Source organism: Diadema antillarum, unplaced genomic scaffold (genome assembly GCF_040938485.1).
Source record: "Diadema antillarum isolate AM-2024a unplaced genomic scaffold, OU_Dant_1.0 scf00000159, whole genome shotgun sequence".
NCBI lineage: Eukaryota > Metazoa > Echinodermata > Echinoidea > Diadematoida > Diadematidae > Diadema > Diadema antillarum.
In genome coordinates this window covers 158,869-280,764 of record NW_027271048.1, presented here as the reverse complement: position 1 = coordinate 280,764, position 121,896 = coordinate 158,869, and the positions used below count along the sequence as shown (strand labels likewise).

Sequence of the window (121,896 nt, the reverse complement as noted above, 5' to 3'; positions counted from 1 at the left end):
TGGGTAATTGTTATTTCCCAACTAGAGATAAAGAAAAAACACAGTTTGAATTTTTGGATAAGTTAAATACTAAGATAGCGGAATTGTATGATCCTTCTCAGCTCGTAGTTTTAGGGGGAGATTTCAATATACTCATGAATGGAAAATTAGATTATATGGGGCAAAAGAATATTATAAAAACTAAGTTTAATGAGAAATTGGAAGAATTTTTGAGAAGGTATGAGCTAGAAGATGTGTGGCGAAAAAGAAACCCGGATAAAAGGGAATTTACTTTTAGGCAAAAGTGGCCAATCGTTCAAAGTCGTTTAGACTATTGGTTTTTTTCCTCTAATGCACTTAATTTGGTTAATAAGTGCGATATCATTACGTCAATTACACCTGATCATTCTTGTATTTTGTTACAACTTAAGAATCTAGCAGATAAATTTTCATTTGGTAAATCTTATTGGAAATTCAATAATAGTTTATGTGCAGATCTTGAGTTTGTTAATATGTTGAATGAGAAAATTTATCAATTAAGGGAACAATTGATTCCAGAAATCCAGGATAAATTACTTTTTTGGGACTTTTTAAAGATGAAAATGAGAAATATTATAATCAATTATTCGAAGGAGAAGGCAAAACGAAGGAGAAAGGAAATAGAAAAGTTAGAATCTGAAATAAGTCATTTACAAACTCAATTATTGACTTTACCTGTAAAATTTATAACGGATGAAATTGAAGAGAAAAAAACAGCACTAAACAATTTGTATGATTATTCTCGCCAAGGTCTGAGAATCAGGTCAAGAGCAGAGTGGTATGAAGAGGGAGAACAGAAAACACAGTATTTTGAACAGTTGTTGAAATCTAAGAAAAGGAAAAGTGTTATCAAAGAAGTATACAATGAAAAGAAAGAAATAGTGTCAGATAAAAATGAGATTTTGAAAATTATTAGAATATTTTATGAAAAATTGTATTCTGCTTGTGATATCCTTGAAGATGAAAAGTTGATGTTTTTATCTGGTATTCCCAAATTAAATGAAGAAAGTAGAAATTTATGTGAAGGTGAAGTAACTAAAAATGAATGTTATGAAGTTTTGAAGGAAATGAAAGTTAATAAGTCTCCGGGAAATGATGGATTTACTGTGGAGTTTTATAATACTTTTTGGCCAGTTTTAGGAGATATTTTAGTTGAAACGCTAAATGAGGCATATAATAGGGGGGAACTGTCTACATCTCAAAAGCAAGGAGTAATTACACTTATAGAGAAGGAAGGTAAAGATGGTATGTATGTTCAAAACTATAGACCTATTACTTTGTTAAATGTTGATTATAAGATTTTATCAAAAATATTAGCTAAAAGGATTCAAAAGGTGTTACCGGAAATTATTCATCATGATCAAGTAAGCTATATGAAAAACAGAAATATCGGAGAAGCTGTAAGAATAATAGATGACATTCTTTTTCATGCATTGGAACATCCTTGCGGTTATCTAGTTGCGGTGGACTTTGAGAAAGCATTTGATTCGGTAGCGCATATCTTTTTATTTAAAATTCTGCAATTATTTGGTTTCGGGAATTCATTTCAATTTTGGGTTAAAGTCTTGTACACGGATATCAGTAGCTGTGTTATGAACGGTGGAAACTCAACGGGGTACTTTAATATCAAACGGGGTGTGAGGCAGGGTGATCCTCTGTCTCCATATATATTTTTATTAGCTATGGAAACTTTAGCTGGAGCTATTAGAAAAGATAAGGATATTGATGGAATTAAATTTGGTCAAAATGAAATAAAACAAATTTTATACGCGGATGATATTTCTTTGTTTGTGAAAGATGAGGGTTCAATTAAAAGGTTACAATTTTTATTTGATGAATTTGGGAAAATAAGTGGTCTCAAAATAAATAAAGGGAAGACTAATTTCTTATGGCTTGGGGAGGAAAAAGATAGGCCAAATATTCATTTGTTTGGGAATTTTGTTCAAGAAATCAAAATATTAGGAATTTATTTTTCCTTAGATGTTAAGGCAAAAGAGAATTTAAATTTTAAAGAAATATTAAGTAAGATAAAAAGTCTTTTAGGATGGTGGAAAGAAAGAGATTTAACACTTATGGGAAAAATACATCTTATGAAAACATTCGCCTTGTCAAAATTAAATTATGTAGCATCACTTATTGTTGTTCCTCAGTGGGTATTTTCAGAAGTCGAAAAAATTACCTTTGATTTCTTATGGCATGGCAAAGACCGTATAAAGAGAAATATTATGTATCAAGATTATGAGTTTGGGGGTTTAAGAATGACGAACTTTCGGTTATTTGTTAAGGCACAACGTATTATGTGGCTAAAACGCCTTCTATATGGAGAAAAAGAAGTTGGGTGGAAATTATTTTTTGACTTCTGTTTTAGTACTGTAGGAGGTAGATTCCTGTTTATGTGTGACTTTGATTCATCTATTATGACAGATAATGTACCACCTTTTTATTCGGAAATATTGAAGGTTTGGCTCGATATCTATAAATATAGACAATTGGAAAATGAGGTTGTAAATCCAATAATATTTAATAATAGGAGTGTACGCATAGCAGGTAGGATGTTTTTTCATAGAGATTTATTTGATGCAGGAATAATTACAATACAAGATATATTAGATTACGGTCATTTGAGATCTCAGTCACATTTTCAAAGCTTGGGTCTTGGTTTTAAGGTAGAAGAATTGCTTAAACTGAATGATATATTTAATGCTATACCCCAGAAATGGAAGGATTCTATGAGAGCAGGTACACTTCAGCAAGTTGATTCCACAAACTTTGACTTAAAATTGATTTTTTCTGGTCAGAGAGTAAATTTGCAAGTTTTAAAATCGAGAAAAATATATGAGGCTATGGTGGAAGATTTACAGTCATCTTATGTTTTACAAATCAAAGATGACCACAGTAGCTATGATTATACAAACAAAGAAATAAAAGATCTTTTTATTAAACCGAGTAAGTGTACATTGATAAGAAAATATAGAGAATTTCAATTTATGATGTTACATGGCGTAGTTTACACTAAGGAGCGTTTAATGAAGTTTGGTTTTGTAACAGACAGCCTTTGTTCCTTCTGCCAACATGAGCCTGAAACTTATCTGCATTTATTTTTACACTGTGTTAAAGTGAAACCGTTATGGGAATTCATAATTAATTATTTTGATATAAATGAGTTAAGGAATATGAATTGGAGAGATATATTTGGGGGAATCTCTGGTTATTCAAATAGATCAAAATGTGTAAATACTTTGATTATCTTAACAAAATACGTCATTTTTAAATCTAGAACGGGAAATAAGTTACCCACTAGAGAAAAGATGCAAAGGATTATTGTTGAATTAATAAATGAGGAAAAAATCCTTGCGACCAAGGCTGGGAAGCTACATGTACATTTACAAAAATGGGAATATTTTGAGACTTCGTTGAATAAACCAGTCTGAAGCTACGTGCAACGTCTGTGACTTTTATGAAAATAGTAATGTTTCCATAGTATTCCGCTCTTTCTTTTCTTCATTTTTTTCCTTTCCTTCATTCCTCCTCCTCTTCTTCTTCTTCTTCTTTTTTTTTTCTCTTGTGTTGTTTTGTATTTTCTCCCCCTCCTTTCCCATGCGTTCCTGTCAGCCTGTTGGCGGGCTGATTATATAACTATATTTACTATATTGTGATGTGTAGGCAAGAGCAGTTAACCAAATTAGGTGCATGTGTATGTGTGTGTGTATGGGTGTGTTTGTGTGTGTTTGTGTGTTGCATGTGTACAGATAGGGGTGGGGGAGGAAACAGGAAGGGAGGGAACTGGTGGGGGTGGTCATAGGGACTCAGTAAGGGATATGAGTTAGTAGGTGGGCGGGTATTGGTTGATAAATAATATGGTTCCATTATTTATTACTGTATAATTTTGCTGCATAATTCATTTGGATGATTATTAAGATTAATGCTAGAAGAATTGAATTATCACTGTTAAATTTAAGCAATTTTTTTTGAGAGCATAGGGGAAGTGACTGTATGTAAATTGATAGTAGTTCATGAAAATGTAATTTTTGTTATGTCATTATGTACAGCAATAGCAAATTTGCTATTATGATCACAAATGTATATTTTCGTCATTTCAATTGAAGCAAATGAAAATTGTTATTTTTTTTTCTATTACTTTGAATGGAACAGAATAAACATCGTTGAAAAACAAAAAAAAATCAATCTGTCAATGCTTTCAAAGACAATTCATTTGGGACGTCCATGCCTCACTTGCTATAGGAGAAATATCAACCTTGGATCTGAGCAATGGCAGAATGAGTTCAGAAGAATGCAGATCATATCTGTGTACATGCATTTAAAGAGCCTTGCTTGTACTCGTATATGTTCATATGTAGGCCTACCAGTCTGAATGGGATTGGGTGAATTAATAAACAGAAATCTACTGAAACACAGTTCTAAACTTGTCAAGTCAACAGTTAGGTTGCTGAAGCAGTAATGAAATGAGCATGTTTACATGCAGGCCTACAAATAAATACACAAGTACAGCTGTAGAATAATTGATTAATGCAATTGTTGGATGCATAGGTAAACACATGCACACAACACACCGAGAAACACAGACACATACTCGCAATTTCAGTACACATAATTGTAAAAAAACAACAACTTTAAAATAAGGACCTAACCAATGGGCAGGATATTGTAACCTGTACCTCACAACAACCTGCTGTTTCATGCACATACATTGTACAAATGCACATGGAAGCATGGACAGGCACATATCTGTGCAGAGGTAGCCTCACATGATGTACCTGAAGGTATTTGCACTAGTTATTCTGTCTATAAATGCTCTTATTCAGCAAATTTGGTTGTTGTTCAGTTTCAAGGTCATTGTGTTGGTGAGTGCATATTCCTGACGAAGTGATATCATATTCACAATCAATGACAAATCTATGTATACACACGCAGCACACATTGATGTTCATCCATCTAAATGTAGATCAATGTTTACAAACCGATGCTGTCATGCATGTACCCACCGTGTGAAAGCTGTTTAGATTGTCACCACAGAGGGCAGTATGGCAGTTTATCAGTGTACAGTCCATTAAGCCTGGATCTCACTCAGAAATCAAACCTAATTAAAATGCATGATACCACTGGAACTCAGTGTCTGACACATATCACAAAGCCTCACATATTTCTCAAACATTAATTTTCTGATTTTAGTATGATTTCTACTGTATTCTGCAGACACAGGTCACCAAAAACAAAATGAAAGCCAGCCACCAGACAGACACAGTTTAGAGAGAAAGGGTTGTCAAGCTTGAGGTAATTAGGCATTTTAAAAGCACTCTACGTCAATTCAACAGACATGGCATGGCACTGTGCTACATGAAAAATGAATGAGGAGCAGATTTCAGCTTATTCAAAGACTATGAAAGTTAGACAGGATGCTGCTAAGATGTTGAACTTCTGATATTCAAACACAATACAATTTTAGAAATCGGCAAGCTCATCTTCATTATCTTCTTTATCACAACATTGATGCAGTCTAGTTCCATTTATCACCTGAACATATTATAGTTTGTGAGAACTACAAAGTAGGGTAGTGTTATGCTGGTAGCATTATCTAGTGCTGTCAGATCTTGCGCATACACTCATACGCTTCACTGTCAGAATGGAGAAGTCACCTTTCCCATGTACCATTGGTACTCTCTTTCTCTTTCTCTTGTGTCCGTTTGTGTCGTTAGTATGTTTTGTGCATATACATGTATACTGTAAAAGTGGATATTTTCGAGCGACTAATTTTTCGCGCTTGGCTGGGTAAGAAGAGTTTCGCGTGTTTATAATTCCGCGGAATCAAGACATCAACTACTGGAACATACGGCATACAAAAATATTTGTGTGTTTTTATTTTCACGCTAGCTTCTGGCTGCGCGAAGAGCGAAAATTTCGATCAACACCGCAAAAATTTCCACTTTTACAGTATGCTACATTGTATGTGTATGACAGACAGAAAAAAAAAGAAGGATTGATCAGAGGATATGAAAAGAAAAAGTGTTCATTGCTACGTTTTACAATGTATTATGTTGTCCACATGAATTACGTGTCACAAGTACATGTACGCTCACGCTAGCAGCACTGTCTTTTTGCTGGCATTGGCTGGATCATAAGCATCGTGACTTGATATCGTTTGTAAAACTCTGAAGATGATTAACAAGCAGAACAAATGAATGGTGAATGTTCCAATGATGGATATTTCCCACATCTTGAGACTGCATTCTTTTTTCTTTCTTTTTTTTGCCTTCTTGTCTCTTAGTGTAGTAACGCATGTGTTGTTGTTGATGTGGATAACGAGGGATAACATAACTGTGCAAACTTTTGTGTAATGCCCACCTATTGGGTTTTATGTGGGGCTATGTGCACGGGCCAAAACCAGCCAATGCTGAACTGGAAGCGCCACTTACAAATGGGAGACAAGTTTGTCTCTGGATCCCTCCCGACTAAGCAGGGACCACTGTATCAGCTTCTACTCTGCAATGCAGGCATCCATAAAGTACTTTGATCCCTGGTCAACTTCCCTAGAAATGGGTCTAGGGCAATTACCCCTGACCCTTCACCTGAACCTATCCCTAATCCCAATCCTGAATCCTTACCCTAACCCAAACTCTATACCCTAAACCTAACCTGAACCCTACTCTTTAATCTAACCTTACCACAAACCAGTATTTAGCTGGGCGGTAATTGCCCTGATACACTAGAAATATACCACATGCCAAGTCAATGAAGAACAAGTCTTTCCAGTGTTTACAGTCCATATTCATTCAATCACATGGTCACACTCCACAACCACCACCACAACCAAAATATCAGTTTCAAACACAGTTAATCATACATAACTGGAGGGCTAGCAGAAAACTGGGGCAAGCATCTTCTCTCTGGAGTGAGTTAACACAAAGACACAAGTGGAAGGCCTGAGTTTTGAGCAGTTACCGGTACATATTCTTTTAATTGTCGGCTTATGCGAGCATCATCTAACATAATTGGAAGAAAAGAAAAAAAATAATTTCATACAAAACTGATTTTTTTTTCTCCACCTGTCACTATAAAAGCAAGTGCTTTTTGAATGTCGCGAAGAATTAACTGTGCAAGAACAAGGGTATAAAAGATCATATCTACATTCCAGGTACATCAATACAGTACATAGCATAACATAACATAAACACAGGCTGGGAAAAATGAAATTCAACAAGAATGGAAAGTGTAAGAATTCGACAAGAATGGAAAATCAAACCCTCTTGGTCTTGCTTAATTTGGTCTCCTGGAAGCTGTTACAGACATGACGAGGGTCATGGTGCACACAAGATTCTTCAAGTTATTAGAATCCACAAGAAAAACAATCACTATGGCAACACAGAGGTGCAGCCCATAGAAGCTGAACTGCCAAATTACAAGTGCCACTTTATGAAAACATGGATGCAAACTGATGACTGAAGTGCTACCCTGGAGGACAATGCCATTTTTTTCCTTTTATATTTAGGTTCTGGTTTTACATTCCCATCTATTTTTAATTCCGCTAAAAACCTACACAATATCAAGATGAGAAATGGGATACTGTGTGAGGTGCTTCAGACAAAACGTTTCCGTAAAAAAACACACCAACCTTATTTTTTCATTACATACTAAATGAGCATCCTAAAGGATCAGGGTGTTGAATCATATTCCAACATTAAGAACAAAAAATCATAGCAAATAAAAAGAGGTTGCACATAAATCCACAAACATGCATTGAAGAGGTGGATGTGGTGCTTTTTTTTTCTGGCAGGTTGTACAGGCAGGACAGAAAAGTACAGAATTACAGACAACATCTTTTTTCTTTTCTTTTTTTGGAATGGTTTCATTGTGTGGCACCAAAGGAAAATATCCCAGTTTGCACTTGCAGACTTTGGCAGTTCACTGTATTGGAGAACAGGACCACAATAGGAGAATAGTTTGTACAGATTATGAGTTGTTCATATTCAGAAACCTGCTATGGTTACATGGCTCCAGGCAGGGGAAAGCACATGAAAATGGAGCCCATTTTCAACTTTTCCACCCTCACATTCCCATACCTCAAGAGAACCCTGTGAAAAAGTAAAAAAACAAAACAAAAACAAAAACAAAAAACTGCACCAACAAAATCTTGGGCTAGTATCTTAGAAAAAAACAAGCAAATTTCAGTAAAATGCACATTTCTAAAATTCACTTTCACAACCTAAATACAGGCAACTATGAAAATACAACATATGCAAACACAAAAATCACAAACTTAAAGATTCTTCACACCTGACTGATTAAAAATGTGCACAAAAAAAAAAATTGAATTTGGTTTACAATAGGCATAACAATCCAGCAATGTAGACCTTAGCAAATATGACTTTGAATACACAAAACTATGTTCAAGGTAAGACTGTAAAAAATGCTCCACTATATTTAAATATATTTGTATTTACATTGCATACTCCTTGATTTATACAGTGAAATAACAAATTTGAAATAAGACATTTGGTACAGCAAATGAACAATGATATCACCAACACTGTGTAGTGTAGTACTGCCCTTTCTAGTCAATTACACACATTTTAAGTCGTTGCTGTTTTTCCATAAAAATAGAAATGAAAATAACCTTGTTCATTCAAATCTTTAATAATTAGATTTACAATTTGGAAATTGCATAATATCAACATTGCATAACATTGGAATTAGAGAATAAAGCTTTTCAAACATATTAAGAGCAAACAAGAATATAATGATTTTTCTAGATCCATCTCTTAAATCTTTTTCATAAATGTATTAAAGATATATGACGCTGCAATCTAATATTTTGTCAAGGCAAGTTTACAAGGCAGTGTGAGATGCCACCCATAAGAACACAGACTTGCGACGTTCTTGTTCTCGTACCCTCCGTGCGCGCTAAGTGCTGATTGGCACAGAACAATCCCATAGCATTGTACACACTGTCCAAAGTCCCTGACCAAGAATGAGTTAAGTTTAATCTTGAACACATTGACTGCTGGTGAGGCAGTTTGCTTCTCAGATCACTGCAGCAGGTGGAGAATGGGGCAACAAAGAGCTTCTTGCGCGCTCTCTTCGGTTCTATCTGGTTAGGTCAACGGAACCTGGTTTGAGACTAGCAGTTTGACACTAACAACAGGGAGCAGACTATGAGGACTACTGCAAAAGCGGAAATTTTTGTGTCAAGTTTTTGTTTTGTTTTTTTCTCTCAGCTGGGTAAGATAAATTTTTGAGAGCATTTTCAATTCTGTACGATCAAAATATAATACAGTATCATATATGACAAGCAAAATATTCTCATGCTTTTAAATGTTTGTGCTAGTTTCAAGTTGCACGCAATGCGTGAAAATTTCCCCTTTTACAATAGTCATACAGAGTTAAGCAATCAATCGCTAGTTGTGGCACTCGACGGCAGTCGTCTGCTTGTCCACTCCAAGTTGTCATGTTGAAATGGCTACGTGACTACAACTCTGAACCTATGAACATTTCAGTCTCACCGACAGAGCCAATTCAGTGGCTTCTACTACCAGAGTACCTACAGCAGGAAGGAAGTTGCACCACGCAGTACTACATGGAATATTTCCGAGAGGGAAACGGTCAGTCTTTGAAACCTGGTTGCATGACCAAAGTAAAATATTCATCAAAAGTTGCCATGATCAAGGTTTAGAATCACTATTAAAATATATGGTCATCAAGTCTCCAAAGCTGTGAATAGAAACAGCATCCATAATCAGTTTGCAAATCACTTGACATCCCTCTATTACGTATTCAAACTTTGGCACTGCATCACTCTGAACTAAGCATACGACTCACACATGGATATCCATATGTGGGACTACCATTGATAAAATGATTTTTCCTGTTCAGCTACAGTAATACCTTCCCACTTTTATTCTTGGGGGGGGGGGGACAAAAAACAAACAAACGTACAAACAAACAAGTAACTTTCAGCCATTTCTATCTTCTCTTGAAGGTAAAACATCAATAATATACTGCTATGAATATTAACGCTCTTGACACAAACCCACATGAAAGGCAGTGATCATCCTTCATACACAGTTCTTCCTAACTGACATGATCTGGTTACTGATTTTGGTCTGAGGAAGAAATGTATGAGTCACCTTTACCACGATTTGCAGTGTTTCCATATGAAAGAATTGGACCAAATTCCCAGAAACCTCTTGGTAGTGTCTAAACTGGCAATGTTAACATTCATATGACAACAAGGAAGAAACCTTTAGTATTGAAAAGCAATCAACCTACCAAAAAAACCCAGGAAAAACAGAAAGCAAGAAAAACCCACTGATGAGTGTGGTATTTTTTGGATGACAAATCTACTCAAATGCAATCAACAACACAAGTCAGGACAAAAATAACTCTTGGAAGAAATCTACTGTTACACACCACCATCCCAGTCTACAAAAGAAAGGGAAAAAATGTGATTAAGTTCAGATACAACTGCACTCTGGTGCATTGAAACACACTATAGACTGACAGTCAGTCTACTTTTTCCTACAGACCCTGTCCGAACTACAGAACTACACATCACTAATTGGGGTACAAGGGTTCCTCACATACTGCAAGTCATGTCATCTTTAAAATATCTGTGAGACAAAATGTTTTTCAATATTCACACCATTTCTTGCTGATTCCCATGCTTCCACAGAATGTTTCAAATTTGGGGGACTTACACTCTGGCTGTCATTATTTAAGGTCAAATCAGCTTAAAACATGACATCATTCCTTAATGCTGTATTAACTCTGTATGCAGAACAATTTACGCACTGTTACATAATTCTGATGACTAAAGTCAACTTCACCTTTGATAGGGTTTTCTGATGTGTAATTTTTCTAAAAATGTTTCGGATGACTTTTAGAAACAGTTGTCAGGCAACTTTCCCCATGGTGTCGCAAATTCTCACCATAATGTTGCAAATTTGGAATGTCATGATTTTTTATACTTTGTCAGCGTAAGTTGTCCTGTGGTGTAAATAAGTTTTTAATACAGCTGAGCAAGGAACATAATTTAAGCAAACATCTAATGTGAAAGGATCGGTCGATACCTTAAAGATACAAACATTTTTACAGATGTATCAAACATATGGAGCCTAAAACATGACAGTGTTACTTCAAGTTACACCTTCCACTGAATAGTATATTTGTTGCTCTCCCCATTTGAACACACGTTTGTTTCAGCACTAAGAAAATAAATATCTTATGTGCTTAGTCAGTAAACGTAAACAGTTTCATTGAATACCATTGCTAGTTGACTGCTTTGTTCTCTATGGCTTGCTAAGAACATTTCCTCACATAAAAGAACACATTCTTAACTGGTAATACAGATACCCTGTTGTATTCGGGGGAAAAAATCCTGAAAAAAAAATGTTATGTGACAAAACTTTTTCCAAATTCTTCACCTTAAAACTATCATGGCTTATCCCCATTACCAGGCAGGGTTTACACACGCTGCTATAAAAGTGTTTACGGGATTTTCAAGTTACCTCACGACCAAATATTTCTCTAATCAAGGTTGCGTAATGTCCACAATTCAGTCGATGTCACATGGATAAAATGTTGAGTGCTGATAGTTTCACAGATCAGAAAGTAACAATATACACCTTCTATGTGTCCATATAAATTTCTACTATTTTTTACTATAACTTGAATAGGAACATGGCATTTTGAAGCTTTGCATTTGTATAACACACACTGCTTTTTTTTTTCTCCCCCAACCATCGTATTATAGTTTCATGTTATATGTGCAAAGATTGTGCCTACATCACATAGGTTGCTTGTATGCATATTCTGACCATACATGTACCAGAGAATGCATACACTGTGTATATCATGTGCTCAGTGCTGTAGTGTTACAGCGTCATGAGGTGCATTACATTTGTATGTGAAGTATCCAGCAGATATCTAAGCCACTAGAAGCTTTAGTCATGCTCAATGGAGCAAAATCTTGACTTGCTGAAATTAATCACTCACCATATGAAATGATCTAGGCTTGTCTTGTATCAATCAATGATCACACAACACTCTGTAAAGCGCTACACCAACTTATGCCTGTAAGACAGCATCAACCCAACTCTTGGAATCTTCATCTTCAAAAGAAAATAATCAAGGGATAAAGTAATCAATTCCTTCCGAACATTTATTTCTCCTGTGCATCTGTGTCAGAAGCCTTTAAAGGGATGGTACAGTATTGGTGGAGATGAGAATTGGGCTTTTAACTTTTTGCAAGATACCAAGAAAACACTTATGATATAGTACAGAGCATACCATTTTAAGAGGAATTCAAAGTTTATTTGATGAAAATCGGATTTGGAATGACTGAAACATCCAAAAACAAAGTAAAACAAAGCGACCGTAATAAAGTGTGGGTCCCACACTTTATTAGAATCACTCTTTTTTTGATATCTCAGCCATTTCAAAACCAATTTTCATCAAATAAATGTTCAATTCCTCATAGAATTACATGCTCTTTCATATTTCATAAGAGGTTTCTCATTATTTCACCAAAAAATGTTAGAAACCTGAAATTAGGTCTCAACCAAAACTGTACGATCCCTTTAACGCTACTCAGCGTACAATTCAGGATTCATCCCAAGAGTAAATTTAAGAAGGTGAGCCCCCCATGTGAGCCAATGAACTGAATCCCATGTGAACAGAAAGTGATTCTGGAGATACATGTACCACGGTAGTCTATTCAAACACAAATTTGAAACCCATCTCATGCCATACAGAAAATGACGCAAGGTGCAGATGATTGTTAAAATTTTGGTAGCACTACGGATCACCGTCTGCATCCTATTTGGGCGGAAATGAGCTGCTTGGCAGAGGTCTGTGCTCTTGAAGTGATTTCCAAGTTAAAAATGGTTGGTAGGGTGCATTCAGGGAATCCACATACACACACACACAGACATAGACATAGACACAAATGGGGTTTAAAAAAATAACCCACTATGAAAGCATTTGTTGCTAATTGGATGTTGGGTGCTAAGTATATGTTAATGTCTAACTCATAGCTTTTTCAGTACACAGACAAGGAGATATGCTATTCATGTAAAACCAATTTCATGTTATTCATGTAAAACCAATTTCATGTTTACCATGGTACATTGTTCTCTACCTGGTAGGCAGAATCCGTCTACAGAATTTGGTTTACTATTGTTTTTAAACAACATCAAAATGATTCTCGCTAATCCGATTGGCCGATTGTTCATCACGTGACATACAATTAAAAGTACCATTGCACGCTGTCGCTGTTGAGCTGTGCAATTTTTGTCATGCAAGAATGGATTGCATACAGCTGCCGTCACCAACTGACACTGACTCCTGAATCAAACTCATGATCAACATATAGTTTTTGCCCCATTGCATGCTTCTTGACGTCACATACCTTTGCCACATCAACTATAAGTTACAAGAATGCATTCAGTCACTCATTTCAATGTCAACAACTTCAACCGATCACTTTTATGCATACGACTGACTGTACTGTACCACCCATTCGCCTTTGATGAAAAAAAAAAAAAGGGTTGCCATTTCTGTACTTGATTAAAAAATCAGTGTGGACCACATCCGACATCCAAGGTATTGTATAAAACAAATAGTGTAAGGACTTCACTTGTGCAATGCAACAAGATTTCACACATGAACATAGCACAAGAACATGGTACAAGATTTTGCCTTTCTGAAAAGAGCGCTCCTATTCTTAACCTCATGTGAAAGCTTGTATCATTTCACTCGTGACCATTCACTCTTTGTAAAAGAGTGATCTGTAGAAGATCACATGAGATAAACATGGATGTAAAGTAGCCCACATCCATACACCTCTGCTTAGGACAATTCTCGCTATCGCCAATGACGTAAAAAGTACCCGGATGTTGATTGAAGCGTCATTTACGGTGCATTATGGGATAGTCCGGTAGCAAAGTCACTTCCGTTCGTACGCGCGTGATACGTGACTAATGCTATTTACACACACAACCGACTGTATTCTACGTGTACTTCCGGTTTTCTCGACTTGAATTACAGCTTTAATATGATTTGAAAATTCTCCATTCTTAAGAAATTGCTGTTAATACGACTATTGGTTGTTGCTGCGAAGCTGCCATGTGTTGTTCGCACGACAATAAATGAAAAAAATCTGCAGAAATAGGACCCTTACTGGCATGCGAGACGTGACGTGGCCGCGTGGGTGAAGTTTGCGGGTGACTCCACAGCGCAGTACATGCACGCGCGACGTACTAGTAGTGGCAGTATTATAGTAGCACTAGGTAGTAGGCCTAAAGTGCCTACGTACATTGTACGTACTTACTTGGAAGAAATTGCATCGGAGACAGGATAAGTTCGAGATCACTGTTCGTTCCCGATTGTGTTCGCGACATTTCGACAGAGAACAAATTATTAAAAAAAAAAAGATGGGCATTCCATGACGATATACTGTATATCCAGGTGGGTGAATATTTTCCAGCATATTTTCAGGGTATGCAGAGATGACTGATCTGTGATGTACGCCGTACCGGTATGTGTTAGCTTATGCGCAGGGTGCATGGCAGCATGGTGCATGCTAATGCAAGGCCGGCTGCCGGCGGCGGGGACTACAGTGTACGAGTATGACAGGCCTGGCCACTCGCTGGCTCGGGCAAGTTCGGTGGGTACAACAGCCTACTGTACTAGTATCCGTGGTCGGCGCTGCGCTATAGGTAAGGTACACGTACGCGCACGCTAGCGTTGTGCAAATTATGACCCGCGCCGGAAGTGCCCTTGCTACCAAGTGCACTAAATCTTGACGAAAAAGCCACATCCGGGTACTTTTTACGTCATTGGCGATAGCGAGAATTATGGTTTCCAAAGTCCATTTTTGACTTTTTTTTTCTTGCTCTCACTATCTGCAGCTGTACTGCCTTTTCTTGAGCAGACTGTCATCATTGTGGAAAGGAGGTTCAACAACAGCTGCTGTAATATGAGTTACTGTACACTGCAACTTATGACAGGATTTGATAAAATTCTGAGCAGTAGTATAAAAAATAATAATTGTACACCTATTTGCTATGAACATAAAATGCTGAATAAAGAACTCCTAATTGATCAAATTACAAATGGACATATTCTTGACATCAATTCACTTGAAGCAAATCAAAAAGAGTACAAAAAAAGAAATATAAGAGTCTTTCACATTGAACATGTACCACAATAGTTTGATGGTAGGCCCAGGACTCTGTAACACCCTGATCACACAAATCTTACATGGAAGGCGTCTTCTTTCTTATCATGGACTCATAGCAGTGTGGGCAGAGATTTTCTGTCCTTTCAGAGCCAAAGGACTTGCAGCCAAAGGTGCGACACTGGTTGGCAAATCTCTCCTCCCTTGATAGGGGGACTTTCTTGCCCCTGACGTGGGTGGCGTAGGGATTGGAGCGCGCCTCAATCTGCAGGTTGTGGATGGGTACTACTCTCTGTGAGACCACAGGGGCTTGAGGCTGGTAGCGCTGCGTGACGTGGTACCGACCCTGGTGCTGTACTGCTGGGTTCCGGGACGTGTTGCCAGCCAGCCTCTCCATGCCTGGATTACCTTGATATGATGATGGGGAGCCTGCATCGGCATACTGAATGCCTCGGGCATGGACGCTGTCTGGATAATCTTGCCGGTGGGGTACACTCCTCGGTGCGGAAGACGTCGGTTTGCCCATGCCTGCCCTCGGTATTGTGGTATAACTGAGAGCTGTCTCATTAGTTCTTTCGTCGTCATCCAGGAAATGATCCTGAACACGATTGACCCTGATCTGCCGACTGCGATTCTCCTCTGCGGCAATCCTTCTCCTCATTGCAATGTTCTCCTGGTACCTCCCCTTGGCCGCTTCCAGGTAATTTCTGATCATCTCCTCATGACCCTGCAGACGGATGTCGTCCATCTTCGCTGCAACAACGATGGAGCGGTCACTGATGTCGCCGATGGTTACCGCGGAATTCTTGGACACCGGCTGCTTCTCGATTAACTGCGGAGTGTCTCCTGCATTCTTGCGGGAGGACTTCTTGCCTTTGTCGAGGCCAGCAAAGTGCTTCAGCTTCTTCCCAAATGACTTGGACTTCTCCTTGCTTCCACTCTTGGAGCTCTTCTCCGACCCACTGGAGTTGCTGCGAGATACTTCCACTTTGACTGTCCTCACTCCATCCTCCTTTGGGGGCAACATTTCCCACTCATCCCCCTGGCTATCCAGACTGCTGTCTGGAACCTCTAGGCGCACCAGCTCCAGGTACTTGTTCAGGAGCTGGACCTTCTCCTCGGGACTGTACACCAGTCTCCGGAAGCCTTCGTTCTTGGCGTTGTTTTGGTTCTCATCCTTCCACTCCCATCCTATCCCGGGATCCACGATGAAGTGTAACGTCAGGAGTTGGTGGTCTGAGTTTGTGACCGGAATGACTGCAAAGAAAACAGGAAACAAGATTGGGGAAAAAGAAAATAAAATAAAAATGTATCCTGTAGCTGGCAAACCTTGGCCACATGCTAGACATGTCAATATGTGCTTTATCTGATGTTGATTCAGTGAAACAATATATCCATTACCAAGGAAGATTGACAAGAGCCATTTCAGCTGTGTACAATCAAACGTGTGCAGTGAAGATATTCCTTCAAATTCCTTATAAACTTGTTCCATACATCAACGATAAAAACCTTGCAAAGAAAACTACACCTCATAAATGTCAACAGTAATTTGAAATAGCAGTTTGGAGAAGGTTAAGTAATGAACTGTGTTCTTCATGATAGCGATGTTCCTGTACATATTTGAATGGATGTCCACAAGAAGAGCAAAACTTTACCATTCCCTTTCATCAGTTGTAGATGTATTCATAACACAATGTGATTTTTAGCATAAAGGAAGCAAATATCCCAAGAACATCACAATTGAACATAAATTACAAGAATCTTCGACATTGTAATACCATCCACAAATGTAGTCTTTCTTTGAGGGAGGGAGAGGAGTGGAGCTGTGAACTGACCTGGAGGTTTCCTCTTCAGTTCTGGTTCCCTGTGACTGTCGACCTCCATGGGGACCAGGGCGGAGAAGTGAGAGGCGTCGTAGGTAAGCACCAGGGGTGACCGATGGCATTCTATTGGTTGGAACTCCACTGGGAGGTAGATGCCGCCAAAGGGGATGGGGGCCAGGGGCTGGCCGTCAGAGTCCCTCAGCACGGTGTCGGCCACCACGATGATGGGTCGCCGCAAAATGTGGCAGAGGACGAAGACGTGGAACTCCTCCAGGCTCTCGTACATGACCTCCTCGTCATCATTGATGTAAGGTTGGTCTTCAGCTAGCGATGGTAAGTGCCTGGTTAAAAAAAGAAGAAGCAAAAACATACAATATTTACAAGCAAAGTCTAGTATAATCCATGCACATTTGTTTGTTTTTTGTTCATTTGTTTGTTTGCTTGATTTTCCATGGCTGGATGACCCAATATTCAGCTGCATTAGCTGGTCTTCCATGGGATCCAGTTGGATGTGAAGTGGGACCACTTCATCGGGTTATGAACCCTGCTCTTTGCGATGAATGCATGAAGTGGGATCTTTTGCATGCACGAGTTGGGACCATTTTGCGGGACCTCAATTTTATGTCTACGCACGGTGCAGAGTGTTTTGCCTCTTACTGGATGGGACGGTATGATTACACACAACATGGCTCAGTTAGACTCGGGAATTGAACCCGAGACCTTTGGATCTGGAGGCAGATCACACTACCAACTTAGCCAAATGACCCCCTAAATGCACTTTATACAAATGCACTTACGCGAAACCGAACTATTTTGTGAAAAACGGATCTAACAAAAGATTATCCAACAATTTCACACTTAAATATTTCCAGTTAACACGTTGCAACTTGTACAAAACAAATAAAAGAAAAACAAGCACATGCTTCTGATGCCCTGTAAGGGGTAGGAGCATAGAAAAATCCATTTTCCACTTTCAATGCAAAGAGTAGAAAGAAAATTAACACACACAAACCAAGTGTATATGAGAAGGTGAAGGGAAGTGAAAGTAGAATCAATGAGGGCATTAGTAAGAATTACCCAGACACAATACCTTTCAAACAGTTTAACATGCCCAAGGTGATAGCCCAAGGTGTTTGGACTGTTTTGAAGGTACCGAGTGTGGGTAATTGTACTACCCTGAACAAAATGATGTGCATTATTTGATTTAGGAAATAATGAAGTAGATCCTCATCATTTCATAAATCACCCTTATTGCAAGTTAAATGAAACGACCTGTCCTGTCATCATTGTGACGTGAAAGTGTTAATGGCAGGTCGTTATACTTTACTAATGACCGGACATAAGCAAAATTATGTATTAAGCAAAATAAATGCCTGGTCATGTGCATGCTCTCAACCAATCACTCCATTAGTATCTGCTTTGTCATTTTGTAATGGGAATCAGAAAGTCATCAAATTCTCAAAATGAGAATCTATTTATAGAGACATCCACCAACAGCTTGGATGGATACTGTAAAACAAGGAAATGTTCGCGTGCATTTTAATTTTGCGAATTTCATGAGAGCCAAGATTTGCAAAATTAAAATGCATGTGAAAGTTCTTGTTTACACTACAGGCATTGAACGTTAGAGGCAACTCGCGAAAATTTCATGCCACGAAAAAGGCCGTTGGCTCCAATTCGTGAAAATTTCATGCTGCGAAAATATCGTGTTTAACAATAGTTCCTTGCTGCGGGTCAAAAATCAACCAGCTACCTATCACTCACCCTCCTCCGGCAGGCTTGCCACCATTGATCCTGTACCTGAGGTTGCGGGGGACTGTGGATGCTAGCTTCAGAAGGGCCTTCCACTCTGCCTCCCACTCCTCCTCCGAGTACACAAGACCAGACTGATGATGATAACATAGACAAATCAAAAACAAAAACACCTATAAAAATCAACCAACAATTGTTAACTCAGTTGACTGAGAGAGATACCGCTCATGTAATAACATGAAGTAATCATTCTTTAGCCTCAGGGCCAAAAATATCACCAAGGTGCTCGCAAATGTGACACACCCATTAAAACATCTAGTTTATATTATTCACAATTTTGCCGCCATTATAATCATATTGCGTGGGGAAAAACAAGTTGGGGCGGGCTGGGGGAGGAACAAATAGGAAAAGGAAAATCACAGAAAAACAAATGTACAACTGTACTCTGTAATTACCATGAGCGTTGTGAGTACAGCAAACCTTACAGGGAGCAAGTGGCTTCCCATCATCACATTTAAAGAATTTGCTTAATACCACACTTAATACAGGAAGTGTACTACATGTACTTCTATGAGTAATTACAGTATTTTAATGGCAATGGATTTCAGCAACCAAGACCAGGACTGAAAGATTTTCAAGCACAGCGAGAAATAACTCATGGTCTTTCCATCTCTGCCAAGTTTGGAAACACTAGAATCATAACAGCTGTGAACAGTCATGTCATTTCTAAGCACTGTCAATAGGATGTTTTTTGTTTTTTAAACAAAAAACAACAACAACAAAACAATGAGAGTTTGATGACGCTTGTTAACAGCATCTGAGCAGCCCCAGACATCTTTCCAGCATGTGTTCCATCACAGAGGTTGATACGGGGCTATGACATGTATGGCAACGGAAGGAAAAATGAGCATGTGTTTTTTAGAGGGCTTGTACTGGGTTGACTTTGCACTTCACACATGTGCCAAAGCATGTCAGGAAAATTCTGCTCTGCATCAGTTGCTGAATCGTAGCCACAAAGTTGTAGCTTTCAAGAGAGGAACTGAAAGGGACTAATTCTTTGTCATCTGCTACTATATATGTTAACATTTCTGCACGATTATTGTTTTTTATTCATTTATTTATTTATTTTGCAGCGAGTGGCTCAAAAACATATTCACAGGTTTTTTTAAAAATTTGTGCTGTACAATTACTTTATACTCACATACATTTATCCATTCACGGAAAAGTTGCTCTGCTGCCTCATCCATTTGAATGTGCGGCCTGCACACAAATTACGAGTACTGTACACACACATGAACTCTACTAGGGCAAATGCACACATACACACACACATTCGTACCAGGGAGGCACCACTGACAAGTTGAAGCTCACGACTCAACCCATTCAAAACATGCAGATATTTTTGCGGGTTCCAGAATTCGCACTAGCCGTAAGTAGGGCAAAATACGCAAAAATGCATGTACTGCAAAAACTACAAACTACAGTATGTTGACCAACAGATGAACAGGAATCAATGTCCATCGGTATACAAATGATGCACAGGACAGAGTGGATCTGTGAGAATTGGATGCACAAGTTTATCTTTGGAACTGCTTACACCCACAAGCGCAGCAAGTGGGCTTTAGACTGTTTCCAAAGCTAAACGAGTCGAGAGCATCCAATTCTCACTGATCCATGAAATACGCCTGTGCATCATTTGTTTTATAAAATGGGAACATAAATTCATGAAATTCAACTTTTTTTCTCCACTATGCGTCCAATACACCTTCAGTACAACACTATACAAGGCTTCAGCCATGCCTTCAGATTTTATCGGACGCATGGCTCAGCGTGGATCAGTAAAAATCAATGCATGATGATTGACCAATCAGATTGCAGAGATTCTAAAGCCCATTATATAATAATACAGAGTAACTTCGCTGGTTTTTGGTCCCAGGAATTGAGCATCTCACCTCCTTGTTTGCCAGGGTCTGCTGCCACCTCCACCTCCGCTTCAGCCTCTGCATGTAGGCGGTGTGCTGGTGGTCTGTGAGGTCCTTGTACAGGGCCTTGCGCAGCGTCAGCTGCCGGTCATGGAAGCCCCACATCCCTGCCAGGAGAAAACACCAAGGATATTTTGATTTACACTGAACTGCTCGGTGGCAGATGACGGTCACATAAAAATGCAGCAATTATCATGTGTCTTTGTTGTTGTTTTTTTCACAGAAATTGTACAAGTACGAGGCTAAAATTTCAAGATGAATTTTGATAAATCCTCATGAAGATGACATTTATAACCATTTCATCGCAGAGGAACATCATCAATGTTGCATTTAGTTTATACTTGAAATATTTTATTTCAAGAAAGAGATATTAGCAAGACATAATTGCTGAACATAACAACCACATTTACATCGCAAGCATGCTTAGTTATTATGCCTGTCTACATGAGACTTGACTGCTTACAAAACACAATGAGCCAACGAAGATCATTCTCTTTTCTACCTTGGTGAAATTCTGAGGGGGAAAGAAGTTCAAATAAGAAAGTGTACTTGGCAAACACAAGGGGCATCACATGTTACACATTTAGTGGATTCTACAGATTTACAGAATACAGAAGCATCATAGTCACTTTTAGCAGCGGTGTCATAGTAATCCGCTCATTAAATTTACTTTGGAAAGTGATATCTTTGCACGGCACAAACAGCGAAGATCAAATTCACAGAAATCACACACTGACAAGCAGAGAGATAGACTTTACTGGATATTGTTACCTTGGTGGTTGGTTTTCCTGTTTCTACATGGATGGAACCGGGATAATGGCTTAATAGAGAGAGATAACATGACATCTACTTTCAAGTGAAGCCAACTTTCTATGGGAGTGGGAGGAATCCTTGAGAAAATGATAAGAATTGATGCCGTCCATCTGGTTTACTCACCCAAGGAAGATGCGTGGAGGAGGCAGTTACCATCACCGCTGGTTGTCATTGGCCACAGCTTGGGACACGCCCCCGTCTTTGCCCACCAGTTTAGGTGGCCTGTGGGGGCAACAAAGAGTATCGTTGTTAAACAATACTGCAATCAGCTGCACAACTTGTGTAAAAAATCTTAGATAGTATTCTTTGATACCAACTGGCCAGTTTTTCACAGCAATGTAAGAAATAAACAAGCTTGGTTTTTCCCTGAGCACAAATCCCTCTTTCTTTGTAAATGACAGTCAGGGAGAGTCTGATGATAAACAGTGACCTTGTTATGCTGATTTACAAATATCTACCCGCTGATGGCAACAACATAAACATGCTATTCAAGAACAGGATGGAGTTTATACAAATATCCAATGACCACTAGCTCACTGCTTCTGCATGTTTTCGAAGCGATTTGCAGCTGCAGCCGCAAAGGCTTCATGACTTACTATAAGGCCCACACGCGAAACGGTATGGTCATTTCAACTTGAAAACTTCATGAAGTTTTAAGTGGAAATTGAATGAGAGCCTTAACTCTTTCAGTACCCCTCGGTGCTTGTTTGCATATACTAAGTACAATCCCAGTGGCATTTTTAAGATGACATTTATACATGTAGCTAGTTACGTCTTACTCTACATAAGATCATGACTGACATGTTCTGTTGATGTCTCCTAAAAGGAACCCATACAAAGAATGATATGCAAAGTTAATAATGGAACATCAATGGTATCAGTGAAGTTACCTAAAACCTTAGACTTCTTCAAAACTTACGTATAAAGCTTACTTCAAGAACAATAGGAAAGATAAACCCACATAACATTTTTCATTTATTTGCTTACACGAGCACTCTATAAAATATATATTTTAGATTGATGGAATTAAGAAGAAAAAAAAATGCAGATTCAAGCACGAAATTCATGAGAAATATTTGCAATGTCAGTGAATCTTTAACAAATACATGTATTTGTGCACTCATCGCGCAAATGGGAAGTGAACTGAGGAAAGGAAATTTAAAAACATGAAGTCGGGTACAAGAAATCATTGACGAAATACATGACGTTTGGGAAAATTGAATAATTCCTAGGATGTCCTTCCCAGATGTACTTTACGAATCTAATATAATGAAACTGCAATGTCTGTTTCTTTTGAAGATATACTTAACTCCTGCAAATCAAATCTGAATCAATCAGCACTTTTGCAAAGTGCTTTGGCTGGCATGATGTATTAAACATCCACAATTATGCACCAGGTCCTGTAGACATATTCCCCTTCAATATTTTTTTTCTCTCTCTGCAATATACCTTAAATGCTAAAATATCAAGCATTATGCACTGCAAAAGAGGACTAACCCTACAGACTAGTAGTGTGTGTTTATCATAATTTTGATAAACACACCCTAAATAGATCACATATTAAAGATCAGTCCAACCAACTCAGAAATGCTTCTTCTATATCAAGCATATTCTCTCAGGTGAACCACACGTGACAAGAGCAGTTGGAAAAAAAAGAGAGAGAGACCATAATGCCACAATCTCTGTATGGACTACTAAAAGATATCAAGGAATGATATACCAACAGGAATTTTGTAAATGCACTAAGAACAAATGCTACAGAGTATCTAAATTCTTAATAATATAAATACAGTGTAGTACAAAGAAGATGTGATAATACAATGCCTGAAATTTATCTACAACCTAACACAGCTTTCCATGAGCCCATAAAAACAGTCAATTTGGTCATGCAACATTGCCATCATTTCTGTAATATGTACTCCTTGTTTTATTTTAGGTGTGACAAATTCAAGCTTCACATCTTTTCCAAACAAGCGAAAAAAACAAACAAGGAAAAGTAGAAATTACGCGGTGCGTAATATATGTCCCCGCCGGAAGTAGCATTTAGTAGCAAAATGTACAATATAGGTAAAAAGATGAAGGTCAAAGGTCAAAGAAGTCAAAGGTCAAAATTCTATGTAGAAGTTTTGAAGCCCTCACCTAGTGGAATCACATAAAGCAAACGGAATCGAAATCGGGTTAGAAATGGCGAAGGAGTAGCATTTTGTAGCCAATGTACAATATACGTAAAAAAATCAAGGTCAAAGGTCAAAGAAGTCAAAGGTCAAAATTCTGTGTAGAAGTTTTGAAGCCCTCACCTAGTGCCATCACATAAAGCAAACGGAATTGAAATCGGGTTAGAAATGGCGAAGGAGTAGCATTTGGTAGCAAAATGTACAAAACAGGTCAAAAATCAAGGTCAAAGGTCAAAGAAGTCAAAGGTCAAAATTCTGTGTAAAAGTTTTGAAGCCCTCACCTAGTGCCATCACTTAAAGCAAACGGAATTGAAATCGGGTTACAAATGGCGAAGGAGTAGCATTTTGTAACAAAATGTACAATATAGGTCAAAAATCAAGGTCAAAGGTCAAAGAAGTCAAAGGTCAAAATTCTGTGTAGAAGTTTTGAAGCCCTCACCTAGTGCCATCACATAAAGCAAACGGAATCAAAATCGGGTTACAAATAGCGAAGGAGTAGCATTTTGTAGGCAATGTACAATATAGGTCAAAAATCAAGGTCAAAGGTCAATGAAGTCAAAGGTCAAAATTCTGTGTAGAAAGTTTGAAGCCCTCACCTAGTGCCATCATATAAAGCAAATGGAATCAAAATCGGGTTAGAAATGGCGAAGGAGTAGCATTTTGAAGCAAAATGTACAATATAGGTCAAAGGTCAAGGTCAAAGGTCACAACTGAAATTCTGTACAGAAGTTTCAAAGCTCCCATGTAGTGCTATCATATAAAGCAAACAGAATCAAAATCGGGTTAGAAATGGCGAAGGGGTAGCATTTTGAACATTTTGATCACACACGGACGCACACACGGACGGACACACGGACGGACACACGGACGGACGGACGGACGGACACACGGACACACACACGTACGGAGCCCGTTTCATAGTCCCCTGCTCGAACTCGTTCGGCGGGGACAAAAAAAGAGTTCAAAGTGCCATGCGAAGTAAAAATCAGGTTTAGGATCCATTTAATGCCACGTTGTTGGCTAATTTTGTATTTTAAGACAAGACTAGAAATGCCTGTCTTTAATGCTAGTCCAATTTCCCTCAACTAATACTGATCTGGTGCTTTGTTCTCTCTCATTTCACAGATAACAAATTTAGCTTTGAGATGAATTTCCCTAAAGAGAGAATTCAACAACTAAAATATAGCACCTTCATTTGTACATGATGTCATACCCATCAAAAAGATGCACATTGTACAGTGTATGAGCATTCCCCATTGTCTCAATGTTGAATCACTCTAACTAGATGCAACATGTATTGTAACAAAATTCGTAATCACAAAAAAAAATCATATGCTGTTTAAAAATCTGACAGAGAACGAATACAAAACCTGATAAAGAACCCTAAAATATAAGTCTTTTCTCTGGACAGGAAGATCAAAACGACGCCAAAGAATTCTACTGCATGCTTTCTATGGAGCGCACAAAGTATTGGCATTCTAGAGTGTCAAAATGAAATGCACGACATAGTGGGACTTAATACTCGATATTTTGTGTACCGTGGGACCCTATGAACTGTATGCATCATTATGGATGCATTCAGCTTGCAGTTTGTGGCATATTTAGGGCACATATTGAAATGGCAACAAAGGTTTTCTTGATTCCCCTCATGTTCTGCTTTACAGGTTGCTTATCAGTGCAGTCTGCGGCACTCCGTCAAAGTGAAAAGAACATGACTTAATGCAGACATTTCATATACTGATCAATGTAGATCCTATCACGCCATGAAATTCAACAACACAATTACACATAAATCTGCCTTTTCCAGGTGAAGTTTCACACCTGTAGGAAATAACCATGAATTGACTTTACACAGCACTTGAAATAAACAAGTAGCATTACAATAAATCAATTCAAATGTCAAAGATGCCCAGAAGAACACATTTAAAACCTACATATCTGATAATACATCATACATCTATACACAAAAAGATTAATAATATTCATATAAATCCCTAAGACCCAACATATCGCTTTCTTCCAAAGCCTAAGATACCAATTAAAAAAAAAAATGCATACGATCTATGTAATCCAATGAAATCATACTTGATCTTGCATTTGGTTGATAGAAAACCGATACTTCTTGCATTACACGTAATACACGTAAATCATGCACACATGTTTGTAAATGGAGATGAGTGTAATAATGGCCCTAAAGAGTGCAATATGATTCCTACAATTTTTTTTTTTTGTGTATGTTAAAGCATTATATGGAGAAGGTAAACAGCTGTAGAAAGTAGTTACTAGAATTTAAAGTTAGATAAAATTATTAATTTCAACAAATTCAAATAAATGAAAGATTCCACTTGTGGCAACAGTTTGTGCACTTGTAACCAGAGCTCGCACATGTAGCAAACTTGTACACATGCATTTGTGCAACAGACAAGGCCAAATACAGTGTATCAATGCATGGCCTCTTTACTTTAGCAGCTGTTGGAAAATTAATACATTATTGTGCTACATTGAATATGCTCTGATATTGCATATCTTATGCAAATCAAGCGGACATAAATCGGCACATACACATATTTTTAAAGCGCCACTATTAAAATGACTTACATAGATAATAATTGTAGATATTGTAATCGGTCATATATATGCAAAACTATACATGTGCAGGTGTATCATCATCCATTTTTTTTTTTTTCAAATTGTCTCTGCCCAAATGATTTGAATGACTAAGCCATCATCACTACAGATATGTAGCTATGCATTTATACATTATATCAGTAGCGATTTGAGGCGGTTGCTTAATACAGGGTTAAATGTTGCGTGATAGCCCATCTCTTTCTCACGGGAGTAATTTCTTCTCTTACAAAGACAGGAAATAAACTGTCGACAACACCTCACATGAAACACTACTGGCAAATTGACTAAATTTGGTGTGTGGGGCATGTTGGAGATTATTTCATTAGACTGCCCTTGGGCTAGTGCCAAGTTGGTTTGTGCAAGTTATAGAACATGATCTCTCCTCCCCTTCTAATATTGTTAACTGTAGCAAATGCAGGTTACAGCGATGAACCCACGCAAATGATTGCTGTAGGCTGATGGCAGTATGCTTTTGAGTGATTATCACAATTTCAAATCTCGTTGAACAACTCTTAACGTCATTTCTGTCAACCCAAAAGCAAGTCACAGAGAGAAAAAAAAATACCCACATTCAGAACAGCTGTCATACGTCACTACACTCCCATTGACCCCATTTTAATACAAAAATGCAATGAGAAATGGAAGCAGAGGGAGTTATCAAAGCACACGGAGCTATTCAGTGATATTTGTTATGGTCACTGAGCGCACAAAATACAAAGTCCCACTCAATACACTTATTGGGAGAAAGAGTGCAAATCCAATGGAAATATACAGCGATCACGGATTGAAATTTTGTTTCAATGACCACGGATCAAAATTCTGTTTAAATGACCCCGGATCGAAATTCTGTTGAAATGCAGGAGCTCTTTTTAGTACATGATATGTAACTTACATATTCTATATGATAAACATAAACGATGTATCAGCTAACAGGCCAGGAACAATAGCTATGGGGGCTAACGGTTCCTGTGATTTGCATATTCCCAATAGAGCTTCCCGCAACCAAATTAAAGACATTTCCCATTAATTTGACCCTCCTGACTGTGGATATTGTAATACACACCCAAACCTTAAACCAGATGGAAAGAAGGCAAGGCCGCACAGTCCAACTTGACTGAGCAACAGGTGGTTTTTTTCATACATTCAAATGAAGCCAGGTCAATGACCTTGTGAACCTAGCAGGCTTGCATGAGACAAGCTTTTTGATCTCAGTACCAGCCAAGGAATGGGATCAGTAAAGGTGTATCGGTATATGTGACCCTGCACCACAAAACCAACAAAAAAATCACTAGACATGGATTTTTAGTTCAGGATAGATTCTGAAAGAGCAGACTTTTAAGCTTTAAAATGATCCATAACTCAATTCCAATGGACATTCCTAACCCATCTAAATGTTGAAACTAGAAATGTCGCTATGGCGACTGGTATGCCTCCGCCACAATGCATGATTCTCCTAATAGCTCTATAGTACATGTGGACAATGCGTGATCACATTTTCACGAAATTGACAAAATACTAAAATAACACATTTGTCACAAATGTGTTGAATGATTATCTTCCTTGACCTAGGTTTAATTGGATGAATGAGAGAGCATGTATTTGGGGATTTTAGGACTTTTACTTGACTTTGACCCCTTCATAAGTTTATGGGCAATTCCGCGGTTAGTAACGTTACATTTGAACAAATTTAGATATTTGTTTTTACTACTAAATTACCATTTATTCATTTCAAGTCAAAATTATGTCAAAAACATGTTCATCCTTCCCAGGTTTTTGATACAGAAAAGAATGAATACAATCCAAGAAATATTAGAATTGCTATGGAAACTTAAAGGGCTGGTTAGTAACGTTACGAAAAAAGGACATGACAAAAAAATCAATGTCTTGTAACAAAAAGTGTGCAAAAATTCAAGTTACTTCAAACAAAGTGTTGCATTAATTTCAATTATTGCATCATGACAAATGTTCACGCAAATTTTTTTAAGCAGTTCGACCAATAATTTTTTAGCTAGACCCCCATAAGCATGGTTAGTAACGTTACGGTTAGTAACGTTACATTTGTCCGGAGTAATTCCGCAGGTCATTTCACCCGTTTGTAATTGACAAAATGTCGCATGACTTCTGGAGTATTTAAATGTATTCATCTTTTACCCTTTAGCAAAACTTTGAGGAAAAAATTTCAAAGAAACCCACTGTAATTTGCATTTAAGTGAATTTCAGCATCCCCAGTCCCACATGTACATTTTAAATGATGGTTTTAGATCTCGCGAAATCAGTAAATATGAAAAATAAAATCCACTGAATTTGAAAGACCTTAATGATTGGTGAACATCCATGGCATTAGTTGATACCTAGATTAAAGAGTAAGATAAAGAGGCACATTTCTTTTATCCATGTCATGTCCACCTAACTGCGGAATTGCCCTTATGCATTGAGTAATTTTCAAGGTACGGAGAAAAAAAGTGCAATTTCTGTATTGAATAGTAAATTGTTACCATTTTCATCTGGCCTTTGACCCTTGACCTTTGACCCTAACATTCATAAGAGAATCACTATCAGGCAGAACATGCATAAATATGTACTAAGTTTCCAAGATAACTTGAGCCACTTCCGAGATATGGAGGAAGAAGTTAAGTTCAGCACTTTCACTTGATCTTTGACCTTTTGACCTTTGAGCTTTTTGGCAAAAAAACAAACAAACAAACAAACTTCCAAGAGAATCTCTATTGGGTTAAACATGCATACACCAAGTTTAAAAAGAAATAATCCTGCTGGCATTGCGTAAATATGAGGGATATAGTAAAATTTTGAAGTGTTACCCTTGACCTTTAACCCTGACCTTTGACCCCATGAACCCAAAATTCCCTAGACAAACACTGCTGGTCAGTACATGCATATATACTACATTCCATAAAGATACCTTGAACCATTTCCAAGATAATGGAGATAAAAGTAAAATTTTAACATTTTTACTTGACCTTTTGACCTTTGACCTCATGACCCCAAACTTTCACCAGAGAATCTTAATTGTGTAATACATGTGTACACTAAGTTTCAAGAAAATATCTTCAGGCATTGCATAGATATGGGGGAAATAGTGAAATTTTGAGCATTTGACCATGACCTTTTGACCTTTGACCTTGAGCATGTTCACCCAAAAGTTGATAGGCACAACATCACCCCCTAATACACATACATGCCAAGTTCAGGAGGATACCTCTAAAGGTTTTTTAGTTACGCTGTCAACAAAATTCATTACGGACGGACGGAAGGACGGACAACCCAAAAACATAATGCCTCCGGCACCACTTCATGGCGGAGGCATAAGGAAAACACATACTCTAGAAAAGTGTTTACTGAGAAAAGAGGCTCTAAAGTAGGCTAAAGGGTCTAGTCAAGTGCTTAATCTTACTAAGCCATGCTAGCTGTGCAATGAATGGGACAAGAAAAGAAAAAAACAGGATGTGAAACTCCTCAGCATAAACAATCGAGGTATAATCAGATTAAGCAAGAATTGATCATGCTCTATTAACACATCCTAATCATGAATACTACCAACTTTCAAAGCAACAGCATCATCCTTTCAAAAGTTATTGGAGTTGAAATAGAAGAGTGTGTAAAGGGTTTTAAAGAAATTGAAAGGGGATTCTATGACACACCTAATCATAATATTCTAAATAAAAAAAAGTTCTAGAAAAACTGTTAAAAACACAATTTCCCATTTGTTTTATGATCCCAAACTTTACCATAATGTAGATGAAATTTTGCTCTTTCAGAAAATATGAAAAAAAAAATCAAGATTAGATAGGTTGATCCATCTCACCTATTTTGAGTCCTGACACAAAATCAGTGTGTGCGACTTTTTGTTGGTTTTGTGATGCACGGTCACATATGGTATGCATGCTTTCTATGAGAAAGAAGAGAGGAATACTCTTAATGGTGGTAGAAGTACCTGTCTACAACCATCCAAGTCTACATCAAACTTTTTCCACGTCAGATGCGTGTTGTTATGATGGCATACGTTACATATCATAGCAGGTAAAATAAACCTTGTATTTGACTATCATATGAGGATCTCCTGTAAGGTGTGCATGCAAGGTGTGTATACTGAAAAACTGTACCACAAAATGACACTTTTTGAAAAATCCGATAAAAGACAATCTTAATTGAAATGCATGATTTTATACTAAATACAACTGTGAATATCATTTTGTAATTACCTCCGCCAAGGGAGAAGGTTATGTTTTCGTTACCGTTGGTTTGTTCGTTAGTTAGTTAGTTTGTCCGTGTGCAAAATAACTCACAAAGTAGTCAACGGATTGGGATGAAACTTGCAGGTAAGGTTAAGAATGACACAAGTAACAAACTATTAACTTTTGGTAGTGATCCGAGAATTTTGGGGGAATTGATGAAGGATTTTTGATATTTTGGCAGGTACACTAGGGTCAATCAACTTGGGAGTTCAGGCTGCGCATATTTGAGGTTTGCATGCGCGCACTAAAGTGCGTGCTCTAGTTTCTGCCAGGGCGAGGCGTGCCGTGCAGCTGAGGGTTTATGACGTAACAAAGGCTTCTATATTGGGAATTCGGGCGACTTTCAGCACACAATGCTGTAAGTACGTATGGGTCGAAATCATTGATACAGCATCTCTATGGAAGAACAAGATCAGTGGTGGAAATTAGCTGCATGCTTGGCGGAGGTCTGCACTCTCAGAGTGCTTCTCTAGTTGTATATTCAATAATCTATGTCTACATTCATATTTTAGAGGTCACTACATAATCTGAAGCTTTTAGATCATTATTTTGCTGCTGGTCCCCATGTTATCAATTATGTAAGAGACTTCACACAGTCTGAAACCAATACGGGGGTAGTAGAAATACTAAGTGATCTGCCTGTGACTAAAAAAAAAAAAAAAAGGACAAACCAATCAGGTCACGTACCAGTTTGCAGCAAAGTAGTGATACATCATGTTAATTAAATATCATTTGTTCCATTATCAAAATGGAATATGCGATGGGTAGTGAATATGGCACATTAAGAGTATAGTAAAGGAGAAAGAATTGGATCCAAACTAGAAATTATGGACCACTATATAAAATTGTAAAAAAAAAAAAAAGCACTAATATTCCTAAAACAGTTCATTCTGTGGATGACTTGACTTCATAGAAGCATATAATCCTGTATTAAAAACCAGGCACTGCTAATTGTAGAAGTCCCTGGTAACCAGCCAGCTCCACAGTGACAAGGTGAAAGGTTTTAGGGTGCAGTTTAAAAGTGGCATTGAAAATGATATGCCTAAAGGCAAATAATGAGCTATGTGGTTAGCATACATTGTGTGCATGGCCAAACTGACATTGAAAAAAAAGAGGAGAAAGATGTAAAGCAGACTGCACGTATATCTGTATCATTCCCACATTCATAAATATGATCTTGAGCCCTTTTTACACTTGTGTTTCTTAACCCCATACTTTCTCTGACCCAGGACTATTGTTAGTCCCGTACCAATTTTTTCAGCTTTTTACACTTGCCAATAAGTCCCGTACTAGCTCTTGTCCGGGGCTAAGGAGAAAATTGACCTTTTTACACTCGTATTTCTTAGTCCGGTACTTTCCAAACCACATGCATATTCATGATTCCGCTGTGCACTGTACATATACACGCACGCACCGGCAGCACTTGATTATCTCGTTTCTGATTGGTCAGTGGGGATTGGACTTTGTTTCCGTCGCTTAGCCCCGGATTATTTTTTCGTTCTGTTTACACTTGTTTGCTTGGCACCGGAATTGCGGTGCTAACCCTGCTATTTTGCAGGGCCAGATAGTACGGGACTATCGGTGGGGCTAGCCCACTTTGGCAAAAACGAGTGTAAACAGAAAGTGGGCTAAGGAAAGTCTGGTACCAACGGTGGGGCTAAGGCCCCCCCCCCCCCCCAAGCCCCACCGTTGGTACGGGACTAAGCAAAAATTTGCAAGTGTAAAAAGCCCTTAAAGTTATCTCTTCATTTGTTATGCAGAATTTCTCAACACACACCCCCCCCCCCCCCCCATCCTTTCATTTAGACTATTGAAATGGAGGAGCAAGGAGCACAAAGATGCCAAAGAATTTGCTATGCACGATTACTGAGCATGCGGTGACCTGGCATGTCACATTTCTGGCTCGGTACTCCTTTTCTCTGGTTTCTGCTCCACTGGGTGTTTTTTGGGGAAGGGAAGTCATATAAAACTTGGCACGACATCAATTTGAGTCTGGCACGCATTATATATATTTCATCAGATACTTACAATATGACCTCAAAACATAATGAAAGATTCAATTCCAGTGTTTTCAAAATTAATTTTTTGTGGGGACACGGTACAATGAAGAGTTCTAAGAATACAGCGTATATTCTACATTAAATATAAGTTGTTTCTCATTGTGCTGCATTATGCAATATGCTGATAAGGAGGAGTCTATGGTGCACATTGCACGTTCAAATTAACCCTGCAAAATGACTATCGCAGAGTGAAAGTGGATGAGAGAGCGCAGGTCTCTGAAATTATGAGAAGGTCTGACAAGGTAAGGGACATCATCCTGTGTGAGACCATGAATTATGCTGAGGAAGAAGAGGCACAGAATTGGGGTGTACATTCTTGGCATCGAAATCTGCACTTAAAGTTGAATCAGACTGACACAAAAATTCACACTTCTTTTGATAGTCCTGCTCATTTAATGACTGAAATGTTTTTAAATCCTCTCATCTTTTCCTGACAGCAAAGGAGCATGGAGTTCCCTGTCTAAGGATGATACTATATAGTGAATGGTCACAAGAGCGATGGTACAAGATTTCGCATGAGGTGAAAGATGGAGGTGCTCTATTCAACGAGGCGAAGCCGAGTTGAATAGCGCCCCTCATCTTTCACCAAGTCCGAAATCTTGTTCCATAGCACGAGTAAAGACCATACTACACAATTTGTTTTATACAACACCTCGAACCTCAACAGATTTGGTCCACACAGATTCTGGAATTTAGCAAAAAAATGGCAACCATTTTCCGTTAAAGACGAATGAGTAGCCGCCAAGAAACCTCTGACAGCCACTTTAAACATATTATCGTGCACTTGTAACAAGAGTATGCGCACTAAGCAAGCATTCCTGCATTCGTGAGTGATGCCCACTGGCTAGCTACCCATGCATCCAGTAAATTTATCATGAATCCAGGAACTACTGGATGCATGGTCTACATCTATGGCAAGCCATAAGGAAATGCATCAAGTAAATTTGCCATCAGGTTTCAAGGTCACGAAAATGGATTTCTGGCCAGAATTTGTCCTCCATTCTATAAAATGGATGAATCACATGTCTTTGGTGCATCAATCAGTAGGAATAGTGTGCACACAGTAACTATGGCATTTAGTCTAAACCCACTTGGCTTTGCCTCATGGATTCAACATTCCATAGTTAACCTCATGCACATGATTCCTACTGATGCACTCAGACCTGTGCATCATCTGTGTACTGGCTGCTGTCCTTACCCGAATTCTCAAGGTTGACCATCGTGCAGGAGTCAATCAAGTCTTTCTCTACGAAGGCACGGAAGTCGGGTGGAAACACAAAGAGATCTGGCAGGATGAACGTGTACTTGGGCGTGTCCACGAGCTGACAGTCGTGGCGCTCCTCATCTTCAATCACTTTCTGACGACCAATGTCCACTAGCTTGGCGTTGGCCTTGGACAGGCCTCTCGTTAACCTACTGGTACCTGCACCACCAAGTCAGTAAGAAAAGTTTGCCCTTTAATATGCACGTACAATCACTCACATTCATACCACATATACATATGTAAATTCAGAATTATTTTGTGATCCAAATATCAATTCTACAGCAAGAGCATATCACATTTTCCACTTTGGATCTTTACAATTTAGTGATATAAATCTCAAAAGTCATTCTGAGGACAACTTTACCTACAGGAAAAAACTAACATCAAACTATAAACATAACTTTGTTTTGGTACAATGCAATGTTGTGAACTGCTACAAATGATAATAATATCTATGACATAATGATAATTATATGATCTTCATAGTAAAATTTCAAATGCATGTACACTAAAAAAAAATTGTATTGAAAATGTTCTTTACTTTTTAAATGGGGGAGGGGGTCTAGGACTATGATCAGCAACAGTGTCTAACAGACTGTTGTTTCAGTTTGTAGTAATTACTTTATAACTGTAACTTTGAAAAGTAATCTAGATGCCCATACCAGGTGACCTTGGAGGCTCTTGGCTGACAGGCTTATGCAGGCCATGTGGAGAGTGACCACCCCCATTTTGAATAATGGGAGATCCCCTCTGTCCATTGGCCCTGGGAGGAGACTTTCCCTGGGCGGGCTTCAACACTGGGCCGTTGCGGGGAGGGCTCTGCCTGGGAGGGGCTTGATTCTGAGTAGACAGTCGCCTCTGCCCCACAAGTTCCTTGAAGTCCCTCAGAGCTGCATCATAATGCCAGTGTTTTCCTGGAAAATGAACACAAAAGGTATTATAAAGGGATGCCTCTACAATCATGTCTGGAGAAATGAGACATGCTTCACTTGTTCAAAACAACATCCTGTACATGATGGGCTATACCACGTTTGAGATACATGTACACATGTAATTGCAATCTATACCATACACTTGTACATACACTGTAAAGTGTAAGGTGTAAGTAAAGCATGACTTTCAAAACAGTAGGGTAGGCTGTTAGGAAGGTATTAGTACACAGACATGACAAGTGTACGTATGTAAATGTCCATTTAATATATTTTTATGCTTGCCTGATCCAAGATGTGATTGCTACAGCCTAGGTGCAATATCAAAAACAAAACAAAACATTACTGTTCTTATTTCACCTATCATACCAAAATGTGCTGGTTAGATCTACATACAAACAGTCCGTCTAAAGACCTTAACACCCAAAACACTTTTGTCTGTGTTCCAAAACCTTGAAGTAAATAAGGTTTTCATTCAAATTAGATCTATCACTAGTTGGACTTTCTGGATGTTTGTCAAACTTTTACTTTATATTTCCATTGATCTGTTGTAGAAAGTAGCTATGGATATTCATTCAAATTACCAACTTTCCGTCCAGGGGCATTTCCTCCTTGTATTATCCATTCATCAATCATTTAAAAATTATTTCCCATTACGATTGCTGCAGTAATTGTTACTTTATTGACTATTCATAAGTTTTAATATCACATTTCCATATACACTTAGTGATTCCCTATTGTATGGAATATATTCATGCCTGAATATAGGTATACACACATATTGCTCAAATCTTTATCAATAAAGCCTGTCTTTCCTTTTTTGCTCTCTCACAATTTATAGATCGTGACAATTTTCTGAAAACTATTACCAATGAAGATTAGTTTTTTCCATGTGAAGTGAGTCACAGATGAAGAGAAATTATGAAATATTTGCCTGATTGCCATAATTGCACGCTCATACCTCAACTGATATTTTGCTTCTTTAAATATTTGGTGTCTCTCATTGAAAAGAAGCCTTTCATGTACACTACACGTGTAGGTTGTTTTCATCTGAAGTTATCAGTAAAGCTCTACTTGCTTTAGACAAACTCTAATATTGACTCTGACTAGTTTTTATCGCAAGTTGATAAAGACGTGTCCACAGAACTTTGATACAGTGTAGCTTACACACTGTAATCTTTGTTTTCAGACAACAACCAACATCTGTCCAGATATCAACAAAATACCTCACAGGAACACTGGGAATACAGCACTGAGCTCCTGAGTATACTGGCACGTACCAGAATTGCTTTTCAAGGAGCAATATCTCTGTAAACATTACCTTGTTCATTCAACAAGCTCTAAAATTGCCTCCTGCATCTTTATGAGAAATAGAAGTACTTGTACAACATATAATATTGTAAATTGAATTTCAATTGAGCAGGGGCATGACACAGTATTTCTTCCTTTTTTTTTCTTTCTTCCATTTACCCAACCATTGCTGGATGTACACGTACATGAAGACATAATAAATATGAAGTGCCGTACAATGAATTAATGGTTTCCTCTTCCTCTACCCCCCCCCCCCCCCCCCCACACACACACACCCTCTCCCTCCCTCTTCCTGTCTGCCAGCCAGTGTGTGTATATTGATATCTCCTTCCATCACTTGTCGGTCTGTTTCTCTGTCTTTAGTGCTATTCTCATAGCAAAAATTTCGGTATATTTGGGTTACAATCAGGGCCGTGTCTTTTTGATTCAGTGCTTTCACTGCAAAAATTTCGAAACTTTTTTGGTCGTGATTATTTGCAAAGTACTGACCTGCGCATGTCATGAATGGTGTGTGCTTTAATACTACATGTACACTACATCTCAAGGCCAATTCGTATAATGCGGCACACCACAGCTGGAAAAATAGCAAGGAGCAACATGCATGGTGCATTATGGGATAAAAAATTTTGACTTTTTTTTTTTTTTTTTTGGTGGTCACTGTTCTCACTGTACAACTTCACAACCCTTTGCATAAAATCGCATAAATAATTGAAATTTCGATCACAACCCAAATCTTTTTGAAATGAGTTATTTTTGTCCTCACTGTAACAATTTCAAATTTGAGCAGGATCGTGACCAGAAATAAGACATTATTTTCAATGCAATGAGAACAGTACTTGTGCCTCTCCCTCCCTTGCCATCTACAAATGTGTATCTCTCCCTCTCTCTCTCTCTCTGTTCTAACGCTTCAAATGCTATTTACAATGTAGGTACATCTTCACTTATACAAATGTATTGTACTTCAATCACTGCAATAAAATGCTAGTTCTGTATGATACAGAGGCGACACTTCTGACTATACACCTAGAAACTGTAATGCAATTGTACATGCATCTGCTTCACATTATTGAACACAAATTTCCGCTCTTGGGCAATCAAAGCTGGTCACTTCCTACTTGTATATACAACGTATACATTGTAGGACCAGCAAGAATGGCCAACTTTATAAAGTGAGCTATGGGCTGTAAAGCCCTCTTCAGGTTACTATCAACCTTGGTTAGGGCAATATACTGTTCAATGAACTTCTCCTTCCAATTGCCATACCTGCATTGTTTACAATGTACTTCATGCTATTCTTATACACTTACCCAACACGTCCTGAACGTACAGTACATGTCGGAAACACAGATAATTTGTACACTGTATGTCTGAAGTCCAGTGATATGTTTGTAAAGTCACTAGCTGCTCAGTATTAAAGTTCATATTGTGCATACATGTCAATCAAGACTTGGGGATGTTGCCAAAACGATTAATCACATTCCAATGTTTGGACCGTAAACCCATGCATTATTCCTTGAGTCTTGACATAAATGTACAAATGTACCTTTATCAAAAGCACTTTCGAGAAAAGCTCTTTAACTGTTGTATTTGTCAGTCAGGCCCTCCGAGATCCAACAAATTTCAGCTTCTACAGAAGGTGAGGTCAGGCTAGCAGATTCTATGCAATATAGAATTCAGATTGAATGGCTGACTGAGTTTCAATGTTGACAAAAAACATTCCATGAATTCCTTTTTTTGTTCTTTCATCATGCAGCCTTCAGATTTTATCAGCAAGATGTGTTGCTGTCATACAATTTCAAGAGCACCTCTTTATTCTAACAAAACAATGACTTCAAAGTCTAGAAAACCTTTGGAGTGAAAACATCTGAAGTGAATTGTGATTCATGTACATTGTTGTACACGTTGTACATGTACGTACATTGAACAGGTAGGCTACTGATCATTATGAGCAAACAACTAGTATGATAACGGCTGACATACTGGTATGCACAAGTTGCATACATACATACTGTACCTGATCTGCATGCAAGTTCATATACCATAAAACCATTTGTACTATGGCATGGCTACTGTGTTGCATGCAGTTATGTCAACTTCAGACTATAAATTGAAATTCTTGAAAAAATGCCAAACATCTATAGATATCTTTATGTTGACACTTGTCTATTACTGGTGTACATGTACATTGTAGGGTAAACAACACATGCTGTAGTGTATTGCCAATCCTGAAGATGAACAAATAATATACGGACAAATCGGAGTACACTGCAAAAGCAGGAATAGTAGTTTAACTTTCAGACTAAAAAAAAAGATGATTCTTGTTACCCCCCCCCCCCCCCCCCCCCCCCCACACACACACTCATACACACTGGCAGACATAAACACACTGCACCTAATCCATTAAACCAGGTATTCATGCTACAATACATAGGGGCCTACACTGTACAGTACCTGCCAATCTCTTGAAGTTCAACAAACAGGAACAAATTGGAGTAAAATACATACAAAAGGAAAAATTTCCATCAAACAGCCTACCCTTCATTCAAAAGCAGCAAATATTTACAAAAATATGAACACCAATGTTCCTTTAATACATGTACATTGTACATAAGCAGTTGGATTGTACTGAACAGTGAGACAACAGAGAGACTCTACGACACTGAATGCAGTCATATTAATGGGGGTCTAAGGCCAAAAAAAAAAAAATTGTTGCATTGGCGTAACCCGCCCGACCCTAAAAATTCCGCCGACCCCATGTTTTTTTATTATTTTTTTTTGCTATCGATATCAAATATCTTGTTGATTGCGCTCGCGATCGCACAAACCCGGAAGTGGAAACGGCTCTGGGGATATCGGATGTACGAGGGAGATACACTGTATCTAGCGCCTCGCATAAGCCTTCCTTGATCAGTACGTCATCTGTTTCCAACACGGACACGTACTCTAACAAGATTTATTCAGTGTATACGTAGCATTCAGACTGCGATGTATTGTGCACAGTTTTGCCATAGGTTTCTTGTGTGGAGAACTTACACGAATCTGTATATGTGGGACTGTAATAGAGATCGCCGTGTGCGATGAAAAGATCGTACATATGGGTCAATTTGCATCTATCTTATCTAAGTCAAAATAGTAAAATATGAAGTGAAAACATTCAGGATAGGGATTTCAACATCTTTAAATTCTGTGAAGGGGTATAATTCCAGTAATATCGGCCTCATAAATGATTTGTAGAATAGATGAACACAGCACATTCGGTGCAACAGTTGTAACTGTTTACTGAGCTGAGCACGAGTTTTACACATAAAATGCAGGTAGCAAAAACAAAAAAACAAAAAACAAACAAAAAAAAATCCGCCCGACCGACCCTATTTGAAAATCTCATGTTACGCCAATGCAACAATTTTTTTTTTTTGGCCTAATGCACCATCACTCTTGTGGAGGGACAAATCTGTACCCATTGTGAAGTACATTTTACAGGTGTGCAACTGACCCATTTTGCACATCTCTACACTTGTACTTGCACTGTATGTACAGTATTAGCAGGGAGGTGGGACCTCCCTGATTGTAGCATGGCAAGACATTGTGCCTTCTGCCACAGTCAGATGCACTGAACCATCACGATGCTTTTCAAAGTTCAACTGCCCACTGTTTTTCTCATAATTCACATCCAGAGGTTGACTATACACATGTAGAATACTAACCCTCTTGGGGTTTATGGAGGCAGTAATGCAGTCACACCAAATTGCTTGTTTGTTTGTTTTTTCTTTTGATTAGAGTGCCAGCAACTCCACATTTCACTTTACAAGACAAGTTCACCTTAACACATTTGTGGACTGAGTGAATGCATAAAGTAGAACACATTGATCAATGAAAGTTTATGTAAAATCGGATAATCCATAAACAGTTATGAATTTTTTAAGTTTCAGTGCCGCCATTGCTGGATGAGAAGACTGCTACAGAAACTTTTACTTCAAATTCATAACTTTTGAATGGATTGTCCAATTTTCCTCAAACTTTCACTAATTAATTTATGTGTTCTACTATAAACATTCCTGCATTCACTCAATCCGAGCACATAACACTTTACTGTACTGTGTATATTATTCATTAAGGTGAACTTGTCCTTTGAATATCGGTAACTTTAAAGGTAGGGGATACCTTTTACAGACCTCCCAAAATGCAGCAAAACATTACATATGAACCTCAGGGGATTTGTTTAGGTCACTGCTGAGAAATTTGGAAGTCAACAGTTATCTACAATTTGAATAATGCACAAAACTCAACTATGTACTCAGTAGTTCTGTGTGTCAGCCACACTTAAGCCTTTTTGTTGCAGTCTTCTGTATTTTTTATCTATAAACACAAATCTAAAAGTATAAGAGCTGATGTAATAACATAATAAGTGTGTGGCAAGAATGTACATAGAAATGTTTGTAAGTTTTGATGAACTTTCTTCACAAAATATACATGATGGACACACATGCAGTGCATGGGTCTGCAAAGCTAGCCTAGTAATGTACTGGAATTTACGGTGAGCCCCCCAAAAAAATTCAATTCAAAATCTAACGGTCAATAAAAATGTACTAAATGTTACCTTTCACTTTCAATACTTTATGGGAGTTTCTAAAATGATACTCTCTTCAACATACCACTGTATTTATACAATTCTTCATTAAGGCATGCAAATGGGATTCCCTACCTTTAAAAAAGAATGGTAACCACACAAACAAGCAAGCATTTCATAAAAACCACATTGGAAACAAGAGAAGACTGCTACAGAAACTTTTATTTCAAATTCATAACTTTTGAATGGATTGTCCAATTCTCCTCAAACTTTCACTAATTAATTTATGTGTTCTACTATAAACATTCCTGCATTCACTCAATCCGAGCACATAACACTTTACTGTACTGTGTATATTATTCATTAAGGTGAACTTGTCCTTTGAATATCGGTAACTTTAAAAAAGAATGGTAACCACACAAACAAGCAAGCATTTTATAAAAACCACATTGGAAACAAGAAAACATAATCTCTGAAGGTTGGTCCTACTAGTCACAGTATCACACCTACATTGTACTAGATGACATGGCGATGTTACTGCCTCACAGCACTCTAAATCACTTTCAGAAATCTTCAATGAATTCCTTTTTGAGACACATACTTAAAGATTGAATGGTAAAGTTATCTTTTGCTTCATATTCTTCTTTGATTTTGATGTTGAAGTAGAGTCTGTGTTTACTGACAAGAGGTTACAGTTGGTGAGTTATGACTGAAGAGACTTCATCATAATATGTTACGAAAAAAGGAATGGCAGAGCTATCAATGTGACTGGATTTGATATGATTTTGAAGAAATATGTGACCCCTGTGAGTGTGGAAACAACAACTTAGTGTATTTAGCAAGCAAGTGGAAGCTTCCCTTGAGTATCGTCAGAGGGAAACATGTCATGTGGATGCACTGTAGGTAAATTCTATTCGGACATGTTTGGACAGAAGAACATACAGTGCACACATGAAAGTTCTAGCATACAGTATATTAGGTTGTACATGTACATTGTATAACACAAGTGACAGTGCCTTGTGACACTAAGAACAGTTTTGCACTATCTTTTGCAGTCACATACACGTACAATATGACATGCATCTATGAATCACAATATGATAAGAAACCTACAGTTGTAACAAATGCTGTTGAACTACAATTTGTACCTATCACACAATCTTACTGTGAATGGTCCTTTTTCACTACATTCGTCAGGGTTCGAAATTAGCGATGGTCCGCTGGCCATTGGCCACCAGAAATCACATCGGACTAGCTAAAAATCATAAAATTCTTAAGTTACTTGTCCGTCTGGCTAGCCAAAATATTGCTTCAGTGTCAAAATTGATCCTAAGTAGTCCGCCTGGCTAGTTAAGAAAGAAGATAAGTGCGGCCCCTGTATAGAATCGTGTCAAACAAAATGTTGATAAATATGAATTCATTCCAGATTCCAGGTACAGTTGGCCTATTGTGTACTGTACAGTTACTGTACCCTATACATGTTCATTGATTATATTTCATGAGATTTTTAAAGCAAAACTGAACTAAAAACAGACAATTGAATTCCTGCATCTCTTATACTGGAGAGAGCTGGAATCATCAATGTTCAGCAACCTCAATCCCTTTCCTTAACAAATGACACTCTGGAAAAGGTTATCATAATTTTTGTGCCACTACCAACACAGTAGTTGCTCCAGCACCACTGCACCATTTCCAAATCATGTCCTGAATGCTGTGCTTACTGATAATGAATGCATGACGTCATATTTATTTCACTCATTAAGGCATCCTACAACCCTAAACCTACAATATAACCGTCAGCTTACTGTGTGAAGCACTGTAAATACATCCTGTTGCCTGAATGAATACAGTCTATCATGGAAGCATTCACTGACTTCCATTGAAAACTATAATGTGATTTACAATAGTCAGCATACTCTGGTATGGGTAGGCAGGGATATAAGTTATGAAGGATTAATCCTTTTACTCCATGTACGAGTAAAAGGATTAGTGAGCTCTACAAGATACATGCAATTGAAAAAAGGAATGAAGGACATCTTCTGGTATTAAAAGACTTAGGAGGTTGGGAAAGGAGATCATATAATCTATCAAAATATCTACAAGTCAGGAACTTATTTCTTTATTTTTCAAGTACAATGTCTCCTTTGGCCTACCAATTCAGAAAAGATTATTAAGAAATGGTCACAAATCCTGAGAGATGTTTAAAGGGGATGGCTAGTAACCGATCAGTGGGAATCAGTGGGAATGCTGGAGGATGATTGTTCCAGTCCTTGTGGGATTCATTTAAGAGTACATTATATATCTATTGTTGTGTGAAAATTATTTGCTTCAGAATGGTCTCATATTCAAGTAATGTGCAGTTTAATGTTTCCAGGTTAGCGTGCCTGGTCAGTGACGGGGCATTAATCTGCACATTACATTAAATGAATCCCAAAAGGATTGGAACAATCATCCCTCAGCATTCCCACTGATTCCCACTGATCGGTTACTACACTTGTAGCCATCCCCTTTAAATGAGCAAGCCAGAAGAAAATCAGTTAAATTCTCTTCCCTTTTTGTGAAAGGCACTTAATCATTCATTCTGCAAAAGCAGGAATTTTCATCGAAATGATTTTGTTTTCACACTGAGCGAATTTCACAAATCCTCAGAGATGTCTAAATGAGCAAGCTAGATCAAATTTAGAGTAACATTATCTTCTCTTTAGTGAAAGGCAATATCATTCATTCTGTAAAAGCAGGAATACCATCTAATTGGCTTTGTTTTCACACTGGGCCAATTTCAGTTTAATAACCTCCCCCACATGTATTCATAATGTTGAGGGATAGGGGTGATTCTGTAAAGCAGTTCAATACTTCCACAACATTTTTCACACCATGTTGATAATTTGTGGATGATCATGGAGTGAAAAATATCCCATGTTTGCAGTAGGTGTTGTGTACAGGCAAAGTGACTGCCTCATGACCAGTTGATAGTAATAATGGCTCAAGACTTCCACAAGTTTCTAAGACCTGTCCACCTGTTTCAGCATCAGGATGTCGCTGCTCACTGAGGCATTAAACTGACCTATTACTGACAACAGTCTATGAGGACGGATTTTAGAGGCACTGGAAACGAAAGATGCAAGACAGTATTAAAGAGAGGGCTTCCATCTCTTGTTTGTCTCCAGTAAAGTTCATTGTTCTCATGGAGTTCCTCACCTAGGCCTACACTGAAGGGCAAGTCTGTTGTAGCACACAGAACGCTGTGTGCTCAAATCTCAGTATAAAGGTGCTAACCCCACCATGGGTAAGCTCTATAATCAGAAAGGTATGCCCTGAATGCATAAAGGTAAAGTATACAGTAGCTTCAACACTACAGCTGTATACAATGTACCTCTGATATATCATATATTGTACATCACTATTTTCATCTTGTTTGCTCAAGATGACTGTGTAGACACCTTGAGTGCTTGAAGTAAGTTTCACCCGTTCCATGCCGAATTCTGAAATCCCCAAAGATTTAATACACAGGCTGCCAGGTTCCCGTAGGGAGTGGGTTTAGGGAATAAAGGAAACACGGTCATTCTTTGTAGCCGATTCATGACAAAGAACAACACACATCTTAATCAATTTGCCATCCAATGCCTCAGCCAAACTAGGAAGAAGAGTCATAAACAAGGATTCCTACTCTCTCACAGACAAGTCTCTCATGAGCAAACACAAACAAATAGTACAATGAACCCCTTGAAATCATTTTGCTGCTTGAGAATTTCTGCTATGGCCAAAGGATGGTACTGTATTATGGGCTCCCTGCCAGACTCGATATAATCGCACAAAAACATTATTTGTTGCCAAGTGATTAATGTTCTGGACCATCACACAAACAACGGAGCAGCATGCCATCATAAAGCTGACGGGATGTTTTCGATCTCAAAATACAAATTAATAGCAAAGTGTTTGCGAGTACCAACGGTATGACTTTTTCTCCTCGCAGCTTTTCTTTGTTTTGCATCCCGCGAGAAATTCTGCAAAACGGATGGCCAATTCCTTTAAAAACCCTTGTGCTACCGTGGGTTTCATTTCATGATATGACATTTCTCAGCATATCTGTGATAATCTTTATTACATTCAATGGTGATGATGACATACTCGAGGATGTTGCACAAATCGGGAATGACTACTATTGAGTTCAATATTCCCTGGTATTTCCATGAAATACACTGTAAAGCCACCTAATATAATTACACTGTATAACCATCTATACAATCATTATCTAGACAAGGTATAAACTTTAAAACCAAGTTACATGAACTAGAAGTTGATGTAAACTCTACACTAAAATAGTTGTGATTACTTGTGCAAACTTGTAGCACGAGTCTAGCAAATACTCATGCATCAGCAAGCGTTCATGCAACAAACGAGACAAAATACAATGCACAATGTATTATTCTACAGCCATTTACTGCAGTAGTCTATGGGAAATTAATACCATGGCCTACGTGTTTCATTAAATATGCTCTGGTATTGCACATGCAAATCAAGCACACAAAAAATACACCTTTTTAATGCGCTGCTAAAATGCCTTGCAGAGATAATGAAAGACGATCTCATGATACATGTAGGTTTAAAGGTATAATTACAGTTTGTACCTTCTAGGATATCCCGTGCGAGACCAGGCTCCAACTTCGTCTCCTTGACGAACTGGGACAGGATCTCATTCCGGTCCATGGTTCACCTTCCTCCACCTTCTCCTCTCCACCAGCCTCAACGTCTTCCCAGAGGACGGGTAAGACACGGTCGCCGAGTGATGGTGGTAGTATCCACTCTACTAACTTCCTCTGGTGCAGAGAGTCATAACGCTGTTACCCCTCTATTTGACACATTCATTCACAGATAACTGCTCGTATACAGCCTCACAGAATTGGTCGTGTCAAGCAGTCAGAAGTCGTTGTAACACTCTTGTTACTCAAAGTCCGCGTGCGGTACTGCGATTTGTGCGTCCAGTATGAAAGAGAGTCCGTCACTGTACATGTGTGCTTCCTTTGTTTTCATAAGGTCCCCCCGGCAGTCTCGCATCCAGCCACTTGACTCATGGGCCGATGTCCATCCCTCTCCTTTGGTGCGGTACGCCAAGCGCTGTGCATCTGTTCTCGGCAAGTTGGGTCGCTTCGCAACAGGAAGGAACTCGTGGCGGCGTTCACTAGGCCTGTGAGAAGAGAGAAGCAGAACAGAAACGCACCACAGAGGAAGTTTAGAGTTAGCGTACTGCTCTCTGATAACCGAAGGAGTTAAAATCACTGAGTCATTCCTGCATCTATGGAACAGTGAGGTGGAACTGTAACACAAACTTGGGGCAATGTGAAAGAATGCTTTGTTTGTTGGATCAGTAGGACTAAGAGAAACAACAAACAAAACAAAACGAAATTTCAAAATAAAAACATGCCATGGCAAATTAGTGGATAGATGACAAGAAGGAATTCTTGGTAATACAACTGTAGTTTAAGGAGACAGAATTATGTGCCACTATTCTTGACATAAGGACGGACACCTGTGTGCCATTACTGTGTCTTGATTACAAAGCATAACACAGTTAGCTACCTCATAACTTTGAAGAACTGTGAGGAGACCTTAATTTGCACAATGGACACAGTGATATGACTGTTTTGTTTTGTTTTGGGTTTGTTTGTTGTCGTTTTTTTTTTTAAATAAATTTGGTAGTACCTACATTGTACATGTCCCAGACCATTCGATTGAATTCTAAATGCAACATGCACAATATGATTTGGTGGGTACATTGTAGGCCCTAATTTGCAGAACAAGGGTGTAGTGAAGGTTCTTGAACTAAATTACTGTAAGTGTAATTGCAACTTGGATTGCTGACTCTCAAATTGTCAACAACATTCCATCCAAATCATATTGCACTGCATTGTATTGACCATAGGAATTGTGTGATAATGATCTCTGATTTCATGACTGATCCAGGCTTGATGTGTGAACATAACTTTGAGAGGTCAATTTGAACTGATCTGCACAATAAAGACACACCACTGCTTTGTAATGAGGTACACTGTAGTCTGGCTGAGAATACACGTTTTGTATACAGTGTACAATAATGTGCATTCTTGGTGACATGCATTACAATACAATTGTACTTAAATAATTCACTGGTAAATCACAGTGAAAAATTTAGGTCAAGTTCTGATCAATGTCATCTTACATGCAGAGAAGCCTTGTAAAACTGCAAGGCATTGTGCTATTCGATTATTTGATGTACATTCACACATCTGTGCTCCATGCATGGCCAGCAAAACATGAATCTTTGCAATTTTGTTGAGTTTTTGTTTTCCGGTTCCTGAAGGACAACAAAAGTTTATTTTTCCTAGAGTGAAGAACATATCACACACACCCCTTCACACCCACATATGTACGCTGCTCGCTAACAGCTCCGGATCTTGTGTACACATGAAAGTTAGCCTTGAATTTTTTACTTCTTTAAGTGATTTTCTTTCTTCGTTGAAATGGCAGACATCTTTTTTTGCTGTCCCCACATGATGAGATCCAAACGTTGAAATGGCAAGCAAACATGACAGTCTGCTGGAGCAGCTGCATATCCTTATGCAACTCAAAGGCCTGTGTATCCTTATAATGTAACTCAAAAAGATTGTGTGTCCTTTCAAAAGGTACAGTGTATGTGTCCTTTATCAGGTTTCTAACTCAAAGCCACACCCTGTAAAAGTGTTATTTTTTTCGCACAAGTAATTTTTCGCACTCTGCCGAGTAAGGTGAATTTCACATGTTCTTAATTCCATGGAATCAAGACATTACATTCGGTGGTACATACATGTATAACAAGCAAAAATATTTGTGCGCTTTTATTTTCACGCTAGTTTCTGGTCACGCGAAATGCACAACAATTTTCACACGACCAAAATTTCCACATTTACAGTATGCAGGAAAACTGCTCTGAGGAAAAGAACCCCTACAATGTAAAATGACACCTGAACATCAAAATGTTGGCTACTATACAAACTGCAATTTGTGTGGTACACTATTGCAGGAGGTGTGAAACCTCCTTGAGTACACCAACTATCAACTCCCACTTTTCTCATCCTGCTTCCTGCCTTTTCTGTGTGTTTTCCTCCCAGGAAAATAAGGAGTTGCTCAAAATGATTCTTTTGAAGACTCATTTTCCTGAAACCTATGGGAAATACAGTGAGTAGACTGCAGTCATGCAATCATAAATTTGTAATGAGCACAAACTTGATCAAATTTGACTTGATCAGCACTGCAATGACACAACCAGCTTTGGAAAGAAGGTCACCCACATGTTTACTGTACGAATACCATTATATTTCATGAAATTAAAAACATGCAAAACTCATCTTACCAGGCTGAGCTCAAAAAATTACTCATGCGAAAACATTCACTAACTCTGAGAATTCAGACTGAAAATGATAACATTCAACAAAAAAAAAAAACCCACTGATCATCATGTCATACAGCCTTGACACAAAATATGTTTGCTCAGGTGTCTATTGACAACTAGAAATATCACTGAAGGTGATTAATACCCCCGCCCCGTGACGACAGTCTTACCCAAGGAATGATCTTTCCTTGATCTTCTGCCATTTAAATGCCGTTACCATGGCAACGCAGCTTCCGACACGTCCGAAAAATATGTCTTGCACATCTTCCCACCAAGACTATTGTGTGTGCCACATTTCATAAGCTTTTGTCAAAAACTGAGGAAGTAGTTCAATCCACAAGATCTTTCCTTGATCTTCAGCCATTAATATGCCGTTACCATGGCAACGCAGCTTCCGACACGTCCAAAAATTATGTCTTGCACATCTTCCCACCAAGACCAATGTGTGTGCCACATTTCATGAGCTTCAGTCGAATACAGAGGAAGTAGTTCAATCCGCAAGATCTTTCCTTGATCTTCTGCCATTTATATGCCGTTACCATGGCAATGCAGCTTCCGACACGTCCGAAAAATATGTCTTCCACATCTTCCCACCAAGATCAAGGTATGTGCCACATTTCATAAGCTTTGGTCAAAAAACTGAGGAAGTAGTTAAATCCGCAAGATCTTTCCTTGATCTTCTGCCATTAATATGCCGTTACCATGGCAACGTACTTTCAGGTACTGTCAAAAAATGCGTCTTGCACATCTACAACCAAAGGCACACATCTGTACCAAGTTTCATGGAAATTGGGCAAAAACTGAGGAAGCAGTTTGCAACACAAAATTTTCCATCATTTTGGCTCATAATATGTGAGCTGTTACCATGGCAACATACTTTTTGTCACTGTCAAGAAATGTGTCATGCTGACCTATATCCTAAGACAAACATTCAATATGAATTCCATGAGAATTGGAAGAACACTGATGAAGCAGTTTTGCCATGAAGCATTTTGCCCTATATTTTACCAATAACATGCCGTTACCATGGCAACGCACTTTTTGCCACTGCGGAAATATGTGTCTTGCACATTAACATATTCAGATGAACATCTGTACCTAATTTCATAAAAATTGATCAAAAACTGTGGGAGGAGTTCGCGACGCAAGATTTGTACCCATTTTTGCCCATAATATGCCGCTACCATGGCAACGTACTTTTGGGTACTGTCAAAAAATACGTCTTGCACATCTACAACCCAAGGCACACATCTGTGCCAAGTTTTATGGGAATCGGTTGAAAACTGAGGAAGTAGTTCGCGACGCAAGATTTGCAACGGACCGACCGCCCGACCGACCGCCCGACCGCCCGACCGACCGCCCGACCGACCGCCCGACCGCCCGACCGCCCGACCGTCCGCTGATTCCTATATACCCCCTTCAAACTTCGTTTGGCGGGGGTATAAAAATATAAAATCAGTTTTGCTCTGAAGTGAGGTTGATTGTGTACGTGTAGTGCTACACCATACACAGACCTGTGGATCTTCATAACAGGCGAACAAACATTGATGGGGTCCCTCTTAAAATTATTAAATGCATACAGTGTATACCTTGAGCAATGGCTTAATGCTTTAGTGTATTTTATACCCGAGCCACTAAAAATAGTATTCTGAGGAAAAATTGAGGCTGCAGAGTACAGCTCTTGTTGATATTTTTGCCGAAACTGGGCCCCTGAGGGACTGTTATTGACTTTTCAATGGGGATAACAATGGGTGAGATTCCTTGTCTTTTGTGTCTGCCTGAATAACTTCCATGGAGTAGGTAGTGTGAAGGAATGCTTGGGCAATTGACAGAGGAAACGCTGTGATAGACAATCACATGACAAATGTGTACAATTGACAAAAATCATACAAATGAAAGAAAAAAAAAAATCTAAATAAAGGATTTGCATAGTCTGGCTTCCAGGCAATGAGCTACATCATGTACCGTAATCTCCTCTAACCTGTACAAATACATTATACAGTACAAACAGTGACATCAGTGTGAAAGAGACTTAAGAATTCCTCTCATATGCCCCACAACTCTGCATACATTGTAGCTGAATGTGTAAAGTACCGCTGTTAACTGATTTCTGATGCAAAATATAAAATAGCCAGCAGGAAAAAAGAAAAAAGGGCAGAGGCTGGAAGGAAGGCAATAGGTATGCACTGTTGCACTCTGTTCTATCAGGCTTGACAGCACGTACTGAAGCCGAGTAGAATATCCAATGTCAATATGGCAACAACATGAAATACAGTGGAATACCACAGAATTTGTTGGCTATTATCGTCACTGTACATGTACAGCATCAGCATACACCAATACGGGGGGGGGGGGGGGGGGGGGGGGGTGACTGTTGAACCAAAACTTGATCCAAATTGTCAACTCTCAGTACCACAAAGAAAAGAGACCGATCTCCCTACTGTTAAACTTCTCAAAGGTTTGAGTTTGATCGAGATTTACATAAATGCCCACATAATCTGACTGGCTAAGGAAAAGTAAGTGACCCAGAAAAGATGTACGAATGGTTTCATTCAGTAAATAGCTGAATTATTAAATACATCAAGGAAAGAAAGACACTACAGCTGTACAGTGCCCCATCAAACAGTTTTGCAATATGAACCCTGTTTATTAAAGGAAGTGCCCACTTGAAAGAGGGATTACGGTTTACGAATATTGGTCTGACAGCCACTTTTGGTATTGGGATACCATACAGCTCTCCGAAGTCGGATGTCACCATATTAGCAAGCAAAAACAAAAGCAAGAAATCAAAATAAAACATAATAACAAGACCCACCAAAATTTTTTCAAATAGCTAAGGAACACAGACATCCATTAAAGTGATGATTATTTCAGTTAGAAAACATACAACAATGTAAAATGTAAGTGTACAAAGTTTCATACACACACAAAAAAAGAAGAAGGTGGACATCATATTTTGATCTACAAGAATTTGGGTGTGTTTGACAGCAGGTATAACAATGAGTTTTGCAATTGCATTGATATCGTGCATTTGAGAAGCATTCACAGTCATTCACATGCATCCATACATTGTATACACACAGACACACACACACACAGTTTGCAATTAGTAAGGAAACGGTGGGCTACAATACTGTTTAACAAGCGTATAGTGCAATAGGATGTTGTTGGCTGATACTTGACACATATCATACCTTGTTAGTTTAATACACAGTACATCAGTGTTGGTGTCTCTATTTCTGTCCATGATTACAAGCATACAGCGATGACATCATCAGGTAGCTTCTTGAATTTCTTCGAGGAAGGAACCCAAAATAGTTTTGTTGAACTCCCTGACTGACCTGGTGTGTCAGTTATTACTCAGCAGGGGATTAGTCTACCCACGGCCAGACTCTGGCTTGCCAGTCCTGGTGCAACAGACCACTGCACACACTTGCATGGGCGTGTATTCATCTACAGTGTACCTACTGTTGGTCTGTACAACATCCCATAGTTCATACCATGTAACTGGGTATATATATATATTTATGTTTTACACAGCAAACTTTAAATGGAACTCACAAGAGGATTTACAGGGAACCTACACTGTATGACATGTTACACGTTTCTGAGAAAACAGAATTGTATTGCTCATACACAAGCACAACATCTCTGACTCAGTGATCAATGTCCTAAAGAGTCTACATTTTAGAAAATTGGCCTTTTGCTTTCTTTGTCATCACAGCCACCACAGGATACTGCAAATTACAAAAACACAATTTGACATTTTATACTACTTGGTGTACACTTATAAAAGGCATCCTATTCAAGTTAGCATATAAGCATCAAAAGTTACAGGCTTCTAATTCAATGACATCAACAAAAATGATGAATGCATTTAAATATCCATTAGACAGAAGCGACCCAAAAACAAGTGGAATCATGGATTTTTTCTACGTATGTCCTCTGTGGGATCTAGGTTTATCATATTACTTGCTTTCCACAGGTCTTACCTTCAGGTCTGAAAATGGCACCTGTTTTTGTTTTTTGTTTTTTTTGTTTGTTTGTGTGTTTTTTTTTTTTTTTTGGGGGGGGGGCATTTCATGTTAACAGCATTTAGTGGGATATTTTGTTTCAGACAAATTTGCTCTCAGCCAATCAGATGAAAGAATTTCAGGAGCTTTCTGACACTCAACAGTTTTGTAAAAAAAAAAGAAAATGGTTGGAAACCACAAACTGCCCTAACTTCTAGTATGGGCAAATATACACACTATGTATGTCAAAAATATCCATGGATCCTTACTTTTAATATTAATTTCATCCATTCTTCAAAGTGCTATAACTTCAAGAGAATTGTGATTTTTTTTTTCAGTTTGTTTGAATGCATAATTATCGTATTCATTTTGTGGTAGCATAGTATTGCTTCTAACCAAAAAAAAAGAATATGCATACATTACAAGCAGAACCCCCCCCCCCCTTCACACTACTTGTACATGGTAGGGAATTGAAGAATACGAATAACAAAGATTGAATGAACTGATAAGTACAGTATTACAGTGTAGGCCTACATCAATTTATTATGAGCAAGTCAAATCTACTGGGCAGTAAAAACATTCCAAACCAAAGGAGAGTAAAATCTAATGCACCAGACAGGAATGGCATGACTGAAAGAATTTTAAAGGGACCACTTGCAGTTTATTGCAAATAACCTGATCATGCTTTTTCACAATTATCATTATTACTTTTTTTTTATTCACCTGGTCTGGTTTAAACTATCTTCAGGTATTAAACATTTGTATAAAACTTACTGGTTTTCCCCACTAACAGAAAAAAAAAGGAAGACACTACCCTGGAAGAAATGTTCAGTATGACATTACTGTATAAAGTGATAAACTAAAATTCATCACCTGTAGACATTTAGTCATTTCCATGTCATTTATTTGCAATACGAAAGTTTGTTATCAAATTTGGAACAACTCTGCATGGAAAATAAGCATGCTTTTAAATAACCAACAATGATATTGTTATGTTACATCTAGACAGTATGTGATGATGACTGGCCGATGCTGCTGGAATAGCAAAAATAATATAATATGGACTGGCCTTGAGGGGGATACGACATTAAATTGCCTGAGCTAGAATTGTATTGCCCTCGTCTTCGACTCGGGCAATACAATTCTAGTGAGGGCAATTAATGTCGTATCCCCCGAAAGTAGACAGTACATATTATTATTATTACCCATTTCAAGCATCTTGAGCAGCAAAATAAATCATTACAATGTAAATTTTAACAATTTTCCACTCGACACCAGCTCGAGCTCTACACCACACTGCGCGCTGCATCCCTATAGACCTATTATATACATAGCTCAGGTACGCGGCGCGCGTATAACAGCTAACTCACACTGGCGCAGGGAGCGTCCCCTATTTTTACGTGTTAACCTATGGGAATTTGCCCTCTGTCGCGAAACTCGGGTATGTGGCGCGCGTAGAAATAGCAAGGCTCACACAGCAGCAGCGATCGCCGTTTAGTCTTACGTGTTAACCTATGGGAATTTGCCCTTCGTCGCGGAACTACTGCACGAGAGACTGTCAGCAACAGCAAATTGTCCTCATTGGGGGCTCAAGTGCCCGGATGCTATATTCCCCTCGTTTTTAACACGCAAATCCCATAGGCGTTTGTGAAAGAAGGGAATATGGAAAATTTGCTCCTCAACTCCCTGCTGGCGCGTAACCTCGCACGTAAGACAAGGGGAATACAATTTCGAAGAACCACAGCTCAGATGCCTGATACGGGTAATAATTGACCATATTACCACTCTGTATGACCCCTTTCATACAATGTATTTCACACTGTTTTCTATTTGATCTCATATCCAGAGTGAGGTCATTGTAGTTTGAATATCCGAATCAGACGAAAACAAGATAACTCTGTTTTTGTGCCGGTGCACATCCACCGATCATGATCGCTTCCTCTGGCCGGAGGGGAGAGAAAAACATCAGAGCGCTCTATCTCAGCGATAAAGGTGTGTTTATAGTCAAAGGCCATACCATGCACAGGTCAAGGTGGGGCAGATCCAGCTTGGGGTCCTGAGCCAGACATAACAATTTTCTGCGCCCTTCAAGAAATTGCCACTGTGTAAACAATAAAACTGTGCGGACAATACATCTGTCACACAAGCGTGGAATATACACGTACATTCCATTTGGTAAGTGTACATTCCGCGACTGACGTCAGGCAATGACTCATACAAGAGCCAGATAGAAGCCTGTTTGCATCCTCTAATCATATGCATTCATTTATCAAGTCATATTAAAAGCTGTTGCAGTACGTAACTATACACTCGCCTTTCACAAGCCAAGTTGGTCATGAATAATGTTTTGTTTTTGGGATCGCTCCTGAGTTTGGTCCAAACTCGTTTTGCACTTGCATAAAATTACACTTGGAAAAAACACCTCTTGTTGCTGAAAAAACAAACAAAAAAACGTCATCTCATGAATATCAGACATGTATTATACTGCACATGTACCTTATGGTATCCTAAAGCATCACAGTAACTCCTAGAAGTTCTCAGCAATTCATGCTTGACCATACTTGAGTTTTGGGGAAGTGAATACAAACATTGTTCATCTCTAGCTTTAAACTTATGAAGTATACTTGAAGAATTAGGCCTACAACATGTACCTGCTGAACAGAAAATGTATGACACCCCCTGTCACCTATATACAGTGGTATATTTTCTTTAAATAATCTGGTAAGTTGAATTAAAGATAAGAAGGAGAGTGTTTGTTCAATGTTTTGTCTTGATAAAATGGAAGGACACAGGCAATGATAAAGCAGAGCTCATGTTATAGCTCCTTCCCGCAGTGGTGACTGACAAATATCAGGACATACTTGCATTCCACACACTCCTCTTCTTTCCCATAGCAGTGTGCTTTGGTGTATGTTGTCCATTGACCAAGAATAACTTCAAAGTCAACGAATACCTTTTATGGCAGAGATTATTCCTGACATCAAGAGAGATTGTCAAAGCCTTGTCCAACACAGGTCAGCAACTGATGATGCACACGGAATTTACATGTATGTTGATGAATGTACTAAGTGTAACTTACAGTTAGTACATTACAGTGAATGTACTGTACTAAGTGTAACTTACAGTTAGTACATTACAGTGTAAGACCAGAAATGTTCGCATGCATGAAACATTTGCCAACTTCGCAAAGAGACATGATTCGCACAATTAAAATACAAGTAAGAAAATTTTTGTCTACACAATCCAGTGCATGTACTATTGTAGGATACTTTCATGGGCGGCAATTTGCAAAAGTTTCATGCCGCGAAAAAGGGTTCCAAATATTGCAAAAGTTTCATTTAGTGAATGTTTCCGGTTTTACGGTTTGGAGTAATAAAGCATTTCGTTCTACACTGTTGAACTGTGTTATAAATACTGCATATGTACATGTATATAATGGTAGCGGAATCATGGGTGTGAATTGTACCATGTCTATTTCTACTAGTGACCTTGAATCTTAGTAAATTGGCTGAGAATGATTTTCAAGGTCAGTGACAGTTTACGTACACTGGTAGAGAGGCCTATTTACTGACAGCAGTTACATGTGCTTCTGAGGGGCTTGTACTACAGGAGGAGTATAAAGTTTACACTATTATTCATTCCCTACATTTGTATACATGTAGCCGTACAGGAAAATTTGTACCAGTTATCACGAACAAAAAGAATTGCAATTTTTTGTTCTGTGCAGTGCTTCACTAACTATAATCCCAAGTAAAGTCAGAATATGGTATACTACCTGGTAGATAGTAGCATGAAGAATAGAATAATTTGCTTTTCTTGTAGGAAAATTAATAATGGCTTGATCAGAATGCAAATTACCATCAGAACGATTGCATATGAACCTTTGTGTTGTCTGTCAATGAGTGCCTGCTTTCTACTTACAATGTACCCTCGATACTGACTTTAAAACTTCATAATTATTACCATATCTTCATACAATGAACATTCCCGGGTATTCAAATTATCAGAAGGATCCATCTACAGTACTTTGAATTGATATCTTATGCCCTGTACATGTTCAGTGCGACTTTACATCATAAATGTAATATACAATCTGTAAATCTACTAAATCTGTACAGAAAACAGCACTATATTTCCTTTTCAATTAAAAAGAAATCAAACGGGTGTTTTAAAATGTACTCCCTATCAATGTGGCTTGCAATGTCTTCACAACGGTGACTTTCACTATGGAAAGGGCTCATTTGTATAAATTGTACAGGAGTTGTCAAGTGCTGATTTCATATTTTGTGACACTGCATGAAACTCAAGAACTTGCTATGATTACATTGTATGTTTGTTTTAATTTCATCTTATTCTAATGAAAGACTTTGAATGATATATACATGTATACAATGTACAAACATAGTTTTACAGTAATAGAGTAGTTTGAAATGTTATCTTTGACAATCTTTTCAAAACCTGAACAAGACAATGCATGGAACTTACGAGCATAATGGGATGCAGAATCTAAAGAGAGACCAATTTATGAGGCAGCATCTGGTGTCAACAAACATGTTGGCTTCAGGCAGTGACAATCCCCCCCCCCCCCCCCCACGTTTTGTGTCAAAGTAATCAAAAACTTGGCACGATCTTGAAAAAAAAAAGAGCCAGTAAGTGTGAGTTTCACCTTTTTATTTGTTTCATATAAAATTCTTTCTAAGTACTGTTTGAGTCTTCTGTCCTACAAGGAAAAGAAAATTGCCCAAAACTTTATTAGGAAATACAGAAGCATTCAGTGATGCCATATCAAAAAGTTTCCATTAACCTTAAAATTAATATCAAAATTTATGTTACTGAATCATTTCAGGCCTACATTTTGTATAGCCATGTCAAGCAACAGAATTGCAATTCTTTTCTAAATAAATGTTGCAACTTGATTTCTCAATTGGCAGAAATCTATTTTCCATATTATTTCCGGGCAAGATAAGCAACTTCAGCTAGCAATGCATATTGTCAAGGACACAGTATGGAGAGAATTTGAGGTCAAAGCCTGGAACATAGACTAGCGTTCTGTACATTGAATGAGTCAATGTCTCCTAGGGGGCCCTACTCCACATCACAAATCACAGACTCTAATGTTACAGTCTACAGATTCATGTGCCACAGCTTCAGCTTTGTGCATGTTCTTTTGTACTGTGTGAAGGATTTTCACATAATGCTGTAAAATGAACAGATGCAGTTCTTACTGGATATCTGAGAGGAGTTTGAGCAAATACTTTGATATGTGCAGTTCAGATACTGGCTATCAGAGTAAGGCACCTGACATTTTTTACTGGACGTGGAATCTTAGCAACTTAGCATAGTGACAGCCAAAAGCTACACATGAAGGCCTACCCTGTACAGTATGTATTCAAAACTACATGTATCTCTCCTACAACCCCCTCCACTGATTTTAAAATTAACATATGACTTTAAATGGCAATTATCATTTCGAGAGGACTTCATTAAATAAGACAAACAAACAAACAAACTACACTGCAGGGAATCAAATGACATCAGGTCAATTCCATCGTGACTTATGGGACAAAGTGATAATTTTCGGCAATTTCAAACCAGTATTTTGAGAAAATAGTTGCATCCGAAATGCATTTTTCTCAGTTCATGGTTAGATCCATCATATCACAGTTTATGAAAACACCATACTTAGTTTGAAAAGTATCATTGCATTACGTACAGCAACGAAAAATTGCTGTCGTGACTTATGGGACATTTGAGGACCACCGTTTTTCACATGGGAAAGTAAGTTCTGAAATATTCTTACACACAGAGTCTCTGGAAAGATATTTTCTTTCCTGAATGTAGCAAAGGGTTGGTGCTTACCCTGAGCCAAGTGGTATGAATATCTACTCATTGGTACAGTAGCAGGGTAGGGAAAACCAGTGTGACTGATGGGACACAAAAACGTGACTTATGGGACGCTATCAACTACCACATTTTGAGATTGAGAGAATAATATTCACTGATGCCGGAACAAGTTCTAGAACATCATAAAACCAATCTATGACCAAAGAACATTCAGAAAATAAGCCATCTGAGAATTACACAAGCTGTATTATGGTCATAATAGTGTATCAGAAATGATACATAAATTCTGCAAAAATTGGCAATTTTCATGAAAAATGAAGGTTTTTCGGACATAATTCCACTCCACGTTCACCGATGTTCACAAATGAGGTATCAAACTATCCGTTGTGAAAGGCTGCTTTGAGTAAAGAATACCAGATCATCTAAAAGCTTCATTAATCATCTATACTCAATAGTTTGATTTTCATAAAATGCAACCTTTCCGTGGAATTGACCATCATCATCATCTACATTGTATGTATTTATAGCAAAGTGCAAGACAGCCATGTGATGTTACAATCTACATGAACTGTATTTCTGCAACTTAGTTCAGAATGTGCCATGAAACATTATCACAAGAGCAAGCAATGATGAAAATTGGTTTTGAAATGGCTCAGATATAAAAAAAAAAAAACAAGGTGAAACAAAGAGATCCTAATAAAAGGCATGGCCTGTTGCCTTTTATCATTATCACTTTTTTTGGATATCTCAGCCATTTGAAAACCAATTTTCATCAAATAAACGTTGAATAATTTTTAAAATCACATGCTCTTTCATATTTCATAAGAGGTTTCTCATTATCTCACTTAGGAATGTTATAAACCTGAATCCTCACCTCAACAAGTACTGTACAGTCCCTTTATGGTGATGTGATGCAAATTGTAGAATTCAGTACAGTGCATGAGGTACGGTGTACAACCAGATTTTGACAAGAAGATTACTCTATGTTGCATTTGAAATTGTATTACCGAACATGAAAATTGAACCATTTGTTATAATCTGCCTTTAAATCCTTTGTTCTACAACTGTTCTAAACTTTCAGTTTTTAATAATTAACCTGTTGAGGATGGACTGATTTTGCTATAACACGCATTTCCCATAGACACCTGCCTGAGTATTCTCGGGACTCTTAAACGGGTTACACTCTAGTGTTAAAGGGGAATTTACCCCAAATATTTTATGGATTCAGTTAACGCAGAAACATACAGTTGTAAGTAGTGACAAATTGTTAAAGTTTGAGAAAAATGTGACGATCCATTCAAAAGTTATGAATTGCTTTGATAAAACATTTTTTAAAAGTTATGAATAAGCCAGTTCGGGGTTCCAGTTTGAGCATGAGCAGAAAAAGGTAACTTGTACCGAGAGACAGGTTGGTTTTTAATTTCACTGAGATAAGCATCTGTAACGCTGTGATTTAATTCATGGAATCCTTATAGATGGTGCCTGCCAGTACATCCACCTGACAGCAATCCATGGCATTTGGCAATGTTAGAAGAAAAAGTTTGTTAATGTATTCAAAACAACACAATGAAAAAGATGCTTCCCAAAGTGTTGATTGACGAACCATTCTGGTCACTTCATCTATATACACAGGTTCATTCTTTGTTAGAATATGAGTCCCATAAATTGCTATGTTGGGCAAGCTGCTGCTTTGAATTGAGTGAAGTACCTAGCCAACTGAGAAAAATGAAAGGTCATTTGTACCCATGTGCACATGAGCTATCTCCGAACTGGCTTATTGTACAAGTTTTGGTGAAATCCACATGCTGTCATCGCTGGACAAGAAGACTATCAGCAATAATTGATGTCATAGTCAGGCCATGATAAAGAAAATAGATGAAGAATTCCACACATTTCACATTTTACAAAAAGTACACAAGGGATTGTGCACATATTCCTTCCACCAGTGAGTCTATATGCACAATCTTAAATGTATATTATTAGTCCCGCATTCTGAAAGAGGTTATTAAAGTAGAGTGCTCTTTCATTTTGCTGAAAATATCAAAATAATGTAGACATGTCAAATTCTCTTTATAATTCCCCTTTTAATTATGCAAATATTACAATGTATATTTTGCTTTGTATGGGATTTGTAAATTCTTGTACTGCTCAAGAGGCAGCAATACAATGAATGGCAAATGATTCATAAAGACATAGATTGTAATCTTACACGTTTAGGTATTGATATTAATAAATTGCCTGATTGAAACTGAAGAACATGCAGACAGTATGATGAAGAATGTGGAACTCAGCAAGTGCATCTCCAGGCAGTGATCATGCCATCAATGGTCAGGCTGATACATACAATGTATGTGCGGTTGGGTTCATTGTACTGTACACCTACATTAATTATTATGTAAAATCAGCACTATAATACTGCTGACATGCTTTAGTATACTTCACTATTTGTAATGAACACAGCTGACTGACAATGGCATCATTGTGATGATTATTTCTACTCTGCACTAACAATAAGAATGCATCAAAATTGGCATGCTACCAGCCAGAGCAGGGGTCAAGTGCCCAACAGTGGTACATGTAGCAAGTTGTGTACCACTGTATTGAAAAAAAAACACACACAAACAAACAAACAAACATGGTATGGAAAATGCTGCCAGACACTTTGTGTACTGTACAATGCAAGTACCCACTTACAATGTCCATCATTGTGCATTGTGAGAAAATGTGTACTGAAAACACATGGTAGCAAAGCAACTGTGGGATGCAGCAATTACATTTGTACAATACAGTGCAGTAGAGTGTATTCTACAAATTGTCTCTGACTGTTGTTTATGTTTCTATGATATGGATCTGACCTAGCACCTCCAATGTACATGTATCTGCTTTCCTCAACAGTTTTGAACCTCTTTTTTGCCCAGACATGGCAAAATTTCCAACCAAATTAGTTAGACCACATAATGCAGTAAATTTATTACTGAATGTTTGAAAAAACTGTAACATCTCTCTGACCATGAAGTAATGGTCAAGTCCATAAAATTGACTGCCACTATATAGATCTACCGGTGTTTCATTACATTCACTTGAGCATATCCTGCATCTGGTTAAGATTCTCTAACATTATAGAGGTCTAGTCTTGATGTCATTTATATTGTATCAAAGTCTATGCCCAACCATCATAGACACTATCTTTTATTTGTCAAATAAAACTGATTCACAGGTAATATCATTGCACTATCGTCAGTTTAAATATCGCCCGACTACAGACTATGCTGACTCATACTTGAAATCTTAAATGCACCACATTTCTGCACGTTGTGACACTCCTTCCGATGGCTCATCTCAAGATTCTCAGTACCATTGGCATACATGTAGCTTCCTGTGTGAGCTGCCTACCTACTACGATGGAAGGATTTAACCGCACAAGCCTGAACACAGTGGTGGCAGCACCCAAGTTCACCGAGTTCACCTACAGCTGCCGACTGGTAAGGGATTACTTCATCAATAGAGTTAGAACTCTATGTAGCTTACCGTACTGCTTAGATCAATGGGGTGAGTTTGCTCAGCCAGGCAGAGTCATGCACGCACAACACAAAAACATGACAAAGTCAAAGCTAAAGTGAGACTAAAGTCATAAAGAGGGTGACAGAAAATCATACAAATCTCAACAACTTTGCAAGTGATTATGATTAATTTAACATTAGATTTCATCACATATAAATACACATGTCATGTGGATGTGGCTTGGCTGGGAAAAAAAAAAGATCACACACACAAACACACAAAGTCTTGGTCATTTTAGGGCCTTAGCCTAGGGCCTACTTCTACTCTTTACAATTTTGTACATTCAACCTTGGCTTTTTAGGGCAAAATTTGTCCAACAACACATGTATTGTTGAGGGTTCTACAACGCGTAACTCCAGTGAGCACCGAGTCTAACTTCGCGAGTGGGGCGATATCCACTGCCAAGCGCTGCACTGACACTGTACACTTGCACCATGAAGGTGCACCTCCCTGCTTGCACTAACGTGACGGCGGCGGCGTGATGTTGAAGTTAGGGTCGACACTTTTCAAAACAAGACAGCACACGCCACAGGACATGCGAATTCCTCATATTTTGTTTGCGCACTATCGGGTGAAAAACGACATTACATACCGTACTACTTACCAGTAATGACGAAGCTTTTCTCCAGACCAAGTAGGGATACTCCAGACCAAAAGGCGTGCTACTTTCTTGGGAATTGTCAGAGGTAATCATGTACAGTCAGAAGAGAACCCCTTTTTGCCTCAGGTCGGCCTAGCTAGCTGACGACACTGCACTCAATTAAATCGGCTGGGACTAGTCGACTGACAAAGTACAGTATACAAGTCGTGTACCTATCATCTTCCGCCGATATACGGTCACGGTACGATCCCGCGATGTACGTGCGTGTAACCTGTGTGTGGTCGTGAGAGTCGAAGCACTAGCAGGGCGATCGCATCCGTCGGTTCTGCGATGACACAAGTCACCGCTCCTGCTGCTGGTTACCTACTGTACTCGTAGGCTTCCGTTACGTCAAGCGACCACTTGCACTCGTATCGTGCGTACAATGTATGTTGTTGACAAGATAGTAGTACTCGGTACTGATATGAGTACTACAGTAAGTAGAATTGCTGCCATCTACGGCAAAAGCATTATACCATGCCATCGCTCACAAGGTGATGTATTGTGACCGTATAATGTTGGTAAATTGTTTCCCCCCCCCCCTACATTTAATCTATTTGTTGTTGGGGTTTTTTTAAAGTTAAGTAAATGTACAGCAACACGTGTGAAAAAACTGTATGTCTATTTTTCATCAAGCCACTGCCAGCGATCTTCTTTCCTTTAATTAATTTTAGCCATATAGGAACCTGGGTAAAGTAAATAAATTTACCTATACTTTCCAAGAATATTCTAACTTTTCCCTATACCAAACAAATGAAGACGAATTTTGGTCCGCGCATGCTGGTTATCATTACTTGCCTCGAAAATTACCCCCAAAGACCCTTTATATCAAAGAAGATTATTTTAACAATTAACTTTCACATCGGTCTGTTTTCTTGCATCTTTCTCTGAGCTGACGGAAAAGTAAATAGGACGTGACGAAAATGCATACTCCTATAATCAGGCATAAACGGTCACAGAATGCAAGACAAACATCATTTATATAACAGCGTGACAGGCCAACGCGGATCATAACGACATTCGCCGCGGCTCCCTGCCGGTAATGAATTGAATTTTGTAATTTTTCTTGTTCATCATGGAAGTGTCAAAGCTAAGGTTACTTTGTGATCAATCATAAGGGTATAACCGGTATGAAACGACTATCATGAAAATGTAGTTTGTTAGGCACAGGACGTGCACGCGCACTGCGGTGGGGCCGATTTCACGATTTTGCCGTTTGTTACAGCAATACTTGTTGATGGTTTGCAATTTCAAAGTCTACTGATTTGCAAGCTATACCGTAAGGCCACTGTGTAAGGCGAGGATATATTATCATTCCCTCAAATGATTAGGTGCGGTGGTATGTATTTATGATATCATCTCCTAGTCATTGTTGCTTTTAAAATACCTAAAGTCCAAGATTTTTTGTAGAACTTCACGATATTATACTATTCGTCTTGATGGTACATACAAGTCTATTGATATTGAGTCATTTTCAGTCTGAAAGCAGAAAGAAAATGCTTTATTAGTCTTGGGGGGGGGGGGAACCTTGCCTCACGCTGTTAGTACTTGTACTGGGCAGTTTCTGAGCGATCATAGCCAAAGCCATAATGATCTCGCTGCATGGGGCTTGCCTCTGGCTATAGCCGCTCGTGGCTTATGTTTCTATGGATGCATCATTTTGGATAATGATAATATTGCGGGTGATATGCCAAACTGAACGAGTGCATCACTAATTTCGGAGGAGCAATATTGACGAAACCTTCTGTTTCTTAAGTCGTTCCTTACGGGAACCCGGTGGCCTGTGTATTAAGTCTATTGGGATTTCAGAATTCAGCATAGAATGGGTTAATTGCTGGCACATCCTGAACTCAGACGTAGTCACCAACATCATAATACTATGTGTCTGTACTATGTGATGTTAATCATGGCGATGTACCAACATCATAAAATATTCAGTGATTTATCTTCATCCATAAAGAAACCATGTCGGTGTCAAAGATAGTTCTTACCGACGATGGCATCGTTTGTGTAAGCATGTGTATATACAGAGTATAAAAGTGGTTTGTGTGTGCATGTGTGTGACCCTGTTTGATGTGTACGTGTGTGTGTGTGTGTGTGACCGAAATCTGATTGAAATCCCATTAAAACATATGTGTGTGTGTGTGTGTGTGTGTGTGTGTGTGTGTGTATGTATACGTGTGCCTGCGTGTGACAATATTGTGTGGTGTGACGGCATGATGGAGATCCATTCCAAACGAAAGAGTTTGTTACGAATACTTTCATTCAACTTTGCAGAATTAAAGAAAAATCGCAAGAAAAACCAAATGAAAATAAAACAAGACATTTCTATCTGCTCTTAGTAAAGCAACAATTAAATCTCACATTAAATTGCTATTTTGATAAATATTATATATCAATATAATGTAGCATTTATAGGCTATTTTTCTAATTGTGAATAATGGTAATAAATAATTACATCTTTCAGTAACAAAGTTCTTTTGAACTCAAAATAAACAGTGATTTCTATAAAATTTTATAACAGATATATGCTATACTATTATTCTGTTTATAATGTTCTCATAAGTCTCGTGATTCCACTCTCTGCGACCAATGCGATACTTCACGTTATGTGTTAGGTTTGAATGACACCTTAACAATACTCAAGTGAGCGGTATCTGTGCAGGAAATTTGGTGAAAAACAACTTACATTGTTTCTTTACTATCTTTTTAGTGGATCCCTCCATTTCCATCGTAAGTATTACAGTATAGTTCATAACATTACTATACCATAGTACATTGTAGTACTATAGAGTTTATTAGTACATATCTGTAATATTCAGTTCAAGAAGAAAATAGTGAGTTCATTTTCTTTTGCATATGATTTCGTTATCAATATGCTTGTAAAAATTGAGATGTATTTTGTAAATGGAAACGAAATAAAAGTACTTAAATTCCATTCAAATCTTACGTTACTTTTTTGACATGCCTAATTACAAATAATTTGTTATGGCGATGTTCAGGCGATTTTCTGCACACTGGATAATGAAGTGTCCTCCATTCAAAGTGACATCATGGTCTAGGACAAGGTACGTAGCTCATGTACATAAGAACAGTCTAGAACCCCATCACACACAAACACACACAAACTGGACATGCATCAGTGCCCCCCTCAAAAAAAAAAAACTAGACATGATAAATATACAATAGTGACGAAATGGCGGAAATCACGTCACTCCTAATAAAGTCCACTATTTACCCTTTTATCCACCTTGATGAAACTGTAGACGTTGTTGTTTTCAATGTGAAAGACGAATATACTATGCTATTTCAGAAATTTCACAGGAAACTCGGATGATCACAAAGCATAATTTCTCAAACAAGAATTATAGATGTTTGTCAAAACACGATGTCAATCCGTGTACATGGCCCCATCTCCCTGATTTCGTAATTGTTCCTATACCGCATCCCTTTTGTGTGTGCAGGGAGGTGGAATACTCACTTCCACCTCCCTTATGTGTGTCAACTCGAGAGCAAAATACACGTTATAGTGCTGTTCGTCATACACACATAGAGAAGGATTTCTCTTATTGTTTCTGAACTTCAAGGTTGACGACGAACATTGGACGTTTTCAGATGATCAGACAAAGCGAGGATTTCTTTTGTTTCCTTCCTGACGAAGGGCGGACGTTTTTGCCCGGTGATTGTCCACCTTTATCACTTTCTTCTTGATTTCTGTCCGTGGCTAGCTGCTCTTCAGGTTGTTCAGTGATGCATGTGTCTACTTTGTCTTCTCTGCTCTCATCTAGATGCCTGTCTTCAGCTGCTGAAGAAGGATCTGTTACAGTTGACGGCTCTTTATGAACCAGCGCCCTCTGTTGATCGACTCCTGCCGTCGGATTGAGTTCCATCTGACCCGTTTCTTCAGACCCACTTGGCGTCTCCGCATCAGATCCGTTGAATTCATGAGCATCTGTCTTCGTACAAATATCAGTTTTCATTTCTATGCTTTCCTCATCAAATTGATCCTCTGAATTTGAGCTCTCTCGTTCATCTTCCACTGACGCCAGCTGTGATTCTGGCGTGCCGTTCTCTTGCACTGGAAAATGACTAGAGTTTTCCTCGATTATTTCCATCTGTTGAGTAAGATCTGCTTGATCTGACCTTTCCTGATTGTCCTGTATTTCCTCACTCTGTCTGCGTCTTCCTTCATCAGGCTGTTCCTCTCCACTGACAGCCTCCTGCGTCCCTTCGTCGTCTTCCTCCTGATCAGTGCTCTGGTCTGCTTCATCCCCCACTGTTTCCAGCTGGAGCGTGGGCTGGGCGTGCTCCTGGATCTTCAGCAGGAGTTCGTCGAACTTTTCGTCGTCAAATTTGGCCTGACTCGTCTCCTTGGTGAAGTCGATGTAGAGGAGCTGGGTGAAGGTCATACTCATCGGTCCTTCCGGTGGCCATGTCATCTGTTCCATGAGTAAAGGCACGACGGGTTTCCGCAGAGCGTCGGACAGACTCACCTCACGACGACAATTGGCGGAGAGGGCGTACTTCGGAGTGACGCAAGACACGACGACCTGGAGTGAGAAACAATAGAAAGGTAAAGGTTAATGTTAAGGGAGCAATTTTAGTTTCTATAAATACAAGAAGTGTTAAAATGGCATACAAACACAAGCTGCAAAGAGTATGCATTTGAACTGCGATACGCAACTGTGACCCCAAGTGATAAATGATCACTGGTAAGACACCAAATGTATTTTTAATCATAATGCTGGCCTTAAATCTATGGGAGCTTATTGCCGACACACGTAATTCTCTAATATCATATTCTGAAATAACGCTGCCGTCGGCACTGACCTTTGCATTCCTGATGCCCTTGTCGATCTTGGAGTAGAGTGGATCCCCACCACCCATCTGGTTGATGTCCAGCCAGCAGTGGTAGCCTAAACCGGTGAGACGTGAGAACAGTCTCTTGATTTCTGGCTGTTTGCCCCATTGGTACGAGATGAAAACGGACGGATGCTCCAAAGGTTCCTGATGAATTAAACAAAAATTGAACACAGAAAGTGAATTCGGGAAAATTACATAATTGATGTGCGCTGTAACAAAATAGCAAGCAGGCTTTGGACTGAAGATTGATACCCAAACTCTCAAAAGAATGAACCCTATAAATCAAGTTCTTTGTTGATCTATATCACATACACTTCTACTTCTCCTATCCGGCCTACCTCTCTCTGGATCTCTCTATTTTCCGGATGCGATCTCGGCGTGATTTTTTTTTTCAATGTAAGAATTACAGCGAAAAGGGGGATTTCAAACTCAAACAAAACTCCTACACAAACTCACGTAAATTACATATCATTCCAAACATAATTAACATGCATTCACATCTAATTTTAATCTAGATAACATGCATTAGACATTCAATAAAACCCCAAATCACCGCAGGAACATGGATAGAAAACTTTTCGTCAAATCAGGGCACGATGCAAGCGATCGTTCATCGAGCAAATTATCAGAGAATTCTGAACGCAGACCAGCTGACGAGGACGTGACATTGTCACGCAAAATTGATACATGAACATGTAGCTACCACTGGGTAGGCAGCTGCGTGTATTAAACATCGAGTCTCCCATATCCGGCCAAATCCATTATCCAGATGAACGCCGGTCCCGACGTGTCCGGATAGGAGAGGTCGGACTGTAGTTACGAAATTTCAGATGTAAAATGAGTTGTATCGTAGTCAAAGAATCTTTGGTTTGTGGCCATGTTGATGCAAATACAATTAAAAAGCGGCAGTTTATTGGAAAAAACGTACTGAGTAATCATATAGAGAAGGAATGATTCACACAAAGTAGACATCAGCTAATAAGTGTTGTTTCCTTTCCTATTGATATCGCGTTAAAGGCATAATTTACCACTTGCAGAAGAAACAAAAACCCAGCATTACTGCTTCAAAATAGTTCTAACATGTGAGTTAGGGAAAGAAACAACCAGTGTAAAAATTTGAACCAGTATAATCAATGTTAAGTATTGTTAAATATACAAAATGTGAACAATAGTAATAATAAAAATGTTTCCAGACTAAACCGTCTACAGTTATGGTTTAATGAGAAAAATAGTGATATCTCCTTACATTTTAGGTTTCAGTGCAAAAATTTCATATGGTAGGATGTTTTATGATACAACTGACCTACACATGTGCATCAAAACTGATATCTTGAAAATTTTTGAAATCACTGCTCCCAAAGGTAAAAAGGACCTTTAAGGACTTGACTAGCTATCCTTACCTGAGTGTCAGTCTTTGGCGGGGTGCTTGATGACGTTTCTTCAACTTTCTTCACGACGGCAGGTTTGTCTTCCACCTGAGGGATCCAGTTACGGTACTCTGTACGGAGATGAAAAAGGAAAACTTAATTTCGATTTTGCATGATATTTGGGATGCAAGTCTACTCTCATAGAACATATTAAGCCCAAATCTAGTTCATGAGAATATCGCTTATGAAATGGGTGGTCGACATTAACTATTCTATACTCCATGCTCGTTAAGAAAATTATAAATCATGATGGAAATCATTGTGCTGTGTCTGTAGTAACTTAATTTGTACTGTGACATGACATTTGCTCCTGCGACAATAAAAGTGTTCCCATCTTATTTTCTCCAAAGACTCAGGGTTATGTTGGGGTTCGTGATAGGGTTTTAGGTGTAGTTTGATGTGAGGATTAGAATAAAGGTTAGGGTTATGTTTGTGGGTAGAATTTATGTTCGGCTTATCGTGCAGATATCTTATTAGAGCAGTTTTGTCGCAGGAGCAAATGTCACGGAACCAATTTGTGAGTCTGGACTGCCAAGGTGCAAAATAGTCATCTCGGTAGCTACGGTCTTTTGAACAACAACCCCGACATAAACGAATGAAGTCATAACCACTCTTGCTGCGATTACGTACATAATAATTCATAATAAAGAAAAAATACAAACGCAAACGATGCTGGAATACAATAAGTTACTCTATGATAATGGTAGAAGAGAAAGAGAGAAAGAGAAGGAAAAAGCATTAAAGAAACACAAAGAGTTATGTGTGTGTGCATGTGTGGGTATGCAGGTTTGAATCGAAGCTCACTCATCAACGCGGATGAGAAACAACGCTCACCTTCGGTCACCATGGTTTCGTCTGGGTTGACGTGATACGAGATTTGTCCCAGGAGCTCAGAGAACTTGGCGTCATCCCAAAACTTCTCTCCCCTCACGTACTCCTTCTCGTTGTAAAACTGGATGTAAAGTAGCTGGGAGAAGAGCATGCTCATTGCGCCCTCTGGTGGCCAAGGGGTCCGATCGATGAGAATCGGTATGATTGGTTTGTTGAGCAGGTTGGCAAGGTTTACCTTGTCAGAAAAAGGGTAGAAGAAGAATATTGATTCAGAGCATGGTCAGTGGATTTTTACGAGTGATAAATGCACATTTCTGTTCCAAGTTTTTGATGAAATTACAATCTGTTCGGCATTTATGATTACTATTAGACGGATAAACCTTGACATACTAGGATTTCTTACCTCCTTGTTGCAGTTCTCCGAACCAGAGTACTTCTCTGTCACCATACAGAGGACCACTTTGGCGGATCGCATCCCCTGACTGATGCGAGCAAAGAGCTGGTCTCCTCCTCCCATCTGACCGATGTCCATCCAGCAGGGGAATCCTGCCATCTCCAAATGTTTTCTGATGGCTTTCACCTCGGGCTGGTGGTCCCACTGGTAGCTGAGGAAGATGGCAGGTGGTTTCTCGGAGTCGTCGGACGAGGCTTCGGGAACCAACAGTTCTGTCAAGGAGAACATGAGCGGAGAACAATACACCACATACTTGTTGCGAGGAAACACCAAGAGCACAGTTTTATTACTGGAAAGAAAAGACGTCTTGCCAAATGCGATCCTATACAGCAAGGATCATATAGTTTGAAGGTATTCACTCTCACAGAGCGGAGAACAATAGATCGCAAACTTGTTGTAAGGAAACACCAGGAGCACAGTTTTATCACAGGAAAGAAAATACGTCTTGCCAAATGTGATCCTATACAGCAAGGATCATATAGTTTGCAGATATTTACTCTTACATCTTTGATCAAAGAACAGAATCAATTATCTTTCTATCGCACTCATAGAAATGAGAACTTCTACCTTGAATTGAAATGACTCGGAGAAATTGTTATTGTCGTGAGATCGGATCTAAATAACTACATCCGCGCTTTCTACCACAGGATTGTATCACTTTACCTGCTTCCTCCAGAGACTGTGTGATGATCTCCGCGGCGTCTGTTCGTCCCATGTCTTCCAGAGCACTCAGGATGGCGTACGTGGCGTCACTGCTCTTGTGTGTGGTAAACCATTCGGCCAAGATAGCCATTGTCGGATCGGGGGACAGGGCCCAGTTACGGATATCCTCACCCGAGTATCCGAGTCGAACTGCAAGAAACCGCCAGTCATGCTCATGCTCCGGGTTGAGGAGTTTGGATACATCGCGGGACCACTTTGGCGCGTTGGTAATCGTCTGAAAAAAAAAAAAAAGTAATCATGTTTGAATGATGTGGTATAAGAGTTTCCGAATATTCGCTTTCAATCAATCAAAACTTTCAACTATGAAAATGTTTGTCATCATTGTTTACAGTTTTGTGAGTTTGATTGCAGGCTAACTTCCGTGATCATGCAGATATTGAGCTCCTACTGCATTTCTAATCCACTTGCGTTCTTTACCTACAGACAGTATACTCGGAACCTATCAGAGGATTCATTTGTCTATTGATCCTTGTGGATTTCTCAGTCCCAATGATCAGGCATACTTACTTTGCGATCGATCTCTTCGACTTTCTCGACCGTTTCGTCGACGACCTCCTTCAGTTCCTCCAGCTTCTCTCCCTGTTCGTGGACCTCGTTCTTTACGTTCTCGATGTCGTCACCCTGCTGCTTCACCGTTTCGTCCAGTACCTTGACGTCGTTTTCCGTGTTCGTCACACGTGAATCCAGCTTGTCGATGTCCTCTCGCTGCTCGGTAACATTTTCGCTGAGCCCATGCAGGCTACAGAAACAAGGTGAATATCACATAAAACAGATACACGAGCAGAGCCATGACGAATCGCACGCGAGAGGGAGTGAATTTACAATCAGTTCTATACCTGCCAAAATAAGCCTACACACAGCACCTGCACAGACACAAGTAAACGCATCTAAGAATCCTATGACAGACTAAATCTCATTCAGTAATTTTGCTGGCTTGTAAATTTGTTCGCTGCCAATTCTTTAAAAAAAAATATTTCTTTTAACCTAAACCTGTCATGGTTGATTAGCCACAACTGATATAAAAATGACGTACGTGATGTCGTCCAGGAAATCCAGCATCATCTGTACGACTTCCGGTATACCTGACTGGGGATAGGTCTTCAGTTTCTCGATCTCTGGTCGATATGGCTCCAGGGACGTCTTATACGCCTGACCCAGCCGCTTGGCTTCCATTAGGATCACACCGGTCCACATCGGGTTGGCGTCAGGCAACCTCCCGAAGAGAATCTGAAGACATTGGTCTGCTTGTTGCTGCACAAGATTGCAATCAGTGGTAACCAAAAATGAGCTCACATCTTTCTTTCTTTTTTTTGTCCAGGAATTTCTTCAAGAAGCGATGCAGCAATGAAAGTCATATTCAAATAATTTTTATTCTCATCATTATCACTTGATCAAGAAACAGACAATATAGTACAACAGTACAAAATACAATTAAAAAAAAAATACGTCTAAGAATGACAGTATGTCTTCAGATTAAAAGGGGAAAATGAACATCAACCAAAACTATTCTTTATTCATTGTTTGAGAGAATGGATTATTGTTCGGTTTGGTTTTGTTCGTTTACATTCCTATGCTAGCCATGCAGAAGAGGAGATCGTTGTTCCAGGAGTGCATTTTCATTTACACAACAGCAGATAACCTTTATCATCACCACCTCAATATTGTGAGTCATTCGAGAAGTACATACCCTAAAACAATGATGTTCTGACTTTCAATTTCGGGGGAAGCCGATTATTTATCGATTAAAATTCAAGCGTAATCTCATCCATCTATTTCATGGTCTTGGTACCGAGGCGACGAGGAACAAAGAACACATTTCAAACCTAAGTCATTTCTACATCAAACATTTTCTTCTTTCTTTTTTAAGTTACGAATGAATTGAGACTTCTCTCACGTCCGTATGATTACAAACGAGAGTTTCCCCATAATTTGCTGATTTTTTCCCCCTTCGTTCATGCATAAACACTTCAATTGCAGACGTTTCAGAAGGTACCTGTTTGTAAGGATAATGTGTATACTCATTCACTGATTACCTTACTGACACGGCCAATGTTCGCTATCATTTTGGATGCTGACGTCACTGTCATTGGTAATTTTTCCCATGTCTTCAAACAGAAGTCCAGGTGTTTGACGAACCTCTCTGGGCAGTGGACCGAGAGCTGGGCAAGGGTCATGAAGCTGATTGGAGTTAGGGTCAAGTCACTGATGTCGTCGATCATGTCGTCAACGTGGTCTTCCAGGGCCTGGACATTTCACATGACGCAAATGAGAACGATAATAATGATAATTATAAATATCATTAATACACATCATTAATAGAGCCCTAATTACTAAAGTTTCTAAGCGCTAAGCGTCTTGTAATTGAGAAAAATTAGAAAGGAGAAATTAAGCCATGAAGTAAAGAGTAAGATGGAACAAAATACATAACATACATTACAAACATTGTAAATTATAACTTAAGGAACGAACATAACTTAAATATGATAAAAATACAAATTACAGATCTTGAGTGAACAGATGAGTTTTGAGTAATATTCTGAAAGAGTCTACTGTAAGAGCTTCGCGGACGTGGATGGGTAAGTTGTTCCAGGGTGAAGGTGCGATAGCGCTGAAGGCGCGGTCACCATAATCAAATCAAATCAAATCAGAATACATTGGTTTCTTTTTCTCTCGAAAGAATTCCGAACAAGACTCGTATATGATTATTCGTTGTCATGCTAATGGTGCCTTTCCCTGTGTTGAACCACTCAACAAAGAAATTCAGCAATTAGAAGTTAGTATGGTTAATTGCTTTCATGAATGCATAGAGATTCACGGGGTTGTAGTGGGCCGCAAGTACCGTTGATTTTGATGATTAGATTGATCATTCACCGTCATTAGTTACACAGTCCAAACGCTGAGTATAGAATTCGGCCGAAAGTGCGAGTGTAAAACTGTACTATGATACTGTGAGACTCAAGCTACAGTATAAGGCGGTTATTCGCACTCTTGTATAATGCTTCTTCAAGCTCACTGCAGTTTTTTCAAAGCAGGCCTACTCTCCCCTACCGCACTACCGCACTACCACACTACTTCTAACCAAAATGACTATGAAACGAATACATATTTTAATTCTGTAGAATAATTAAAGATCCATCTGAAAGGCATGAAACATAGAAATGTGATATAGAACTTCAAAAGTGCAGAGGAAAATACGCGGAACGTGCAGAATAACAATCATCATGGATAATCAGTGGGGGTGGGGGGGTGGGGGGGGGGGAGGGCGGACTTGCGGGGTACATACTTCCGGACTCTGTTGAACCACGTCATTGAAGAGCATGTAAATGGAGACCTTCTCTTGATTGGTCAGATCATCCAGGAGGTCAATGAGACGGTCCATTTGAGACATTATCACTTCCGGGTTATATTGGTATATTCCCTTAAAGGCGCCTGCGAGTTCAGTGAGAAGATGTGTGGTTAAAGTAAAGGTAAGTTGTAATTCGGCCATCAAGAGTATACATGCACACTCTGATAATACGCGATACACATAATACTTGGTTGTCCTTGGTCTCAACTCTCATGGGCGCATGGTACATGTATTACTAATCGCTTCTGGAAAGAAATGATGCGAATACCAATATCACTTTGATGCAAATACCCCTTTGGCCCTGGATGAGTGCAGAGAAGGAAAAGAATTGCCATACATGGCACATCTCGAATCATTAGTATAATAATTATTTGTATAGGCTAGGCATATTGTTATTTTAATGTACTTTATAGAAATTGAAAATAGCATTTTCCAAATCGTTAGTATTGACAACATCGCTTATTACTATATAGTGTTACGCTGCGTTGCAGATGAAAGTTTACTGGGCTTTTAGTCTGCCTCAAAAATTCTAAGAGATTCTGAAACCCAGTGGCACTGCGTTAACCAGGTTCATGCTCTAATGTACCAGTTTACCGGGTTATCACTCACATCCAATAGACGATCGTTCGCATCGGCCGTCAATGAAGGCTTCTACAATTTCTTTGCCGTAGGGGGCGAGCATCTCTCCGTGCTGAAAGAGATGTGATACGAGGAACCCGACGCTGCGTCTGATATCGGACTGTTCACTGGACAGCAAACTCATGGCGTAGGGAAACAAATCCTTGATCACCTTTGGCTTGCCGCTGTTCTGGAGAAATATAACCACGAAATATTGATGCTACTGTCATGAAATCAATCTTGAATGATATATCTGTTTGTTATTACTCGGGCCTAACGTGGAAAGGCGTTAAATGACGTTCATTTTTTACTTTAAGATAAAGACATTTTCTACATTTCCTTCATAAGCTCTTAGTAGAAGGTTAGCATCCAGGACATATCCATGATATCAATTACATTGTTATCTAACCAAAATGTCTTAAAAATTATCAATTTGCATCATGACACACAACAAATCAATCGGTAGCTTTGTATTCGGTAGCTTTGCTTATAGTTAAGACTACGAAAAAAAACACAACAACGCTGTACTATACCATACTGTACCTATGAAATATGACTATACTATAATACTCACTATACTGTGCAATACTACGTACAAAAACCATACTTGCGCTATATTATGACCAAGACTATACTGCTGTACCAAACTATGAATTAAGAGTATACTATGAAATAAAGTTCAATAGATGCAAACTTCCTTCGAAGAGGCAATGTTGTCAAAGAGAGCACAAGATACTCTGCTTATCCGCCATCTTGCTGGATTGGCTTAGCTGTTTGTCTTAACTTTAGACCTGCGTAATCTTTTCAACAAAATCATCCGCTTGCACTTCTTTCATACTCATTCTGAACGAGAACAAAACACATAGCTAACGCGGAGATGAGATTATTTTGTTTAGAATGCATTGGAATATATTTGATGATGACATATTTGGTACGCAGCAAAAAGACGTAACTTTCAAGTTCAGAAGAAAAAGAGATCTAACTACGTATATACTTTGTAACGTCAACGCATGGAGTAAAGAAAAAAAAAGGGGGGGGGCTTTTGAAGGCACATGGCGTGAGTGAGAATGTCTTATCAAATATCAAAATTACCATAAAACTATACGGTAATCTAGCAGTCAGCCCAAAACTGATAAAGATTAACTTCAATTAGACTATTTTCACAAACCTTGAGAATGAAGTTGTTGAGGATATTATACACGATTTTCCCGTAGGTTGAGAAAGGTCGCTCGTCGCCTTCCAGCTCGTGTTGAAGACAGAATTCCATGATGAATTTTAAGTGTTCCGTACTAGATTTCCTACGGATGAGAAGACGGTGGTAGATATATATATATATGACTTGGTGGCAGATGTCTATGTTCGCTTTGTCATATATATTTAAATTTTTGAAAGCAGTAGCCAAACAATAGAAACATAATGTACAATAACTCAGTTGTCGAATGTGCTATACATCTTAAATAGAAGAAAAGAAGCATTATAATGATGATATCGATAATAATGATGATAATGATAATAATGATAACGATGATATACGTTTTTTTCATTCAATTTTGTATTATTGTTTCCAGACTCATTCTTAAAGAAAAAAAAAATCTTAACCATGAAATTCGTCATTCACCTACGCATTTTGGTCATGCATTTTTGCGCATTGATTAAAGAAGTCAACTCTTTTGTCATTCATATTAAAAAAGCAGGTGGTAGCATTCAAATTTGCCACCGACACCGGAAAGGATTCAGAGTCCCACACGGGCATTCGAATGCTGTAAACCCATTCATTTTCACATGCATTTTCGGTACAAAGTAGTTTACTTTTTACTTATAATTATCATCGCCATCATCACTCTGCACGCTCGATGCAGGCGATCGCTTCCACGGGCTTTGAAACATCCTAAAATCATTTTTTTTCTAAGTCTCGTCGGTAAAACCGGAGGAAAGACAGGACATCGAGACACTCTATCAATGATGACGAGAATCTATGTGCCAACTTCAAACATATTAAAGTAGGGCCTACTTCACGAATAGAATCACCAATACTTACAGTAGTTTTGAAAATAAGTTTTGTGTTACTTGGATTATGACGACACAAAACGATTTCACTTGTTGAAATTGAAACTTATCGCTTCTTTTGCGCTTATATTATAATGACGTCATTTGCGCTGATCTGCCAATTGAAACTACAGGCTCTCGCGATATAACTTTGATCAACATTTTGGCTAGTTTGGTATCAGCATATAGCATGAATGTGTGTATGTATGTGTGTGTGTGTGTGTGTTAGTGAGCGTGTGATTTAAATGTATACCCTGTGACTTCCATCATGCCGTGTCTGGTGACGTAATCAGCGACGTTCATGTGATCGAAATTTTGAGCGAAGTTGGCGGATTTTCCTCGGATCCATCGATTGAATTCTTCCAGAACGGCTGGCATCTGTTTCTCGCATCCCTATAAGGAAACAAGTGAAGACTGACCTTTGACATTTGTCACAGCTAGTGACAAAATAGTGACTATTATCAATAATAGCATTGATAGTCCAGATAACAACTATTGTGATGACGTCACATGACGACGATGGGGATAATAACGACAGTATTAGTAATGGTTACCATGCATTGCCATTAACATACCAATAACATAAGTTATTACTAATTCTAACAGAGATGATGATGATGAGTACAACAAAACAATGATAACATCTTTACTGATTATCCACAAGTAGCTACAATAATCAGAAAAACAAATATTAGCAATAAGAATGGTGCTAATCAACACATGCAGTATCATTGTTATTCTTATCAGTTCATGTAGCACTACTGCCTAGTATTGTTATCATTATTCAATTATTACTCTGTATGATGAAAGGACAATACTAGTATCTCTCAGTATCTCTAAATAACTCAGTAATAAGAATTCATAATCTTTACATCTTATCTAAGAAAAGTTGTACATAGATTTATTAACTGAACATAAAGTAATGAGAGCAAAGCGTCACAGGAGGAACGCTACGATCTCTTTGTCTCTTTAATGGTAATGATATGAAGGTCACTTGTGGTCTTTCGGCTTTAAATTTCAGAGGAGAAATTAATTGAAGAAGCTGAAGGTTTTGAAAGGGGAAACACCCGAATTTTGTTTTTGGAGAGAACAGATTCAAAGGACATAGTGGAAGAAGGACAATCAGGATAGAGGGCGCTCAAAGAAGCCAAACAAACAAACAAACAAACAAACAAACAAACAAACAAACAAACAGACGGACAGACAGACAAACAAACACCAAAACAGCGTATTACCTCCCAGCTGATGTCGCTGGCTTCGAGAACAGCATAGGCAACTACCATGTGCATTGGGGTGGCGCTCTTTAAACATGACGTCACGAGGGACGCGAAATGACCGTTGACATTCCTCATGGTCTTGTCACGACTGAAAAATAAAAACCCATGAATACGGTATACCTATCAAGAATTAGAGGTAAATCAGAATGATCATGAACGGACCCTCGGATCAATTGTTGCCTGTAGTGTCAACAATGATTTTTATGGGGGCATATTTATTTAAAACAAATTTTGACTCATTAATGTGAAGAAAATCAGTCACGGGGGGTGCAGTAAGGAGAAAAGTTTATGAAACGACACCAAATATTGCATCAAATATAACTACAGTGTATGAACTCTGTGCGGTGAGATATTTGATATCATAACGGAGATACAGTGAAATCGGAGATACAGTGAAAACGAAATTGCACGCCGTTTGAACCTTAAGGTAATTCTTTATCTTCTTGGATTTCTTTCTTGCCATTTCATCGTCTCACTTTTTAGCCTCACCACACCCTGGCATGCTCACCTGCAAGCTTCGATCATGGTCGATATGGCTCTAACGAGGGCTCTTCCTAAGTGTGACCCAGAGAGGCGGTTCTTATGCCACTTCCACTCGTTCTTGGTCTCATGGTGCGTCCACGTGATTGGTTCCTGCAAGACCTGACAAATTCTCTGAATCCCATCTTCGTGGCCCTAATGAAGACAAAAAGGGGGCGCTGAGAAGAGTGGCTTGACCAATTGGCATGTCAACTTTTTCATTTCTTTTTTTTTTCTCACTATGGTGAGGATTAACAGTCTTACCTAAAAGTAACAAAGTTGGTAGGGATAGAACAACTACATTTCTCATGTTTGCTTTAATAAGTGCATGGATATCATCTAACAAGCAAAATGGATGATCTTTTATGAAAGTTGCAAAGGAAAAACCGGAATTGTAAAGTTATGCATCAATACTGAAATCGCTTGCAAACCACATAACTCATTTTTTTAAAACATACAAATGTCATTGAAATCCGGTATCTCGTTGATGATGTAGCAACTATACAAACCCTCTATTGTTACAGCAATTACCGACCACATGTACAGGTGGTACAACCTTACAATCAGTTTTTGCTGTGATAATTATAATTTATACCTCTCCAGTGCAGTGCAAATTTGAGCGCATAGTTAACTGGGATGCTTGTCATTATCACCCCGTCCAGAGCCTTGATTATTATTAAAACATGTGAAACTTTAAATAACCATGATTTTCTTGTAACATCATGTCCGATGTTGACGAAAAGAAGCATCAAGAGTATTTGCTTGGGAAGAGAAAGTTGAACGTCACCCATCATAATGACCTGCTACAACATCATGAATTATCTTATCATTCTTTGATTTGATCTCATTAAAGAAACAAATACGTTGCCATAGTTACCTTCCAATTGACGAGTTTTTTCTCTCTCAGGATATCATAGGCCAGGTCGTAGTAAACCATGGCCTTGGTTTCAAAACACGCAACACAGAGGCCAACCAGTAGAGGTTCGTGCTGGTTCTTCCTGTAATGGAAATGGTGTTTGTGGATGTTGCGGCGGAGGGGGGGGGGGGGGGGGGGTGGGAGGAAGGGGCATGATGATACCGTATTACAATTATGATGAGATCTTTGCTCATACTTTTATTTTTATTACTCTTATCGCCAGTCGCAGTTTTCATCTGCGCTTTCGAACGAGTCGTTGACAAAACGGTTACTTAGCATAGGATTTGGGGTAGGACCTATACTTTGCAGGATGAGGATTCCTATATATACGGACCATTTGGCAAAGTTACGAGGGAAGGATTAGCAGAGGGAAGTATACTTGGTAAAGATTGCTAGGTCATGATTACTAGGTATTCGGTGATTTTGGAGTGTTGAATGTTATTGTATTATCTTGTGGTACTTGAAACTTATTACTAAAGAGCATGAAATTTCTCTTTTCTTTTTGCCTATGATATTGATTAAGGCCATATCCTTTGTTGTACGCATTATACACATAGTATGTGTGCGATTTTGCTCAATAAAGAAACTTTTGAAAATTCTCACCGGTCTTTCGCATACTTCAGAAGACTGTCCCTGATGGCATATTGACACGTTTCCCAGAATTCCTCTCTCCCGCCTCCATCTTGTCTCATTTGTTCAATCGCCCGCGGGATGTGTCTCTCGAGGTCTTGAGGTGAGTCGCAGAACTCTTCGGCCAGAGCCACGGACATGGCGCTCTATATCCAGTTCCTGCTTCCGCCACAAGTTCGTCTGCCATGCATAATGAGACATGTGTTCCAATAATCTTAGTTGTGATATGCACGATTGCTCATCATGAGTGTCAAAAAGGGAAAAGGTTTGAATATGAATCGGTATAGATGAATCCAACTTCAGAGCTCTGTAACTTACGGCAGCCATAACTGTAGGGCTTCCAAAGAAGAACAAAAGACTTTTCAATGGAGTATGTAATGAGCCAGGTGCGTTGCTAAGTGCATGCATACATTACGTTTTGTTCGGCATACTTGAAGCCCTCAGTTTGAAATTACCATAAAGAAACAGTACCCAAACCGAATTGGTCTATTTCGAGAGAAACTGAGTAATACTTGTTAGGATCCCACAGATTACGCGCCGTCTTTTTATTGAGCCCTAATAAAACTTTCCTCAAAGAAACGTGAATAGGACCACATGCATGTGAAGCTTTGTTATATGCTTGTGGTTAAAGGGATCGTATAGTTTTGGTTGAGACATAATTTCAAGTTTCTAACATTTATGGTGAGATAATGAGAAACCTCTTATGAAATATGAAAGAGCATGTAATTCCATGAGGAATTCAACGTTTATTTGATAAAAATTGGTTTTAAAATGGCTGAGATATCCAAAACAGAGCGATTCTAATAAAGTGTGGGACCCACCTTTTATTACGATCGCTTTATTTTACTTTGTTTTTGGATGTTTCAGTCATTCCAACCCTGATTTTCATCAAATAAACTTTGAATTCCTCTTAAAATGGTATGCTCTGTACTATTTCATAAGTATTTTCTTGGTATCTCGCAAAAAGTTAAAAGCCCAATTCTCACCTCCACCAATACTGTACCATCCCTTTCAATAGGGCACCATGATTGCATATTGACACCGTATGTGTTGAAATAAGTATATTATCTCAATTGTGAATATTTGTGTTCCACCCGTTTATGTCAAAACCTTCCTGAACTTGTGCCACATAATTCCTGTTTTCAAACGGTTAGAATATGTACACACCAATAAAAAGACAAAACCCAACAACACCAATTACAGCTCTGAGACTTTTTTTTTCGGTTTGGCAAGCCATACATGAGTTTGGAATTAAGAAGAATGTGAAATTGTATGAGCATCACCACCTCAGTCATGTCCTGAACTTGAACAGAACGCTAAATTGCGACATGGTTTTAAAAAGATATATATATATATATATATATATATATATATCTATAGTGAAAACTTTGAGTGAAGAAAATGGGTTTCCATCGGGATTCGATTTCTTTGCTCAAAGTTTTCACTACTTATTATTTGTTTCTGGTCAGTTTTCCCTCCCTTTGTTTATATATAATATATATATGATCATATATATATGTATATCTATACATATATGGTTAAATATATATATATATATATATATATATATATATATATGTAATAAATCGGGAGCAAAATCACGGGTTGGGAATGGAAGAGTTGACGTTTCTGGATATTTCCTGTGTTGATTCAAAAGTGCCTCGCAAACACTTGCCGAGATGTCTTCAGTCTTCAGTTAAACATGTGAGAATCCCTTCTTTCATCGTCTATTTGTTGAATACGATTTGACATGCACTAGCCAGAAATAACATAATCGAAAAAGAAGAAGAAATGAAATTGAAACAATAATGAATGAGGACAATTACAATTATGAAATGAATAAAGCAGATTATCAATGAATAGATATTCGTTAAATCCATCACGCATGCAGCAATAACTGCAATGATACCGAAATTCGATATTACATTAATTATAATACATGTTTAATTTTGATGACTTTTAATTTGGCGCTGGTTGCATGGGGATAGAGTCCTTGTGTTAAGGATAATCATGTATTGATTAGAACCACTATGACGATGAATGCATCCTGAATTATTACATTGACGCACATGACGCACTGTATTACATCAAACCCCGCATTGCCAAGTGCACAGAAGGCTAATGGAACACACACATGCATACACTATGCATCAAGTACTGTATACACGTATACTCTTGGCATCCACAGGACAGGCATACAAGGGGTTTGAACATCATCTTGCTTGTGTGCGACTGGCAACCAATATTTACTCTTTGCTATAGTGAGCTGACGCCATGCTGTTAAGTGAAAAAAAAAACAATGCGCGAAAAGAAAGAAAACGAAAGCAAAATCAATCCTCTTTACAGAGCAAACCATCGTTTCATTTTTGTTTGCTCTTTTATCATTTCTACGCTGCATGCTCGCACGTATGATCATTATCATCTTGATTGTTATGTACACACTATCAAAATCGTTATTTTCATGCTTCGCAACGGGTACACACGAGGAACGAAAAATAATAAACTGAATGCACAGATTGTGATCACGAAACTAATGAAAGACAAAAGAAGAGTGACAGAAAGAAAACGAAAGCAAACACTCAATCCTCTGCACATATCAAACCATAGTACCATTAATCTGTTTTCCTTCCTTTCCTTTCTATGCAGTGATATTCAGGAACTTTGATCATTATCATTATGATTGTAATGTTCACTATAGATAGTGAGTTATTTTCATGCATCGCATGCAACGGATACAAACGGGGAACGAAAAAGGGAACATATACTGCATGCATGGATTGTAATCACGAACGTAGTGGTATCGCCTTGTGGTAAGCGTATAGATATTATGCAGCAGATAAAACATGCCATAAACAAAGCAGTATATAACAAAAACACAAGCAAAAAAAATCAGAGGCAGCCATTAACACAAAAATGTTGGGCACACCCACACAAAAACATAGGCCTACATATAATACACACGTGCACATACGCACGCACACACGCACACACACACACACACACACACACACACACACACATACGGATGTAGATGCGGATGTACATGTGCTCTTTTCACAGTAGGTATATAATATAGTATAGTAGGAATATAAACAAACAACAGAGCATATACGATTATACTTACCACGCCATCACGTCGTATCCTTGTACATGGTTATGACTTTTACACGTATATTGCCGTATCAGTCGGTGGTGCTGCGAGCCTGTCAATTTAAAGCTGTATCTAGGCTGCCTGTTACCCTTTCTCAGTTCTATTGGTGATTTTCGCCACAATGTGCATGGGTATACAAGTGCGGATGACCAGCCAATAAACGGGGTTGTCACCACGATCGTCACCGCGCATAAATACACGTGTGAATGAAGTATATACACAAAAACGAACAAGTTCAGCTCTAGACCATGATTATGCTTTTTTTTTTTCATTTTCTTTAATGACGTCGTGACTGATTGCACACAGGTTTTCTCTGTGCTCGATACGAATCCATTCAACGGTCTGTATACTGTGTCGAGGCTATACCGTTGACACGCTTCGTTTAATGCCATTGTCAGATTGGCATAATACAGTTCTACAAAATAAAAATGTACATGTTGCCTTAAATGCTGGTTAACTCCAATAGATTAAGGGCAATGTATGCCAATACAGTAATAATTGAACATAAAAAGGAACGAATCTGCTCATTTCTGTCTAACACTACACCCACGGTAACAAAAGCAGAAATATTTCTGTGATTTCTGAGATAAAAGCTAAAATAAGTGGTGCTAAGGCATGTAAGGAGACGGTGTATATAAATATTTTGTTAAATTATGATATTCGCAGTCAGTACGCTCATTAATTTGACGTTATTACAAAGTTCTCGGGATTTTTCATGAACATGAGAATCTTTTATACCTCACCTTCCCTGTGTGTTCAAGATGACTCCATAAAAACGCATCATTATTGAACCTGATCGATGGACTTTGATACCGGGTTCTTTACTCACACTAATCTTTCATCAGTTCGCCTTCATGAGAGCTACGCCGTCTCCATGGGCCCTAGTAAACAATGGTATATACTCTCATGCTACACCATGCAGGTTTCCACACCTAGATGAAATGCGTTTGGCAATGGGATACATATTGGAAAAACACAATTAACGTCCGTACGTCAGCTACGTGAAGGCATTGTACCTGCTCCGTGTGCCGCTCACTGCGTTCAATACACGTGTATTGTGATGTCAACATTTTAGGGCAGAACATGTCATGGCAACTGTATAGCGCTTTGGGATCATTCTCTTTTATTAGTTCTATTTCCGGTAAAATGGTCTTTCCCAGTTTCGCTATAGATCGAGGCCACAAAGTGTGAGCACATCGCGTTTTAACAGTCACTATGCGTGTCATTCTCACTTTATGCGATGTCGACATCTCAATGCAGCAATAATATGGTCGCATGGATCTGCATGTGAACAGGAATCATAGCAAATAATATCAGCGTGAGTATAGAGTTATCTATTATACTTTGATGCGTTGTTCGTTTAAATGTGTTATCGTTTTGTTTTGAGTGTATACGTATAGCACGAGTTATTATCTAGCGCATAATATACACGATTTAGAATACGGAGGAAAAAAAGACCAAACTAAATGTACCAAATAAGCCCCACGCCTTCTCATATCAATTAAAAAAAATCTCAATTTCAGTACCACTGCAATATGATGATTATCAACTATAAGTAAGATACAACAAGTTTGATTCTTTTTTCTCTTGTTGTAGAAGAAAATCATGTTTATGTCTCAATTCAATACCAATTACGTTAGACATAATTCACGAAGCTACAGTATAATGCAGCATTTCAAACATGATAGCTACCAATTTTCACATAATTATCAAAGTTTAGAATCATTTGAATGCTTTATTAGATCATTTCATTTTCTAATGTTTTAGTTTCTTTATACTTCTTAGTCACAGTACGTGGTTATTGACGCACTTTGTTATACCTTCAAATTTCCACACAATTTTCATGGTTTATTGTATCATTTTAATATCTTATCAAATAATTATTGCAATTTCTATGCTTTTCCCTATTTTTTTTTCGGGCCACTAAACTTCGTTGTTGCAATCGCAAAAGCAATTTGATGAAACGAAAAAGTTAATGTCGAGCCTTGTATATAATCTTATTTGATTATGATTATACAGATGTTTACACCTTTTTTTTCTAACACTCACTCATCACAATGCAATTGTTTAATTCTTAATATTCTTATTTCTGTAACTTCGATAGTACTGATTGTTTCATTCTGTTTGTAAAATGTTAAGATATTTCCTATATACTTCCATGAATATGCTTATAAGAATTACAATGATGATTATTGTTATTGCTGTCATCGTTGTTACAGTCTCTCCCGTGCGTTATGGGTAATGACGTTCTGGTGTGTGTGTGTGTGTAAAGCAGTGATAATTTTTACCATGCGTTGGCTTGAGTTGTATAAGCACGTTGAGGAGCATTAAAAAAAAACTGAAACCCAGCATTTTTGTTGCCGTGCACGAGGATCACCCGGGTGATAGAGCAAAGACATAAAATTCCAGTCTCAACTACTCATTGTTAATTTAGGGCATACAAAGATTCTGGAGCGCGCGTGGCAATTTGAAAAAAAAAATGCATTATAGCCAATAAATGCAGCTAAAGAGAAGCTGTGTTTCTCAATATTTTCGAAGGGAAATCCTAAAAAAAATGTAACAATATGAATCAAAATAATAGCTTTAACCACGCTTCATATTATTGGAATAGAGGGTAGACCTGACTGATTTGTAAATGAATAGGAAAATTATCAATGATATACTATCTACAGCTAAAACGGACTTTATTATCATAATTATGATGGTCACTATAAACCACGAAACTTCCCATTTGTCAACCCACCTCATAATGTGGTGTTTCTTTCTCTTCTTTTGCATTTTAACCGTGAAAATAGCTGTCACTTCTGCATACGCTTCTTTACACAATCATCGCAGGAAAAGCCGTAGATTCTCATGCCACGAGCACCTCCTCACCATGGCAACGAGTAAACATCGGCCACTGAGAGAGGAATAATAGCGTCATTTTATGTCATACATTTGCCGCCATTCACTTCCGACTCGAAGTGGGCTCTTGTTATTAGAACACGTCATTCATCATACTTCACGGGATAAAGCTCTTCTGCAGGGGCAAATAAGGATTGTGTGAACGATATTATTTTCTTTTAAAAAAAACCTGTTAGAAATGTGTAAAGGTTACAGAGATTTAATCGAAAAATCTGAAGTTAACTTAACGTAGTGAATCGGAGAATCATAATCGTCACAATCATGATATGATTTTGTTCGATATTGTTACAATGGTAATTGTATGATTGGATCAGGATTAAGATCGTGCTCGTGAGCTATATGTAATATGTATGTGGATCTCCCTATGCCTTGAGCGTCTTGTCAGGAGAGGTTGGGTAATTCAATTGCAAATTCAAACTATAATCAATATCATTACTATGACGACAAGCAGTTATGATTATAATTATAACTTTACATCATGTATTGCATGTACGACACAACGAAGTGAACGTCATAATTGCGGCAGTTTCATTTAATCATAAACACATAATGCACACACAAGAGATAGAGACAAAAAGACAGATAGACAAACCAGAGGAAAAAAAAACACATTATGCATCTGCCAGGGAACTGTTTATCAATAGTTATCTTGAATACATGAATTACAATGACTATAAAATTGCGTTATTGCATTTACTGTGACCACAGTGTTATATAGATCACTTAAAATGCATAAATGCAAGTACACTGTACAGCTGTACAAACTATCTATTCTCCATTGATAGTGTGCGTTCAGGGAACGGTAAACATAATGATGCAGGTAATTGGAAACACACACACACAACACATACACGCACAAAAACAAAATAGGACAAACCATCACGCCTTACAAAGCCATGCACACACGCCGTGTACATCAATTAAAGTACGGTTTTATGGTAAAAGGGCTTGTCCAGTGCCAAATTTGAGATGAAGGTTATACTAAAAAGAGTAATACAGCCTCGTAACGCTTCAACCGTCTTCCTAAGTTGTGAGGTCATCGTAATTATTGGCAAACCCATACTGTGCCATGCCTATATGAGAATTGATAAACCACTGCGCGCTGTGTCTCTGACACTGAATTTTTCCCGAAGTGCTTATACTCCGGATTGAGGATTGACAGTAGGAGGACTATGACATTGACCGTTTCTATTTCCTATAAGATCTTCGTGATATGTGGGATGCGGGACTCTTTGACGCCATGTTGGCAGAACTCCGTAAGATGAAAATGACAACCAGCACTTAATAGATAACAATATGTGCGCCAAACTTCATCATTATTGAGTTCCTCGCCATGTGGGAACACAAGGTCACTCTCTGAGTGTCATTATCTTCCCTGTATTTCGAGCAGACGATCAAGAAATCATGGCGACTGACTTTGAGGCGCTCAAGGAGGAGTTCAAAAAGACTCCGAAGAACCTGAAGAAACACCTACCGAAGGTGCTGGAGTGCATTAAAGAGGATCCGGGCGGTAGGGGGAGCTTTATGGATGAGTGCCGATGGGAAGTGAGAGACGATCTGTTCGGGAAGGTGAATGAAGCGTAAGTCTGAGTCTTTCTTTCCTTTCTACATACCTCATCTTTACAGGGATGTGACAGTAGGTTACAGCTCGTTATTCCAAAGGTTCGTTATTCCGAAGGTTTGTTATTCCGAAGGCTCTTTAGTCCGAAGATTCGTTATTCCGAATGTTCGTTTTTCCGAATTTCATTTTCGGATTAACAAATCTTCGGAATAACGAACCTTCGGTAATAACGCCACAAATGTTCGGATTAACGAACCCTTTTTCATTTTCGGATTAACGAACCTCTAGGTATAGGGAATTTGTGTGTTTCGGATTAACGAACCTTCGGAATATCGAACTTCGGAATAACGAACAGCACCCGTGACAGTATTGGTAGGAATAGATTAAATTCTCGAAAATAATCATATCAAATGAAACCCAATAATCATGTTCAAATTTAAAACTCAAACTCCATCTCATGAATTTCATGTTATGGATAAAATTGCGATATGAATACTTTTCATGCGTTGGTTGAAGCCAAAGCGAAAGCCGTTTCGGGCATGATTTCTAGATGACGCTCCTAAGCTGTAAGTTCTTGTTATGCAAGGGGCAAACTTGACCACGTTACAAACTAAAGAGCATGCACGTACTAATGTTTAATAACGGAGCTACCAAGCGTGCTGTGTTATTAATGATCATAATTATACTTTACTTGATTCAAACCATTTCTCTCTTTCTCTCTCTTGCAGAGAGAGAGAGAGAGAGAGAGAGGGAGAGAGAGAGAACACACACATATGTGTATGAGCTCTGCAGGCAAAAAATGTCGACATTGTCAGTTTATCAAGTTTAAGAATGTCATGTCAGTGGCTGCGTAAGAAGTAAGATACTCAGTGCTTATTATGATAGGGTGCAATTTCATGTGTTTCTCTAGTTAAAGGGTCAGAGTGCATTTTAATGTGTTTCTCAATTTTAGGGCTCCCGTGTTTCTCTCTATAAACAGTGAAAATGTTCATAAATAGTCATGAAGATATGAAAGTTAAAATTCTCTATTTAGACACACTGATATTCAAAAATCCTGACCCATTACAGCGGTAGATGATCACCCGACAATGTGCAGGCTATGTTTTATACCGCGAAAGAAATATCCGTTGCCACATTTGACTTGTCAATTATTTATTTCATTGAGATACCTGTACATGTGGGTCGCATGGAATGACTTGTTGCATTTGGTTTCTTTTACTTTTCTCCCTTTGTAGGAAAAACAAACACGAGGCTCTGATGACAGAAATATGCATCGAAAGTTTAAAGAAGAAGATGAAACTCTACTACGACTTGGTGGAAGACGTCCTTAGAGAGAAAACCTACATCAAATGGAAGGTACTTCGTAAGGTCAATTTCTCCATGCTGCATGCCCTGAAAAAATGTGAACGTACCAGGAGGCAGCAAACAGTGATGTCATTTCTGCCATCTCTACTCCCACAACACACTCCAACCTATACTTGTCAACCTCAATGATCAAATCATAAACTGTTGCAACTCCTTGATCACACGTAAGGTCATATGTAACAAGAGAACAGCAGAGGGCGGTTGCCACGTAACATTCTTCCAGAGAACATCTCTCATCGTAAAAGTGATAAGTATTGTGCGCTGTAATAAAGAATGTATGACGAAATGTTACATAAATGGCAACCAATATTATATTCCATTAACATGACATTGTTACAATATCGAACATAAAAGCATATGAAGGAAACATTTCCCCCCAAGGAATATAATTTCTGAGAATGGCCATTGCCGTAACTACTTCATCTTTATTCCATCATTCAGGGCCATGAGAATGAGATGAAGAAGATGCTAGAGATCCTAAAGGAGCCGATCGAATGGATCCCCAGGGATGACAAGGAGTGGAAGGAGAGAGAAAAGCACCTGTCATGCTCCGAATTCGGACGCTCCTTGCAGAATGCCGTGGATATGACAGTGCGAGCATGCAGGTATTAAAAATGACGTCTGGTAATACGGCAACAAAGACTATATTCGATTTAATTTGATTTGATTCATTTGTTCTCTGTGTGGTTTCATTTACAATTCTTTTTTATTTTTGCAATACAATCTAACATAACATATACAAGATATGATATTCACTATAGCTAGTTTCTACAATTTCAACAATTTACATTACACATACATCTGTGACATAATTAAAGTACATGTGTTATGAATAACCATATAACAGAATGGTTTGCCAATAAGCTATAAGAGCACATAAAAGAACATAGCCTTTGTTCACCTAGCAATAATCATCTAGCTACAAGAATATGTACCAATAAGCCTATTATATGTATAGCATATATATATATATATATATATATATATACACATACATATATGCAAATATGATATACAGATAGAGAGAGAGAGAAAGAAAGAGAAAGAGAGATAATGTTTTAATTGAATAATGATTGTGCTTACTTTTTTCTTCTCAGTCGAGACAAGATCTTGAGGAAAGTCAACGCATCGTTCGCTGATCTCGTGACGTCGTGTCTAAAGAGCGCTTCACCCATGCACATCATAGTTGCTCTGACGGTAGTGGAGGCAAGCGAAATGGAGTGGGACGTAAGCATGAAACTTTTCTCAGAGTTCAACAAAGCTTAATAAGTCGACTCGAACTGAATTGCATTGGATTTAATGTTGTATTTCTCACCCAAGTGAGATACAATAATAGAATAAATACAAATATTATAATCTTTTCCAGTCAGCTGGCAAAACACAGCCTATTGTAGCAATGTAGTGACATCGTAACAAGATATTCCTGGTATAACAAATAAGGTGAAAGATATAGGAAGCCAGCCATTTATTTTTGATAATGACATGTCATAATATACGCAGTGATCGTCAAAGAAATGTAAAGAGCAACTAATTTTAATGTAAATCGTATGAAATATTTTAGGGACTAACCTGAAATTCAGTCGATGCGATCTGCAAATTATCATTGCGCTGCATGCTGTAAAAACGGGAGCAGCTGTGCAATCTGTATTGAAATATAATTATATAAGGAATAAAGATTAGGATTGCAATGTCTCTTCACAAAACTAGGCGCTGGGTGCAAATCGACAGAACCATCAGGTTGACTAATCAGAATTGAGTGCAGGTATCATACATGCACTCAATTCTGATTAGTCAACCTGATGGTTCTGTCGATTTCCTGTGATTCCCCTATAATAGGGGAAAGAGTTCATGTTTGTTGTATGCATTTTTCAACAAATTCACAATTCAGCAGTTGGAAGGAAAACTTGTTCACATCACTCTCTCCACAGGGATGTGAGAAGCTCCTACCAAACATCCTTGACGCATTCGACCAGTGGATGAGACGAGATGACGTCGATTTCGGCGAGAATACCGACCACCAACGCCTTGCCGACTTCGTCACCTACCACGCCATTTTAGGTGTCGCTGGGTAAGGAACGCATGTTTTGAACACAATGATTTTTGAAGGACTGTTTTCATAAGTTTATATTTTATCAGTCTCTCATTTTCTCTTATCACCCCTCTCCTTGCCACTATCAAGTATCACTCTTTTATAATTATGTCTGATGAGAAGCGTTGTCATGACATCATTATAATCATCTTGATTATTTGCTTTACTCCTGCTGTCACGACGGGTATATAGCTTTGCTACAATCTGTGGTTTAGCAAAACCAGCATCATTGTTCCACTTAATCAAGAATATTTACGTCACTGCTTTTAATAGCTACTGAATACTAGAATTCGGACGTGATAGCGTCACGGAGGGTTTGGGGATTTCATTTTTTAAATCATTTATTTTCCCATCTGGTTGCGACAAGTGGATTTTATTACTCTTCACCCCTCTGGCTTCTAAGAGAAATAATTTTCCACGTGTTTACATAGTGAACAACACCTTCTGCTCGACAATAAATCCACAGTCACAACCAGGTCTCATGAAATTGCTTGTTTCTGCAGGTAACCATGGAAACGGGAGGAGATGACTGAGGAATGGAAAGCTGTTTCGATTGTTTGTTTGGTTGGTTTTTTGTTTGTTTGTTTGTTTGTTTTTTGTTAATTGGAGTTTTCGTTTACGAAGGAAAGAAAAAAAAATGACTGCAGCGGAATATGGATCGTTTAAGTCAATTAACTCTCCAGGATACATTTTGCAAAGATGTGTAATCTCTTGATTTATCTCCTCTATGGCCCCCAATTACACAGGAAAGAGTGCATCAAATCCCTTACAAGCATCGCAGAATACTGTATGGATCAGGAATTGGAAGGGGATGAGAGCCCTCTCTCTACACATGGCACGATGTTACGTAACATCATCAATGAGTTCATGATGAAGGTTTGTGCTATTCCTAAAAGAAACAGGGAAATTTATTCTGATATGACCCTGCCATGCAATTGGAAGTCCAAATCAAGTTAAACTGCATTGTTCGTTGGTAACTCTGACTATTCAGGCGTCTGCTGTAGTCAGTAAATATTTTATGGAACATTTGGTTTCGCGCTTGCCAATGATTTTGACATTCTATTCCTAATCTGAATAAATGTGTGACTAAACAATGAAGATTTTAACATGATATTCCGCGGATGACTGGTTATTTGAATTATACGCAATGCATTGTCTGTTATCAATTCCTTTTTAAAGACACTTTAGTACTCATTCGTTGTTCAAAGGCGTTTCTTTTACCAAGATTTGTTCCCTTACTCTAGTGATTTATTGATTTGCTATGCTTCTATCTGTACCCTCACGAAGAATTATGGAACGCCGAAGCTGCTCAGCGAGTTGCTTCCGTACCCTGTCAAACTGTTGTCTTGTGACGTCGAAGAATTAGAGAGCGCCGCCGGCCACATCATCGGCACCCTGTACGAAGAAGGCGAAATGCTTGCGCCATACGGTGAAGCTATCGTGCAGGCCTGTCTGGACAAGAAGTGTGAAGGATCTAATCTTGGAAGTAAGTAAATCTGGCAAAAATCAAAGGACAACCCTGAAGATAAACGAAGCGAGATGCTTTGCTACGCCACAGCAACAGCACGGCAAAGAATGGATGTGATAGAAATAAAAACGTGTTACTATCTTCCGTGCATTTCCTCTTTCTTTTTCTTTTATTCATTTTCATATTAGTTATCATTCAGTCTACTTCTTTCTCTATCTCTTTCTGTACTAAATCATAAATTCATTCAGTTGTGACGTCAACGTGAAGAATAAATAAAAGTGACACAAACTCCTATCTGATTCTGTATGCTGTCAAGCAGAAATCTTCTTACTATAAAGATCAATCGCTTTTTAAGTTTCAAAATTCATCATTCTTGTAAATTGCTTCTCTCATTTATTTCTGTTTTTCGTTCTGACATTTTCTTCTACACACAGTGGCCCTCAAAGGGATATTCAGGTGTAATCCTGACGTTATTCTCAGTCATATCGATGGCCTCGTTGAAGCTATGGAAGACATGCCATCGTCTGACAAGACGTATCTCTACATGCTCTTCAGTGACGTGGCCCAAAAGAATCCCGAGGTGAGATGGCGGGCCAACATTGACGAACGTCGAGAATTTTCCTCTTTTTCTAAAACTATACCAGACAATTGTCAGAGATAGTAGCAGTAAGTCCTTTCCTGATGTTGTTGTAGTTATTGTATTTGTTTGCGGTTTTGTTTGTTTGTTTGCCAAAAATGAAAGAGACAAAAATCGACCGGTAATAATAAGTAGAGAAACAAATTCGTAGATTACCCGATTGACCGATGCCAATCAAGATGACGATATCGATATTCACCTTATAGGCTCTCGAAGCCCATGTTGACGTTCTGATTGAGGACATCACAGACGCCACCCTCGCGACAGTCTGCTACATGACAGTGGCCGAAATATCGATCCATTACCCTAAACGATTCGAGAAGCATGTGGACACGTGTGTCAGCGCATGGGAGCACACCCCCTACACCGTAGCGTCGGCCTGCAAGACCATAGCGAGTGTGGGCCGCATCAGCAAGGTGAGACCAGGAGCTCTACTGCCAACTGTGTTTCGAATGTTCGTTGGACACGAGGGACTGTTACACAATTTACAATGTTTTGTTGACAGGATATCTCATTAAACAGTATGCATTCTAACTCGTCGATAATAAAGTTTTATGGACTCTCAAGTCTAACTCATTCCTCATTCCCATCATTTACCAGGACGTTAACAAATGATGATTGTGTTGCATAACTATATTCATGAGATTTATAGATAATTTTCATTCCTTGAACATTTCGGAACCTTCGAAAATCAAATCAGCAATTCAGATGTCTGTTTATACGCGTCGATAAGTTAGACATTTGAATGCTTGTTTCCATTATGCTCATGAAGCAGTAATAAACATACAAATCAACACGGAATTTACTTTCATGGTAATTTCGCGAAAGTAGATCCATGGTACGTGACACTAAAACTTTCATATTAACGTTAGATTTTCTGGAAAGATTACCTTATATTGAATTAGCGCAGCGTATCGCAAATTCATTACTTTTGTGATGAAGACAAACTTAAACGATATATGTGGCGTTTGAATAAGACTATCGCCCTGTTTTGCCTTGAGGCAACTGTTTGAAGAAAAAGAAGAAGAAGAAGAAGAAGAAGAAGAAGAAGAAACGTGAGCTGAATAGTTTAAATTCTCATTGAAAAGTTCATGAATGATTTGAACTTCTGTCCTAGCCCGTTCGTTTATCCACATTGCATGTTTGTGCTATTGATTATATTGGAAACAGAGAAAGAATTAACTTGAACTTGTCATCCCTTAACAAACAGAGAGATTGTGATGGAAATACTGACAGCTTGCAGGGAAAAGTAAACCTGTTTTGACTTTCTGTTCATTCTCTTAATTGCAGCAACATGCAGACAAGAGCCTCAAAATTCTGTTCGGTAAGATCGAAACCATTGATCCGATGTGGATCAGCGTGATTCTGATGGAAGCTAAGCGGGTTGGTCAGGCGTACAAGGAGTCCATGGAGCCGTACCGATCACAGATCGAGAAGCTGAAGAAGTGCCAACAGATGGGCGTTCCCGACTTGGTGCAGTCCATGCTAGACTTTCTCGATGATAGGAGGTTTGTCTTCTCAAGAAAAAAAACCCAAACTTTCTCCACCCTAAAACAAAATCACACAGATGCTGGATGAAAATACAACACAAACTTGAAACTGTTTTGCATTTATAAATGAATTAATCTATATCATGTGTGAAAGTACATCGATCTGACAGCAGATTACCAAGTAAGCTATATAGGAATAAAACTAAACCTTGGTTCACAATCCTTCGTGCGTGTGCATGTAATGTTGTCCTCGTCACATACACTACAATAACTCGTTGGGTAAAGGGTACTACACAGTTCAATAGAAGACTTTATTCCGTCAAACTTGCAGGGAGCAGAGGCCATCTTCTGAGGTACAGAGGAAGAAATATGAGCGCACATGAGTGTAACCGCCAGATCAGCATGTGATGTTGCGTGTGAAGGTGTTGTACGCAGGCACATTTTATGGTAGTGAATGTGGATATTGAAAATAAAGTAGAGGACGACAACACATAATGGTGCATGATACAACATAGTGTTGAGTGGACCAGGGGAAGGAATCTCTTTTGAACTCTAAAAATATCAAGGAATGGGGTTTCTGGGGAGAGGTGTTCTTGTTAATTGGCAAAATTTCTGAAGGATATTTGACTGCATATCTTGTCTTCAGCTTGAAGGGTCTGAGCGAGGACATCGCCGAGCAGCGAGAAGACATCGACAACTTGGACTCGCGCGTGACGACCACGGAAAACGACGTCAAGAGACTGGACGAGACGGTAGAGCAGCAGGGTGACGACATCAAGAACGTGAAGAACGAGGTCCACGAACAAGGAGAGAAGCTGGAAGAACTGAAGGAGGTCGTCGACGAAACGGTTGAGAAGGTGGAGGAAATCGATCACAAAGTGAGCATTGTTCCTTCAAAGTAGTACACCCATCATACCCCCTCCACTGAACTCAATCCCCTCATATATCAACAAATAAGCAAACGACAAAGAGAGAGAGAGAGAGAGAGAGAGAGAGAGAGAATGGCAACTGAGGAGCCGTTGTAGTTAAGTGTTTATGACCACGGACTAGGAATCTTAAGTTTAGAGTGTGTATCCCGATGGCCGTAGTAGTGATGCCCCTATGTGCCTAGGTGTTTATGCCTCTCCCTGCTCCTCTGGAAGGAATGTGTAAAGCCATCGGCCCTCATGTTTGCTTGCAGATAAGGATTTAGGTGTTTACTTGTTGGCTACTGCATAGCCACTCTTAAACATAAATTCAGTTCCCATAACTCGATCGTTCCTGTTTTGTTTTTTATTTGAGAATAAAGGCTGTCCCTTTATTATTTTGCGGTCTACTAATTGCGCTCTATGATCAAGAGTCTGACTATAGGAAGTCTACTAAAAAAATATATATATTTTCTTTGTCTTGACTCTGGCTGTTATTATTTGGAAGGTATAGTATCACCTTCGGTTCCTTCTAGGATAGTAGCTATCAGAACGAAAGTTTCATAAACAACTTCGATTCTCTCAATAATGAATCCTCTTTGTTACAGACGATCACAAACGCGCCAAAGTGGTCCCGCGATGTCTCCAAACTCCTCAACCCGGAGCATGAGCATGACTGGCGGTTTCTTGCAGTTCGACTCGGATACTCGGGTGAGGATATCCGTAACTGGGCCCTGTCCCCCGATCCAACAATGGCTATCTTAGCCGAATGGTATACCACACACAAGAGCAGTGATGCCACATACGCCATCCTGAGTGCTCTGGAAGACATGGGACGAACAGACGCCGCGGAGATCATCACACAGTCACTGGAGGAAGCAGGTATACATTCACATAACCCTTTGTAAATTATGCTATGACGGTCATGTTTTAGGTCTCCTAATGAACATTATATCTTTCAAGACAACCTATCTTGTTATTCGAGAGATGATTTACAGCACTTGCGTGACAGTGGTCTATAAAGGATATCAACCATTTCTGCTTAACGTTCTGCACTCCATGACAGAACTACTGGTTCCTCAAGCCCCGTCTGACGAGTCCGAGAAACCACCTGCCATCTTCCTCAGCTACCAGTGGGACCACCAGCCCGAGGTGAAAACCATCAGAAAACATCTGGAGATGGCGGGATTCCCCTGCTGGATGGACATCGGCCAGATGGGAGGAGGAGACCAGCTCTTTGCTCGCATCAGTCAGGGGATGCGATCCGCCAAAGTGGTCCTCTGTATGGTGACAGAGAAGTACTCTGGTTCGGAGAACTGCAACAAGGAGGTAAGAAATCCATGGTATGTCAAAGTTTATTCATCATATTTATATTGTATTCGTATTTCGGTAAAAACAATTGTAACTCTCTACTAAGATCGAAACTGTTGACGCAACCATCAAGGGGACTGACAACTCGTATCTTCTTCTATTCTCCACCAAGGTAAACCTTGCCAACCTGCTCAACAAACCAATCATACCGATTCTAATCGATCGGACTCCTTGGCCGCCGGAGGGAGCAATGAGCATGCTCTTCTCTCAGCTTCTTTACATCCAGTTTTACAACGAGAAGGAGTACGTGAGGGGAGAGAAGTTTTGGGATGACGCTAAGTTCTCAGAGCTCCTCGGACAGATCTCGTATCACGCCAACCCAGACGAAAGCATGGTGACCGAAGGTGAGTGTTGTTTCTCATCCACGTTTTGTATTTGCGTGTTGTAACTCTTTTTTTTAAATGACTTCCCAAGTTCATTTCTCCTCTTCTGTGTTCTTCTGCTTCAAGATCTCCCATCTCTCATGAACATCAAATATATCTTTATTTGATCATCACTATTCTTTTTTCTCCATAGTGATACCTTTCATTTAATGTGTGCATTACCATGTACTCATGTAGTGAGGAAGGCCCATGTACCACAATAATCATATTAAGCATTCTTCATCCTGACGTCCATACTAATGTTATTAATAATCATACGAAGAAGTGTACTATGAGTAACTTTTTATCACCGTAACTTCTCCTGTTGTCACGCATGGATTAGGAATGAATCATGATGATCGTAATAATCATCGATATAATCACACTAAAGGGGTTTCTTGAGGACACTGGCCTCTCCAATAAGCATGTCTGGTTCCATTGGAGCAACTTTTAATCTTTTGTTGTCATACAGAGTACCGAAACTGGATCCCTCAAGTGGAAGACAAACCTACCGTCGTGAAGAAAGTTGAAGAAACCAAACCAAACTCCCAGCCAAAGTCTAATCCTCAGGTACAGCACAGCAATAGAAACCTTGATCCGAATTTGATAGAAACGTGTGTGTGAATTAAAAATGAACTGAATGAGTTTAAATCACATGAAGAACAGCCAGAAAACATAGGCATTGTAGCTGACTTTGCATAGCATATATTTTTGCGGTATTTTCCAACAATTTTGGGGTAGAAAATATTTGCGGTCGCGATATTCGCCCTCGGCAGCTTTCACTTGCAAACTTTTGGCAGGATCAGAACAATATGAAAAATAAGATATTGTTTCCTAATTTGTCAAGAATTGACATTCTGTGGTTCCCAATTTGTTATAGATATGGAAAGCATGCAAACTCTACTTCTTTAAATTTCCTCCTGTTTTAATATTGTTCATTGTAGTAACACTTACTCCTAAAGGTAATTCATAGTAATAAAAGAAAAATAACATATCAATGGGAAGATGATTGATTCCATGAAACATTCTTGGCTTGATAATCAGGCTTATACCAAGCCGAAACTGTGAAGGTGGTGATCTTCTGCATAAAATCTGGAATTCGTGTTACAAAACGCAACAATTAAGCCAAGTGCACTTCATTGTACTCATTTTGTACTCATCAGGATTCTATATAATAGGGTATCCGTCGGTCTTTATTTCGCAACATCCTAAAAAATCCTGTAACGGAAAGCATCACTCAATTTATCTGACGCCACTTTCTGTGTTCATTTCTTTTAATTCATCAGGAACCTTTAGAGCATCCGTCCGTCTTCATCTCGTACCAATGGGGCAAACAACCTGAAATCAAGAGACTGTTCTCACGTCTCACCGGTTTAGGCTACCACTGCTGGCTGGACATCAACCAGATGGGTGGTGGGGATCCACTCTACTCCAAGATCGACAAGGGCATCAGGAATGCAAAGGTCGGGGAAGATGACAGTTTGATTGCTGATTAGATAATCCACACTCAGTCAACGTATAAGTACAAAATAATTTAGAGCCAATATACATCTTTTGATTACTTGTCACACAATACCAATAGTAAGAAAACACACTAACTGACTTCCCGATAGTTACTGGCAGAGCAAAGTTGAGCCTTAAAGTTGATAATCCTTTCCTTGCGTCTGATATACTGACATTTAAATTGTTTATGCCCTTGTTTGTCCCTGCAGGTCGTTATATCCTGCGTCACACCGAAGTACGCGCTATCTGCCAACTGTCGTCGTGAGGTGAGTCTGTCCGACGCTCTCCGGAAACCCGTCGTGCCTTTACTCATGGAACAAATGACATGGCCACCGGAAGGACCGATGAGTATGACCTTCACTCAGCTCCTCTACATCGACTTCACCAAAGAGACGAGTCAGGCCAACTTTGACGACGAAAAGTTCGACGAACTCCTGCTGAAGATCCAGGAGCATGCCCAGCCCACGCTCCAGCTGGAAACAGCGGGGGATGAAGCCGACCAGAGCCCTGGTCAGAATGAAGAGGAAGGAACACAAGATGAGGTCAGTCAAGAAGAACAGCCTGAAGAAGAAGGGCAATCCCAGGAGGGAGCCACCTCGGAGGAGTTAAATGAATCTGAAAGGCCAAGCTCCACGGAGCAAGAGGAACCACAGAGGCAAGATTCTCCAGCTCAAGTGGAGAAAACAGCTTCTTCACCCTCGGTAAAGTCGCAGTCACAGGAGAGCAATGGCAGCACTGGGTCAGGAAAGAAGAACAAGAAATCGTCATTCTGCATCATCATCTAATTTCTTACCGTGGACTCTCGTAGTAAAATAGTTTATTTGAAGCAATAAATGCATACTGCTGCACTCTATACTGTAAGTCCTGATATTTCTTCGCGCTGTACATGGAAAATACCTTGGAAATGGGTGGATTAACTTTATTCTCACGGACTGAGCATAACGTATATCATAGGCTGTTTTATTGTGCATTCAACACGTGATGGTGAGGTAGCAAATGAGACAATACAACGAAAGGCACTTGAAATGCACTCGCATGGAACACGATCTAGCAGCTTCAGTAAGGCTGCTGGGATAGACGGATCAGAGAGCGAGCAGCGAAAGAAAGATATTGGACAATCGTCAAAAGTACGATGGAGTTTCACTTCTGGTCCTTACAGTGTTGCGTGCCTTTAAAGTTGCGTCCTGTTGGATCATCCTAATGTCTTTCATAAGATTTTTTTTTGTAACCCTATATCTCTATTACGAGTAGTGTGAGAGGGTAATCTACTGAGTTGTATTCATTGCCAAATGAAAATGACAGAATTAGGGTAACCCGGTAATTTAGTCTTTGGAAGTCAATGACAGTCACTTTCCTGTTTGAACATTCACATCAAAATTGTCGAGCCTTGCAATAGGTGACGAGAATATCGGGTTAAATTTTCCCAACAGGTCCTTAAAATGTCCAAAACAAAGTCCTCCTGGGAAGCATATGAATACTTTGCAGACATTTGAATATAGAATAAATATTCCATTACACGATTCTTTTGCTGCAATATGAACGAAGAAAAAAAAATCGGAATATGTATACCTGACGAAAGAAGTTCATTTAAGTCTTTATTCTTTTTATACTTAAATTGAGCAAGAATCTACTTTATAGAATTAACAAAAAAAAAAAAGAAGTCTCAATTGATTTCAAACTTACTGTTTTCAGGATCTGACGGGCTGAGGTTCCAAACCGTAAAAGTTGAAGAAATACGTCTTTACAAGAAATCGGCTGTTTCGACGTGACCCCGTTGAAAAAAAAGACATTTTATAGCATCATATCGCTTTTATTCATAAGTGAAATCATTGCCATCATATTTTATATACAAGCGATATAACACAGCACCAATGTTATTATGTCTTTCAGGGAAGAAAAAAAAAAGAAACCAAAGAATAATTATGTTCTATGGACAGGACTCATTTCATTTTGTGTTGCTGGGGTAAAATGGGAATATTATTTCTTTTATTTAAGTGGAATGTCCTCCGTCACATAACAGCTGCTTGTATAATCAATGATTCATTTTTGACGTATAACTGTTTGTATGTGTGTGTGTGTGTGTGTGTGTGTGTGTGATCCTTGATTACGCGTTTGTTTCAATTCTTCCAGTAAACCATTGCTTTTGATATGTGGTAATCCCTGTGCATAAGATTATAATGGTGAATACGTTCACATTGTTTTGAAGTCATGTAAGCGTGCATACAAATCGTTTTTGGATTATTTAGTTCATGTTGCCACAAAAACACGAAAACAACTCAGAACTTGCAATGTCACTTTATGCTATTTTGTGCTCGATTTGTCACTAATGACGTCCCAGGAATGACATTTCAAAGCACATTGTGTCTAGTGGGGAAAAAGCAAAATATAAGTATCAAATATTGATATGACATGAAAAATGAACCAAGAAAATGGGATTCCATCGGGATTTAAATCTGAGACCTCTGAATTGCCAGACCGGTGCTCTTACCAACTGAGCTATGAAAAGCTGAGTTTGTATAAGAGCATCGGTCTGGCTCGAATCGCAATGAAATCCCGTTTTCTTTGCTCATTCTTCATTTATATCATATTTCTGTTCAGTTTCTCTTTGTTTGCATTTGTCAAATATTCTTATTACTATTAATAAAACTCTTACGACCTACCTTAACGAAGTGTCAACCTTGATCAATGCTATTCAGTTATATTGTATATGTTCAGTTTCAACAGAATACAAAATAAAGGAATTACAGTGCAATGAATGTATTATAATATATATATATACATAAATATATATATATATATATATATATATATAGAGAGAGAGAGAGAGAGAGAGAGAGAGAGAGAGAGAAAGAGAGAGGGGGAGGCATTAAAGGAAGACAGGAAAGTACATTATAATACAGAACAAGACAAGAGAAAAACAAGGCAGTAGGACAGAGTGGTATATACGCAGAGTTGATAATTCGGTTACAGCTCGTTATTCCGAAGGTTAGTTATTCCGAAGGCTCTTCAGTCCAAAGATTCGTTATTCCGAAGGTTCGTTTTTCCGAATTTCATTTTCGGATGAACAAATCTTCGGAATAACGAACCTTCGGAATAACGCCACAAATGTTCGGATTAACGAACCCTTTTTCATTTTCGGATTAATGAACCTCTAGGTATAGGGAATTTGTGTGTTTCGGATTAACGAACCTTCGAAATAACGAACCTTCGGAATATCGAACCTTCGGAATAACGAACAGCACCCGATAATTCAGACATAAAAGCAAAAATGAATCGAATGACTACAAACTAAAGAAAGATTTTGAGAGAGAAATACTGTAACTGACAAATCTAAAATAAGCTGATGCTTACACACACACGCAAACACACACACAAATATAGAATTAAACATGAAATGAAATAGAGATGAGGGAGGTTGAAAATTATTGTGACATAGAACAAGTTGTACCTTATAATACGATTCTTAAGAAAACAATCAACTAAATTTTAAAGCATTCTATGACAAAACAGATTTGATATTACAGCTTTAACAATTCTAAAATCCATAGGACAAGATAGTGTTTAGAAATGTATGCTGAGGTAGCAAGGTTCTCAGAGTGAAACTAGATAATCACGAGAGGATCGATTTTCAGAAACATTGACAAGGTTTCTTAAAAACAAAGACATGAGGCACTGACTTCTGTTAAACACGAACTGGCTCGAAAGTGATACGAACGAATATGTCTCTAATATTCAGGATATATTATTTCATCAAGTGGGTCCGAATAGACACGCGGGGCGGCACCGCTAGTAATACGAAGAACTTTCCTTGAAGCAATAGCATGGAGCATTACTGTAATATTGAAAGTTTAGATGTCGAAAATGAAGCTAGACTATATCAAAAGTTGGTGAGAGCTGTACAATTGATGTGGTTTTTTACTTTCATTTGGCAATTTCAGAATAGGAAAATCATGCGTATTCATTTAGAAGAACGTTGTCTTTTTCAAATACATAAATCGCAATGTTTCAGTTTCAGTTTCAGTTTTAGTAAGTTTTATTTCTCCACTTGTATATAACAGAAAATAAGTATAACAATATCGAACATATTATTCACAAGTCATGAAAATATAAACAAAATTTCGCATTACAAATATGTAATCATGTGAAATAATACATAAATATCATTACAGATCTTTAAGTGTACAGGTGGATCAAATACGTGGATATTACATAATTATATAATCATATTGATATGTATATATATATACATATATATATATATATATATATATATATATATACTGCGAGAAGGGGTCTCGACCATTTACAGCACCAGTGTAGCTGGTTGACGCACGTTGACCACTAGCTACGTCCACGATTGCTCTTCTTCTCGCACTGTATATATATATATATATATATATATATATATATATATATCGCGACCGTCTTGACTACCATAAACAATGTCATGCACTTTATGTGCATTCTCATTCTCTGTCCAACACATTAGTTCTCGTTGTATGTCTTTGTATGTGAAAATACCGAATGAATTAGTATGATAAGAGATTGTCAGGATAAGCAAACGTAAATAATTATACGAATAATTTATGAGTTGTGAGTGCATAGGGCACGAATATCGCACGAGGCGCGAGATGAGCCACTGGTCTATTCAACAAGGCGCGTATCGCCGCGTTGAATAGACCAGTGGCGAATCTCACGCCGAGTGCGGTATTACGTGCCCAAATGCACGAACAAAATCATAAATTATTCGTTTTATACAACACCTTGTCCACAATCACAATACAAAATTAGTGACCGCCAACTCAGGAAGGCCCAAAAATAAATGTAACAATTAGGCAGAGAATTGTAAACCACCCTGTGTACTGCTTTCAAACACTCGTCATGATTCGACCACACAGTCACAGGAATCACGAACTCCGCAGGGTCTATACCCATTCTACGCTAACGTTAGATCGAGTTAGGCCTGACTGTTAGGTCGATCTGAGATGTCGGTAGATCTAGTAGTAGGTCTAGACTTTGTCTATTTCCGAAAATGATTTTGTATAAAAACACAGAAAAATAATCAAATCACGGTTTCTCAACTTGAAATGAAGTCTTGATGTTGGGATCACTGTGGTCCACGTAGCAGATCAGAGTCAAAAGTAAAAACACAGCAGTACCGCTAGGTGTATACAGGCCGCGATACATGCAACTAGCTAGGTAAAGTAACTGCGCGTACACGTTAACGTTGCAGTACTCCGCCGCGCCTGGTCTGTGAGACTTACCGGCAGCGCAGCGCAGCCGGCCAGCACGTACACTGTACAATGTAGTTTGCTGGCGCTTTGCTACGGGTGTGAGCCACAGAACTCTGTGAGCGGCCATGCATTAGTAGCCCCCCGCGAAGCCGTGCTATAGTACCTTCGAGCCGTGCTATAGGCCCATGCCAGGGGCCTATTGTATGGCTGTCACTCTCAATGAGTTTGATAGGTATTTTCTATTGAATGTCATGTGACATGTTCTTGGCCAATCACAATTCGACATCATTCTGAGGTGTTGTATAAAGCATCCTATACACCACGTGTGGTTGTTGGATAATTCACATGAAAGCTTCTGAGCAAATCACGAAGAGCTCAGTTCTGTTATTTCAAAAGGAGGACATAATTAACAAAACAAACAAAAAACGAATAATACAAGCAAATATATTTTTTTCCTTAGAAAAAAATGACAACTTCAACATACAAATCCTATCTCATCCTATCCTAATGAATATCCCATGAAATATTTTCCCAATTAAGCAACAACACATATCATTCAATATATCAATTACCATATAAGTCAATTCATATATATATATATATATATATATATATATATATGATATTCCACAAATCATGGTCGTCGTCATAACCAGTAAAATAGTTGGAATTGTAGGGGATAATTGTTATTGCAGGTGAAATCGATGTTTTTGATACGTCCTTGGCGTCTAGACATTCATTGCGTACTTTCCACAGTGAGACTAGGAATAGTGGCTTGTGATTGTGCCACACACCTGCTTCGCGGATGTAAGTTCATTCTGCCAATAGCCTTCAGAAATACTTGCATGCATTCTGAAAATTCGTCTAATCTTTCTTTGCTACTGCCATTCAAATCAAGGTCTGTTTGTGCTGTTCAGTTCAATGTAGTTATGTTCTGCAGTCCCCTTTTTTCAATACAGTTTAATAAAGATGAATATATCATTGACATGATATAGGAATTATATTCGTCAATATGTACCGTAATACAATCGTGTACTAAGTAGAAAGAAACGTAACTACATCTAGTGCCATGATATCTATTTGCAGCAAAAGTACAAGTACAAACTACAATTGCAGCTATTTTGCAGCCGGGCTGTGATTTGCATTCTCAATTTCTTATCATTTACACATGAGGAATGAATTCTGTCTACATTACTTTCCTTGCAGTTAAGTCTTGCGTTGTGATATGAGAGTCCATTATTATTAGGGTAATGTCTGGCATACTTTGTACTCTTAAAGTGAAACTGTACGAAGAAAATCAAACTCAAGTGACAAAGTAATCACTTGGACGTCATCACGTCAAGGTCTGTAGAGACCACGTGACAAGTAGACAATTGTAGCTCCTCTATTGTCACCCACCAATGTAAGCACACAGACGCGACGAAGGTACTGGACATCTAGCTACACAGGCTTCTTCCACTTTTCACTCGCCTCAGCTGCATGCGTCCTCGTTGTTGTTGTTGTATAATAGCGACGCGACGGCAAGAAAAACTGTGCGAAATTCTGTCAAATACACGTAGAAAGATATATTCCCCCTATTTCTCTTGATCTTTCTTTCTTTCTCTTTCCTTCTCTCTCTCTCTCTCTCTCTCTGCCCCCTTATACTGTACATATATTGTAGCCTATATCTATACGTGTATTTCATTTATATCTATCATAGATATACATCATATATTATATACATATACTATACTGTAGTATTTATTATATGTGTGTGTGTTGTGCGTGTGTGTATGTGTGTATACGTATGCGTATACGTACCTTATGTACATCTAACAAGAAGGGAAGATTAAAGAGGAAAATGCGCGGACGTATATCATGGACAATAACAGACTGATGTGCCAAATACACCTTCCGAAACTCTAAACAGAACGTCTCTTTATCATTAAAGAAAACCATAAATCGCTACAAAGGAAATTAAATTAATTGCGCTGGAAACAGAGAGTGACAAAAGTGGTAAAATCATGTATATTTTTTTAAATGTAGAGTGAAAAAGAAAATTCATTATCTAATACCATGATGATCTTCACAGTCTCAAACATAATAATACATGTACCAGCTATAACCATACGTTCCGTCTATCATTGGAAATGCCTCAATAATGTTCATATATCAAAAAAAAAAAAAAAAGAGAACAAAATCGAATCTGATGGGTGGACTTTGATCCTGGTTTATTTGCTCTCTATTCTCATTCATCAGTTCGCCTCGATGAGAGCCGCGCTATCTGTCGCCATGGGCCCCTGACAACAATACCTCATGCCAGTCATGCTACCGGTTCGGTTTGCATGGTGAGGACACGCTGCCAATTCTGCAGTACAGGCTGATAACACACGAAATAAACGTGTGTATATGAGCTCATCGATACCTGCCTCCATGTGTCGTGCACAGTGCTGAACGCCCATGCATCCGAAGCAATTATTTCAGGACAGGATATGCCATGGCAACTGTAGTGCTTAGTAGACGTCTATCTTATTTCTCTGTTTTATATCTAGCAGGTTGGTCTGTTCCTGTTTCGCTTTAGGGGGCCAGAAAATGTGAACGCAAACAGAAACAGCCCATATACATACATCTCAGTTTGCAAATGATGATTGCGCTCTCGTGGATCTGCATTCGAACAGGAGAATAAGAAAAGCCAATACCGTGAGTATAAGAGCTATCTACCTTAATACATTTACCTTCTGATGTCCTCATATAAAACAGGATTGAGATGACTGTGACTTTACGTATTATAACATCATCTGTCTGTGTAACATGCATGCATCTATATCAAAATAATATGTTATAGGCCTACTACGTTAAATTTCCACCTCCCTGGTTAAATACTTAAAAGCTGTTGCGTATAACGTGCGATATCTCTTATGAATGCATATCTAGAATAACACATTATAACGTTCACGCAACAGAACCATTGTAACTTAATCACTTCTAGGCAATGGGTGCACCTCCTTTTTCAAGAAGGCGGTATCTTGTAGATTTAGACCCTTAGGCCTTTAATGTTATACCAACCAACAATAATTAGCACTGAGTCACAGACCAACAGTGCATCTGATGGGCATTTGATGAAGCATTTTGGTGGATATTTTTCTGACAAACTGATACAAGCTACTGAAATCCTTGCATCTGATTGCCTGAGAGCAAATTTGCTTCATGAAATGCCCCCCGATGTTATTTGAGAAAAGTAGTAATCACATTACACCCTTAGAAGTTTGAGCACATAGTGCAATAATGTTATTGTATTTCAACGATATACATGAAGTGTAGACACTAAAGCAATATAATATGCATGAATTAAAGTAATGCCAACGCTATCACATATTTGTTTCTCACACTTTCACTAAGCACAACCTACACGAATCCTTCTATTTATTCTTCATATCCTTCTCATTTGTGTCCCGAATTCAGCAGTCATGTTGATTGCGTCACTTTGAATGTAGAGCGCACTGATGCCCCCCCCCCCCTTTACGGCCATGATACATTATTGCGCTGTTATTGTAAGAAGTAAAACAACTATAGTTGTCATGGTCATTACTATGATTATCATCGACATCACTTCCTCATTATCATCGCTACTGTCATAATACAAATTTTGTTTTGATCACTGCACATTGACCAACTTACTAGATGGAGTCGGGTTTTTTTTTTCACTACTATCATCATTATCATTTTTCATTATCTATCATTATTAGTATTAGCAATACAATCATCACGACGGTGTACTATGTATCAAGCAATGAGCAAATTAAATGTTATGTCAACATGTAGGTCGACAGGATGAAAAAAGAATTATTGTAATGTAGTATTTGTGGCAGTATATAGGCCTAGGAAGAAAAATGCATTGATCGCTGATCACAATCATACATTGACGAGGTCTCAAGGCGGCGTGAAAAGAAAAACCCTTGTCGGAGAAAACTTGTCAGCTTTTCCGTTTTTATTTCGGAGGAAAATCGTGGAAAGGATGTTGGTAAAGGAAATGCCACAGTGGCTCCTAAAGGAAGGTTTCAAGGACAAGTTATCTTTCTTCAATTTTGATTTGACAAAGACGTCCTGCGTATTCAAAAAGAATCAGGAAGAAGCGCTCATTCACGGTGGATACAAGGAAACACCGCTGCGAGTACACATGACGAACAGGAAATATCAAACGTTTTGTCCGGGTTTCCTGCTATGGACCTCATTGATACAACTAATAGTCAATTTTGTCTAAAACCTCTCTCAATAATTTGCTCACCGTCTCAAGCAGATCTAAGCTCTTTGTGACATCATTACTCAAATAGCTTCAACTAGTGTCCATCTTTTGGAACAGGTCGTCGACCTGATCAAAGTGAAATGTAGACATCGAATGGTGAACTTGTGAATGCTACGGTAGCCACAATATTCAAAAGAGCCTTATCAAATTGACGGGCACTTTAAAGCCACTTACAAATTTTCCCAGTTTCCATTTTGTGTGCGTACGGTTCCCAGCTTTCGCTGCAAGAAAGTCAACATATTTGATATTTCTGAATACACGCAACAAAACTAACACTCCCAACAGCAGTCTTGACAATGCTTTATTAGCACTAACTATAGAGGGAAAGGTCGTAGATAGTCGGTGGCTACGGGCTGTCGCTTCTCCCATGCCATGGTAACGCGTAAATATTGAGCGTGGTGAATGTGGAATACGTCATGTCATGCAGTGGACGCTGCCGCCATTAGCTCGATATCATAGTGATGGGCGCAACCAAAAAATTGGGGCGGATAATGATTGTTAATCAATGTGTTCTCTTGAAATCTATATGGAAAAGGACACAAAATTACTACATGCTACTTTAGCGATTTATACGGGTGAGATATAGGCTGGGAAAATGCGTGTATATAATCATTAGTATAATCATGTCTAGTAATATGCATTATTGTTTCAAGAATGATTAATGACTGAAATTTTGAGTTGTGTCTGCAGTTTCTAGCTGTGCCATATGCATTTTGATATTTGGAGTTGATATATAATATATTTGTGATCATATACATATTAGTGATTCAAATGTTATGAATTTGATTGTTATTGTTACCATCATTGTCATTACAATCAGGGACATAACCATATTTACTAATATATGTCCATCAAAGATGTTAAAGCACAATGTCATGAAGAGTTGTACACTATATCGCATGCATGCATAATCATATCAATTATCCATGTCTTTACATCGTGCTCTGCCTCGTGGTTATACCCGTAGAGGCCGCCTACTTCCTGTTCAGAAAAGGCAACAACAGGATTCAGGAAACTACTCCTTATAAAAAAATGGGGCAAGGCTGGCGGATAGACTTAACGCTCATCATGCACTGATGCCAAGCACACACGCAGTGCCGATTCATCGAAGAACGGTTAAACAGTATAGGACTGTCCGCTGCCAAATTTGTGACAAAGGTTACTAAAACAAACAGCCCGTTTTATCTCTTCATACGTAATTGTCTTTCCACCGTATGAGGTAATCGCAATATTGATATACATGGTCGTGTGTCCATACGGGAATAGATCACCCGGTGCCGGTTTTGTATCTGACATTGAACTTTTCCCCGCCGTTTTACGCACGATTGAGCTCTGACAGTGAGAGGAATGTGGTTTCAAACAAGACTGACCAGTTTCATTTTCTGCCAGATCTGTCTGATATTTCAGGGTGCACTAGCACTAGCGTTTTTAGAATAACACTTCCATAGAATCGTTTCCCTTCTACATAATTTTGAATACAACCATACCTCCGTGGCAGGAAGTTCCTTATTACACTACGATAATAGACACAGGTCAGTGGCAGATGATGAACCGCGCAAAGTCATAATAAACTGTATTACATGTATATAGAATTTTGCTGTGGATATTGAAACATGTCTATCTTGCTTTACCGAGCAGACGATTAGGAAAACATGGCGACCGACTTTAAGGCGCTCAAGAAGGAGTTCATAGAGACCCCGGAGGACCTGCAAAAACATCTACCTAAAGTGTTGGAGTGCATCAAAGCTGACCCGGGAGGCAAGGACAGCTTCGAAGATGTGTGCCTGTGGGAAGTGGAACGCAAGCTGTTCTCGAAGGTGAAAGAAGCGTAAGTCTGGGGCTTTATATCTTTTTTTTTCCCCTTCCCTGAGAGAGCAATGTGACAGAGTCGAAATGATCCGAAGTCTTAAACGTGTCATGTTCCTCTTTATAAGTTTGAATCCAGTCTGATAGGTACATCCCTCGACTAGGATATGTTGAATGATATTTTGAAAGGTTGAATCACTTTAACAGCATATTTGTTGGTGTGTTAGTATAACTGAACAATGTTATCTTTCTGGGATAGGGTTGTAGTGTAATAATCGATTTAAAATACATAATTTTCATGGTATTATGTCTTATTTCTATTTTCATAAGTTGACGAGAAAGTGATTACATGATAACATTGATGCCGTTCACACAAATATACAGACACACACACACACACACACACACATACCAGAATGATAGATTTTTGAAACTAAAGTTTGGCATTGTGATGCGCAAACCTTTAAATTCGCGAGTGAGCAACAACAACAACAACAACAAAAACATTTATTATCGCAATCCGCATTGCGATACAGAAATCGATCCCTCTTGTTGACTCGTGTGTGAATACGGCCATGATCACGTAAGCTAATTTGTCTGCGATCGGCATCAATATTCTGTGAAAACATGTGACCTTTTAACTTTTAATGAAAAAACAACAATCATTCATTATTAAAATCAAATGAATATGGTATGGATTTGCATTATGGGAAAAGAAAATAAGGAATCTCACAAATCCCATGTTACTAGTGACTATGGGGCATTTGGGTCATAAGATTAGTGCGAAAGAGGGCCTTTCTCTAACAATGAGATTACTTGTTGAAATAAACCCTCGTGAAAATCCATGACATACTTAAGACTTCAGATATCTGATGATTAACATTTACATCAGGAAGCATAGAGTCTTTTAGGGTTTTATTTAATAGCCTACATTTAAGCTCTCATTGTAACCTACAGGAGAGAATTGTAACAAATCACAATGTCTAGAGGTCGTTGTCCAAGTCAAGCGATTTGGTTATAAATAACGGTCTCTTCCACCTGCATAATCGTTTCTTAACTACAAATGTTATTCTTATCACTGCTGCATAGACATGCATACTGTATATTACATCATTAATTTTCTTTCATATCATTGTTTATGGAAGTCAAAAGACTGTGTTAAATTTATTTTATATATTTCCCACATGTTCATGATTATGTACTTATATATATCGTGGTTTATGCAAGTCAAACGACTCTGAGTTGAATTTACTTTGTATATTTCCTGCATCTTCATGATTATGTAACTTACGTACATTGATTTGCAGAAAATAAAGTATCTACCAAACAAACGTTACGATCTACAATGAAATATATGTCCGTATTATTCACATAATTATGTATATGTAATGATAACTCTTGTTCATATTTTCAGGACTTTTGATTTTGTCATACTGATTTTTTTTTTTTTTTGTACAAGTGGGGAAATAAAACTTACTGGATCGAACTAAACGAAACATCATCAAAGTACGATCCTTGAAATTATTATGATTAAAAATGACTAACCCTTAATGTTGGAGCTTTTGATATCCCGTTTCGAGGGGTTTATTTTTTCGGACCCTTTTTTTTTTGTTTTATTTTGTTTTGTTTTGTTTTTTATCGTGTCATTTTTCCCTGCATCATTATGATCATGTGACCAAACCCGGACTCAAAACAGGAAGTGCGACATATTGCGGGCACCTTGACGGTAGTGAGCTTCCCGTCTCATTTATTTTACTCTGACATTGTCTTATAATTGCAAGTCACCAACTATCATCTTATTTCCATGATCAGTTTACCAAGAAAGCCAGTATTGTTCGCACTAATGGCCGCTACCCATTGACAACCTAGTATTTCCTGTAGGCAGGTCTCGTAATCTGTTGACCCAGAATGAAGCTGAGAATTTTCTTTTCCCTTGCAGGAAAAACAAGCATGAGGCTCTGATGGTAGAAATATGCATCGAAAGCATGAAGAAAAAGACGAAATCCTACTACAAATTGGTGGAAGACATCCTCAGAGAAAAGTTCTACGTCAAATGGAAGGTACTTTATGTAGTCAATATTGCTCAATACATTACTCTAGAAAGTGTCTCTCAAATATAGGCTCTTATATACCGCACACCAGCCAATTGCAAATTGCACAACGACGCCACACATTATATACATTTACTTATAAATCAATGGGTAAATGCGACTTAACATTTCAACAATTATCGACAAGCATCTCCTTCCCTGTGAGCTATAATTCCGAAGTGCACATGGCCTGGAAGATTGGGGCATCTCGGTGTGGTTGATACGGCCCTGTATTCTATAAGGTAAATGATTAACGGTCTAAGGAAATGTTTGAACGCCGCCAGGGGCGTTCATCCTCGATTGAGCCAGGGAGGTGGGACCCACCTCCCTGGTTGAGCTGTTCTTTCTAAATCCAAATATAGAAATGGTACCTATCACTGTTCTAATTGCAATGACGTAATGACCCTTTTCAATATCTATAGTCTAACTTGGTAATTTTTAGGAATACAACACTATTATCACTCCATAGTTATGATTATAGTTAAGTGCATCATATATTCCTGCCATCCCACACCTGTGACACCCCTACGTCTTTCAGCTCTCTTCTCTCACAAAACCTTCAACTTCACTGTCTTTATTGATTTTATTAATAAGGGTCACGAAGATGCGATAAAGAAGATGATTGAAATCCTAAAGGAGCCGATCGAATGGATCCCTAAGAACGACGGGGAGTGGGAAGAAAGGAAAAAGCACCTGTCGTGGTCCGACTTCGGGGGCGCCCTGCAGAGTGCAGTGGATTACTCAGTACGAGCATGCAGGTAATTATACACAGTAACAAAGACGCCATTTGTTATAATGGGAGGAGGGTAGCACTACTGGAAATAGTAGGCTTGGATAAGGGTGACATTACTTTTCATAAATCAAACAAAGCAATGTGGCTAATGATTTCATGTGTCTCATCGTCTTGATTTATGATATCCATGAGTTTTCAGAATCGTAAGTTATGGTTACATTATAAGTTTTGACTTGTATAGAAGGGAGATTAAAAAAAAAAAGAAACCTCCCCGAAGAAACCTCCGAAACCTCCTCTAACATAGCATTTTAAACTTTGGGGCTAAAGCAGTGTGTGGCTATCTCTTCCCCACTACGAATTCCTCATTTGCAAATTTAAAATCGCAAATCGTACAACAGTCAGGTAAAACTAGACAACCCTTGAGCAACATTTCATGGTGCTAAAGCTTCCAAAGACTGGAGTTTCAAGTTGTCAAACTCTCTGCGAAATGTGTGATTTAAGAGACCAGTCGACGCACAGGCTGATTTAATCGGACGTGGCAACCAAGACTGGTATAGTTCGTTGTAGGTAAATTCTACCCTTACGGATCAGTGAAGTATAAGGGTGAGAATCAACTTCTGAACTTGCTACTCTTGCAGTGAAGATGTTGGTGAAGCTCGATATTCTGCTGGTGAATTAGTTGTATCGGTTGTGATGCTGGAATAATTTTCACTATGCCAAAATGATGGCCGCACGTGCTTTTTTTTTTTTTTTTCTTTGGGGGGGGGGGGGGGGGTTCTGTTACTTGTTATTGTTTAATTGTTTTGTTTGCGTGTTCTTTTTTGTTTCGCTTTTTTTATATCCAGCCGAGACAAGATTGTGAAGAAAGTCAATGCCGCATACGCTGAACTCGTGACGTCATGTTTAAAGAGCGCCTCGCCAATGCACGTCATAGTTGCACTGACGGTAATCGAGGCCAGCGACATGAGTTGGGAGGTAAGCACGCATCGCATTTAAATCTTGCATTATACTACTATACTTGCAAAATTCAGTTATTGATAAAAAACCCACATCAACTTAACATTGTATATTAGCGTGATTTCTATGAACGCTTATTGATATCATTCACTTCATATCCTTCTCTCTATAGGGATGCGAGAAGCTCGTACCAAACATCCTGGATGCATACGACCAGTGGATGAGACGAGATGACGTGGATTTCGGGGAGAATCGCGACCATCAACGCCTTGCTGACTACGCCACCAACCACAACCTTTTAGGTGTTGCTGGGTAGGGAGAGCTTAGTGCAAGACAGAGATGTTTAGAATGATGTTGATATTTTAATTGATATTCTTCTTTATTCCCTCACTTGTCATCTTCTTTTCATTTTGTGTATTACTATCACATTTCTGATGAAATCATCGTTACGTTATCATGATAACTTCTACTCTTGTTATACTCATTACTACCATTGTGGGAGGGTTGATTGTAGTGCAAGCTGTGTTGTAACGGAAGTACTGATATTGATGTGGTTTTCCACAGTGTCAGAATCAACTCTTTTTGAAGGTTTGAAACTTTGGATTTTTCATGTAGGCCTACATGGAAACTTGGCATCGTTCTATACTATTTCATTTGTAGTCTAGTTATCATTTTTATCACTATCATTATTATCATCTTGTGACGACTTAACTTGAGCTCCTTGGCTTATAGCTATTTATCAAACTATTCCAACGTTTCAGAAAACACACCGATTGTTAACACGACTGCTTGACCAGGTGGCAATCAGTCCACAACCATATCTCTATTTGCGTATGTTACCTTCTGTCGATATTGACAGAAATTACATACATATCAGAAATAGAATAATGATTTTCGACGGCTTTGTTGTTCAGTGTATCTGTGTGGTGTCTCTATCACGCAAAATACATAATTAGGTGATCCGAGAATCCTCTCGGATCACCTTCTGTATCTGTACTGATTAGGTGATCCGAGTATCCTCTCGGATCACCTTCTGTATCTGTACTGATTCTTTGTTTTCCTTCTTCTTCTTCTTCTTTATTTCTGGACAAAATTTGTGTATCGGTTAGCTCAGAAAGTCCTCTTCCTATCAATGCCAAAATTATACCATATATGTATCATGTCCCAAAGACGACGGGTCAAGTAAAATCGTAGTGATCAGTCGACCGTGACGTCACTATGACGTCATTATATGAAAACACATTTTCAATCATATCTCATTAATGGAATGGAATATTTCAATGAAATTTACGTCACATATATTTCAAGTCAAGCGCATTCTACTCATATTCTCAAAATTCATATTTATCTCAAAACGCGCGCGTACGCGCGCGTTGAAATATTTGTATGCTCAAATCCAGCTCAATTTTTTTTTGCACACGTTTCAGACCATTTGGAGCATTTTTTGAAAAATTGAAAAAATTGGACGGACGCGTACGCGCGCGCACATATACGCACGCACAGCTAATATGAAATAGAAATTTTCAATTTTTTCACACGGATCGGATGTCCGAAATTTCAAGGAATATTTCTACCAAGTTTCAAGTCGATCCGACTCAATATGACGTCATACGGGCCCGTCAAATTCAAAATTCCGCGCGTGCGTCAATGGGGATACACAGTGCAACTATGCCAAAAAACCGCCAATTTTAAATCGGATTTTACTCGTCAGGATGGACGGTGACCCCCCATTTTCTTTACATATTCTGAAAGGTGATGAGTTGTACATGTCATTTCATGGGCTGGCTATGCGGATAAAATGATTAAAATATATCAAATTTCTTAATAAAGTAAAAAAAGTAAATTTTCAAAATGACGTCATCAAATTTCAAGTTTACTCGAGCGTATCTCACTAATCCTTTGCCAATTTTCACCCAAATTTCAATATATTGTAGCTTATGAAATGTTCTTTCATAAATGTAATTAAACAATTTTGATTTGATGACGACATCACCTCAAAAAAATGGATTGAAGGTAACCTTGTCAAATTTGACCAGTTTACGTGTAATCTCTATGGGGGTGCAATTTTTATGGAAATGAAAATTGACATTACTATTTTTATCGAGCACTAGCTCACTTATGCTTCGGTGAATTTCTCTAAGATTTTAATATGTTGTAGCTGAGATGTAGGGCTATCGTAAGTGTGCCCTTCGTTTTTTCATACGTTGTCGGGATCACGTAAAAAAACTTGGTTGAAATTAAAGTTTATCTTCGATGTATTGAAATATTTCTTTCTTTTTGCAACTTTCTTTGCAATAACTCAAGAAAAACAGCCCCTATCACCTTCATATTTTGCACATGTTTAGTTCATGTCACGAAAATTATTTCATAAAATCACAACTACTTGATCAGACGCCATCTTGGGTATGTAAATTAGGGTCAAAGGTCATAGATGTTTCATCCTGTATCTTGGTGAATACATGTCCTATCTTTCCCATATTTTGCACACGTAAAGACCATGTTACAGGAATCATTTCATAAAATAACCACTTTTTGCTCAGATGCCATCTTGTCTGTGCAAAGTGGGGTCAAAGGTCATATGTACTTCTTTTTCTATCTTTGCTATGACGTGTTATCTCTATGGGAGGGAATTTTTTAGATGTGAAAATTGACATGACTCTCTTTATCGAGCACTATCTTACTTATGCTTCGGTGAATTTCTCTCAGATTTTGATATGTTGTAGCTGAGACTTTGCAGTATCAGGACTCGAATCATTGATTAAAAAAAAAGATCGGATCACCTTAATTTGTCAGTGATGACAAATTACAATCTCTAGTTAGGTGATCCGAGTATCCTTCGGATCACCTATTGTATCTGTACTGATTCTTTATTTCTGGACAAAAGTTGTGCAGAGATTAACTCAGAAAGTCCTCTGCCTATCAATTTCAAAATTATACCATATATGTATCATGTCACAAAGACGACAGATTTTGTAAAATCATTGTGATCAATGGACCGTGACGTCACTATGACGTCATTATATGAAAACACATTTTCATTAATATCTCATTAATGGAAAGGAATTTTTCCATGAAATTTACGTCACATATAGTTCAAATCAAGCGTATTCTACACATTTTCTCACATTTCAGTTTACACTCAAACCGTGCGCGTACGCGCGCGTTAAAATGTGGACATGCTCCAATCGAGCTCAAATTTTTTTTGCACACGTTTCAGATCATTTGGAGCATTTTTTGAAAAATTGAAAAAATTGGACGGACGCGTACGCGCGCGCACATATACGCACGCACAGCTCATATGCAATAGAAATTTCCCGTTTTTTCACACTTATCGGCTGTCTGAAATGTCAAGGAATATTTCTACCAAGTTTCAAGTCAATCCGACTCAATATGACGTCATACGGGCCCGTCAAAGTTGAAATTCCGCGCGCGCGTCAATGGCGATATACAGTGCAACTATGCCAAAAAACCGCCAATTTTAAATCCGATTTTACTCGTCAGGATGGACGGTGACCCCCCATTTTCTGTACATATTTTGAAAGCTGATGAGTTGTACATGTCATTTCATGGGGTGGCAATGCTGACAAAATGACTAAAAGATAGCAAATTTCTTAATAAAGTACAAAAAGTAAATTTTCAAAATGACGTCATCAAATTTCAAGTTCATTCGAGCGTATCTCACTAGTCCTTTGTCAATTTTCACCTAGATTTCAGTATGATGTAGCTTATTTAATGTTCTTTCAAACATAAAATAACAAAATTTTGATTGGATAACGGTATCACCTCGTAAAAATGGATTGAAAGTAATCTTGTCAAATTTGACCAGTTTACGTGTTATCTCTATGGGAGTGCAGTTTTTCTGGAAATGAAAATTGACATTACTATCTTTATCGAGCATTAGCTCACTTAAGCTTCGGTAAATTTCTCCCAGATTTTAATATGTTGTAGCTGAGACTTTACGCTACCGTAAGTGTGCCCTTTGTTTTTTCATACGATGTCAGAATCACGCCAAAAAATTGGGTTGAAATTCAGGCTTATCTTCGATGTATTGAGATATTTCTTTCTTTCTGCAACTTTCTTTGCAATAACTCAAGAAAAACGGCCTCTATCACTTCCATATTTTGCACATGTTTAGTTCATGTCACGTGAATTATTTCATAAAATAACAACTACTTGATCGGACACCATCTTGGGTATGTAAATTAGGGTCAAAGGTCATAAGTGTTTCACCCTGTATCTTAGTGAATACATGTAGTATCTTTCCCATATTTTGCACACGCAAAGACCATGTTACAAGGATCATTACACAAAATAATCACTTTTTACTCAGATGCCATCTTGTCTGTGCAAATTGAGGTCAAAGGTCATATGTACTTCTTTTTGTATCTTCGTTATGACGTGTTATCTCTATGGGAGGGAATTTTTTTAAATGTGAAAATTGACATGATTGTCTTTATTGAGCACTAGCTCACTTACCCTTCGGTGAAGTTCTCCCAGATTTTAATATGTTGTAGCTGAGACTTTGCGCTATCGTTATGTGCCATTCGTTTTTTTCATACGATGTCGGAATTACGATAAAAAAACTTGGTTGAAATTAAAGCTTATCTTCTATGTATTGAGATATTTCTTTCTTTCTGCAACTTTCTTTGCAATAACTCAAGAAAAACACGCCCTATCACCCCCATATTTTGCACATGTTTAGTTCATGGCTCGTACATTATTTCGTAAAATAACAACTACTAGATCGGACAACATCTTGGGTATGTAAATTAGGGTCAAAGGTCATAAATGTTTCATCTTGTATCTTAGTGAATACCTGTCCTATCTTTCCCATATTTTTCACACGTATAGACGATGTCGCGAGAATCATTTCACAAAATAACCACTATTTCATCAGATGCAATCTTAGGAGTGCAAAGGTGGGTCAAAGGTCATATGTACTTGTTGCTGTTTCTTCGTTATAGTGTATACAGAATTTGGTACCTAACATGGCAGATATGACTCCCTTTGCTAAATGAGAATGCAAACATCACACGGCCAATGTCTCTAAACACAGATGAAACTTGTATGGTCATGCCTATTGCGATCAGGACTCGAATCATTGATAAAAAAAAATCGGATCACCTTAATTTGTCAGTGATGACAAATTACAATCTCTAGTTAGGTGATCCGAGTATCCTCTCGGATCACCTTCTGTTTCTGTACGGATTCTTTCTTCTTCTTCTTCTTCTTCTTTTTAGGTGATCCGAGTATCCTTCGGATCACCTTCTGTATCTGTACGGATTCTTTCTTCTTCTTTGTTTCTTTATTTCTCCGCAAAAGTTGTGCAGAGGTTAGCTCAGAAAGTCCGCTGCCTATCAATTTCAAAATTATACCATGTATGCATCATGTCCCAAAGACGACAAATCTAATGTATCATTGTGATCAGTCGACCGTGACGTCACTATGACGTCATTATATGAAAACACATTCTCAATCATATCTCATTAATGAAATGAAATTTTTCAATGAAATTTACGTCACATATATTTCAAATTATGCGCATTCTACTCATGTTCTCAAAATTCATATTTTCTCTTAAAACGTGCGCGTACGCGCGCGTTGAAATATTTGTATGCTCCAATCGAGCTCAAAATTTTTTTGCACACGTTTCAGACCATTTGGAGCATTTTTTGAAAAATTGAAAAAATCGGACGGACGCGTACGCGCGCGCGCATATACGCACGCACAGCTCATGTGCAATTGAAATTTCCAGTTTTTTCACTTTGATCGGATGACTTAAATGTTAAGGAATATTTATACCAAGTTTCAAATCAATGCAACTCAATATGACGTCATACGGGCCCGTCAAAGTTGAAATTCCGCGCGCGCGTCAATGGCGATATACAGTGCAACTATGCCAAAAAACTGCTAATTTTAAATTCGATTTTACTCGTCAGGATGGACGGTGACCCCCCATTTTCTTTACATATTTTAAAACCTGATGAGTTGTACATGTCATTTCATGGGGTGGCAATGCTGACAAACTGATTAAAAGATAGCAAATTTCTTAATAAAGTAAAAAAAGTAAATTTTCAAAATGACGTCATCAAATTTGAAGTTCATTCGAGCGTATCTCACTAGTCCTTTGTCAATTTTCACCCAGATTTCAGTATGTTGTAGCTTATTTAATGTTCTTTCAAACACAAAATTACAAAATTTTGATTGGATAACGGTATCACCTCGAAAAAATGGATTGAAAGTAACCTTGTCAAATTTGACCAGTTTACGTGTTATCTCTATGGGAGTGCAGTTTTTCTGGAAATGAAAATTGACATGACTATCTTTATCGAGCACTAGCTCACTTACCCTTCGGTAAATTTCTCCCATATTTTGATATGTTGTAGCTGAGACTTTACGCTACCGTTAGTGTGCCCTTCGTTTTTTAATACGTTGTCGGGATCACGTCAAAAATTTTGGTTGAAATTCAGGCTGATCTTCGATGTGTTGAGATATTTCTTTCTTTCTGCAACTTTCTTTGCAATAACTCAAGAAAAACACGCCCTATCACTTATATATTTTGCACATGTTTAGTTCATGTCACGTACATTATTTCATAAAATAACAACTACTTGATCGGACACCATCTTGGGTATGTAAATTAGGGTCAAAGGTCATAAGTGTTTCATCCTGTATCTTAGTGAATACATGTTCTATCTTTCCCATATTTTGCAAACGCAAAGACCATGTTACAAGGATCATTTCACAAAATAACCACTTTTTACTCAGATGCCATCTTGTCTGTGCAAATTGAGGTCAAAGGTCATATGTACTTCTTTTTGTATCTTCGTTATGACGTGTTATCTCTATGGGAGGGAATTTTTTTAAATGTGAAAATTGACATGATTGTCTTTATCGAGCACTAGTTCACTTACCCTTCGATGAATTTCTCCCAGATTTTAATATGTTGTAGCTGAGACTTTGCGCTATCGTTACATTTGATTTTGTTTTTTCATATGATGTCGGGATCACGATAAAAAACTTGGTTGAAATTAAAGCTTATCTTCTATGTATTGAGATATTTCTTTCTTTCTGCAACTTTCTTTGCAATAACTCAAGAAAAACACTCCCTATCACCCCCATATTCTGCACATGTTTAGTTCATGTCACGTACATTATTTCATAAAATAACAACTACTTGATCGGACAACATCTTGGGTATGTAAATTAGGGTCAAAGGTCGTAAATGTTTCATCTTGTATCTTGGCGAATACCTGTCCTATCTTTCCCATATTTTGCACACGTATAGACGATGTCGCAAGAATCATTTCACAAAATAACCACTTTTTCCTCAGATGCCATCTTAGGAGTGTAAAGGTGGGTCAAAGGTCATATGTATTTGTTGTTGTACTCTCTAAAAAAAATCGAGTGAAAATTTTCACTCTAAAAAGAGTGAATACAAAAAAGAGTGAATTTCAAGTGAAATTGGAGTGAATTTTGAGTGAAAATGCTCATTTTCACTCATTTTGGAGTGACGTCAGGGATCACTCGAAGATTTTGGAGTGATCCCTGACGTCACTCCAATATGAGTGAAAATGAGCATTTTCACTCAAAATTCACTCCAATTTCACTCGAAATTCACTCTTTTTTGTATTCACTCTTTTTAGAGTGAAAATTTTCACTCGATTTTTTTTAGAGAGTATCTTCGTTATCTAGTGTATACGGAATTTGGTACCAAAGATGGCAGATATGACTCCCTTTTCTAAACGAGAATTCAAACATCACACGGTCAACGTTTTTAACAACAGACGAAACCTGTATGGTCATGCCTATTGCGATCAGGACTCGAATCATTGATGAAAAAAAAAATCGGATCACCTTAATTTGTCAGTAATGACAAATTACAATCTCTAGTTAGGTGATCCGAGTATCCTCTCGGATCACCTTCTGTATCTGTACGGATTCTTTCTTCTTTTTAGGTGATCCGAGTATCCTTCGGATCACCTTCTGTATCTGTACGGATTCTTTCTTCTTCTTTCTTTCTTTATTTCTCCGCAAAAGTTGTGCAGAGGTTAGCTCAGAAAGTCCGCTGCCTATCAATTTCAAAATCATACCATGTATGCATCATGTCC

At 38.5% G+C, this 121,896-nt stretch overlaps 4 protein-coding genes across 4 annotated transcripts; 2 read left to right on the top strand and 2 right to left on the bottom strand.

Moving 5' to 3' along the window:
• Window positions 1-15,227: 15,227 nt before the first annotated feature.
• On the bottom strand, window positions 15,228-62,378 carry LOC139722144 (OTU domain-containing protein 7B-like). Its single transcript, XM_071633456.1, has 9 exons — window positions 62,192-62,378; window positions 45,393-45,949; window positions 34,620-34,871; window positions 33,892-34,116; window positions 21,702-21,800; window positions 20,736-20,872; window positions 18,796-18,917; window positions 17,044-17,372; window positions 15,228-16,465 (listed from the first exon to the last, which is right to left on the bottom strand). Exons 2-9 carry the CDS (start codon window positions 45,469-45,471, stop codon window positions 15,288-15,290), a joined length of 2,421 nt encoding a protein of 806 aa, XP_071489557.1. The 5' UTR covers window positions 45,472-45,949; window positions 62,192-62,378; the 3' UTR covers window positions 15,228-15,287.
• A 3,460-nt stretch (window positions 62,379-65,838) lies between these two features.
• LOC139722166 (uncharacterized) lies at window positions 65,839-80,017 on the bottom strand. The gene is made up of 17 exons (XM_071633479.1): window positions 79,851-80,017; window positions 79,209-79,329; window positions 78,321-78,487; window positions 77,771-77,900; window positions 76,789-76,928; window positions 75,658-75,787; window positions 74,481-74,679; window positions 73,809-73,954; window positions 72,559-72,768; window positions 71,559-71,776; window positions 71,033-71,264; window positions 70,466-70,739; window positions 69,752-70,014; window positions 69,352-69,583; window positions 68,491-68,588; window positions 67,058-67,234; window positions 65,839-66,777 (listed from the first exon to the last, which is right to left on the bottom strand). Exons 1-17 carry the CDS (start codon window positions 80,015-80,017, stop codon window positions 65,839-65,841), a joined length of 3,843 nt encoding a protein of 1,280 aa, XP_071489580.1.
• A 7,319-nt stretch (window positions 80,018-87,336) lies between these two features.
• On the top strand, window positions 87,337-99,468 carry LOC139722164 (uncharacterized). The gene is made up of 17 exons (XM_071633478.1): window positions 87,337-87,512; window positions 88,729-88,849; window positions 89,300-89,463; window positions 89,956-90,085; window positions 90,787-90,926; window positions 91,694-91,823; window positions 92,235-92,433; window positions 92,850-92,995; window positions 93,259-93,468; window positions 94,343-94,560; window positions 95,189-95,420; window positions 96,056-96,329; window positions 96,514-96,776; window positions 96,931-97,162; window positions 97,653-97,750; window positions 98,467-98,643; window positions 98,893-99,468. The coding sequence occupies exons 1-17, from the start codon at window positions 87,337-87,339 to the stop codon at window positions 99,466-99,468; spliced, it is 3,486 nt and encodes a 1,161-aa protein (XP_071489579.1).
• A 6,896-nt stretch (window positions 99,469-106,364) lies between these two features.
• Window positions 106,365-114,101, top strand: LOC139722163 (uncharacterized). Its single transcript, XM_071633477.1, has 6 exons — window positions 106,365-106,596; window positions 109,838-110,027; window positions 111,945-112,065; window positions 112,690-112,853; window positions 113,674-113,803; window positions 113,958-114,101. Exons 2-6 carry the CDS (start codon window positions 109,852-109,854, stop codon window positions 114,099-114,101), a joined length of 735 nt encoding a protein of 244 aa, XP_071489578.1. The 5' UTR covers window positions 106,365-106,596; window positions 109,838-109,851.
• Window positions 114,102-121,896: the final 7,795 nt, after the last annotated feature.

Coding starts and splice junctions, on each gene's coding strand:
- LOC139722144 (XM_071633456.1), bottom strand. CDS start 45,471: ATGGACCGGAATGAGATCCTGTCCCAGTTCGTCAAGGAGACGAAGTTG. Junction 18,918..20,735: donor AGACCCTGGCAAACAAGGAG/GTGAGATGCTCA, acceptor TATCATCATCAG/TCTGGTCTTGTGTACTCGGA. Junction 17,373..18,795: donor GGCAAGCCTGCCGGAGGAGG/GTGAGTGATAGG, acceptor TTTTTTAACCAG/GCACTTACCATCGCTAGCTG.
- LOC139722166 (XM_071633479.1), bottom strand. CDS start 80,017: ATGTCCGTGGCTCTGGCCGAAGAGTTCTGCGACTCACCTCAAGACCTC. Junction 78,488..79,208: donor AAAAACTCGTCAATTGGAAG/GTAACTATGGCA, acceptor TGTCTTCATTAG/GGCCACGAAGATGGGATTCA. Junction 74,680..75,657: donor TCAACAACTTCATTCTCAAG/GTTTGTGAAAAT, acceptor ATATTTCTCCAG/AACAGCGGCAAGCCAAAGGT.
- LOC139722164 (XM_071633478.1), top strand. CDS start 87,337: ATGGCGACTGACTTTGAGGCGCTCAAGGAGGAGTTCAAAAAGACTCCG. Junction 96,330..96,513: donor ACAGTCACTGGAGGAAGCAG/GTATACATTCAC, acceptor ACTCCATGACAG/AACTACTGGTTCCTCAAGCC. Junction 98,644..98,892: donor AGGGCATCAGGAATGCAAAG/GTCGGGGAAGAT, acceptor TTGTCCCTGCAG/GTCGTTATATCCTGCGTCAC.
- LOC139722163 (XM_071633477.1), top strand. CDS start 109,852: ATGGCGACCGACTTTAAGGCGCTCAAGAAGGAGTTCATAGAGACCCCG. Junction 112,066..112,689: donor AGTTCTACGTCAAATGGAAG/GTACTTTATGTA, acceptor TTTATTAATAAG/GGTCACGAAGATGCGATAAA. Junction 113,804..113,957: donor CCAGCGACATGAGTTGGGAG/GTAAGCACGCAT, acceptor TTCTCTCTATAG/GGATGCGAGAAGCTCGTACC.